The sequence below is a fragment of the Vipera berus genome (genome assembly GCF_964194415.1).
Source record: "Vipera berus genome assembly, chromosome: 1".
In the NCBI taxonomy this organism is placed as follows: Eukaryota; Metazoa; Chordata; class Lepidosauria; order Squamata; family Viperidae; genus Vipera; species Vipera berus.
The window spans coordinates 339,222,035-339,366,213 of NC_138202.1; the positions used below are offsets into that span (position 1 = coordinate 339,222,035).

At 43.0% G+C, this 144,179-nt stretch overlaps 4 protein-coding genes across 5 annotated transcripts in view; 2 read left to right on the forward strand and 2 right to left on the reverse strand.

Moving 5' to 3' along the window:
* The window catches only part of STX1A (syntaxin 1A), a gene marked incomplete at its 5' end in the record, with an annotated part of 60,037 nt that extends 34,005 nt beyond the window's left edge, over positions 1 to 26,032 (reverse strand). Inside the window, one exon of the mRNA XM_081312776.1 lies at positions 26,003 to 26,032. Within this exon, the coding sequence (XP_081168902.1) occupies positions 26,003 to 26,032 (30 nt within the window). The remainder of the gene's footprint in view (positions 1 to 26,002) is intronic.
* Positions 26,033 to 41,404: 15,372 nt separating this feature from the next.
* Positions 41,405 to 95,492, forward strand: MLXIPL (MLX interacting protein like; the record flags this gene model as incomplete). The annotated part of the gene is made up of 15 exons (XM_081313097.1): positions 41,405 to 41,700; positions 60,434 to 60,540; positions 61,898 to 61,980; positions 63,823 to 63,912; positions 67,260 to 67,304; positions 67,414 to 67,615; positions 71,679 to 71,759; positions 82,803 to 82,990; positions 89,505 to 89,670; positions 89,819 to 89,940; positions 90,943 to 91,062; positions 91,396 to 91,523; positions 91,723 to 91,846; positions 92,070 to 92,199; positions 94,978 to 95,492. 15 exons carry the CDS (start codon positions 41,405 to 41,407, stop codon positions 95,097 to 95,099), a joined length of 2,004 nt encoding a protein of 667 aa, XP_081169223.1. The 3' UTR covers positions 95,100 to 95,492.
* Positions 95,493 to 97,205: 1,713 nt separating this feature from the next.
* Positions 97,206 to 104,969, forward strand: DNAJC30 (DnaJ heat shock protein family (Hsp40) member C30). Of its 2 annotated transcripts, XR_014024635.1 has the most exons (2): positions 97,206 to 98,364; positions 104,868 to 104,969. XR_014024635.1 is itself a non-coding variant. In XM_081313945.1 (1 exon), exon 1 carries the CDS (start codon positions 97,359 to 97,361, stop codon positions 98,055 to 98,057), a length of 699 nt encoding a protein of 232 aa, XP_081170071.1. In that variant the 5' UTR covers positions 97,206 to 97,358; the 3' UTR covers positions 98,058 to 98,828. The 2 variants fall into 2 exon arrangements, 1 of the variants encoding a protein (XP_081170071.1); XM_081313945.1 differs by lacking the exon at positions 104,868 to 104,969 and having other exon boundaries at positions 97,206 to 98,828.
* Positions 104,970 to 111,567: 6,598 nt separating this feature from the next.
* Positions 111,568 to 128,138, reverse strand: VPS37D (VPS37D subunit of ESCRT-I; the record flags this gene model as incomplete). The annotated part of the gene is made up of 4 exons (XM_081314803.1): positions 111,568 to 112,076; positions 116,565 to 116,647; positions 123,580 to 123,751; positions 128,010 to 128,138. 4 exons carry the CDS (start codon positions 128,136 to 128,138, stop codon positions 111,591 to 111,593), a joined length of 870 nt encoding a protein of 289 aa, XP_081170929.1. The 3' UTR covers positions 111,568 to 111,590.
* Positions 128,139 to 144,179: the final 16,041 nt, after the last annotated feature.

Here is a 144,179-nt window from a genome sequence, read left to right on the forward strand (position 1 = left end):
TTCCTCAATTCCATGTCTTGTTTCTGTTGCAAACTGTCTGGATAACCTTGCCCAAGCTCTCTTGCCCTGAAACCCCAATTTGCAGAGCAGTGGTGGCGCAGTGGTTAGAATGCAGCATAGCAGACTAATTCATTGCTGACTGCCCGGAGTTCAGTTCTGGCTGGCTCAAGGTTGACTCAGCCTTCCATCCCTCCGAGGTCAGAAAAATGAGGACCCAGATTGTTGGGGGCAATATGCTGACTCTGTAAACTGCACTCACACAGAGAGGGTCTCCTCAGGGAGCCATCGGCCAGACAATGTTGGCTGGTGACCCCCAGGGGGAGGGCCTTCTCTGTCGGGGCACCTGCCCTTTGGAATCAGCTCCCCCGAGAACTTCGGATGGCCCCAGATCTCCGATCCTTTCGTCGCGACCTAAAGACATACCTTTTCCAACTGGCCGACCTGGACTGACGACGGGGTTTTTAATTTTGTTTTAATTTTTATTGGTTTTTAGTGGGGCTTTGTAAAATTTAATCTCTTTTAATATTTGTATTCATTGTTTTTATTGTTGTTTTATTGTTGTTAGCCGCCCTGAGTCCTTCAGGAGATAGGGCGGCATACAAGTCCCATAATTAAATTAAATTAAATTAAATTAAATTAAATTAAATTAAATTAAATTATTAAATTTAAATTAAATAAGGAAATTAAATTAAATTAAATTAAATTAAATTAAATAATTAAATTAAATTAAATTAAATTAAATTAAATAATTAAATTAAATTAAATAATTAAATTAAATTAAAGAACTATAAAGTGGTATATAAGTAAGTGCTATTGTTATTGCAGTCAAGTAAGTAATTATTTCATTCATTCATTCACGCCATTGATGCATTCATGCATGCCATTTGGGTGTGGTGGTTACGGTACAATTTAGCAGTCAGGAGATCATGAATTCTAGTCCTGCCTTAAGACACACAACTAGTTGGATGACTTCGGAGCAATCATTTTCTCTCAGCCCTAGGGAAACAGCAATGGAAAACCCCTTCTGAAAATGCTGCTCCCCAAAACTGCAGAGACTAGTCTACATGGTCACCAATAGTCAACACAGACTTAAAGGAAGAACAAATACCGGTAAGTAAAATTGAAATGTCTACCTAACTTTCCCATCATTAAGAGCAATCCCTTAAGAGGGTACAATTCAATTAAAACAAACAGGTAGAAATGTGCTTGAAACTGTTTGAAAGCCTCTAACACTATGCTAAAAAAAGTTGATTTTTTAAAAAAACTCTCAATTGAAAACACTGCAGACCAGTCCAAAAATACATAGCAGTAGCAGTCTGACCAAACGCCAGAGTTTTCATTATCAGTGCCAGAAAGTTTAAAAGGCTCAGCGCCAACTTTAATTGAACAAGGAAGGAATCCCATTGCCAGGACACCAGGATCAAGAATACTCTTTTTTTTTGGGGTTGTCACATACAGTAGAGAATGAGAATAATATTTATAGCCTCACCAGATTGGTGTGCAGATTGCAGCAAGACAATTAAAGCAAAGCACTTTGAACTCTTGTCACTATACAAATAGTGGCAGTTTGTTATTATTATACACTATTATAATGCTCACCAATCACTCATTCTTGCCATCTGAACACTTTTTTTTTTAAAAAAAGTCTTGTTTCTGAACTAGCATCCTATTAGTCTGGCAATATAGGCTCCTCATCTTACAGATATTTCCTTCCAGTTTGCTGATCTTGGACTTGGAATGGAAATAATTAGCATTCAATACTTCTCCTTGCCTGTACTGCAGGCAACCTCTCCTTCAAAATCACTATTCAGAAATAATGCCCAGCTTCTATTAAGGACTGGATAAACTTATAAGGAGGATGGCTAACCTGAAAAAAGATAACGGGCTTTAGACATATCATTTGCTGAAGATTCAGGATGCTAAAGGTAAAGGTAAAGGTTCCCCCGCACATGCGTGCTAGTCGTTTCCAACTCTAGGGGCCGGTGCTCATCTCTGTTTCAAAGCCGAAGAGCCAGCACTTGTCCGAGGACATCTCCGTGGTCATGTGGCTGGCATGACTAGACGCCAAAGGCGCACGGTTACCTTCCCACCGTAGTGGTGCCTATTTTTCTACTTGCATTTTTTACGTGCTTTCGAACTGCTAGGTTGGCAGAAGCTGGGATGAGTAACAGGCGCTCACTCTGTTACACGGCACTTGGGATTTGACCCGCCAAACTGCCGACCATCTGATCGACAAGCTCAGCATCCTAACCCACTGACCCACTGCGTCCCTTTTTTTCAGGATGCTAGAAACCCATAAATACAGGTAGTCTTCAACTTACAACCACAATTGAATCCAAAATTTCTGTTGCTAAGTGAGACAGTTAAGTGAATTTTACCCCATTTTACCACCTTTTTGCCACACTTGTGAATCACTGCAGTTGTTAAGTTAGTAACACAGTTGTTAAGTGAATCTGGCTTCCCCATTGACTCTGCTTGTCAGGAGGTCGCCAAAGGGGATCACATGACTCCGGGACACTGCAACCATCATAAATGAGTCAGTTGCCAAGTCTCTGAATTTTGATCACATGACCATGGGAAGGCTGCAACCGTCATAAGTATGAGAAATGATCTTTAAGTCAATTTTTTCAGTACCATTGTAGCTCTAAATGGTCACTAAATGAACTGTTGTAAGTTGAGGACTACCTATAAAAACACAGCCATCTATTTCCTTTAAAAGCCTCTCTGGCTCAGCCAAACAGTCTGTAACACAGAGGTATTAACAGTTTCCATTAAGAGTCATTCCTTGATTATAATGGTATGTGGGGGGGCAGTGGTGGGATTCAGCCAGTTTGCACCAGTTCAGTAGAACTGGTAGCTAATTTTTTGTTGCCCAGGTCTAGAATGGACTTGTGGAAGTGGCATTCACACAGAGAACCGGTTGTTCACATATTTAAATCCCACCAGTTGGGGAGTGGTGGTGGTGTCCTTGATGTTCTCTGAGCTTGCTTATTTTCTTGCAGACATTTCATTCCTCACATTTAACATGATGGTATGCAATCATATTTACTATATAAACTTTTTTCTTCCTTGCTATCAAGCAGAGATTTCCCCAAATGATTTAAAGCTTAATCCAGTCTGGCTGGTGGGATATAAAGCAGCTCTTGATAGCACACTGTGATGTATTTGTCGGGTTAATATGACAGAATAATTGCTTGTATCTGCCAAGATTTGTATACTGTACTATGGTTAATGCAGTGAAATCAATCAAGTTGCCCAAGGAACTACCTTAACAAGTTCTATAAAAGCTTAAAGACATAGACAAGGTAGTTGACTAAGCCCAACTGACCATCTGTAGTGTTAACCATGTCCTCTTCTGGAATATTACTTCTAACGCAGACAGTTCTTTGAACTTACTGTACATCTGTATACTGAGAATCCATAAATCTACTCTACTGTCTTAATTATGGCGTTAGAAGTTTATAAATGGAAAACTTAATAATATCAACATATGTCAGGCAAAAATCCATCATTTGTGGGAAACAGTGGGTTTCTTGAATTTTTATGTGGACATTGTAGGAGGTGGAATTCTGTGGATATACTATTGTCAAGCACCAGAGAAATCAGGAGATTCTGATTTAGAATAATAGAGTTGGAAGGGTCCTTGTAGGTCATAGTCCAACTCCCTGCCCAAGCAGGAGACCCTACACCATTTCTGACAGATGGCAGTCCAGTCTCTTCTTGAAAGCTTCCAGTGAAGCTCCCACAATAGCTGAAAGTAACCTGTTCCATTGGTTGATTGTTCTCACTGTCAGAAAGTTTCTCCTTATTTCTAGGTTGAACCTCTCCTTGATAACTTTCCATCCATTATTCCTTGTCTGGCCTTCAGGTGCTTTGGAAAATAGGTTGATCCCCTCCTCTCTGTGACAGCCCCTCAAATATTGGAACACTGCCATCATGTCTTCCCTGGTTCTTCTCCTCACTAGATTAGCCATGCCCAGTTCCTGTAACCGTTCTTCATATATTTTAGCCTCCAGTCCCCTAATCATCTTTGTTGCTCTTCTCTACACTTTTTCTAGAGTCTCACCATCTTTTTTATAGTGTGGAGACCAAAACTGGTTGTAGTATTCTAGAGGAAGTCTTACTAAGGCTTTATAGAGTGGTATTAGTACCTCACCTGACCTTGATTGAATCCCTCTGTTAATGCAACTTAGGATTGCATTGGCTTTTTTGGCTGCCGTTGCACACTGTTGGCTCATATTTAATTGACTGTCCGCTAAGACTCCAAGATCCCTCTCACAGTTAGTGCTGTTAAGCCTGGTTTCACCCAATTTATAAATCTACCTTTGTTTTTTCTTGCCTAAGTGTAAGACTTTACTTTTCTCTACATTGAATTTCATTTTGTTAGATAAGGCCCAGTGTTCAAGTCTGTCAAGATCCATCTGTATCTTGAGCCTATCATCTAGGGTTTGGGTATTCCTGCCAGCTCAATATCATCTGCAAATTTGATAAGTTCCCCTTTTATTACCTCATTTAGGTCATTTATGAAGATGTTGAAGAGATCTGGGCCTAGGACAGAACCTTGTGGTACCCCACTGCTTATTTCCCTCCATGTAGATGTAGTATCTATTATGTTGCAGGTTTGAAGAATTAGTCAGACGCTGTGTGCTGTAACACTGTACTTTATTGCTAGTAACTGTAACAGAACTGAACAGAATAAACGGCTATATTTGCACTATTTATACTGCATCAACTGTGTGTCTGTTAACCACTTAAATCAAACTTCAGCTCGAGCCAGTCTCAACAGCCAATAGCGTCGAACTCTGCTTCCCGCCGGCCAGACTCCACCGTCGCTGTCCAGCGTTCTCTACCTCCTGAACCTGTCAAAACTTATAACAGCTTGCATACATTGCACCCCTTCCCCCTTTAAGACTAAACAATACTCATAATCCAATAACAACTATATACATGCGTTCTTCTGCTTATTCACGCACAAAATCCGCGAGATACGCCGGTGACTTGTGTGAACGATTAGATCTTCTCAAAGTTTCTCCCCTGTCCAGTATGCGGAGAATAGACTGTCTGTTTTGCTCTGGTCCTCTGGGAGGTGTCACTGTGTCAGTATTTAAGTTAGGACCTACAGTCCACAAATCCTCAGTATCTGTTAGGTAGTCGCTGTCAGTGTGTGTTGATGGACTGTCCACATGTGTGCCAATTCCGGAACTATTTTTAATGACTCTCTTCCTTATCTGATCAACGTGCCTTCTGTGTTGTCTACCCCCCTCCACCCTTATAACGTAAGACAATGGACCAGTTTGTTCAACAACCTCCCCTGGCACCCAAGGGTGACCTGAAGCATAATTTCTGGTCCATACCAAATCTCCATTGGTGAATTGGCTATGATTCACTGGATACTCTGAGTCCGCTGCTACTCTGTCTGGGTGTAGTCTGTCTAATTTTGTAATGAGTCTTTTTCCCCAGCGTAGTTCCGCTGGGCTCTTTCCAGTAGCTGTTGAAGGGTTTGAGTGTTGGTGCAACAAAAATTGTGCTAACCTGCTTTTCCAATCTCCGTGTATGATGCGCCGCAGAGCATCCTTCATCGTGCACACCATACGTTCAGCCATGCCGTTCGAAGATGGGTGGCAGTTGTTGGTATGCCTGTGCCAAGTCCAATTTGGCAAAAATGGCCCTGTCCTGAAGAGATGCGAGTATGCTGCTTATCGTGGGCACCGGGTAAGCGTGTTGGTCCAATGCTTTATTGATGGAACATTTGTAATCTGCGCAGATGCGCACTTCGCCATTTGCCTTGAGTGGGGTGACTATAGGAGTCTCCCACTTGGCACTGTCAACCTGTGTAAGCACTCCCTGTGCCACTAATTTATCGAGCTCTCTTTCTATTTTTTGTTTCAGAGCGAAAGGTACCCGTCGCGGTTTAATTCTGATTGGCATTACGTTGGGGTTTAGCTTAAATGTGATGGGGGGCCCCGTGTATTTGCCTAACGATTCATCAAAGACATCAGCAAATGCCTCGCATACTGCTTTGATGCTGTGGGATTGGACTCTATTAATGCCAGTGATGACAATTCCGAGGCTTCTGAACCACTCCAAACCCACAAGGCTACTCCTTTGTCCCTTGACCACTAGGACATCCAAATACCCCAGGAACTCTTTGTACCGCACCTCCAAAGTGGCCTCCCCCTTTACTTTTATTGGGGATTTTTGGAAATCAGTCAGCAGTATGCTGGACGGTCTCGAAGTGCTCTTCTGCTTGCTCTGGCTGCACACTGTCTTAAATGTCTCATATGAAATCACTGAGACCGCTGAGCCAGAGTCAAGCTCCATGCTACAAGGCATCCCATTTAAAGAAACAATCAGCTTAATTTTTGGAGTCAGTGACTGGCGGACCCCATTTTTATCCTTGGCCCGCCAGCTGTTTGAATGGCTGATTGATGTTTCCTGGTACTGGCCCCAGGTATCTTTGATCATGTAGTCCTCCGACTCCATGTCGTTCAGGCTGTCGCGAGCCCTGCTCCGGCAGACGGATGCGATGTGGCCCGTTTTGCCACACGCTCTGCACTTGGCCGTCCAGAACTTGCAGGTGATTCTGGGGTGGTTGCCCCTGCATCCGGCACACCTGTTTCGACATGGGGCTGCTGTAACCGGAACCTTTTCTTTCTTGGTTGTTTGATGAGGTCGTTGGTCGTTGACTCTTCTGCGAATTGTGACAAGCCTGTGCCAAGCCTGGTTTCTGTTGGATCACGTCCACCTCCACCTCGTCACTCGAGTCACCGCTGTCCCCATATGCAAATGCCCTGTTAACAGCCCCGCTCAAACTGGCAACGTATGCTCGATTGTGTTCTGGAGCATCTGCCATGTCCCTGGCTAGGACTTCCTCTTGGACTTCTTGTAGGGTTAGATCGGGCTTTGCGAAAAACTTCTGCCGCAGTTTCCTGTTTCTGATACCGAATATAATTCTGTCCCTCAAACGGTCTTCCAAGTTTTCAAAATGGTATAGTTGAGTCACCTGCCGTAGGCTAGCAATAAAATTGGCTGCCGATTCTCCTGGTAGCTGGTCTCTCTTCTTAAACTTGTACCTCCATGCCACAAACAACACATGAGGACTGAAATGCTTGTTCAGCTTCTCCAGAAGGTCACCATAGGCAACCGCTCCAATGGCCGTCAGGGCACATAACCCCACCGCCAGGTTATAAATGTCTGATCCGCTGGTACAGAGGAGGGTGGCCACATTCATCCCGTCTTCTGTAATATTGTTCACTTTGCAGTAGAACTCTACTTGTCCTACGTGCGCTTCCCATAGCTCCGGATGGGAAGTATCAAAGACAGGTATTTGACCAACCTGTGCCATGGCAGCAACGTCTGACCTGGGGAATGCTGTTCCCGTGCGCCTCCGCGATGCAGCAACGCTTTAGCTGATCACTGAAAGTGTCTCCAGCCGATCGAAACAGCATCCCATCCTCGTCGCCAGTTATTATGTTGCAGGTTCGAAGAATTAGTCAGATGCTGTGTGCTGTAACACTGTACTTTATTGCTAGTAACTGTAACAGAACTGAACTGAATAAACGGCTATATTTGCACTATTTATACTGCATCAACTGTGTGTCTGTTAACCACTTAAATCAAACTTCAGCTCGAGCCAGTCTCAACAGCCAATAGCGTCGAACTCTGCTTCCCGCCGGCCAGACTCCACTGTCGCTGTCCAGCGTTCTCTACCTCCTGAACCTGTCAAAACTTATAACATTGCCGGTCCCTATTGTGGTTTCAAGTCAAGGAATATCTGTATACGAATAAATGAAATTATTCTAAAAAAAAACTTATAACAGCTTGCATACAGTACATTGCAGTATCATTAAGGACTACCCACTGAGTACGGTTTGTCAGCCAATTACAAATCCATCTGGTGGTCATGCTGTCTATCCCACTTTTTTAGCTTTCCAAGAATTAGGTTATGGTCTACTTTGTTGAATGCCTTGCTGAAGTCTAAGTATACTATGTCCGCAGCATTTCACTGGTCTACTAATTTAGTTACTTGGTCAAAGAATGAAATAAGATTGTTTTGGCATGAACTGTTTTGAACAAACCTGTGGTGGCTTCTAGTTATATCTTTGTTTGTTTTTAGATGTTTTTAGATCTGTTTTTTGATTATCTTTTCCAGTATCTTCCCAGGTATTGAGGTCAGGCTGATTGGTCTGTAGTTTCCTGGGTCTGTTTCCCCCCCCCCCATTTTTGAAGATGGGAACCACATAAGCTCTTTTCCAATCCTCTGGTAGTTCCCTAGTGCTCCAGGATTTTTGAAAGATATGGTACAGAGGTTCTGCGATGATATCTGCCAGCTCCTTCAGAACTCTGGGATGTAATCCATCAGGTCCTGGTGATTTAGGTTCAGCAAGATCAGATAGGTGTTCTCTAACATTTTTTGTTTATTTTAACTTTTATTTCTAGTCTGTCTTTTTCAGTTATGTTTTTGGTAATTTCTTTTTGCATGAAGACCAATGCAGAGAATGAGTTGAGCAACTCTGCTTTCTCTCTGCTGCCTGTTACTTTGTTGCTGTCTTCTCTATTTAGTTGACTGTTTCCTTGATATTTTTCTTGTTATTTATATGTGGAAAGAAACTTTTTAAATATTATCTTTGATTTCTGTTGCAAGTCTTTGTTCATTCTGAGCCTTTGCTTTCCTGACTTCTTCTTTGCATATTCTGGCTATCTGCTGATATTCTGCCTTAGTTATGTGTCCCTCTTCCCATTTTTTGTACTGTCCTTTTGTGCAGCCATGCTGATTTCTTAGATTTGTTCTTCTTTTTCAGTGGTATTGTGCTGGATTGAGCTTTTATGATCATTTAATTTAATTTAATTAATTTAATTTAATTTAATAATTTAATTTAATTTAATTTAATTTAATTTAATTTAATTTAATTTAATTTAATTAATTTAATTTAATTTAATTATGGGACTTGTATGCCGCCCTATCTCCCGAAGGACTCAGGGCGGCTAACAACAATAAAACAACAATAAAAACAATGAATACAAATATTAAAAGAGATTAAATTTTACAAAGCCCCACTAAAAACCAATAAAAATTAAAACAAAATTAAAAACCCCGTCGTCAGTCCAGGTCGGCCAGTTGGAAAAGGTATGTCTTTAGGTCGTGACGAAAGGACCGGAGATCTGGGGCCGTCTGAAGTTCTTGGGGGAGCTGATTCCAAAGGGCAGGCGCCCCGACAGAGAAGGCCCTCCCCCTGGGGGTCACCAGCCGACATTGTCTGGCCAACGGCACCCTGAGGAGACCCTCCCTGTGTGAGCGCACAGGGCGATGGGAAGTCGTTCCTGGCAGCAGATGGTCCTGTAAATATCCCGGGCCTAAGCCATGTAGGGCTTTATAGGTAAGAACCAGCACCTTGAACCTCACCCGGAGGGCAACCGGCAACCAATGCAGCCCACGCAGGAGGGATGTAATATGGGAGTATCGGGATGCTCCCACCACAACCTGCGCAGCTGCATTCTGCACCAGCTGAAGCCTCCGGGTGGTCTTCAAGGGCAGCCCCATGTAGAGAGCGTTGCAGTAATCTATACGGGAGGTAACGAGTGCATGAGTGACCGTACGTAAGGCATCACGGTCCAGATAGGGGTGCAACTGGTGCACCAGGCGAACCTGGGCAAATGCCCTCCTGGCCACGACCCCTATATGGTCTTCTAAATTGAGTTGTGCATCCAGGAGGACGCCTAAGTTGCACGCCCTATCAACGGGAGGCAACACCTCTCCCCCCATAACCAAAGATGGTAAATCTTGGATTGCACGAGATGCTGATACGTAAAGCCACTCGGTCTTGGCCGGGTTGAGTTGGAGCCTGTTCTTCCCCATCCAGATTCGTACCGCTTCCAGGCAACAGGACATCACGTCGGGGGCATCACTGGGTTGGTTCGGAGTGGAGATGAAAAGCTGGGTATCATCAGCATATTGATGATACCTCACTCCGAAACCGCGAATGATCTCACCCAGTGGCTTCATGTAGATGTTGAACAGGAGGGGAGACAGGACCAACCCCGGAGGCACCCCACAATCAAGGGGCCTCAGGGTTGACCTCTGACCTCCTGCAAACACTGTCTGCGAACAGCCCGACAGGTAGGAGGAGAACCACCATAAAACAGTGCCTCCCACTCCCAACCCCCGGAGACGTCGCAGCAAGATACCATGGTCGATGGTATCAAAAGCCGCTGAGAGATCTAATAGGACCAGGATAGAGGAATAATCCCTATCCCGAGCCCGCCAGAGATCATCCACCAGCGCAACCAATGCTGTCTCCATGCTGTACCCGGGCCTGAAACCCAATTGGTACGGATCCAGATACTCAGTTTCCTCCAGGACCAACGGGAGCTGCCGTGCCACCACGCTCTCAACAACCTTCGCAATAAAGCGAAGGTTGGAGACAGGACGAAAATTATTTAAAATAGCTGGGTCCAAAGCAGGTTTCTTGAGGAGGGGCCTCACCACCGCCTCCTTCAAGGCGGCAGGGAAGCACCTCTCACTCAAAGAAGCATTGATCACTGCCTGGAGCCAGCCTCGTGTAACCTCCCGAGCCGCATAAACCAGCCAGGAGGGACACGGGTCCAATAAACACGTGGTGGCACTTAATCTACCCATGATCCTGTCCACTTCATCCGGAGTCACAGGGTCAAACTCCTCCCAGATAATATTGGCCAGACCTGTCACTTCGCCCTCATCAGATACCGCCCAATTGGAGTCCAGACCGGCCCGAATCTGAGCAATCTTGTCCAGCAGATGCTGATTAAACTCCTCGGCCCGTCCCCACAAGGGATCTTCCCCTGTCCCTTCATTTAAAAGGGAGCGGGTCACCCTAAACAGGGCGGCCGGGCGATTATCTGCAGACGAAATGAGGGCGGCAAAGTAAGTATGCTTCGCCGCCTCCATTTCCACAAGATAAGATCTAGTGAAAGATCTTAACTGTGCTCGGTCAGATTCGGACCGACTGGATCTCCAAACGCTCTCTAGGCCCCTCCTCTGGCGCTTCATCTCCCGTAGGTCTATGGAGAACCATGGGGCCAACCGGGACCTGCGCCGGGTCAGAGGCCGCAAAGGAACAACGGGGTCGAGAGCCTCAGAAGCAGCCCGTTGCCAGGTGTCAACCAAGGTCTTGACTGGGCTGTGGGAGAGGGAGGCAGGAATCAAACCAAGCGCCGTCTGAAACCTTTCCGGGTCCATCAGGCGCCTGGGGCGGAACCACCTGGTCAGTTCCACCTCCCAGCGGCGGGAGGTGGTATGACAGAGGCCTAGCCACAGGAGACGATGATCTGTCCATGAAAGGGGCTGTACAGATGGAGAAACCCCACCCAGATCATTAAGCCACTGCCCGGAGATAAAAATAAGGTCGGGCGTGTTTCCCCCCTCATGGGTCGGGCCCTGAATAATCTGGGTCAGGTCCATGGCCATCATGGAAGCCATGAACTCTCGGGCCACCCCTGACGTCCCCCCCCAGGGAAGGTAGGTTAAAATCCCCCAGCACCAAAAATCTGGGGAATTCCACCGCCAACCCCGAGAGAGCGTCGACGGCAGAGCCGTTGCCACGCAACTGGAAGAGAGGTACATGAGCAACAGGCCCAACTGACCACCGGGGCCCACCTTAAGAGGAGGGACTCACATCCGCCTATCTGAGGGGCAGTGGCCTCCCATGGACAAAGGGCCTCCTTAACAACAACTGCCACCCCACCACCCCTACCCTCATATTTAAGTTTCCCAAGCTTCTTGAGTCATTTTCCCCTTCAGGATTTTCATCCAAGGAATCTTTCCCAAGTTTTCATGGAGTTTGTTAAAATCAGCTCTTTTAAAATCTAAGACTCTGGTATCATTATGTTCTATTGCTTGTGTTTGCATTATACTGAATACCAGTATGACATGGTCCCTCTCATCTAAGGTTCCTGCAGTTTCAACTCCCTCTATCACTTCTCTGTTTGTGAGAATTAGGTCCAGTATGGCTGTCCCTCTAGTTCCCTCTTCTACCTTTCGGTTAGTCAGGGATCTATTCAGTTTCTCATTTGGTGCAGAATTAGTCTTCCAGTTGATGTCAGGGTAGTTGAAGTCTCCCATTACTATTGCAGTGTGTTTCCTATATATATTTGTTAATTGGTTAGCAAAAAGTACATCTATTTTTTCTGCTTGGTTGGGTGGCCTGTAGTATACACCTATGGCAATGTCGTTCTATTTTTCTTTTATATTGACCCATATAATGTAGCAGTAGGGATGCGGTGGCTCAGTGGGTTAGGACGCTGAGCTTGTCCATCAGAAGGTCAGCAGTTTGGCGGGTCGAATCCCGAGTGCCGCGTAACAGAGTGAGCACCTGTTACTCGTCCCAGCTTCTGCCAACCTAGCAGTTCGAAAGCACGTAAAAATGCAAGTAGAAAAATAGGCACCACTACGGTGGGAAGGTAACAGCATTCTGTGCGCCTTTGGTGTCTAGTCATGCTGGCCACATGACCACAGAGATGTCCTTGGACAAGCGCTGGCTCTTCGGCTTTGAAACGGAGATGAGCACCGGCCCCTAGAGTCGGAAACGACTAGCATGCATGTGCGGGGGAACCTTTACCTTTTAATGTAGCAGTATAGTGGTCTTTTACATATAGTGCAACTTCACCTCCTCTTTTATGGGGTCTGGATTTTTTTCTGAACAGTTTATATCCTTCTATCAGTGTGTTCCACTCATGAGTCTCGTCCCACCAGGTAATTCTAGTAATTCCAATTGTATCATATCTACCTTCATGTATTAATAATTCTAGTTCTAGTTTGTTCCCCAAACTTTGTGTATTTATATATAGGCATTTGAGATCTTTATGTCTGACTCTGGATATGTTTCCCATGTCCCCTATTTGGTGTTTGAATTTGTTTTCCTTCCCATCCCTCCTTGCCTCATTTGATTTGTTTTCTAGGGGTTTTTGCTTGTAATTATGTCCTAGAGATCCTAAAGTTTGGTCACCTTCCCCCCTCAGTTTTACTTTAAAGCCTCCTAATAAGTTGAGCTAGGTGTTTTCCAAAAACATTTCTCCCAGTTTTTGTGAGCCGCAGCCCATCCCTTGCCAAAAGCCCATCATGGAGCAGACTATGCTCCAGGAATCCAAAGTTCTTTTGATGACACCAACCCATTGGTTCACTTCTAGAATCCTTTGTTCTCTTACTGGATATTGACCTTTCATTGGCAGTACAGATGAAAAAACTACCTGTACACCTAACTCTTTGACCTTCATGCCTAGCTGTTTGTAATCACTCTTGTCTTCAGGTCCATTTTTATGTCATTTGTCCCTATGTGTACTAGTAGAAAGGGGTAGTAATCTGTGGGTTTTATTATTTTTATTAGGTTCTCAGCCACATCTTTGATTCTTGCTCCAGAGAGACAACATACCTCTCTGGATTGAGTGTTTGGTCTACAGATAGCTTATTCTGTTCCCTTGAGAATTGAATCTCCCATCACCAACACTCACCCTTTTTTTCCCTAGGGAGTTTTGGGGTATTTTTCTATTGATCACAGAAACAGTTGGTGTTGCTACTATTTTAGGGACATTTCATGATGCTTCTTTTCTGGGTATGTACATGTTTTCTTCCAGGGACGGTCAATGAAATCAATTGCTCAGCACCAGTGGGGCTGCATCAGAGTGGGTTGGGTTGGACAGGGGTTTTGTTCTAAGTTTGTATTTTTTTTCTATGAGTGACATGTTTCCATCTCTCATCTTCTTCTAAGGCAGAGGTCCCCAACCTTTCTGGGTTGGCCCTGTGGGAAAGGGAGGGGCAGGCATCTTTATGCGCACATGCGCGCACACAGAGGTGGCTGCGTGCGAGTGTGAATGGGGCTGTGAGCATGTGCACTCCACAAATGGGGTTGCTAGCACCGGCATGAGGCTCCCAGCTTGGCTAGCGCCCATAGGTTGAGGACCTCTGTTCTAAGGGATCAATTCTTTTAGAAGTTGTTTGATCATTATTATGTTCAATTTGGGCACATTCTTCAAGTGAATATAAAGATTTATTGCAAGCTTAAGCTCTCTACAAAAATATGAGCTACTAACAGTCAAGGGAAATGAGCAGGAATTAAGAAGGCATTCAAGATAGGCTGGACTTAGATTTCTTGTGGGTGCGCAGGAACTCGTGACTTATGATGCGTTTGACCCCTCCCTCGGGCTCAGCCTGATCATCTCCTACAACTGTGCCTTATAGCCATATAGTTTGCACCATGTGCTTGCAAACACTTGCTGGAATTTCCTGCCCTGTGTACTTTTTTTTACGGATGATCACACCAACCACTTTGTACTTGGGCAAATCCTCCAATCTGAGAGCACAAGATGTTTTCAGAATTCCAAGTGTGCCCATAATCCATATAAATCTAATTTCAATTTATCACAGACATAGGTGATTTTTGGAATTTATATCACAGAACTATAAAGTTGGAATGTGCCATACATTTAGGCAATCTTTGCTCAATGCAGATCCACTAAATCAGGGGTGTCAAACTGCCGGCCTGCGGGCCAGACGCACCAAGGGGAAGTCACGCCCACCCCATTGCCGGCAATGGCAAAACAGTCCCGATGCGTCGTGCGATGTCACGTGACATCGCGAGTTTGACATGTCTGCACTAGATCAAAGCTTCCCAAACTTTTTTCTTCATTATCCAAAATTGCTTACCAGAAAGTCTCATCAAACTTTGAGGACAAGTTTTAAGTCCCTTCTTTCGGCACCTTCAAATTGGTCACTGAACAGCTGCTCATAACTCAAGGACTACCTATATTATAAAAACAGTACCACTGAATGTCAACAAATTACCATTGGTAATTTCATTGATTTTTGTCTTAATAGGAAAAATTTGAGAGATTTTAGAATATATTTTAGTGCAGAGGGCAATCTTTAAATCAATTTAAATGTCCCTGTTGTAATGGATAACGTGTTTGTGTGTCGGTACTTGAAGAAAACAAAAACACTTTTATCCTATTTAGATTAATTCATTTGGTTTGGGAAGCACTGCATTAAACCATTTATGGTAGATGACATGCAGCCTCTGTTTGAAATTCTCTAGTGAAGTAGAATGTCACAAGGTTGCTTGTTTCACTGGTTGAGAGTCTATATCAGGGGTAGGCAACCTTGGCTCTTTTATGACTCTGGGAGTTGAAGTCCATGAGTCATAAAAGAGCCAAAGTTGCCTACCCCTGGTCTATATAGTCAGAGAACTATCCTGATGCTCACAAATATGCTGCTTGACAATCTGTTCAAAGACTTTGCCTAGGACAGTTCTGTAGTTTCCCTAATTCGACTCCTTCCTTTTTTGAAGATGGGGATGACATTTGCTGTCCAGTTTCCTGTAATCTCAAAGGTTCTCAAAGATGACTGAGGTGCTTCTGTGATCACCTTCACTAATTCTTTTCGGTATCCTAAGATGTTAATGCTATGGAGATGCTCAGTCATCCTGGTCATGGTTGTCCCAAAGATGCTTTTTTTTTTTTGAAAGGCAGCCGGACTTTATTTTTCCTTGAAGACATTTTGCTTCTCATCCAAGAACTGAAAAAGCTCCTTGGATGAAAATGTTCTGTACCAGCCTGCTACTGGCCCTGCAGAGAAGGCAGGGACAACCCCTTTACAAACGGCAAGAGGCTGGAATTACGCCTGCCAAATTTATTCACATAAAACAGAGCAAGACAAGACACCAACCATAAAACACGAGCTAAGAAGCAGGAACAATTCAAGCAGTTGCCTTCAGCAAACCAGCCCTCCCACACATTCCCCTTAAATACAGTTCAGGGCGTGGCCTCTCTGTGCCTCCTTCCGAGGTGCCCCATTGCCTTCCTCTGTTTACTCCTGACTGACTGCCTCCTGCGTCGGGCGTCCTTGAACAGGGCCAGCTGTGGGTCATCTTCATCCACGCTGTCAGGCTCACACAGCTGGGTCTGCATCGTGACCAGATGAGAGGGGCCTTGCTGGGGGCTCTCATCAAGCTGTCCAATCCCCTCAGCAAGCTCTTCAACACCCCCCTCCGCCTCCTCTGAGTCGTCTGACCCAACTGCCGAACCCACAGGCTGACCCTGAATCACAACAGAAAAGAGAAACATCTTCAAGGAAAAACTAAGTCCGGTTGCTTTTCAAAAAAAGCATTTTTGGGATTGGGATGCTAATCCATCTAGTCTAAGAAACCTGAGTTCACTGAAAATAAACTCTTATCTTTTCCCTTCTCACCATCCGCTTGATAAGATTTCATTCTACCCTTGTGCTTAACAACTACAGGTAGCTTTGGCTACTCTTAAAAAGTGTGGAGTTTGAAGAGTCAAATGTGACTCTTAAGGTAGCCCCACTATTTTCAGGCTTGCAGGAAAGCATGCAAAAAAGGGTTACCTAAATGATTAGTTCATGCAAATCTGGAACATTTTTTCTATCTCATTTTCAAAGTACATAGAGCCTGATAATGCAGTAGGTTCCTCAGATGTGTTTTATACATTATGGGAAGTTTTTTTTTCGTTTGGTTAGTCTGCTATCAACTGAATTACCTAAGCTTAATATCACTAAAGTCAATACATAAGTGACACTGGATATTGGCCTGACCTGCCAATCCCAGTACTACTGCAGAAAAGGAGTAGAGGCTTTAAGGCAGGGGTGTCAAACTCAATTTCATTGAGGGCCGCATCAGCATTGCGGTTGCCCTCAGGGGGCCGGGTGGGTATGGCCAGGGTGGGCGTGGCCTACTGGGTGGGCGTGGCTAGAGTGCGTATGGCCTACTGGGTGGGCGTGGCCAGCTCTACATCGTTCGCATCAAGGGTGCCTATGGGGGCCTGGGCAGGAGTGGGACAGATCTGAGGGTCCCTGGCAGGAGGAGGGTCTCTGGGCCAGGGCCAAGGCAGTGGGGGCCGTTCCCTCACTGTTTCCAGGATGGCTTCGTGGGCCACATGAAACCACTTTGCGGGCCGGATCCGGCCCCGGGGCCTTGTGTTTGACATGTCTGCTTTAAGGCAAGAGTTCCAGACGGGACTTACAATGAGATCAGTTCTTGGTCCCATCATATTATTGTTAGATTATAGCTGCCTTGGGCAAAATCATCAAGGGCAACAGAAAATGGACTCATCGCAAGACTAGCTTGGCATAGCACAAATCCATTCAACCACTGAAAATGTTAGCTCTACCTTTGTCCCCCAAACACCTTCAAAAGTAAGTCTTCTCAGTTAAGTGAAAATGGGAAGCTGCCTGTCACTGTAGAAAAAGCCAGCCAAGGAGGGCACAGAGGGGAGAAGGCATGGCAACCTGTAGCATTTATTTTAAAAGTAATACAAAGCCCTTCTTTCAAGCTGAGCATGAATTTTGATGAAAAAGTGGAAGACCTGAAATCATCTTATGCTAGCAATAATGCACACCAACTATTTTTATTGCTACTTCACGTGCATGCATTTACAGCTCTTTAGGGACACAGCAGCAGAATAGCAGCAGAAAAGGCTGGCTAGGGACCAGATGACAGCGTCAGTCGAAAAAGCCAATACGTAGCTTTCTGTTTACACTAACTACTGGATTCCTGATTTCCCCTCTGATATAAAGGATGAATAGGCCTTCCTTCTCCAGAGCTGAGAATTTTTACTGCTTAGTCATGGTGATATACAGCTAAAAAGGTTCCATTTTTGTCTTTTGCATATTGCAATGAATTAAGGTCATTTTGAAATTGAGGAAATTAAGTTTATTGATTATATCTTGAACTATATTTAGGCATCTATCCTCAGCCCCTCAATTGTACAGACTTCACTTTGGAACTCACATTGGAGAAAAATCTGAGAATTGGTCCACACACCTAAGAAAAGCCAAGTCTACAGAAACAGAAGATTGATTTGGGATCTTAATCTTTGATGGCAGGAAAATATACAGAATAAATGTTTAAACAAATTATACTGGTTCAAACAGGCTGAAAAAAATCAAACTCATAATCGTAAATCACTAAAATGCTTTTGAATAATCTAGAACTGTTCACCATGCTAGGGCATACCAAAGAACCAATATCAACAACAATATCAGGGAAAGAAATAAAAAAGCCTTCAATTTAAAGCAAATATTGTGGTTATGAAGTCTGCATTTTAGGTCAAGCAAAAATCTCCACACTAAGTTCAATTCTTGATGAATTCATAGATATAACCATATAGTTTTCTTGGCAACAATATGGAAGTGGTTTTGCCATTGCATCTTCTGGGATGTTCTGTCAAACTTCCAAATGAAGGCTATCAAAGTGGAAATTCTTGATGATATGCCATTACATTATTAGCCAAGTCTGACTCTGCTTAACCTGCCACCAGCTAAGATCAGTCAACAGTGCTGTAGTTTACAGAAAACAAACCATGGTGTAAGAAAAGGAACTCTTAAGATGGGAATATGTTTGTCTGACAGGCTAACAAACTTGCATTAACATGGATATACGCACCACTGTCTCACTCAATCCTGCACAGTTCTCTTCATCATGATTCATGACATTTCTGCATTTGGAAACATCACCAGTTTGAGTAAGACAATATTAGCAAGATAGCAAAGCCACATCTAATCCAATTGGCTACCTTCTGTTTCACAATGACCAAGTCAGGCCCAAGCTCTAGCATACTTCCCTGAAGGCAAAAAGTGTATTTGTTTTTTCAGTCCACTTTTCCATGCCAAAACAATAGGGACTTGCTTCGAGTCACTGCCATCAAGCCAACCTCCTGATTCCAGGCAGGAATACATTCTGGATCAGATCAAAAGAGCCTTGGTGGAGCAGTGGGCTAATGCCTCCTTAAGTAACACCAGCTGCCTGCAATTAGTGCAGGTTCGCATCCCACCAGGCTCAAGGTTGACTCAGCCTTCCATCCTTCCGAGGTAGGTAAAATGAGGACCCAGATTGTTGGGGGCAATTAAGCTGACTTTGTAATAATGCCGCTTGGGGTATGTGTGAAAGCCCTAACAAGCAGGCATATACATAGAATGAAGGCTACTGCTAAGCTTGTAAGCCGCCCTGAGTCTTCGGAGAAGGGCGGGATATAAATGTAATTAAAAAAAAGATGAAAAGCCAAATGAATCCAGTTACAGAAAAAAGGATAAATGCCAACTCAGTGCCTAAATAATGATTTCCAGCTCTTAAGTAGCCATTTCTACAAGAATGCACCAATTTGAAATAATAAATACCGGTAATCAGTAGGCCCAAATTAGGAAGTATCGAACAAGTACGTTTGAGGAATAGCTACTTAATATAAGGGGGGGGGGCTGGAAATGAGGGGAGAGAATCCCAGCCTGTTAAAAGTTTATTTGTAAAGTTACAGTCCTCTCAACACACTGGGAGACTGAGAGATTTAATTTCTTAAAAGAGGAATATTAATTAAGAGTAAGAGTCCTCCTCCTTTGAGGATAAAGTGACAACAGGTAGTCTTCCATGAGTTTTAAATAGATGCCAGCTTTCCCATTTCCCTACTAGGCAATGAAAGGGTTTGCTTGTTAATGAGGCTGCCATGAGAGGCCTCTCTCTTAAACTTCAGTTTAAGCAGAGGTACTTCCTTCCAGCTGCAATTTTTTCCCTTATTTTTTTCCTTTCAAACCTTCAATATCCATTTTATTTAGCATCCTGCTTCCAAAAATGGACAACCATAAGTTTCAGAAAGGTCATGATAGGAAGGACCTCCCTGTTCTTTTAATCCATAGCATCGATTAGTCACAAAGTGATATGGAAGCTTCCTAATTCCTCTGCAGCTACTAATGACAAAGATCTGCCTACTCTCTTTATTGAAGATATTTTGTCTTATGGAGGGGGGGGTGTATTTAAAAAATAGATCTTTTTTGTCGTATGTAGCCATCTTCTCCCCAAATCAGAGCGGCATTCTATCTATAATAGTTGAGTACTGGCCTTTATATCTTTCTCAAGATGGATGTTTTACAATCCAGATAGGAGAATGTGGACCTACAGTATGAGGCAGACATCACCCAGTTGGCTTACATGGCTAAGGAGGGACTGAAACTCACAATCTCTTTCTAGCCTTTGTGCTTGATGCTTTGCTGTTATGTTTTTAACATTTTTAACGCATAGTTTGCAGAGTGACTGGCCATACTAAATAACCCAGATTATGATTTGTTCAACAAATCATGATTAAATCAAATTTATCACACTGTATGTTTCCTCCAACTGGCAGGCTATTCTGATGATTAGTTCCTAGCTTTTAATCGTAGGTGACATGGATTAAATTTGGGGTCATCTATATGTAAATTAAATCTGCTGTCTCTAAGCTCTGGGCCTTTCATGGAAAGCTACCATCAGTACATTGAACTGGGGACCCTCCCATTAAAGACATAAAGGAAAGAAGCTTTTATTTTTTTCTCTTCATAAATTTGTGAACTTCCCAACCATATTCCTCCCCAGTCAACTTCTTTTCATAAACTGAAATTCACTAATACTTTAATCTTCCCTCACAGAGAGAGGCAAATGAAAGTTGTCTTCCTTCAGCCCTGAATAATTTATAATTTAAAGTGTAGAAAAAGCAGGACTGTTTAATATCTCACAAGCAGGCATCACATCCATATTAAAAGCAGGGATTTTTTTCTCCCAGTGCAGCATAACCTAGTGGTTAAAGTACTGGGCTTATACTGTAATAGGAGACCTGAATTCCCATTTCACTACAGTGATTGGGGACAATCACTGAATTAGTTTTATAAATGTTTCAATTGTGTGCCTATGATTTAGTTTTTATTCAAGATGCTACGCTAACCCAACAAATGGATTGAATCAGTAACCGTGTTTAGTTTATTGGGGAAAATCAGCTGTTCTCTCTCTCCGTCCAAACTATTTCACAGGGTTGTTATTGGGAAATAAATGGAAGTGGACTCCCCACCCATGTAACCTCCCTTAGGGGAATGGTGGGATACAACTCTAAAAATTAATGTACAAAATGGCACCACACCTGCCATAAAAATGGTTATAGCAAATCTACACTTTCAGCAAGGATCTTCATTAGGGCCCCCTTGCAGATGCCAAATATAGGTAATCCCAAGTAACGAGCATGAATGCTCGTTCGAAGTTACATGATAAGCGCCCCCTAGTGCTTACGAGCAAGTCCCGAATTACAAATATTGCAGCACCACGGCAGTCGTTCGCCCTTAAGAGCGACCGCAGAGGCCCTGCAATATTCACCCTGATTATTTCCTGCCTCCCCACGCCCGCCCAGGTCTCTCTCCCTAGGCACCAAGCCTTCAATACTCACCCTGCGAAAATCGAGATCCTTCGCTTTCTTGGCTGCTCCAGGCCTTTGGTGAGTTCACAGGGAACAGAGGCCTAAAGTAACGCAAGACCATGTGAGATCAGTGGGGTGAGATCTCATGCTACTGATCTTGCGTGATCTCATGGTACTTTAGGCCTCTGTTCTCTGCAACAGAGAATGGAACCAAAGCCGGGAGATGCTTCTGCATGCCTCCAGAGGCTGGACTGGGGTGTCAGAGGCCTTTTCCAGGCTGCTGCTGCCCGGATCTGAGGCTGGGTTTGAGACATGATAATGTCTCAAAGGTGCTTTTTCAAAAGACAGCTGGACTGTTTTTTCTTTGAGAAAAAAAATGTTTTGCTTCTCATCCAAGAAGCTTCATCAGTGGAAGCTTCCTCAATGATAAACATCATCATCTTCCTCAAAGAAAAAACAGCCCAGTTGCCTTTGAAAAAGCACTGAGACAACTATGATCTGGTGACTGAGAATCTCTATATTAGACATTCACATGATAATGCCTATGTTTACCAGACAAAAGTAAAGTTGCCCAGGCCACAGAACTTGTGGGAAAATATCAAAAGGGCTCTAGATATTCAATGCACACATGTGAACTGTGAGGCAGGCAGCATATAAATTTAAGAAATAAACAGATGCTTGGTTTTATTGGCTTGTGTAGCAGATGGGATGGGGGGAAGGGAAGCCAGACCATATTGAGCTGCTTCCTTTCAAAAGTCAGGGTTTCTTATTGAAAACAAGCAACTTGGTCGCAGAATAAAATCTGACGAATAATGCTACATTATTTACAACTACAAGCTGCAGTCATATGTTGTGCTAATTCATGTTTTGTAGGGACATGTAGCCAGGGGTTATAAAGTAGTTTGTGGCTTAGCAAGGGAGAAAGCAATCCATGGCTCTCCAAATGTTGATGAATTCAGGATTCTTCATTATTTGCTCCACCAACTTGATTATATTTCAGTGCGATCTGGAGGACCACAGATTTCAGCAGCATATCATGCAGACCCAGCCAACTGTGCTTAGACTTTGTTTACAGAAAAGACAGACAAGATCAGTTTTGATCAATATCTGGAGGGAGCTATTGGACACTCATCCTGGAAGAAGGCAATAGCAAAATATTTCTATAATACTGCAAACTACATGGAAAACTACTTGCTCCAACCTCATAAGAGGACCATTTCTATTTGTAAAATCAGAGCCTCCTCTTTTCTGCCTTGCATAAAAACTTTAGAAGCCTCTTAATAATCAAGCTAAGTCGAAGGCATCACTTGAGGTACAGTTCTCCAACCTCATTAAATTGGTGGGCACATTTACAAAATGGCTGCTGAAGGGGTTAATTCACAGAACAGTTGCCAGGATGTCCAGAAAAATCTTGACCAAAAAGTTGTCCTTGATTTTATGACACACAATTCTGTGTAGTTTTCTGGCAAGACTTTTTGGAAGTGGTTTCCCATTGCCCCCCTCCTAGTACTGAGAGAGAGCGACTGCCCCACCATCACCCAATTCACATTGTTCTCCAAGGCAGGATTAGAATTTATGGTCTTCCTGTTTGTAGCTTGAGGCCTTAACCACTACAAACTGGTGCTTATCTGTTTATTTTCCAGTCAAAACATAACAATTTTTTCCTATGTTGCATATGTTTCAAGTCAGCAGTTTCATATTTGCATTCTGAAGCAGAGAATTATTTTTAATTTGCCATTTTATATATAATCTCATCTGTTGTTGCCTCTGTTGAACTGCCATACAGGGATCTCTTGTACATCCTCAGCAGCAAAACCAGAAATGAATGATTCCTTAATCTTTTCTGCAATTTCCACTTTCCTCAGGTTAGTCAGATTCTTTTTTCAAATGTAATTAAATGGGTTTTTTAAATTGTCTTAATTACCTTTTGTATATAGCTGTCAGTATATTATCTTGTATCTTGACTGTTTATATTGCTTTTGCCAAATTTATAGCGGTTTTGTACTAATCTGGGAAAATTTCCATTATTTGAAGGAAGATTTCTTCTAACAGCTTCTTGGATTTTATATGGCATCTCTCCAGAGCTAGAGCACATATTCCTGACCCAGAAGCACTCTAGATTTAATTCCAAATATGTGCTTCAGTATCTGAAATGAAATCAGTCTGTAACTCTTTAAAGGAGCCACATTTTCCCCCTACATCAGGGGTCTTCAAACTTGGCCCTTTTATGACTTGTGGACTTCAACTCCCAGAATTCCTCAGACAGCGTGCCTGTCTGAGAAATTCTGGGAGTTGAAGTCCACAAGTCATAAAAGGGCCAAGTTTGAAGACCCCTGCTCTATATTATGTGGCTGCCCTCTAAAGCAGGGGTGTCAAACTGCCAGCCCACGGGCCAGATGCATCATGGTGAAACTGCGCCCAACTCATTGCCGGCAATGGAAAAAAAGTCACGATACGTCGCAACATGTAGCTATTACAGGATCCTAGGAAATGATGCAGCTGCTTTGGATGATCATTAAAGACAGATCCAACGTAGAACTATGGAGAAATTTCCTGACAGTGAGAACGGTTAATCAGTGGGATGGCTTACATCCTGAAGTTGTGGGTGCTCCATCACTGGAGGTTTTCAAGAAGAGACTGTACAGCCATTTGTCTGGAATGGTGTAAAGTCTCATGTTTGAGCAAGGCGTTAATTAGAAGACCTCTAAGGTCCCTTTCAACCCTATTATTTTATGTTCTATGTTTAAAGAGTTGTGGACATATGCTACAGTATATGTTATACTCCTGACAGTTCAACCTCTATAGCAGGAGTGTCAAACTGGTGGCCCGTGGGCTGGATGCATCTTATGTAGGCCATGCCCACCCTGGCTCCGCAAAGGCAAAAAAGTCACGATATGTCACGATGCATCACATGACGCGATCAAGTTTGACACCCATGCTCTATAGTTAGACTGTTTTACTATTGTATAAATCTTACCAGAAAGATTTTCCTTATATTTAAACAAAATCTAGGTAGATGCACCTCACAACTGTTACTTCTGATGCTAGTTTCTGTAGCCATGAAAAACAGTTCTTGACATTCCTTCGTTACTTCCCTTCTTGATCCTGAACCCAATTATCATGTCTGCCTTCATTTCTTTTTTTCCAGATTGAATATTCCACATTTCATTCCATAATTATGTTTACTCACTTAGATAGAGGCACCTTCTATGTGCAAGTAGGCTTTGTTACATAACCAAACATCAAGAGGCACCAACTCACTCAGGTAGCAAGCAGAATTGTAGCAATTACGTAACAATTTATCTTTATCATTATCCAATCAAAAATAACATTCCAATATGTATCCCCACTTCATTCCAAAATTTACATAATTTTTATAAATCAACCCAATAGATTTATGAATAAATCAATCTCCTAGGCTGCCTGTTAACAAAGTAATTTCATGATTTAAGCCATGCTTGGTTGGTCTAACCAACAGTGAAATTAACAATCTACTCCTAGTTATCTGTATGAATGTACAATAGTAATATTGCATGTATGTCCATGTCTTCCAATCCTCTATTAAGTCACACAGGATTTTCAAGAGAATAGGGTCTGAACAAAATTAAGATAATAAAACAGGTTTTCTGGGAGAGAACACATGCCTTTTGTCCAGTTTTGATAGCACCCAGTGGTGCTATCCATCATGGTCTGCTGCATCTGCAGTTGTTAACTGAATCACAAAGCTGTTAAATGAATCTGGCTTCCCCCATTGACTTTGCTTGCTGGAAGCCACCTGGGAAAATCACAAATGGTGATTCCGTGATCCCAGGATGCTGCAACCATTGTAAATATATGCCAGTCTTCAAGCACACACATTTTGATTACATGACCATGGGAGTCGTAAGTACAAGACAGTAAATCACTTTTTTCAGTGCTGTTACAACAGCAACACTGTTATAACTTTGAAACAGTTACTAAACGAATGATTGTAAGTCAAGGTCTTCTTGTAAAACCAAAGTGTAGTGGATCCTCTCCCTTGCTTCATCCCACTTCTCTCTGTCTCTATAACTGTGTTCATACGACAGACAGCCATCCATCGTTAAGTGAACCTTGTTTCCGCCTAATTTTTCAGGCTTCTCGTTACACATAGCCCCTAAATCAGCTACACTGGCTAGGTTAACGCAGTATGGTAGGCTATTTTGCAGTTGTTAAGGCTAGGTGAATCCAGGCCATGGATCACATTTCCACCACTAATTTATACATCAGAAACCCACACTTTCAGTTCCAGGTCTTCGTTTGCTCCATCCATCCATCCATCCATCCATCCATCCATCCATCCATCCATCCGTTCGTGATGTATCCATCCTCCTCTTTGCAACTCACCCCACCGTCTGGGAAAGACTTTCCCACCCCCGCCTCCCGAGCACACAGACAGGGGCGCTCGCTGGAAAGATACTGAAGTGGAAGGAAGCCCACCCACCCCCCCTTTGACCCCATATCTCTGCCCCTCCCGCCAACAAGGGAAAGAAGAGCACCCCTCTCTCGCCCCCCCCCTCCCAGATAGATACAGGCGCAGCCCGCTTCGGAAAAACGAGAAGGTAGCCACTGCCGCCTCCCCCGCCCGTTCTCCTCCCAGCGCTGTCTCGCTCGCTTTTCCCTTGGATGGGGCGTCCCTCCGGATTGCGAAGAAAAGCAGCTGTCGGAGACCAAGGAAGGCGGAGAACCTCCTGTTGGCGCGCACGACTCGCCGTCTTGGCCGCCTCGCCATCGCCTTCTCCCCCTCCCGCCAGCGGGGAGACCCTCCAGCCTCAGCCGTTCGGTCCGAATTACTCACCGTGCGCAGCTCCTGCGTCCGGTCCTTCATCGCGGTCGCTTCTCCTGGGCTGGGCTGCTCGGCTCTCCGGCACCGGGCGGGCGGGCGGGCGGGCGGGCGATCAGGGGAGGAGCGGAGAGGGGGCGGGAAGCGGCACATGCGCTGGAGCTGGCGCGTCGGAGGCGGCGGCCCCTCCTTCCGCACCCACTTGACGGGGCTGCAAGAGGCCACGGTGTTGCGGGGAGGGGGAGAGGATGCTAATTCCACAAGCTCGCGACGGATTCCGACTTGCACAGTCGTTGCATTTGCTCAGCGATGGGTAGTTCCCACCTGAACGTTAATACAGGCAGTCCTCGACTTACAACAGTTTATTTCAGACATGTCAAACACAAGGCCCGGGGGGCCGGATCCGGCCCGCGAAGTGGTTTCATGCGGCCCGCAAAGCCATCCTGGAAACAGTGAGGGAGCGGCCCCCACTGCCTTGGCCCTGGCCCAGAGACCCTCCTTCTGCCAGAGACCCTCACATCTGTCCCACTTCTGCCCAGGCCCCCATAGGCACCCTTGATGCTGATGTGGCCCTCAATGAAATTGAGTTTGACACTCCTGGTTTATTTAGTGAAATTACAACAGCACTAGGGAAAAATAACTTACGACCATTTTTCACACTTACGACCATTGCAGCATCCCCATGGTCACGGCGATCAAAATTCGGACACTTGGCAACTGACTCATATTTATGACGGTTGCAGTGTCTCAGGATCATGTCATCGCCTTTTGAGACTTTCTGATAAGCAAAGTCAATGGAGAAGCCAAATTCACTTAACAACCGTGTTACTTAAATATTGCAGTGATTCACTTAACAAGTGTGGCAAGAAAGGTCGTAAAATGGGGCAAAATTCACTTAACAACCGCCTCACTTAGCATTTTGGACTCAGTTGTGGTGGTAAGTTGAGGACAACTCGTACTGTAATCTTTTTTCCCTATGCACTCTAAACATGCTCAGAGACGCAGAGACCAAGCTGTATGGCTGGACCTGATGCAGGTTTATTCCCAGTCCTACTTAGTACAATAAGGCTTATTTTGGAGCAGGTTATACTGGATTGAAACTGGAGCTTCCCATTAAACATAAAATTGAAGAGGGCTGCAGTTCCATAATGGTTTTCTGAAGGAAGGCCCCTGTGTTTCCATTCGTGCTGTGCAGATTACAGGTAGGTTTCAAACAAGTATCCTAACAACAAAAGTTAATTCTAAAAGCATCTGAGCATCTTTAGACTTGTGAATTCTTAAGGTTGAAATGAGATGGGAATTGGCCAACCTGACAGGGACCAGTTATAGCTCTGATAGACCCAAATAAACTATTTCCCCCTCTAAACAACTATTCCCCCATCTTTCCTTGCTGGGGAAAAAAGGTTTGCTCAACGTTAACAAAGGCAGAATGAAATTGATTAGAGGCAGGGAAGATCCAGCCCTGTGCAATTGACTAAGGCAAATTACTGTAAAGGAATTATAACAGTTGTAATTGGATCATGGGTGACTAATCCCATTCATGTTCCTCCACTTGCTAACAGAGACAGTGGGGTTTTTTTCCAAATGCCCCAGGGACGCAGAATTTCTTAACAAATCTGATTTTCCTTATTTCCCTAGGACAGCAAACCAGAACCCTAGAATCTCCCACCCCACAATTCAAAGTCTTCATAAAAATATCTTCCTTGTTATTGTACTCTATCCCCCTTCCTTTATAAGCTGAAATCTAAGGATCATCATACTCCTCAGAAGGATAAGTAGGTTTATGAGTCTTTTACTGAGTTTCTGTGTGCAGGTTATTTACATGTGTTGGTTTTGCTACTGTCCTGAAAATGAATATCCTCTGATTTATTTATTTATTTATTGGAATTATCAAGCCAACCAGCTCAAACAATGTAACCATGGGCAATGTAGAGCAAAAATAATAAACACAAAAATAATCATGTTAAAAAAACCCCTCTAATCTACAATTCCAATCGCTGTTGAAATAAGACATTGAATCAGAAACATTCCAATCACAGTTAAACTTACCTTGTGTACAAAACTTGCCTATGTAATTAAATTTATGTTTTAGTATATTAAGCAAGCCATTAAAAGTAGGTCAGTTGAATAAACCTTAGCTAAATTCTATGGATTAATGGGAATCTGAGCAAGCCATTGTATGTCAAGTTTGCTTGTGGTTTAGGATATCATGAATACTGTTGACAGCACTGATTTATGGCTGGGTGTATTAAGTGTATTTCACCATTTGTAGTTTGTTCAGTGTGCCATAGTGTAACAAGCTATAGCTTAATATAATATGTAAATTCATCCTGTGGGAATAGGACTGAGGAGACCAGATTCAAATTCCCAGTCAGGTGTGAAACTCTGCAATTGCGGTCACCGAACACATTTAATCAGGTCAATTACAAATCTAGCAGCTGCATTTGAACAGCATATTAATTTTAGTTTTAATTATTTTACCACTTCTTTTCTTTAGCCTGTTACAGCAACCCTGTCTACTTGGTTACTTTGTGGTTCAAGGTTTTATGGGAACCCAAAATAGGATTATAATCGGACTAAGATGATGTTGTATGAATTACTGTTGCTGGTCAGATGAGGGTGAGAGTTAATGAACAAAGTATCTCCTCAGGATATTGAGAGGGCAAAGCTAAAAAGAATGTGTTAGCTACTTCTCTTTTAGCTTCTGGGGAAACGGGTTATTAATGCAATAAGAAACACAAAAAATACCAAATCCTAGGTTTTCAAGGAGCCTTCCATCTAAATTCAATAGATTGTAGGTGGAGTGAAGTTACCGCCTTCCTTCCTCTTGGTGTGCCTTGTTTATTTATGGGGTTCTTACATGATATTATGACCCATTTTCAAAGTTCTAAAAATATGATGGATTTCATGACTATGTTCACACATGTTAAGCCATGGTTTGAGTATGATTTAAGGTGCTGGTTCTTACCTATAAAGCCCTACATGGCTTAGGCCCTTGTTACTTGCAGGACCATCTGCTGCCAGGAATGACTTCCCATCTCCCTGTGTGCTCACACAGAGAGGGCCTCCTCAGGGTGCCGTCCGCCAGACAATGTCGGCTGGCGACCCCCAGGGGTAGGGCCTTCTCTGTGGGGGCACCTGCCTTGTGGAATCAGCTCCCCCGGGAGCTCCGGATGGTCCCAGATCTCCGGTCTTTTTGTCGTGACCTCAAGACATACCTTTTCCAACAGGCCGACCTGGACTGATGATAAGGGTTTTTAATTATGTTTTTAATGTTTTTATTGGTTTTAGTGGGGCTTTGTGATAGTTTAATTTTTTTTAATATTTGTATTCTGTATTTTATTGTTGTTAGCCGCCCTAAGTCCTTCAGGAGATAGGGCGGCATATAAGTCCCATAATAAATAAATAAATGATTCACTGAGAAAACTCCAACAGACTGATATAAAGTTATGATTTATTCATCACAGGGCTGGGGTTGCATAGTCTGCTAATCCAACTATACATTGCTATCAAAAGCTTTTGTGAACTGCTTCTTAAGCAAGTTGTTCTAAACATGGTTTTGCTTGAGAGTGTTAGATGAAAGCTACTGATGCATTTTTAGATTTTGCTGAACGTACATAAATGGTTCAAATTACATTACACAAAAGTACCACTTATCACTGGATAAGATTGAGTTTAATCTTAGGTTGTACAGAGTTATAAAGAAAATGTGTGAGAATAATTACGCTGAGATTGTATTTGCTGCATCCAATTTAAAAAAAACAACATATGGAACATTTTCTATCCAAACTAATAAACCACTTTATCACTTAGTGTGGTAGCCTTGTTAACACAACATACTAAGATAATCAACAGATTCTCACAACACATTGAAATTCAAACTTCTCAACCTGATTTAGTACATAATGTGAATTCAGCCTGTAATAAACACCAAATATGATACATAACAACATACAGAAGATTTTATTATTACATTACATATCGGTATAAAGCAGTAATCCTCCATTAGCAAAGGCATTTATTGTTCTCAACTGAAATATGCTCTGCTTATGGTGCAAGGCATCCTGTTCAGGGAGCCATGATTTCTGACATGAGAAATTGGTTGTTCTGCTTATTACTAGTCAAAATTAAGAGGCAATATTCCTCAACATGAAACTTTGTTTGCATAAGTACAGAATTATGGTTTCTGGCATAATGGCTGGCATTGGGTCATTATATGAGTAGGATTATTAACTGATTGGTATATCCTGGCCTCTTTTTATCCTCACCGGGCATCAATTTTGCATACAGAAATGACCAGGAGAATCATAATGCAGTAGAGATCAGTGCTTCCCAAATCTGGGTAAATTATCCCAAATTGGGTTAAAGTGACGCATGAACCCACTATCCAGGGACATTTAAATACTGTAAGGACTTGCTGATGTGGTAAAAAAAGGAATTTTTCATAAGTTTGGGATAATGAAGGGGAAAAAATCCCCCCAAATTGGGAAGCACTGGTAAATAGAAGCAGTAGCCCCAGTTGAGATCTGCTTGTCAAACAGAATTTAAAACTGGCCACTGAGCACACGACTCTTCATGTTGTATGTATAGTATGTTTCTTTTAGGTGAGTTGCCTAAGCTCAAGAGAAAATATAACCTGTTTGAAGGATGTTGCCTGGGTATTCTGCCACCTTCTGGACATTGTAGACATTGTAGGAGGACATGATAGTTGTATCTAAAAATAGGCATTTGGAGGCACCTTTTCAGACTAGCACATTTTATTAAAGTGTATGTCCTTTCATGAGCTCCTTCCTGACTTCTGGGCATTGAAAATCTAGCAGGTAGCCCTGTAGAATCCATGCATGGTGCTTTCTGAAAATGTTTTCAGTTGTTTATCCATATGACATTTTTCTTTTATAGTGACTTTCAATCTTGATTTCTTATTTCTTCACAGTATCTATGTGGAGGAACTTTCCGTCATTCTCTGTAGCTTTATTTTTTTTCCTTTTTACCATTATTGCCTATGACATAATATTTGTATAAACCCAAGTCCTAAGGAATTAAACCCTCTGCAATTTAAATATATTTTCTACCACTTTGACTGGAAACCAGGTGGTTCTGCCAACTTTTAAAGATGTGCTGCTCTACCTCCTCTTCAAAAAACCATCACTGGATCCAATTGTTCATGACAGTCTTTATCCAGCTTCCACCGTTCCCTATTTAGATAGTTGGTTTGCAGCTGCAGAACACCCTGGAAGAAACAGATTACCTGGATTCATTTCAGACAGGATATAGTCCGCAGGATTGCAGTAGGGATGGTGCACCCATCCTTGTTCTATATATTGATGCTATATCGGTATAAATACTAAGTTGAGGGCCCAGAGTCTTGATTGTGAGTTCACTGTCCATATAAATTGATTAAATATATTGACTGATGGTAAAATCATCTTTTCAACTTATTTGAACCTTTGTTTCTTGCTTCCATTTTGAAAATCAAAACCAATTATTTCCCCTCCCCCTTAATTTTCCCACTTTCTTCCCCATTTTCAGGCTTCTCCATCCTACTTGCTGAATTTGCTGCCTTACAGACCTTGCATAATTCCATCCCTTTCCATTCATTCCACTCCGCCTAGAATAGCCCCATGATGAGATAGGCGGCAAATAAATTTAACAACATAAAATTTATTTATCTAATTTATATAACAGACCATCTCACCCAAAGCTACTCTGGACAGCATACAATAACGCTAGGAGTAATAAATATCATTATTTAAAACTATATAAAAAAACAACAACATACAAAGCGATATGAATAGAGTCACCTCACAAATTCCTGTCCTTGGGATCCTTGGCACAACCAGGTCTTAACCATTTCTCAATGGTCATGTTTTGTCTTGCTCTCCTCTACCTTACTAGCTGGGTCCACCCGCTATTTTCAAAAAGCCATCCTTTGAATCATTTTTCTCTCAGAAGCTGCCCTAATTTGCCTTTAAATTGCAGAAGGATACTGCTTTTTTCCACTTCTACAATTTTTTTACTCTCCTGATCTCCCCTGGTCTTTCTTGAGCTGGTTTCTACTCTGAAACTGTCCTCATTAAAAGTACTGTTGGCCTCCCCAGTGCTAAGTTCAAAGGGCTCTATCTGATTAAGCTCTCTGTTCCACACAAAATGTTTGTCCTGTTATTGAATGAAACCACATTTCTGGTTTTATACAATACATTGAAACACAAATGAAGGAATTCTCATTTTTTAAAAAATATTTTATTAATTTTTTATAGTTACAAATCTTTGTTGTTGTTGTTAGTTGCGAAGTCGTCTCCGACCCATGGGCTCATTAAAAAAATTTTTGTCTAATTTTATAGGTATTGTTTGAAATAAAAAAAGTAGTTTTGGTAAAATGTTCATTTTCACCGTCGCCATTCTTCCCAATATTGATGTAGATTTTTTCATTTTTCCAAGTCTAGTTTTATTTGTTTTAATAGTTTTAACATAATTATCTACTTTTATTGTTGCACACCTCAAACAAAGGAATTCTCAATATCCTGTGCATAAAGTTAAACTAATAAGCATGTTATGCAAATATAGCTGCTAGGTTTTTAATTGACCTAGTTAAGCATTTTGTGTGAATATAGCCATTTTTTTACCATCTTATTCCCTATTTGTCCTCCTTTTTATCTTTGCACCAAAATCTGAAAAAGGATGCAACTGCTTTAAAAAAAGGATGAACTGCACTTTATACTTTCTGGATCTCAGTGGTTCCCTATTTAGTTGACTGTCTTCCTAAATACAATATTTCATTCTTTTGCGCATTCCATAGCCAGGGTTCTTCCTCTGCTTTCTCACAAGAAGCCGTGTTTGACCTCCTGCTCTTCTCCTCTATGCCACCTAATTAGTGTGCCAATGGGAAACAGATCACTCTTTTCCTGCAGCAAATGATAATGGCAAATCTGTAGTCTGTAGTGGGGTGTTGGAAGGTTAGCATGGAGCAGGAGAAAAAGAAGTGTATGTGAGATTGTGATTAGATGACTAAGTAGAATTGTGTATGAATGAAATATATATGGTTCAAAATGCCACCCTTCATTTCTCCACACTTCTGCAAAACATGAAAAAGTGGCTACTTTAATGAGTGGTCTCCTTAAAAGCAGCTTTGTCTTTTTTCTCCGGGTCTTGAAAAGAGAGCCCAAAGCTTTAAAATAAATGCTGCACATACAGTTCCATACCTTTTTGAGCATTTCTTCCAAATTATCTTTGAAATTATCTTATGTATGTATGAATGGCATGGACATTTACAAGAGGGATGGGGAAGAATTATGAAAAGTGACTGTGTCATCACACAAATGCTATAATTTACATACCTACATCAGATCTTGTAGCATGCTGTAATTTTGAAAATAATCTTAGTTTGTTGTGAACATTCTCATGAATAAGTGTCTGTATGAGGTTCTAACTTCTACATTTTGAGCTCACAATCTTGCCCACCACTGTTATATAGCTTGGTAACCTTAGGAGTGCTCAGCAGCAGAAAAATGTAAAATCATACCTGAGTAACTTATTTATTGGGGCCAATCAAATTAACATAAAGGTGTTGCAATTATAAGATTTTTTCCAAATTTCATGCGGATGGCATAAAAAGAGTAAGAATAAGGTTTTTTTAACCCAAGAGTTTGCATTGCAAATCAGTTGTGAGTCAGAACTAAAAACTGAACTCAGGGAATTTAGGTGCTAGAGATGCCATGTTAAGATTAGAGAGGGGAAGCATTTAGCTGTCAGATCCCTCCTTCCAGCCAGAATTTCTGAAAATTCAGAAAATCCAGCCATGTCTTTCCCTCTGGAGAAACATATTGAACAATAAATTAAACAGGGTACGTTTTGCACTAAGCCACAGAAGGCTAACCAAACATTAAATCAGGTTAGCAGGTTGTGTCTGCTTGATCTTTACCTAGTTAAATGCATTGCATAAATATAGACAGCGGTTGGGCTGGTCACACTTCCTCAACCCTACTGATTTTAGGTTGTTCTTGTGAAAATAAAAGAGAAGGAAGATCATCCTTTACTTTATTGTCAGCTCCTTAAATGAAAGTAAGGCATAAATCAGGGGTCTTCAAACTTAGCACTTTTATGACTTCTAAACTTCAACTCCCAGAATTCCTCAGCCAGGCATGCTGGCTGAGGAATTCTGGGAGTTGAAGTCCACAACTCATAAAAGGGCCAAGTTTGAAGACCCCTGGCATAAATGATATAAATAGTTAAGGAATAAAAACTATTGTTGTAGTTCTTCATTTGCATAATACTGTCTATATGGATGGTGCTCTACCAAGGAAAAAGTTCTGGTTCAAATTGCTTAAAGTCAACCTTTCAGCACAGCAAAAGAAGGGGGCAGAGACAGAGATGGGAAACAGGAGAATGATAATCATTTATATTTATTACTAGACAACCTGTGACCTGATAGGTCATCAATCCATAGATATCTCTTTACCAGATTCCTCAATGCCTTCAGCAGTGACAGAGCTTCTAATATACTGCATTTAGCAGAAAAGTTGAGATACATTCAGAGATGTATCTGCCTTGAAAATAATCCATGTTGAACTGCATAGCACAAAACATCAGCATAGGAAATGTTTTATGACATTTTGCATTATGTCATAAACTTCTTGGATAATGTTTATGTCATAAACATTTATAAAATTTGCCAAATTTCAATTTCACCAGAGTCATGGGGTTTCAGATTTTGGATGCATTTTGCAAGTTAGCTCATTTGAGGTACATCGTCCAGTTAACAGTTACAGGATTTTAGTAGTATGTAGATCAGCAGCTCCCAACCTTTTCTATACCCCGCATGCCTAGAACGCTTCTGATATATTCTTGTACTCCTTACAAAGTTTGAAATAATGGCAATGAATTATGCCTATACACTATAATTTTGAAGACCCAAGTTTTTGCACTCCCTGGAATATCATTTCACACTCCTGGTTGGGAACCCCTGATATAGATCTATCCTAATAGTGAGGCTTATCTAATATGCATACAATATTATGTATAAAATTAACAGAATCCAAAGCAGGCTCAGTAGTTGAGCCATTGTGCCAAGCAAGGAGTCACTTCATGACTGACTGGACTCACACATTGCATGAAGGCACTCTTTAGGCACTTTTTTCCCATGGCCACTTAGGGCTACTGCAGGGAGCAATGACAAAGCAATGTCACCAGAGAAAAGGGAGATCCTGTGAATGTCCTGAAGCTTTGGTGTAGTGATGAAAATATATGTGCCAAACATATTGAATGCTATTTCACTTTTTTAATAGCAGTAAGTCGGCAAAGATTTTGTTGCACAATCTGTTGAGGCTGAAAAAAAAGAGTCAATGAATGCCAAGGACTGTGAGGTCATTGACCACTGGCTTGTCACTCCTGCCATGTATCCTTACTTGCAAACTCCTGATTTCCTGCCACATACCAGACAAGAACATTATGGGTCCTTGTATATTTTCTATGCCTCTGTATTTCTTGTCTATCATTGTGCCACCCGGGTCCCCTGCAGGCTCCCTCTTGAGAGATATAGAAGGGGCATGGATGTATTTTTAGGCCTGGTCTTCACTAAGGCAGCCCTCTTGCATCCTGCTGACGCACCCTACAGCCTCACTGGGGGGCCGTTTCCACAGGGTGCCATAGCAACGTAGTGTGTAATGATAACTCTGGAGCCTGGCGTCTGCCCTGATAGGGAAGGCCTCTCTGGCGTTCGCCCTCGCCAAGGTGACAGACCATTGTACCTTCCTGACAAAGGAGCTTCATTGGAAATCACGCCCCCACAGCTGCTCTGGAGGGTGGTTCCCTCCTCTCCCCACTGCTTTGTGCCTCTGCTTGCCATCTGTTTCCCTCTGTACCCTCTCCCCCCTATTTCTTAAGAGAAACAACAACAGATTCAGAACAGGCAAAAAGAAATCATGTTTTTGTTGTAGTTGTTGCTCAATCGACTATCAGTTTAGTGTGGGATGTGTGGTCAGGAGATGAAGATGTTAAATTTAAGGGTTTGAAAAGGTAATTCAGCAAATCTGTTGAAAAAAGGATATGCTTAGCGAGATTGTGTATCTGTCATAAAGACTAAGGGGCATCGCTGGTTGTGGGGCATTCTATGTTACTGGAGATGAGCGGTCCTAAAAGTGGGCTATTAGTTTGTAGCTTGGCAATAGGAGACCTAAAATACTCATTGGACCACTATTGGAGATAGATGTAGGTTTGGTTTGATAGATATCACTTCAGTAAGTTATGAGTATGAATTATCTGGATCCTCTGCAGTCAGGATTCAGGTTTGGGCATGTGGCTAAAATGGCACTGGATGCTTTGAGGGCCATCCTCTTGGTTCTGTAATCCTTTCAGTAGTATTTGATATGAAAGACCCTGGTATCTTTCTACTCATCTACAAGGCTTGGAAGTTGGGGATATCATTTTGTGGTGGTTCTGTTCTTATCTGAGTGAGTGGTTCCAGTTGCTGGTAATGATCTTCTAGGATCTCTAGTGGGGGTTCCCCATAGCTCAATGCTGTCCCCCATATTATTTAATGAAACTGCTGGGGGAGGTCATCTGTCCATTTGGAATGAGGTATCAGCAATATGTTAATCACATCTACTGATATGTCTTCTGGGCTGGACTGGAGATCCCATAGAAGTCCTGAACCAGTACCTGGAGGCTATGGGAATGTGGATGGGATGAAACGAACTTGTATCAAATCCTGTCTAAATGGACTTGCCCTTTGTCGATAAATGGCTGAGCAATCCAATAACATCAGTCCGAACACTTACTGTGGAAGGGGTCAGGCTCCCCATGAAGATGGGGATTGTGACTCATTGGCCTTCTTGACTCTCAGCTCCTGTTAAAATAGTAAGCACTGTGGCTTGGGGGGTGGATTTTTCCTCAACTTCAGGTTATAACATGGACCAAGATTCTCTGACTCTAACTCATGCTTCAATCATCATCTGGTTAGGTTACTATAATGTATTGTTTGTAGAGCTGCCTTTGGAGACGACCCAGAAGCTATAGTTGGTGCAGAATTAGGTGGCTAGACTATTGGTAGGAATATCCTGCTAGGAAAAATAACACCAGTCCTGAAGTCACTGCATTGGTTACCAGTATGCTTCCATGCCCAATTCAAAATGCTGGCTATTACCTTGAAAGCTCTATATAGAGCTTCAGTTGGTCTCCCATTTGTCAAGACGTTTCCGTGTTGGGGAACAACTGAAACCCTTTAATTTCTGCTTGCTGTGGAGCAAAAATTAGAGGAGGAAAACCTTTAGGGATTAAGAACTACTTTGCAATCCAGTCTTTTAGGAAGGTGGTTCCTTCTCCTACGCAAGCTTTGACGGTGCCTGTTGGACTACTTCAGATCTTCTGCTGCCCCAAGTGGTTGAGTTGTCAATTTTCAAAATAAAATCTGTTTCTACTGTTGCAGACAAAGCCTTTTTTCCAAAACAGCATTACTGAGAAGTGGCTGCTCAATTTATTTATTTATTTATTTATTTATTAGTTTTTATAAACCGCCCTTCTCCCGAGGGACTCGGGGCGGTGTACAGAGGAAGGAAGGTCTACAGATGAACAATAAAAAGTAATAAAAACAATATTGAAAACAAACTGGGACCCCAATTAACGCTATCATGCCAGGCCGGACTGCTGGAACAGGAAGGTTTTTAAGTCGCGTCGGAAGGTACGGAGGTCGGGGGCCATCCGGATTTCGGTTGGTAAGCTGTTCCAGAGGGCTGGCGCACCCACTGAGAATGCCCTCCCCCTGGGGGCCACCAGCCGACATTCCTTGAGCGGTGGCACCCTGAGGAGGCCCTCTCTGTGGGAGCGCATAGGACGGTGGGGTGCTGACATCGGCAGAAGGTGCTCCCGTAGGTAGTCCGGACCCATGCCATGTAGGGCTTTGTATGTCATTGTTAGCACCTTGAACTTCACACGGAAGGCAACCGGAAGCCAGTGCAGCGCACGGAGGAGAGGTGTGATATGGGAGTATCGGGAGGCTCCCAAGAGTGTCCGTGCCGCTGCACTTTGCACCAGCTGAAGCTTCCGAGTGGATCTCAAGGGCAGCCCCATGTAGAGAGCGTTGCAATAGTCTAGGCGAGAGGTCACAAGGGCATGGGTGACTGTACGTAAGGAATCCAGGTCCAGATAAGGCCGTAGTTGGCGAACTAGTCGTACCCGGGAGAAGGCCCCCTTGGTCACAGCTCCTATGTGGTCTTCTAGGGAGAGCTGCGAGTCTAGGAGGACACCCAGGTTGCGGGCCCTATCAACAGGGGGTAGTAACATGTCCCCGATGTTAAGCGATGGGACATTCTGAATATCCTGGTTTGCCGGAACGTACAGCCATTCAGTCTTGTCCGGGTTCAGTTGAAGCCTGTTCCTCCCCATCCATTCCCGGACCGCTTTCAGGCAGCGGGACATCACGTCTAGGGCATCACTGATATTGTTTGGAGTTGAGATGAAAAGCTGGGTGTCATCAGCATACTGATGGTACCCTACTCCAAAACTGCGAATGATCTCACCCAGCGGTTTCATGTAGATGTTGAACAGGAGAGGCGAGAGGACCGACCCCTGAGGGACTCCGCAAGCGAGAGGCCTCGGGGTCGACCTCTGTCCCCCTGTCAGCACCGACTGCGAGCGACCCTGGAGAAAGGAGGAGAACCAACGCAGAACCGTGCCTCCCACTCCCAGTCCCCTGAGGCGTCGCAGCAAGATACCATGGTCGATGGTATCGAAAGCCGCCGAGAGGTCTAATAAGACTAGGACAGAGGAATGGCCCCTGTCCCGGGCTCTCCAGAGATCATTCATCAGAGCGACCAATGCCGTCTCCGTGCTGTAGCCCGGCCTGAAACCCGATTGGTACGGGTCTAGATAAACCGCTTCATCCAGGATCTGAGGAAGTTGGTGCGCCACCACGCTCTCAACAACCTTCGCGAGGAAGCGAAGATTGGAGACTGGACGAAAGTTATTCAAAGAGGATGGGCTTCTTGAGGAGAGGTCTCACCACCGCCTCCTTCAAGGCAGTGGGGAAGTGACCCTCACTCAGAGAAGCAGAGATGACCGCTAGGAACCAGCCACGTGTCCCCTCTCGAGCTGCATAGGCCAGCCAGGAAGGGCACGGGTCCAGTAAGCATGTGGAGGAGCTCAACCTTCTCATAATCCTGTCCACTTCCTTAGGAGTTACAGGATCAAATTCTTCCCAGATGACGTCGACAAGACTGTCCATGTCTTGTTCTTCCATCTCAGCCCAGTTGGAGTCCAGGCCAGTTCGAATCCGAGCACAATTTAGGGCACAATCATGGCAAATTCAGCCACTTGAACAGGTCAATAAGCAAAAAAACCTTCAAAGGCAGATGTAGACTGTGCATTTATATGCTAGGTTTTGATTTTCCATTTGTATCCTAGAAGAAACCCTAATCTTTGCTTTATGACCCCCATCCCCACTTCAGTGTCTTAAAGTAAAGGTAAAGGTTCCCTCGCACATGCGTGCTAGTCGTTTCCAACTCTAGGGGGCGGTGCTCATCTCCGTTTCAAAGCCGAAGAGCCAGCGCTTGTCCGAGGACGTCTCCGTGGTCATGTGGCTGGCATGACTAGACGCCAAAGGCGCACGGAACGCTGTTACCTTCCCACCGTAGTGGTCCCTAGTTTTCTACTTGCATTTTTACGTGCTTTCGAACTGCTAGGTTGGCAGAAGCTGGGATGAGTAACAGGCACTCACTCTGTTACGCGGCACTTGGGATTCGACCCGCCAAACTGCCGACCTTCTGATCGACAAGCTCAGCATCCTAACCCACTATTTAGAGTTCCCAGACAACATAGGCATGTGCCTTGTGCTAGTAAATTTTCAATGTATGTGCCCTTGAAAAACTAGTCCTTGGCTTACAATAATTTGTTTAGCAACTGTTCAAAGTTATGATGCTGCTGAAAAAAGTGACTTATGAACAGTGCTTGCACTCTTGGCCATTGCAGAGCCCCTGTGGTCATGTGATAAAAATTTGGGTGCTTGGCAATTGGCATGTCTTTAAAAAGTGTCCCAGGGTCACATGATCACTATTTGTGATTTTTCTTGCTTGTTTCTGAGAAGGAAAGACAACGGGGAAAGACAGATTCACTTAATGACCAGGGTGATTCACGTAATGAGTATGGCAAAAAAGGTCATAAAATCAGGTATGACTCAGTTCATGATCATCTTACTTAGCGACAGATGTTCACGTCCCAATTGTGATTGTCAGTCAAGGACTGCCTGTATTGAGATGGATCACTGTGTCTCCCACATCTATTCATAAATTGCTTTACCTGATTATAAACTCAGCAGTTTTATTCACACAATATGCTACTTTGGTTAGTGCTACTCTAGGTTAATTTTTTGTTACTTGCCATATTGTGCAAATCCAGCCGATTTAATTTATGGTCTACTATGTTGTGCAAACAAAGAAAATAGGTTAAGTCAGCCATCAAGTTAAGCATGTTGTGCGAACATAGCCAAAATGACCCTGACCATGTGTCCGTCTATGATTATGCTCCACATTTCTCATGCGAGTATCCTGCACACCATATGGCCTTCCCCCATCTTGGCAAAGGCTGGGAAGAACCCTGCTGCTTTTGTGTTGTTGCCGTTTTCCTAGGGTCCAGGAGCATAGCTTTTAATGTTGATTCATACTGTGCTGCACATAGGTTGCTATGATTTTACTTAATTTTGTCTCTTAATCTGTGTTTGCTTGCTGGGAATGCTGGGGGGGTGGGAATACATTAGTACTGGGTAAACACAGCATACAACTCCCTTTTCCTGCACATGCTCCCAGCAGTTCTTAGCCAATGCAAACAAAGTCTGTTTTGCCAGCTCATTGGCAGCTCTGCATGGTGGTGGGATTATGCACATATGTCTATAAATCAGTTTAGGGGTGTTTCTATCATCATCAACAATATGAGACAAGTATAATTGCCAGTCCAACTTAGATTAAACTGCCAACTGACTGGAGAAAAACATGTTGAGTCCTTTGGCCTTTAACAGCCATTTTACCTGCAGAAATCAGTAAGCGAATCTTCTTTTCATAGCAGAGAAGTCAACATTATGGCCCCACTAACGACAGAAGATTAGATTGCTATTAAAGGCATAAGCACTAGATCAAAAGTTAACCAGCTTATCTGGAGCTGTTTTACATTGCCTCTGGCTATCCAAATGCACCTTGTACTGGCAAACAAAGTGTTAATTTTTCCCAGCAACTCTTTGTGTCCACCCATCTAGGAGGCAGAACCACATCAGGTTGATCTATAAAGACAGCTATTGGAGTCAGAGCCCTGGTGAGTGCCAGGTGAGGTTACGTATGTGGAACCGTATGTGGAACCGGCGACCCCTACAAGAAAGATCCTGGTGTTAGCTTTGACAGCTGGGCTGGACAGAGCTCTCCAGCAAGTGCCATTTCCTTCACCATGGCTGTCATTCATCCTGGACGATCTGGCCCTTATATGGAACTGCAGATGGGGTCAAGGCCTGACTCGGATTTTGATTCAGATTCTGACAACCCAGCCTTCAACAGCACCAAATCTGGTTCTGGTTATCCTGCCTGCTCCCAAGTGATCCACAGTGGTCACTTCATGGTGTCATGTCCACACAGCGACTTGGTGCCCCGTCGGCGCCATCACCAGGCAGAGCCAGAAGTCCCCGATCCTCCAAGCATTGATCCCACTCTCACCCGCCTGTTTGAGTGCATGAGCCTGGCTTACAGGTGAGTCTGGGAGAACTGCCTGCCTCCAACCATGTTCAATTCTTTTGACAGGTGGTTTTGAGAGATGACAAGTCTGCAGTCTGGCCACGGGGTGTCTTTTCTCAGGAATCCTGGAGATTCTGTTAAAGTGCAGGGGCCTTTTTATCCAGGAGGGGAACAGTCTGGAAAAGACAACACGAAGGATTTGATGTGGGAGATAAACCTAGCATCTCATAGTGGAGACAAAAATATGAACCTTGTGGATCTTTCTGCTAACCCACTCTGATTTCCATTGTCTTTTTCTTTCTGAGCTGAAGTCCAGGGTTTTTGTGGTTTTTTTTTGTGATTCCTTGAATTGCAGTCTCCAAACTAGCAGAAACATTAGGCTGTCAGTAATGATGAGTCCTGAAATTCATCCTGTGATTGCAGAATTGCAATCGTGCAAAAATGCAGATTGTAAATCCGTTGGGGTACAACTTTTAATGAACTTCAGGGAAAACTTCACTCCAGATTATCACCACTTTCCCCAGAATTTAAATAATCTATATGCCAATGAGGCCCCTCCCAGGTTGGGGAAGCATTGGTGCAGTCCCTGGAGCATCCAAAGCCTCCTTACTTGCTCCAGAATCCAGATAAATGCATTTTCTCCTGTGCTGGTCTGCCAGCTGCATCTGACCAACTAACAGAGTGTAATTTACTTTGGAACTCTATGCCACAGGATATTATGATGGCTCATATCAGAAGGGGATATTTCCCTTGCTGCTTTTTAATTAATTCTCTTGCTACTTTTACCCATATATAAAGCCGTGGTTTAGCCATCATCATCTGCACTGCAGAGTTCACATTAACATTTAAACATACTGTAACAAATTCAAAAATTAAAATCTACATGAAATTGGTAAAATGAAAGGGGAGGTCTCGTATTGTCACCTTCTGGGATATATATTTTTTTTACTTCCTGCCTAGCCCTAGCCTATATCCTATGTTTCTTAGAACCCTCTTTCCATGTGCCAGCTGCTTATCTTCCAACCCTAGATATGATTGATCAAATATTACTGTTTATTAAAGAAGATAAAGTTGGTTGGGATACCACAATAAACTAAACTATTTGGCTTGGTGTTGATTAAGTTTGTTGTGTGAAGTGATAGCAAGTCTGGTTCGAGTGTGAAACACGTAGCCTTTCCTTTCAATCCTAGGGAAGAAGGAAAACAGATAAAGCCTTGCTATTGATGGAAACTTATGGGGACCTGCTTCTGCCTTTGGCAAAAGGGCTTTTGACCTCCCCCCCTCTCCCCAATAGCAAGACCTTTTTCTTCTTCCTTAGGATTGAGAGGAACAGCTCTGTGCAGAAGAGGTCTTTTGATCACAGGGAAATACACCATCAGCAATCTTTTCTTTTAACCAAGTTTCACCAATTTCCCATAGAACTTTTATGGTGGAATCACCCTGCTTCCTCAGTGGCATTTTAGTGGAAGTCCAGATTTTGTAATTCATTTGAATCCTTCCAGTGTATCACAAGACCTTTCACTTTCTTTTAATCCAGGAAAGGGTAACATTTTTTGTACTCCAAGTATTAAAAGTATTATGAGTATTACGTATGAGCTGTGGTAGTGCAGTGGTTAGAATGCAGTATTGTAGGCTACTTCTGCAGCAGACATTTAGATTTAGATTTTATTAGATTTATATACCGCCCTTTCCCAAAGGACTCAGGGCGGTTTACAGGGCATTTTAAAATCACATCAATATAAAATACAAAGTTAAAAGAGAATTAAAAGATTAAATTATCCCTGAAAATAAAACCCCAGTTAAAATTCTCAGCCTGCATAAACCCTACAACTTTCTTGGAAACATTTCTAGAAATGGTTTAGTTATTTTAAATTGGTCTTAAATAGACCAATAGTTAAGTAGACCTCAACTTACAACTAGTCATTTTGTGACCAGAGTTATGATGGATCTACCTGGGGTATTTACAATGCAATTCTGAGGTTCCAACTGCTGCCCCAGTCATGTGAACCACATATCAGGCACTTGGCAACTAGGCTGCATTTTTGTCCATTTGCAGTGGCCAGCAATCACACATTATATGTATTTGACAATGGTTTTGTCCCAAACCAGCATCAAACACAAGGCCCGGGGGCCAGATCCGGCCCGCGAAGTGGTTTCATGCGGCCCGCGAAGCCATCCTGGAAACAGTGAGGGAACGGCCCCCACTGCCTTGGCCCTGGCCCAGAGACCCTCCTTTTGCCAGAGACCCTCAGATCTGTCCCACTCCTGCCCAGGCCCCCATAGGCACCCTTGATGCCAACGATGTAGAGCTGGCCACGCCCACCCAGTACGCCATACGCACTCTAGCCACGCCCACCCAGTATAGGCCACGCCCACCCTGGCTATACCCACCCGGCCCCCTGAGGGCAACTGCAATGCTGATGCGGCCCTCAATGAAATTGAGTTTGACACCCCTGCAGCCTGCCTGAAGTTTGGCAGTTTGATTCTCACCGGCTCAAGGCTGACTCAGCCTTCCATCCTTTTGAGGTTGGTAAAAAGAGGACCCAGATTGTTGGGGGCAATATGCTGACTCTATAAACTGCTTAGAAAGGGCTGTAAAGCACTGTGAAGCGGTATATAATAATAAGTGCTATTGCTATTAGAAGCTATTCACTTGGAAGTCTCTCCCCGCCCCAATATATAGGTACACTCTTGTTGGAGCAGACCAGCAGTTTATTTTTCTCGGGCCAACCAGAGGCCTCTTTTAAAGCCATCACTACATTTGTGGAAGTGAATTCCTCACATTAATCTTGTGCTGTGTGTTCTCTTTCATTTCTTCAAATTCTCTGTCCAGTCTGCTTCATTGGATGGTTCCTGCTTCTAGAAAAAAATCCCCAAACATTTTTATCTATGCCATAGATAATTTTATACCTTTCAGTCAGGTTCCCCTTTTGCCTAATTTTTTCCAGGTGATAGGAAGTGCCCTATCCTTTTCCTCTAGGGAAGAGGAAGTTATTTTGCTTTTCCTTTCTAACTTGCCCTCTCACTTCAACTCACGAATGTGAACCTCACCATCGCGGTTAATAGACCGTAGTTTAGTATATTGTGTTGCCAACCATCTGGGGTTTGGTTTAGGTCAATTTGTGGTCCTTATTCCTCTTTCTTTGAAAGAGACATCTTCATTTGCTTGCCTAAACATTATGGCTTTGAATATTGCTGTTCATCTGCAAAAGTCTGCTTGTGTGTATTTTTTTTTGACGAGAAAGTCAGAAAAGTAGCATTTATTTTGTAGTAGAACCTTTTCATCAACCCACTGGCAGTTTGGGACAGCCTTAGTTGCGGGGTATTGCAGCAAATGCCTGCTTAAATGAGGCCATTTTCCCAGCTTCCAGAGGCTGTTGGCTTCTGGACATGGTGTTCCCAAGCCTTGTTTACTTTGATCCATGGGGTGGTTCCAGTTCAGGCAAATCTGGAGATAGAAACACTGTAAGGACATCCCGCCTGACACACAAACACCTGTGATCTCACTGCTGCCTAAGCACAATTCTTTCTGCTTTATATACACTGTGCTCTCTGCTACTCCCAGTCCTTTCAAGAAATGTCATGACAAGAATGAATATGGACAAAATGACTCACTCTCCATTCATACTGTAGAACTTGGGATCAGCTGGTTAAACTGAGCAGCGAGATCACATGGACACACTCTTCATATAAATGGCCCGGATAGATGTCATGTGGACAATTCTTCCTTGAGAGAGAGGGTTGTTCCAGCCTCCGTAATGAGGTATTGGTTCACCCTGTTCTTGAGTAGCCATCACTAGATCCTACTACACCGGACAATTTTTATTGTTACCATATGTATGCTGCCTATACTGTATGGCAGACATGTCAAACACAAGGCCCGGGGGCCGGATCCGGCCTGCGAAGTGGTTTCATGTGGCCCGCGAAGCCATCCTGGAAACAGTGAGGGAACAGCCCCCACTGCCTTGGCCCTGGCCCAGAGACCCTCCTTCTGCCAGAGACCCTCAGATCTCTCCCACTCCTGCCCAGGCCCCCATAGGCACCCTTGATGCGAACGATGTAGAGCTGGCCACGACCACCCAGTAGGCCATACGCACTCTAGCCACGCCCACCCAGTAGGCCACGCCCACCCTGGCCATACCCACCCGGCCCCCTGAGGGCAACCGCAATGCTGATGCGGCCCTCAATGAAATTGAGTTTGACACCCCTGCTGTATGGTATGCTTTTGTGAGATGGATGGTTATATAACTATAATTAGGTTATACAGGTAGTCCTCAACTTAGGACCAGTCACTTAATCACCATTTAAAGTTTACAGAGTTACTTACAACCCGGTTTTGGAATTATGACAGCTGCACAATCCCCTGCAGTCATATGATCCCATTATGGGTGATTATCACTTGGTTCATTTTTATACTGTTTGCAGTGTCTTGCAATCACATGACCACAATTTGCTATGCATTTTCCGGTTTCTGCTATTTATTTCCAGTTTCTAGCAAAAACGCCCACTGGGGGATTTGATTCCCTGAATGACCAGAGTGTTCACTTAATGACTGCTGTAAAAACCAGTTGTAATGTCAAATCTGATTACATGAGGCCTCAGCTTACAATTGTAATAATTTATGACCATAATTCCCTGGTCTATTATGGACATACGTCAAGTAATTGTAGCCCTAGGAATAACTTTTTGCAATTTGCTTAACAACCATGGTGTTAACAATTGCCCCAAAAAGGTTGTGAAATTGGGTCAGTCACATGAGTGACCCATTTTACAACTATCACAACTTATGACTATAGTGGGCAGGGTCCATTACAGTCATAAATCAAGGATTAACTGTAATGTAACCTTACAATAAAAATAGAGCTAGTCCTTTTGAATGTGATGGGATTTCCATTATGACTATCACTGCATGCATGCTGTCTCTTCATTATGGTTATATAAAAATAACTTTGTGATTAAATCTGCTCCTTTACCTGTGTATTTCTTTTTCCCCATCCTTTGCTTGTGTTTGCTTATTTTTCTGTATCATATTTCTTCCTGCAATCCTTTATTTGATGGCAGTGTTGATACATTCTTATCCTAAAAGTATTCTCTTGAGGGGGGGGGGGTTGTTGGAAAAACTGGCAACACCATTGTGCTGATGGTTGGGTGCTATCTTGGGCAGTTTTGAAACTTTGTGCCAAGAAGAAGCAAGTATAAATGAAATTATGATATTTAGCGTGTTTACAAAATTTCTCAAGGCTTTGTTCCTCAGCTCTATAATTTATTCTTAACTTTCAGTTTCCTACACTTTGGAGAAGGCAATAATCTCTCTCTCCCATCCATTACAACTTTAATTTTTTTAGAAAATCCCGACCATATCCTCAAGTATATAGCTATTATTGTCAGAGATAGAAGCAATGCTTTATTTTGATATGAACAAAAGCAGGGATTTACAGATAGCTGGACCTTGGGTTGGAGCCAGGTTGGTCTTCTGTATTCCTGAACCCACAATTCTCTGCTACCAGAAGCATGCAAATGCCTAGTTCTACCTGAGGCCTTGGCTTGGTACAGTTAGTCCTCAACCTAAGACCACAATTGAGCCCAAAATTTCTGTTGCTAAGTGAGACAGTTGTTAAACTTTTTTCAGTGCTGTTGTAACTTTGAACAGTGACTAAATGAACTGTTGTAAGTCGAGGCCGACGGGTACATCCCTTCCCAGCTACTTAGAATCATAGAATTGAGGTACAGGAATTGAATCATTCCTTTTCAGTGCAGGAATCCATATGAAAGAACTGTTGATAAGCAGTGATAAGCATCCTTTATTTGATATCTCTTTGGCATTTTGGTTCCATTGACAAATGATTCTTAATGTTGGGGTTGTAAGCATTCAGTCAGAATGTCCTGTAATTTAAATCCATCATACATATCTTGCATTCTGAGGTAACAGAGAAAAAGTTTGGCTTTCTGATGCATGACAGTATTTCAGATATTAAAGTTTCATTATATTCCCATTCAGTTTTCAGAAAGTGGATCATTTTCAATTCTTTCAAGCTCTCTTCATGGGATTTACTGTCTGTCCTCCTAATTATCCCTGAACCTGTCTCAGTTTGTTTAAATAAGTATTTTGCAAACCTAGGAATTTTAACGTGTGTGTACTACAACTCCCAGAAATCCTTAGTCAGCATGAAAAACACTGAACTAAATCTTTGTGCCCCTTATTGGACACAAGACTTAAAGTGGGATCTGACATACATAAAAGGTACCTACTCTTCCATAATTTGGAAAGCGTTTCCCCTCTGGATGCAAATGGGATTCTAGTTTAAAGGTAGTCCTCAACTTACAACAGTTCATTTAGTCACCGTTCAAAGTTACAATGGCATTGAAAAAAGTGACTTATGACCATTTTTCACACTTATGACTGTTGCAGCATCTCCAGGGTCATGTGATCAAAATACAGATGCTTGGCAATTGTCCCGGGTGATCACCTTTTGCGACCTTCTGACAAGCAAAATCAATGGGGAAGCCAGATTCACTTAACAACCATGTTACTAACATAACAGCAGCAATTCACTTAACAACTATGGCAACAAAGATCGTAAAATAGAACAAAATCCACTTAACAACTGTCCAACTTTGCAACATCAATTCTGGTCTCAGTGTGGTTGTAAGTCAAGAACTACTGGTACTTTTGTTGCAGCCTTGCTACACTATCAAATTATATTATGCTATGATCCTTTACAGGGACGTGGTGGCTCAGTGGGTTAGGACGCTGAGCTTGTTGATCAGAAGGTCGGCAGTTTGGCGGGTCGAATCCCGAGTGCCACATAACAGAGTGAGCGCCTGTTACTCGTCCCAGCTTCTGCCAACCTAGCAGTTCGAAAGCACGTAAAAATGCAAGTAGAAAAATAGGGACCGCTACGGTGGGAAGGTAACAGCGTTCCGTGCGCCTTTGGCGTCCAGTCATGCCGGCCACATGACCACGGAGACGTCCTCGGACAAGCGCTGGCTCTTCGGCTTTGAAACGGAGATAAGCACCGGCCCCTTGAGTTGGAAACGACTAGCACGCATGTGCGGGGGAACCTTTACCTTTTACCTTTACCTATGATCCTTTACACACAAGCATCCCCCATCTATCCCTGTGTATTTTATTTCTAAATAAAAAAAACTTTCGCACTTGTCTGTCCTGATGAGCATTGTTTGAATATATGTTGAAATAGGACAACCATTTTTTTGAAATGGTATAGGGTTTCCTGCTTGAGTAAGGAGTTGGACTAGAAGAACTCCAAGGTCCCTTCCAACTCTGTTATTCTGGTAGCTATTGTATGTGTCCACTTAATTGTGCCATCCGCATTTAAGTAACTTGCTGGTCAAAATGTTAGATGATGTTCTGTCAAATGCTTTTTTGAATCAAGATATCTTATGCAGTATTGCGTAAGACATAGCGGTAGCATTCTCACAATTTACTAAGAGAATTGCCCAACAAAAATATGACATAAGATTCGTTTGGCACGATTTGTTCTCAGAATGTTTGCAGGTCAGGCTCTTTATAATTTGTTTGAGAATCTGCCCAGATATCTATGTCAGACTAACTAGCTGGTTGGCCTTCTGTTTCTATTTTGAAGATAGGGACACCACCGTGTTTCCCTGAAAATTCTCCAAAAGAGGCATCAGGTCTTATTTTCGGGGTAGGCGTTACCTCACCTCCGGCACTGAAAGGCCCCCTTGCCGTCCACTTCTTCTGGGGCCGAAGTTCTGCAGATGCATTCGGGCCTGAATTTTGCAGTCTGGCCTTTCCGGAAGGCCTCAGCAGCCGAGCACCGAGCTATGGATTCAATCCATAGCTTGGTGCTCGGCTGCTGAGGTCTTGCAGAATCGAGCTATGGATTGAATCCATAGCCTGGTTCTTGGCTGCACAGGCCTTCCGGCCTTCCTGTGTCTGAGAAGTGCAGGCATGGCTGCAGAAGAGGCCTCAGAAGAAGAAATGGGCTGGCAAGGAGAGGTCTGGCTGCATGATAAGTGGGTGCGGGGCAGGTGGGGCAGCTCTACTCCCCCCCCACCCTAGCTTGATTTTTAGGTGTGTACCTTGCCCCAAAACTAGGGCTTATTTTTGGGATAGGGCTTATATTAGGCCCACTCCCAAAAAATCAAGCTAGGGCTTATTGTTGGTGTAGACCTTACTTTCAGGGAAACACGGTATTTGCCCAATCCTGTTTTATAAAATTACTCAAAAATAGTACATAAAGGCTCAGACTACACACTACACAATATTAGTGAGTTCTTTCAAAGCCTCAGTATGCAATTCATCTGACTCTGGAGAACTGAACTAAATAAATATTTCCTGACTATATTTCTATCTGTCTTGAAATTCAATCCTGCTCCTTCATTGTGCTTTTGACAGTTTTCTGGCAGAACATATCCTTTTTGTTTGCTTGGTTTTTGAAAGGAAATTGTAATTGTTCATTTACGAACTCCCACTTGCCTTGGGCTCCTTTTCCATTCCTTCAGATTATGAAATCCTGCTCTGTTTATTTAAATATGTATCATTGAAGTAATCTTTAAATCTGTAGGGACAATAAGCACCATATAAACCATTAATAGGGCATGGTTAATTTTATTCTGTAATTGTAATCAGTCTCCCCTAATTATCCTGGCAAAAGATCATGGAGGAGATAAAGGTAGTCCTCAATTTACAACTGATCATTTAGCAGCTGTTCAAAGTTATAGCAGACTTCCTCAGAGCTATTTATGAGCCGCTGCCCCACCCACCACGTTGACAACCAGCCCATACTTACAGCCCTTTGTGGCATACTGTGGTCACTTGACTGTGTTTTACAATGATTTTTTCCTGGAAACTGGCATTTCTGGTTTCTTGCAAAATAGCACTTAGACTTGTATACCGCTTCACAGTGCTTTACAACCCTCTCTAAGCACTTTACAGAGTCAGCATATTGCCCCCAACAATCTGGGTCCTCATTTTACTGACCTCGGAAGGATGGAAGGCTGAGTCAACCTTGAGCCACTTGAGATCAAAGTGGCTCAGATTTTCCTGTAATGCTGCATTCTAACCGTCGTGCCACCATGGCTCCAATGCTGTGGTGGTACACAATGGATTTGCTTAATGACCATTGCATTTGCTTAATGACTGCCGCAAAAGAAATCACAAAATCAGCCACAGGCTGCTTAAGGACTGGCGTGACTGGCCTCAGTTATGGTTGTAAGCCAAGGATTAGTTTTTCCTATAATTTTTTTCATTTATCCCTATTTGTTCAAGTTTGGTCCAGGCACTAGATGGAAACACTTGCATTCATGTTAGTGGGGTGGGTGTGCGTGAGAATGTCACTTTGGACCAAACAACCTCACCTCATGAGAAGTGCTCTTTATTTCTTGAGTCTTACACCCAGTGCACATGCAGGATTAAGATGGTTTTCTATCTAATTTTGACTGGAGGACAGAGAAGCCTTAATTCAAGAAACAGGAAGCTGATGCATGCCTGGAAGAAAATCACTCTCACTAGCTGTCCTTCATGAGTCATCTTTGGCCAGCAGCCCTGTATCTAGACAGCCTGTCATTTGAGAATGTTTTCCTTTGATTTTTACAATCTAACATTTAGATATGAGTGGCTTTATCCAAGAGATTGATAGGGCAAGTTATATATTTCCTGTTCTCTAGAGAAGAGCAGAACAAAGTTCATTCTGATGAGCCGAGTGCTACAAGAAGATTGCTTCTCTTTCCTTTCCTTTCCTATCATTTAACTTGAGTTGCACTCCTTGGCTTTCTCCCCCTTCTCCCAAAGGTTGGGCTAACTTTGACAATAAGAAATTCACCCAGAGTAAGATTTAATAGTCTTCTGCACATGTGATAGCTGCTTTTTCATTTATATAGTAATCAGAGCAACAAGCTAGATGTAATTAGGCATCACTGCAAGGTTTAAGGAGATGGGGAGAAGATAGAAAAGGAAGACATTCATACAGGATTCCTGTCTCATGAATATAAGTCAGAATATATTTTCATGGAACTCTCTTAAATGCTCAGTTCTTGAAGAGGTTGTTCCTTCAAATACCCTCTCTCAATCTGATGCCGTTCATATATGTTGACCAACAGTCAAGCTGCCTGGAAATTCTAATAGTTGTAATTCTGACATCTCTCTAAAACACCAGACTGAGTTATGCTGATCCAAGTTGTGTTGTTGCACAACACCATTAACCTGGTCATTAAGTGAATTCATTGTCTGAGTTTACACAATACAAATCAAGGAAATTGCCTTTACATAACGTATTAAAGCACATATGCATCACACAAGCTAGCCAAGGTTAACACTAATCACAGTGGACGTACTGTACTATGCAAACCAATTGGTAGTCTATAAATGATCACTTGTTTAATTGTGTTGTGTGAAATCAGACACAGGCATTTTTGTTTGGCTGAATGTATTCAGTATAATCAGATATAATATTTTATTTGAGCAATGTGCACTTGATCTCCAATGTGAATGTAGGCTCCTGTATTTAAGGCTCTTAGTATTTAAGAATCCTCTTTTGCGTTAACTAGCTCTCAGGGTACAGTTTTGTATCAAATTCTGGGAGCATTGAGTGCAAACTGGAAAGTTACCATGAGAGCTTCCTGGCATTGAATTCTAACACTGTTTGTCTGATGGATGTGTGTGTGTGTGTGTGTGTGTGTGTGTGTGTGCGGGGGGGGGGATTCCACCAAGTTATACTAGTTCCACACTGGTCTAATTCCAAATTCATGTGCAGTACTGAATACAACACAGCATCCTCCATTGCAATCTCCTATTACTCCATGTAAGAGAATAACTGGGTTTGCAAAACAGGCTAAAACATAATGTAGTTGGTTTAATAATATGATTTAGCAGGGGGAACAAATCAAGCCATTGTGGTTTGTAAAAACAAGGATTATGGCTTTGTGTGAAGCCAGTCAATTGTGCAGTAACTGTATTCAATCTATATTTAAATATACCATGGTTTAACCTGATTTCTGAACATAGTAAGTGTTCCAAAGAGTCTAACTCTTCTCCCTTTCTAAAAAAAAAGCCAAAGAAAGGATACGAATGGAATAAATCTATTTTACTAAAGAGCAAAATAGATTATATGAATTATCAGGCAATCTGTGGACTCTTTTGGCTCCAAGGCAGCTGGAGAGCTTTGGTCGGTAGGTGGCTGGCAAGAGGCTCTTTTGCCCGATTCACCTACTTGGCACTAGCACAGAGTGTTTGTTCTGAATCAGGGCAAAGGGTCCAAATTCTCCAAAACAGTAGCATTTCAGAAAGGAGAGTTGGCTCATTAGTTCAGTCTGCTGGTGTGGAGCCTTGACTTAGCCAGGTCTTTTCAAACTTTCAGAAGATCATGAGAGAAGAGTACAGGACTGCTGGGTTTGAGCCTTTTCCTGATAAGTGGGGGCACTCAGCAGGCACTTTCTGTTGGCACACTTTGGATAGGCATATTAATCTAGGTGGTTTCAAAGATACCCAGGTCCCAAATGACACACGGGCTTTATAGGTGGTAACCAGCACTCTGAATTGTACTTGGAAACAAACTGGACCAGTTGACCAGGGTCTACCTATTCCCCCATTCTGGAAGTTGAAGTCCGCACATCTTAAAGTTGTCAAGTAGTAGTGTGATGAAGGAATAACAAAGTTGATCCTTTATCAAATGGGCAGCTGGATACTACAGCAGCTGGAATTTCCAAGCAGTTTTCAAGGACAGTCCCAGCTAAAGAAATTACAATCATTCAGGTTTTAGATCTTCCTGTTTTGCTTTTGGTTATATCCACAGCTGAGGACAGCTCTGCCCATCAAACAGGATGGATACTGTATTCACACATCACGTTGACCTGGTTACTGAAATAATTAATTTTCTGGCTTTGCACAATATATTGAGGCATAAGTTAAACAAAAAGTAAAACAAAATGACAAGATTAACACTTGACTTAGAAATTACCTGAAAGCAGCTCCTAGGTCTTTAACTGACTTACTTAAATGTGTTATGCAAATACGTTCTATGTAACCTTGATCCCCTCCATTCATACTGTCCTCTGCAGGCATTTTGTGGAGAACCATAATAGCTAGCCAGTGATTCTGCAATCCTTGATTACATGTACTTAGAAGACTAAAAAATGATGACAAAATAAACAACACTTTCCTCTTTCTGCTGCCATTGTGATCCCTTGGCACAATCTAAGGTTCTTTGAGAGCTGATGTAATCATGGCTGTTGCCAGATGAAGGCTGGAGAATGGAAAACATTTGACAAAAAGATGACTGTGGTCTTCCTTCTGTTCACTCCCACTGCTGTGGGTTGATAGAGGGACATCTTTGGCTTTAGATTTGTTTCTTTGGTAATTGCTCGTAATAATAAAGTAGGTTTTGCAGATAGGAGACACAGTAATAAATCTATAAACTGCTTTTGATTAGGGATGATTGACTGATCAGTTACTTTTAAATAGAGGAAGTTTGTTCTGTGTCTGTGTGGTTGTATGTATGGTTTGGTATCTTTAATTATTGTCAAAGATAGCCTGTTTGTGTCACGTTTCCGACGGATGAGCTCTTCAAAGAACACTGAGGCATTGTTTACCTTAAAAGTCTTTTATTAGAGCCCTATAACATCGGCAATGCTTGTGAAAAGCTGGAATCTGAATTCCCCTCCCCTTGGCACAATAATATTAAACACAATTCTCCTCCTTTCATCACTGCCATTAATCACATTCTCCAATTAGTTTGAACGGTTAGTTCTCCCTCCTTAGCATAACCCCCCCAGTTCTTTCTTATCCTCTTGTTACATTCAACCTTGAAACTATTCCGCTACTGTTGTTTATGTCTAACCAATTTCTCATACATTCTTCCTTCCCCCTCCCTTCTTCAACTAACTTTAACTCTAAAAGTGATATACCAGTAGAAATATGAAATAGCTGCTTCATCATCTTTTGTCAAAGCAAGACCATCCGATGTTAGCAGCGTTGACATCCGGTCCCCCTTACAAAAAGGACAGATTCTGTAATGTAAACAAAAACACAAATTAGGAGCTGGCTTTTGGTTTGTTGGGGTGTTTCTCATAAAACCTTTTGATAAGTCTGTCAGCTTTTACATTGCTAGATTTCACCCAAGTGGCTTCAGAGAATGGGTATCCCTTCCATTGTACTAGGTACTGTAATTTTCCCTTAAAAATTCTAGAGTCAAGAATACGTTTCACTTCATAATGGGTCTGACCTGCTACTACGAGGGGTCCGGGTGCCTTCTTAGGGGGAGGTCTTAAAGTGGAGGCCTGAAAAGCTTTCAGTAAGCTACAATGGAAAACCGGGTAAATTTTCCCCAAAAGTCTGGGGAGTTTCAATTCTACTGTGACCGGGTTGATGATTCTCACAATGGGGAAAGGTCCTAAGAATTTCGGTTCTAATTTCTTGTTGTGTACTTTAAGGCGTAAGTATTTGGTCGACAAATAAACCTTTTCCCCAACTTGGAATGTCCTTTGGGGAGCTCTCTTTTTATCAGCCTACTTTTTGTAGGTCTCAAAAGTCTTTTTTAAGGCCATCTTTGTGTTTTTCCAAACTTCTTCCCAACCCCTCACCCATTGATCAAGTGTCTGGGAAGCGGAGGGCAACTGAGGGTATTCCGGTATGGGGTTGAATTCTTTCCCTGTGGATACCCGGAAAGGAGTGTAGCTAGTGCTGCTGTGTACTGAATTATTGTAAGCCATCTCTGTGAAAGGGAGGAGGTCAGTCCAGTTTGTTTGTTAGTAAGAAATGTAGCATCTGAGATATTGTTTCATCATTTTGTTAGTGGATTCTGCGGCCCCATTAGTAGCCAGGTGAAAAGCAGTTGAGAAGCCTTGAGATGATCCAATTAATTTAAGAAAATTCCTCCAAAATTTCACTGTGAACTGCACCCCTCTGTCTGAAATTATTTGCTTAGGGGCGCTATGTAGCTGGTAGATATGTTTTAGGAACAACTTAGTCAGGCGTTGGGGCCGATGGGAGTCCTTTACAGGCAATAAAATGAGCCTGTTTTGAAAACAGGTCTATCACAGTCCAAATGACAGTATTTTCTCTACTGTCAGGTAGGTCTACTATAAAGTCCATAGCTATTTCTTCCCATGGTTGAGAAGGGTCGGCCGGGAAGCTGGCTTCAGGCAATTTTTCCTCCTCCATGATGGGATCTTCCCCGACTCTTTGTCAGCCTGACTCCCAAACTTGGAGACAGCGACGGGAGTTCGGGACCCCCTAGTTAGTTTGCAAAGTTGGTGGATTCCAGCTTGATGTCAAGTTTCTGATGGAGGAGCTCTTCAAAGAACACTGAGGCATTGTTTACCTTAAAAGTCTTTTATTAGAGCCCTATAACATCGGGAATGCTTGTGAAAAGCTGGAATCTGAATTCCCTCCCCTTGGCACAATAATATTAAACACAATTCTCCTCCTTTCATTGCTGTCATTAATCACATTCTCCAATTAGTTTGAAGGGTTAGTTCTCCCTCCTTAGCATAACCCCCCCAGTTCTTTCTTATCCTCTTGTTACATTCAACCTTGAAACTATTCCGCTACTGTTGTTTATATCTAACCAATTTCTCATACATTCTTCCTTCCCCCTCCCTTCTTCAACTAACTTTAACTCTAAAAGTGATATACCAGTAGAAATATGAAATAGCTGCTTCATCATCTTTTGTCAAAGCAAGAACATCCGATGTTAGCAGCGTTGACATCCGGTCCCCCTTACAAAAAGGACAGATTCTGTAATGTAAACAAAAACACAAATTAGGAGCTGGCTTTTGGTTTGTTGGGGTGTTTCTCATAAAACTTTTTGATAAGTCTGTCAGTAAAAATACCATTACAAAAATACCATACATTCTTCCTTCTCCCTCCCTTCTTCAACTAACTTTAACTCTAAAAGTGATATACCAGTAAAAATATGAAACAGCTGCTTCATTGTCTTTTGTCAAAGCAAGAACAAACAATGTTAGCAGCGTTGACAGTTTGGTTATTTTATGGTTCATTTCAATAAATTGACTAAGCCTGTTGTATAGAGTCAACATAGTTCATTTGCCTTTAACATGCTATGGAAACACAGTAACTATATTTAATTATCACTGTTTTAGTCTTAACATGCGAATCCAATGAATGAATTCATAGCTTGACATTTTTCTACCACCCATTTCACCTTTTGGAAGGAAGAAGGATAGCAGAAAAGGTTATTGAAGGCTATTTAGAGCTACAATATCCAGTTTGGGATGGAGGTTTTTTTTGGGTGGGGTAGAGAGAAAAAAATCCCACATGACAAGTCCTAATAATTGGTTGGAGTAACTTTTTTCAAACTGCCGCTTTCCCAATATATAGGACTATAATTCCCTTTTGACTTACTGGCTTTTGTCTTTCTGATTTTTGTATCTTTGCTTGATTCTAAAATTTAGCTAAAGATTCACTTGTCTGCATAAAACTTTCTCTTAGGATAGGTGTCTTGATATTCACCTGAAGACTTTGAATGTCACATATGATACTAGCAGGTAATAATTGAACTAATGGCAAGAAATCCATTGTGGATATTGTTGTCTAAAACTATGGGGTAATGGAGTAAAAGGCTGCATACTCTATTCCCGTGGTGGCGAACCTATGGCACGCGTGCCACAGGTGGCATGAAGAGCCCTCTCTATGGGCACGCACACCATCGCCCCAGTCCTAGGCCTTCAGCTGGGTTTTATAAAACCTTTTCGCTTTAGGCCTCCTCCACTGTGTGCCCAAAAAAAGGTTCAATCAATCAATCAATTTCAACTTCTTACGGAAAAAAAAAGATCTTGCAAAGTTGGAATTGATTGATTGAACTTTTTAGATCCACCCAGTCTGCCGTTACCACTGGAGCCACGCCCACCCAATGGGCCACACCCACACAATTGGCCATACCCACCCAATGGGTCATGCCCACACAATGGGCCACACCCACCCACTGGGCCACGCCTACCTGACACCTGTCAATACATAAGTGGGTTTTGGGTTGCAGTTTGGGCACTCGGTCTCTAAAAGGTTCGCCATCACTGCTCTATTCTATCTACTATATCAACCCATGATAGCTAAAAATGATAGGACTTGTAGTCTAATGTCAATGGAGGGGACCAGATGGAGGGAAGATTGCACAATCCCACTCTGAATTTCTGTTTTATAATTCAGCACTGGCCACCATTGTGCACTTTCCTCCATCACACTACCTCCTTCAACATTTGGTTGCTATTTTATAGGGTTTTCCATCCCAGCTGGTGTTTGCTTGCTTTCCTGTCCAGGAGATGATGAAGGCTGGCTTTATACATGGGTCTCTGCACATAGATTAGCGAAAATGTGCTCTGCTTTACACACTGAATAAACAGCCGGCTGACTGTTCCTGGAAACTTGGATACAGTGAGGGAATAATTGGTACAATATGGTTTTACTCTTGTTTCGATAGTGCTCCTTTCGACCACATGCGCTTGTTTTAAAAAATGTGCTTTGGGACTCTTCATATGGATTCACATAATGTAATAAACCTTAAAGATACAAGGTCACACGCTGTATCCAAATTAATAAAACACATTACAGTTTAATAAGATGGCCTAGTTGACAAAAGATGCTGTGATCTCTACAACATGCTGAATAAGGGATTTGAAGGCAAAGCTGCCTTCAAGTCAAGCTTGTCTCCTGGGGGCCACGTGGATATAACCAGGCAGTTTTCAACTGTCTTCTTCCAGGAATGTTTTCCAATTTTCCAGCTTATCTTACACAATCTTCTCTGTGCTCTCAGACAAGCCTGGCCAGTATCATTGAGGTGCTACCCAACCAGAAACTATCCAACTGGACTTTAATCTAATTCAGTATACAGCACGAACTCAGCCACGTAGAAAAACAAGGCCTTAAACAGAAAGGCAGGCCTTGCCTCTGAAAGGACCTGGGTTCAGAGCCCCACATTGGCTGTACACCTACCCACATTTCAGAAAACCAAAAAAGGATGGACTTGTCTCAATACTGCCATGACACATTTCTGAAGGTTCTGCTCACCATTCAGAGGTTGCCTGTTCCTTATTTATTGTTAACTGAAATAAGGTGCTCTGAGGTAAATAATAAAGGTAAGTTATTTTGCCACAGAGGCAGTATGTGCAGTGGCAAGCTGGACAAAGCAGAGGACCATGATGGTAATATGTACACTTATGCAGGAAAATGATATATCCTCATGCTTTGTCTCAAAGGTGCTCTTTCCACACACCCCCCCCAAAAGGCAACCGGACTGTTTTTTATTTCAGGAAGAAGAAGAAAATGTTTCGCTTCTCATCCAAGAAGCTTCTTCAGTTCTGATGGTGGGGGGGGGGATGAAAGGATAGGTATTGATAGGTAGCCCTTCCATCTCTCCCCCCCCCCCAAATCAGAGCTGATGAAGCTTCTCGGAAGAGAAGCAAAACATTTTCTTCTTCTTCCTCAAGGAAAAAAAAACAGTCTAGTTGTCTTTGAAGAAAAAAACCACACCCTTGAGATAACTATGTCCTGGATAACTGAGAATCTCCACAGACATCCCCATGCTTTCACTCATTTCTAGTTTTGTGCTAACATAATTGCTCCAATAAATAAACTATGAACCATCTTCCCTATAGAAGGCAGTGACATATCTAGAACAGAGAACTCTCATGTGGAGTCTTGCATAATTTGCTATTTCCTGACTAGTTAAACTGCACTTCTCATAACAATCTAATGCTTTAAAAGCAATTTACATGCACCACTCTGTTATTATTACAGCAACCCAATTAAGGCACCAAGATATTTCAGTACCTTGCAGAAATGATAATGCACCATTTGATTTGCCATAATAATGATCTACCTGGGAGAGTTATATAATGGTTTGTAAATGGTTAATTTATTTATCAAATTTGCATACTAGCCATCTCTTGACAAACAAATGCACTGGACAGGAAGCCCTTCTAAGAACCAAAGATCCATTAATTCAACATCTGGCGTCCAATTAAATGCCTGTAGGATGTACATGTGGTAATGCCATTCTATTACTGTTTGCCCTCAGCATCCACAGTTGAAAGGTAGGCTGCTTCAGGATTGGGAAATTCTGATTTGGTATCCAAAGTTGATACCCAACAACTTTACAACACAATCCTTACAACATACCTTATAACATAGTCCTTTCAGCAGTTCTAAGAAAGTCCCACATCCATTTGCACTATTCGGGTGACCCTGAGGGCACAGATAAACCACCAAGTGGCCTCAATGACTCTCAGAAAGAATGCTAACAAAGAATATAAATCCTTCCATTCTCCACCATTCAGTGAGAACTGAAGAAGCTTCTTGGATGGGAAGTGAAATGTCTTCGAGGAAAAAACAAAGAAAGTCCAGTTGCCTTTTGGAAAGCATCTTTGGTGCAGTCATGATCTGGATGACTGAAAATCTCCATGGACACTGATATCCAACGTTATACTACAAACACCTCGTTCAATCAGACTAAGAATTCATCAGGTCTAGTTGTCCACATTACCAATCAACTAAATGCTTCTAGGAAGCCCATAAACAGGGCACGAAGACCACATTTAAACAAGGAATACTGCCTACGTTCATGACTGCTAAATTTAGTTGTTCTGGCAAATGATTACTGATAAATATAACTATAGTTCCATGAGCTCTGGCATGTTAAACTGATATTGGATCAATTTAAAGACTTACAAACTTGGTCAAGAAAAGCACTGTCTATCTGTTCCTCATTTATATCCCTCCTTCTTTAAATCCATGTCTTTTTCTTTGACATTTCAGTGGGAAGCTGGTATCCCCCAAGTGGAAGAATTTCAAAGGATTACAATTACTTTGTCGGGACAAGATCCGCCTCAACAATGCCATTTGGCGAGCTTGGTACATCCAGTGTGAGTTTGGGGACTAGGGAAGGAGATGGGGAGACGGTTAGGGGCAAATGGTTGGGAATTCAACTCACCTTCAGTAGATAGGAGCCGAGGCTTTCTCCCCAGGGATGGGCTTCAGTATTTGCATTGCTCACATTTGAAAAGCATTTTAGATCCAAGTACAAGCAAATTTAGATTTAATGCAATTTTTTTATTTTATTAAAAATCTGAAAAGCAATTTTTCAATCCTAAAAAAGGAACTTAGGTCTTTGTGAAAGTAAATGAATAAGTCTAGGCATATTTACATGTCCATCAAGATATTAGCTTTTAGAGTAGGCAACATTATATAAAACAAAATTGTAAAAAAGTTAGAAGTTCCCAGGATGACAAATTGTAGATGAGATAAAAGAAAAGAAAATCTACATTACATCAAAATTATTCATTGTACTTCTCTATACTTTTTTGTCCTTGTTTCTATCTTGTGGATGAGAATATTCTTCCTGCGCAATGTATTTAAATACACGATGCCTCCAAATCATACTTACAATACCAAGATACTGGGGCTTTTTTATTATACTTGTTTGATTGTTTCTGAAACCATGTCCCAGCATCACACTCAGATCCCCCTCCCTTCCCTTCCCTTCCCTTCCCTTCCCTTCCCTTCCCTTCCCTTCCCTTCCCTTCCCTTCCCCTACCCTACCCTACCCTATCCTAAAGCTTGCTATGGCTTTGCAAATTGCTGACAATAGTGTCCTAGAAGTTTTCCGCATCCAAATGATACAACCACACCATTATTAGTCTATTCCACAGCATCATGTCTAGCTTCAGACATCTTTTCCTTAAATAAATGAAACGCTTAGATTAAGGAGCTCTCTCTTTGTCACCATCTAGCTGTGAATAGGAATCAAGAATGTCAGTCCAGCTGTAGATACTGTAATAACTGTTAGCCTAAAACAAGCTCAGCTACATGAATAGCAAATGGCAACGGGAGGAAATACAGAAGCAATGAAGTAGAAAGTATTTTCATAATTTGGTACCCAGCAGATGTTTTAGGCTGCAAGTCCAAAAAGTCTCAGCCTGCATGAACAAGGATAACGGAGGTGGTAATCCAAACTGCACTGGTAGGGAAAAACCGGATTTTTTTTAAAAAAAAGGTGGGGGACATTTCTGCATGTCTTTCTGCTTGCATTACAAAGCAAACAACAACTCTTTATCTTTTCTGCCTTAATATATTTTTGGAGGGGAGATGAAAGAGAAGGTGGGGGCAAAGCAAATGACATGGTTGTCTCATAAAACAGATACTGAGAAGCAGCAGGAATACCTGTGTCTCCTCAGCTTGCCTGGACAATGGAATATTTACTGTAATAGATTCTTTACACAGATGTGGAACGCAGGAAGACCTCTGTGTGTGGATTTGTTACTCCTCTAGATGGGTCTGAAGCAGATGAGCATCGAAAGCCAGAAGTAAGTGGTGTAGCATTTTCTCCATATCATGTGTGTATGTATGTATGTTGGGTTTTTTTTGTATGTGTATAGGTGATGCTGAGGGTTTTGTCAGTCATGAAAGATTAGGTACACATGTGAAGGTCCAGTTAAACTGATTTATTGCTACTCTCCCTATGCACAGGTAAATTCTCAACTAATGGTTAGCACCTGCTAGTATTAAATAAGGATTAACAGAATTCAAGTGGGGAAGAGCTGGACTTAGTCTGTTTGTGGCTGTGTAGAGATTCTAGGTTGATCCCTCTTTTAACTCTGCCCCCAGGTTCTGCCACTTCTTCCCCTACAGCCATGGTAGCAAACCTATGACATGCGTGCCTCTCTGTGGGCAAGCGCGCCGTCGCCCCAGTCCTAGGCCTTCAGCTGGGTTTTATAAAACCTTTTTGCTTTAGGCCTCTGGCGCCATGTGCAAAAAAACCTCCACAGGTTCAATCAATCAATTTCAACTTCTCATGGGGAAAAAAAGATCTCGCAAAGTTGGAATTGATTGATTGAACTTTTTAGTGCCACCCAGTCTGCTGTTACCACTGCAGCCACGCCCACCCAATGGGCCACACCCACCCAATGGGCCATACCCATCCAATGGGCCATGCCTATCTGGCACCCGATGATACATAAGTGGGTTTTGGGTTACAGTTTGGGCACTCGGTCTCTAAAAGGTTTGCCATCACTGCCCTACAGGTTGATAAAACAAGTGTTAGGAAAAGTCAGCAAACTTATTTGACTATGTCACTTAAACTATGTCATGGCTGTTTCTGAAGGTTCTAAGTCATGCAGGTCATGGTTGTCCCAAAAGGTGTTTTTTTAAAACAACAACTGGACTTTCTTGATTTTTCTTGAAGATGTTTTACTTTTCTTTTTTTCTTTTTTTTTTATTGAAAAGTTTTACATACAATTTTTCCCTTAAAAAATCCCCCCTCCCCCCCTTCTCCCTCCCCCCCTTCCTCTCCCCCCTCCCCCCCTCCCCCCCCGACTTCCCAGAGCTAAATACAAGGTATATATAAAAAAAAACAATCATAAACAACCATATACAACCAGATTTTTCTTGAAGATGTTTTACTTTTCATCCAAGAAGCATCGTCTTAAAAAAAAAATCAAGAAAATTCAGTTGCCATTTAAAAAAAAAACACCACCTTTTGAGATCTCTGTAGTTTTCATGCAACACGCAATCTGATTGCTGAATCAAAAATGCAATTTTGGGGGATTGTAAAATACGTTCTATGTAAATCAAACAGCAGAGTTCATGTAACATATATAAATCACAAATGACACAAGTTAAAACTAACCCATTGTTGGGAGTCCTTAGAACCACCCAGTGTTGCTCGGAATTGAACAGCATAATATTTAATAAATTATTGACCTTATTAATTTATCAGATACTGAAAACAAGAACATCCTGTGAACTGGATCAGTCTTTCCTTATGCTTGTCTTTTCCTTCCGTCTTCCTTTCATTCTGCTATGTCATGAAGTGGTTATTCCTCTTCTTCGACTGTTATATGGTCCCAGATGTGCTGTTTAAAAGCCATGATTTATAGTTTAGTGTGATGTGATCCCATCCATTTTAATCCACTCAGCAAGATATGATTAAGGCAAACCATGGTTTAGTATTCTGTTGGAGATCAATCCAGTTAAATATCTTTCCCTTTAGTTATATTGATAATACATGTTAATATTAAAATGGTTTTATCATTCTAAAAGCCAGGCTGAACTTGGAAAATTGGAATTAAAAATGAGTAAAAATGAGGGTTTTATTATTATTTTTCTTTTAATTTCTTCTTCTTCTGGTTTGTTGTCTTCCTTCTCAGGCAGTTGTGTTGGAGGGAAACTACTGGAAGCGACGGATTGAGGTGGTAATGAAGGAGTATCACAAGTGGCGGACCTACTATAAGAAAAGAGTAAGGATTTGTCTTCCTTTCTCCCCACACTGTTATCAAACTGACCTGCTGGGTGGATAGAATAGAACAGAGTTGGAAGGGGCCTTGGAGGTCTTCTAGTCCAGCCCCCTGCTCAAGCAGGAGAACCTATACCATCTCAGACAGGTGAATGTCCAGTCTCTTCTTAAAAAACCTCCAGTGATGAAGCACCCACAACTTTTGAAGGCAAGCTGTTCCACTGGTTAATTGTCCTCACTGTCAGGAAGTTTCTCCTTAATTCCAGGTTGCTTCTCTCTTTGATCAGTTTCCAACCATTGTTTCTCGTCCTTCCCCTCTGGTGCTCTGGTGAACAACCTGACCCCCTCTTCTTTGTGGCAGCCCCTCAGATATTGGAACACTGCTATCATGTCTCCCCTATTTCTTCTTTTCTTTAGACTAGCCAAACCCAAGTCCCATAGCCGTTCTTCATATGTTTTAGTCTCCAGGCCTTTGATCATCTTAGTTGCTCTTCTCTGAATTTTTTCCAAACTGTCAACATCTTTTTTTGTGATATAGTGGCCAAAATTGGCTGCAGTATTCCAGGTGTGGTCTTACTAGGTTTTTATAAAGCGGTAATAATACTTCATGTGATCTTGATTCTATGCCTCTATTTATACAACCCAGGATTGTATTAGCTTTTTTGGTTGCTGCTGCACACTGCTGGCTCATAGTCAAGTGATCGTCCACTAGGACTCCAAGGTCCCTCTCACAGTTACTCGTTTTAAGCTAGGTCTCGTCCAGTCTGTATTTGTACCTTTGGTTTTTCCTGCCTAAATGTAAGACACTGTTTTTCTCCACATTGAAACTCATTTTTTTGGATAGGGTATATTGTTCAAGTTTGTCAAGATCTTTTTGGATCCTGAGTTTGTCTTCTGGGGTGTTGGCTACTCCTGTCAGTTTGGCGTCATCTGCAAATTTATTTATTATTTATTTATTTATTTATTTATTTATTTATTTATTTATTTATTTATTTATTATTGGGATTTATATGCCGCCCTATCTCCCGAAGGACTCAGGGCGGCTAACAACAGTAACATATAATAAATACAGAAGTTAAGATAAAAAATTAAAATTAAAGGCCTCTGTACAATAAATTAAAATTAAAATTAAAATAAATTAAAAGTTAGAGTTAAAAATTAAAAACATAATTAAAATCCCTGTCAGTCCAGGTCAGCCAGGTGGAAAAGGAGTGTTTTGAGGCTGCGGCGAAAGGACCAGAGATCTTTGATGAGTTCCTGTTCAATTCCCTCATCTAAGTCGTTTATGATGATATTGAACAGTACTGGGCCTAAAACGGAACCTTGTGGTACCCCACTGCTTACTTCTCTCCATGTGGATGTAGTGCCATTGAGGACTACTCCTTGAGTGTGGTTTGTTAGCCAGCTACAGATCCATCTGGTGATGTTGTCTATTCCACCTTTGGCTAGCTTACCAAGCAGTAGGTTGTGGTCTACCTTGTCAAATGCCTTACTGAAATCTAAGTATACTACGTCCACTGCGTTTCGCTGATCTACTAGTTTAGTCACTTTATCGAAGAATGAGATGAGATTGGTTTGGCATGATCTGTTTTTAACAAACAAGAAAAGATAGACTTCATATCTGTCCTCAGATATTCCCTGAGGTTATCTGATTGTATCTGCCATTCACCATTTATTGATGACAGGTTGACAAAAGGGAACAAAAGAAATGGAAAGAGTCAAAATCAACTCAGAATCATGAGTTGGGTAGCAGCTCCACCTAGGGGCTCATTTGCTCTTTGATTAGGGATACCCACAGTTTACCTTTCCCAAGATTCACAAGAGATCAAAACTTTTGGCTCTGGAATTTCTGCTTCAAGACTGCTGGACTAGCAAAACAGTCCAAAGCTGGACTGTTCTTATTATTATGTTATTATCTATATACTACTAAAACTCTTCTGTTTGTAACCTTCAGTTGGGTGAAATGGTGCATCATAGAGCAACAATGTCAAGGCAAGCATACTCATATCTAAGTTGATTGGGGCTTTCTCCTTTAGGCTGGAGGTTGATGATGATGATAGTGAGGGTGATAATGACTTTTTAGCTACTGATGCTGGAATTTCATCAGCAATGGCACTACAGGCCGATATGTTAGAAAAATAACAGATCTTTGGATTCTGAAAATGCATAAAGAAGGGCCTCTCTTTAATTCATTGCTTTGGACAAAAATCATCATAAAATAGTCCTTTCTCTTACTTACTATTTTCTTGCTACATATGACAAGCACTATTACTTCAAATGGGCCCTGACTGCATTGGAAACACACTCTGAAGCTTAGCCCTGGTGAGCCATGATTTCAAAGAAGTGCAGGCTTTAATCAATGAATGTTTTAGCTTCTTAAAGTATTTTATTTTATATTTTATATTATTTTTCCCTTAATCTACCTTGATGCAATAATTGTAAAAAAAAAACCAACTACCTAGTGGTTTGTCAATGTATTGTGACTGTGCAGTGCATTTGCACTGAAGATCATTGGCCAAATTGTGTCTTAGAGTTAACACTATATTTTCCTATTTCTGAAAAGATAGTTAGAACATTGTCAGATGAACTCATATAAAACATTAATTCTTTGTTGGCATGATTCAGAAGTGATGATATAACCGCAGGGGCAGAATCGCACAGTTTTTCCTTCCTCACAGAAGAGCAAGACTTTTTTCTGTAGAGATTCCGAAATACAAGTAGTCCTCGATTTACAACAGTTCATTTAATGACCGTTCAAAGTTACAACAGCACTGGAAAAAGTGACTTCTGGCCGTTTTTCGCACTTACCTTTGTAGCATCCCAATGGTCACATGATCAAAATTCAGATGCTTCACAACTGACTCATATTTATGACGGTAGTGGTGGCATAAACGAAAGCAAAGTCAGCGGGGAAGCAAGATTCACCTAACCATGTCCCTAACTTAACAACTGCAGTGAGTCACTTAACAGCTGTGGCAAGGAAGGTCGTAAAATGGAGCAAAACTCACTTAACAAATGTCTTACTTAGAAACAGAAGCTTTGGGCTCAATTGTGGTCGTAAGTCGAGGACTACCTGTTAGAATGCAAAAAGGAGGTTGCCCATTCAGCACAGATGAAATGTTTGCACATCCTTTTATCTTAAGGATATCAGAGATTACCTGAAAGGGTATTAGGAACCACCAGTGCCCCCTACCTTATTTAAGATTCTCCAGCGTTGACCTTTCAAGCATGACTCAAATTACCCATCGCTTCCACTCCGAGGGTGACTTTTCCTTGTCCTTTACAGCTTCAGCCAGAACAGGTGTCATTCCTCAATTGGAATCCAATTCTAATGTAGCATTTCTCTTACAGCTCCACAGGTTTAGCCGGGAAGGGGAAGTTCCCAGCCCAAAGCCGGTGAGTGAACAGAATCTGGCTTAATCCATTTGGAGCTGCACGTAAGCTCTTCATTGCAAAAGGGATCCTAATGAGATCCCAGCTGAAGATTCATTTCTCTCCTATTCAGGAAGATGTCCCTTGGCAATCGACAGAGAATTGGTGTAACCAGCTCTTCTCCAATGTGGTGCCAATGCTGCTGCGGGATAAGGAGGAGGAAGAGGAGGAGGGAAGGCATCTCTTTGATATGGACAGCTTCCTCTCAGACATCTCAGACACCCTGTTTACCATGACTCAGGGCAACTGTCCCCCTCAATCATCATCAGAAGAAGGTGATTCTGGTGTCTATCTCGGCCGGCTTTAGGACAGTCTGAAGATTTTCTCTACTCTGCTAGAACATGGCAGGGGTCCCTCTAATTGTGCATTCCATTTTGTGATGAGCCAGGGACTTATAGGGAGTTCACAAGCCAGTCAGATGGTGCCTTGTGAGAGCTTGATCAGACCAAATGTGTCCACTAGTCCCTTATAAAATCCTGGTTCCCCCCCAAAAAACAACTAAAATTTGTTGGAGGCTCACCTTTAAGGTATGAGTATCACAGTACCCTCCCAATAATTGGTACCAAGAAACGCATTGACAAGAATCTGTAGGTAATAATAAAACCATCCTGACTAGTAACTTTTGACAGCTTTATCTTCCATGACAATGTTTCTGTTTATCACAATACAAATTCATAGTTTAGCTTTGTGAAATACTTCCTTTTTTCCATCCTGAATTTTCCACCATTCATCTCTATTTCTTTTTTTTTACTCTGAGTAGTTATCCCTGCCACTTTCATGCTTTTAATTTACTCGACCACTTTCCCTTTACACTTTTCCCCCTCAACACAAAGCATTCTCAGACACTGTACTTTTTTTCCCATAGGAAGTTGCTCCCAACCTGTGCACATTTGAGTTGCTTTCTTCTGTACTGTTTATAATTCTGCCATTATTTATTTATTTATTTATTTATTTATTTATTTATTTATTTATTTAAATTTAATTTAATTTAATTTAATTTAATTTAATTTATATACTACCCTTCTCCCGTAGGACTCAGGGCGGTTCACAAGGTTATTTAAAAAACAGATACAACAGTTACAAAACTTAAAATCAATTAAAAGAATTATATAAACCTTGCAATAAAACCCCAGTTAAAAAAAACAGTTAAATTCCCAATTAATACCCTCAGTCCAGGCCAGAGAGCTCAAAGAGCCAGGTCTTCAGGTCCCAGCGGAATGAGCGGAGGTCAGGGGCAATCCTAAGCTCTACAGGCAACGGTTCCAAAGGGCCGGCGCACCCACTGAGAAGGCCCTCTCCATGGGTATTGTCCGCTGGCAATCTTTTACCGGAGGTACCCTGAGAAGACCCTCCCTGTGGGAGCACACAGGACGAAGGGAGCTTGATGCCGGCAGCAGGTGCTCCCTCAGATATCCTGGACCCAAGCCATTTAGGGCTTTATAGGTCATCACCAGCACCTTGAATCTCACCTGGAGAGCAACTGGAAGCCAATGCAGTTCGCGGAGCAGAGGTGTTACATGGGAGTATCGGGAAACCCCCATCACAACCCGTGCGGCTGCATTCTGCACCAGCTGAAGCCTCTGGGTGGTCCCCAAGGGCAGCCCCATGTAGAGAGCATTGCAGTAGTCCAATCGGGAGGTCACGAGCGCATGAGTGACTGTGCGCAGGGCATCTTGGTCCAGGTAGGGCCGTAACTGGCGCACCAGGCGAAAAGAAGTTGCGACCAAAAAGTATGCAGTATTCCAATGTAGTCCTATCAAAGATTTTTTTTATGAAGCATCGTTAATTTTATTTTCAATCCCTTTCTGAAACATTGACATGAAATTAGCTTTTTCATAGCTGGCACATTGGGTTGATGTTTTCCTTAACTTACTAAAATAGCAGTAGCAGTAGCACTTAAATTTATATATCACTTCATGGTGCTTTACAACCCTCTCTAAGCAGTTTACAGAGTAAGCATATTTCCCCAACAATCTGGATCCTCATTTTACTGATCTTGGAAGGATGGAAGGCTGAGTCAAGCTTGAGCCAGTCAGGACCAAACTCCTGGCAGTAAGTAGAGTCAGCCTGCAATATTGTATTCTAACCACTGCACCACCAAGGCTGTTGGACATTCATCCTGAAAGAATATGCTATATATCTGTGGCATTGAGTCCCAGAGGTTAAAAAGAAGTTAGCTTTTAATCATATAACATTAAAAAGCAATAAGGTAAACATTTTCTAAATTATGCTTCCAAAAGCATAATTTCTCTTTATTGTTTTAACAGTAATGCTTAATGACATGCTTAATCTCATAAATCATTGTGTCTCCACTGAGCCATAGTAGCAAATAATTAGTCATAGGGATAGTCACTGTCATAAACTATAAATCCTTTAAAGCAATTAATTCAGACAATATTGACAATTTCAATAGAGAAGTGATGTGTCAATGGCTCTTAACCTATGATAGCCAGGGCTTTTTTTCTCATAGAACGTTCAGAACGGAGTTCCGGCACCTTTTTTGGATGGAACCTTGTAGGGTAGGCAAGGTGGGTTGTATGACATGTGTGAGTTCCGGCACCTTTTTCTTTCGCAAAAAAAGCACTGATGATAGCTAAATGTAACTTTATGTTCAGAGGTGATCTATCTTTAAGTACAAGTTGTCCTTGCTTAGCAGCCACAATTGGGACCAGCAATTACATTGATAAGCAATGCAGTTGCTAAGTGAAGCATCATATGACTGTGATGGGCTTACAACCTTACTTCTGTTGTGGTTGTTAAGTGAACCACTACAGCTTGTTAAGCGAAACATCAGGTGACCACAGTCTGTGGTCTTGCTGCTGTACTCCATTGACTGCTTGTCAGAAGCCTATTGTTAAGCATGCAAATGTTGATCATGCAACTGCAGAGATGCTGTAATTGTCCTACATGTGAGGACTAGTAATAAAGTTACTTTTTCAACATTGTTTTGAGTTCAAACGATTGTTAAAAAAAACCAGTTGCCTATTTATTTGTTAGATCTAACAGCAGCAGAAACTACTTATTAGGAGCAACAGAATTCTGACTTACGTGGACTTTTAGTTTGTTTCAAGAACTGGGTTCTTAGGTTCAAACACATTAGTCACACAAGCTAACTTGAAGGACAGCAGATCAAGCATGCAAGGCTTGCAAACACAATATCCCACAATGGAAGCAATAAGCTATTTTCTGAAATCTGGTAGACAGATGGGTTTTCAGTTTGCAAGGCAGTAATAGGTTGGTCTAAATCAGGGGTCCCCAACCCCCGGTCCATGGACTGGTACCGGGCTGCGGCATGCCAGCAACAGGTCCAAACAAACAAGCGAAGCCCCATCCGCAAAATGCAGGCAGCGCACAAAACCATGTCCCCTCTGGTCCACGGAAAAACTTCTCCACAGAACTGGTCCCTGGTACCCAAAAGGTTGGGGACCTCTGGCCTAGATTACTGTGTCCTTTTCTAAACAGGTAACTCTTTAGAACAGTGTTTTTCAGTCTTGGAAAATTTAAGATATATGGACTTCAGCTTCCAGAATTCCCTAGCCAGCATGAGGCATTTTAGGAGTTGACATCACACATTTTTAAAGTTACTGATACCGAGAAACATTCATTTGGAACAAGCATAGAGCATTGATCCAAGGGCTGAAAGTTGCCTACCAAGGTCATCTACTCAGCTCCAAATGTCCTTGAACAGAGCTCTGCTCTTCAAAATCTCCCTTTCCTTTCCTTCCTCTCTTTCCACATGACTAAGTAGTAAGAATCACACTTGTATGAGCTGCATAAATATCTGCTTCAGATGCTCTTTACCTTTCACTTTTGAAAGCTAAATGTCTGTGTGGGAGGAGCAGGTGGCAACAGGCAAAAGTCTGGCTGAGCGCAGATACAAGTATTGAAAGAGTATATAGATTAGTGCCTGAACACTCAGAGCATGAGCGTCCCCTCTCATGATCATTTGGGAAGAGACATAAGTAGATCTGACACAACAAGGCAGTTCTTAAATAGGGCTGTAGTTAGAACCTCCATGAACAAGGGCAGTGTTTTCTCTTTAGCTAGGCAAGCAAGGATGGTTATGGAGGAATAATTCTTCACACAGAGAAATTTAGTTGGTTGCAGTAAATGGAATTAGTCTGATCCAGATATTATATACTTATGCAATGAAGCTCAGTGTCCTTGGTGTTCACTTGAAAAAAGTTGCACTTAATTTGTCATTAGAAGATTTCAGAGCTGGGTGCTTAAGTAGAACTTGGGCAGACCAGATCCAAGCCCTCAGGTAATGTAGCCTGCTCCGAGCTCTGGAGAAGGCAGTTCTATGGTAAATCTTTGCTTGGCTTTCCTCTCTTACAGCTTACGTTGGCAACGCTGACATGATCCAACCAGACCTGGCCCCGCTACAGCCAAATCTTGATGATTTCATGGAGATATCTGGTAGGAACCAGCCTATTCTGGGGGAAGCGGAAGAGATCATGGGAGAGATCTAGAATGGGAGCCATTTGATGGCTATGATCTGTGGGGGTGCATTCAAGGCTTCCATTTTAAAAACCCTTCAGTTCTATTAATGTGTCATATTTTCTCAATTTGCTGGAAATGGGGGAAAGGAGGGGGAGGGGGAGGAGAGTCCTCAACTCCAATCTTGCTCTTGGTGCAGAAATCCAATTTAAAGCATCCTTGACAGATGGCTCTCCAGCCTCCACTTTTAACAGTTCCCCAAATATAACTTGTGCTACATGAATGTGGAACCACGCCAGGGGCTAATCAGAGAGGAAGGAAAAGTTTCTACTCAAGAAAGAGGAAATTTCTGGGGAGGGGGTGCTTGGGGGCTGCAGACCAGGAAGCAGCCAAAGAGTGAATGAAAGACTGCGAAAGAAAAATGTGGGCTGGAGGAGGGTCACTTCACTCCTTTTACCGCTGTGCTTCTGAATTTAGGAAACTCTTAGAATCGAAGAATGGAGGGATGGAAAAAAAAAACCCCTAGCAAATGCTGGTTTTGTGCAAGTCCCTTGCCCATGAAATCCTTTCTCAAGCATTCTATTGCAGAAACTCAGGACTGGTTTTGTATAACGTGCTGACTAGGTTGAAATAGGGTCAGGTATTTTGGGGTTCAGAAAATTGTGGGAAAACCAGCTGCTATCTTAGCACTTTGTGCGAACCAAGCCGTCATGTAATATTGGCTTTAATATATTGTGTGTACTCAACCAGAGCTGTGCTGCCAGGAAGGCAGTGTTCTTCCTTGAGGTTGGCAATCTAATTCAGATTTCCCCAACCTGATACCCCCCAATCCGCTACAGTCCTATAGTACAAGTTCCAGCAAGCACATACTGACAGAATCATTGGAACTGGACTCTCAATATACCTAGAAACCACCTGGTTTGGGAAGAGAGATGGATCCTTTTTGGAGTGACTGAGAATCGTAAAGATGATGGATTCCTTTGAATGATGACAACTCTTGAAATTAGTAAAATGATTTTGATCCACTGCTGTGGTCTTAGCTGTGTAATCCAGGATATTTGAGACCCAGGTGCAGCTAATATTACTGTAGTAATTGTTGAAATCTTTTTTTTGGAATGCTATTGCTTTTAATGTCAGTCTTGATGCACAGAGATTGATGTTGCTTTTTCTGGTGTGAAAGTGATGTTGGGGACAACTACATTGGCTGTGTTCCAAAAGTTAATTTAAAAATATACAAGGAAAGTCAATAAATAAGGGCTTGATTTAAGTCTTTTGTTAAGCTCATCCCTCAGAAATAATAAAAAAAATCAGGGAAATAGATAAATTCAATGAAGAGAGGCACTTCAGACATGCTCAAAGGCAGATTATCTCACAGCTGGAATTTTAGGGACTGTAGTTTTCAGTTAATCCTTCTTTCTTTTAGGTAGGTCTAAAGGATTGGCCTCTGAACTGCATTCTCTTCTAGATTTTGGGGCTGCTACCTGCAGAATTCCTGTCCAGTCTGGAAGCTCTAAGCAGTGGACATTAAGCTGATTATATTCCCAAACTTCCATATCTTGGAAGACTAAATTGAACTTACATTGTGCTAGGGACTGCAAATGTTTCTAAAAAGTCCCCTTCTTATCTAGATGCTGCAGGAGCCTCTTTGACATTTTTATGGAGGGAGGGAAGTTCAAGGAAAAAGCTGGGTTAGCCCCCCAAAACACTGCTGCAATGCAGAGGAGTGGCAGTAAGGTCACCAACTCTGTCCCCAGGCAGGCTACAGAATCCTCTGCCTGTCAGTCAAAGGGCAGAGGCCCCTGTTGAATGAGGAACCACCACCCCTTTGCTGCTCTGAATGTCTGGAGAGGAGAGGAACCTGAACCATATGGAGAAGTCCCCATGGCAGGACCACGGCAGTCTCTGGGGATGGTGACAGACTGCTGCTGGCCTTCCACTGCAGGTAGGAGATGATGGGGCAGATATGGTGGGAGTTGATTCTTGCTTTCATTTAGTCCCATCGCTGTTCCCTGGCACAGATAGCCCTTCTCTATAAACCTAGGGGCTGCGAGAGAGCTGGTGCTAAGGGAAAGAAGGAAGTGTTCTCTGTACTTGTACAGGGAACTCTCTTTCTGTAGAATTGGGCCATCTGATTCTTGATCTGTTCCCCAGAGGTGAGGATCAGTTGTGAAAAAATATAACTGTGTATAACAAAGTAGCCAGAGACCAGGAAATCAAAGTGGGGAGTTCCTAACATCTCTCAGGGTTTTATCGAGTGAATTTTGCCTAGCCCAACCTAGTTTGCTCACTCTCGTGCGGCAAACTACAGCTGCCTCTATTCCTGCTGCTTCATGGCTACAGATGAAGCACAATATCTCCTAGAGACTTTCTCATTTGGGCCTTCCAATCCTAGGAAGAAGCTGCTTGGGCATTTGGAATTCTTGAATGTATGGAGACAGCTAGGAGAGAGAGTTCTCTCTGCTCCAAGGGGGTAAAATGAATAGTTTCACCTTCCTCCTCAAGAAGTCGAAGACCACTTGGTGAGGCAAGGAACCACTACAACAGAGGACCCTCCCTAGAAATTATGTTAAGGAACAGTCTACTAAATAGACCTTACTACTACTTTGTTTTCCCAACTGATTCTGCCCAAGTCTTTCAAGAAATTGGCAGAACTGCAGAGCAATAAAATAGGGGGAATACAGCCAACCTACAGCTTATTAACTCATCATCCATGGTCTCATACTGACTCTCAGATATCAGAAAATCTACTTGTTTCCTCTAACATTTAGTAACATGTTTGTCTCACTGCAATCCCTAGCTATTCATACAATCTGTGGTGTGTTTGAATTTCTACACTTTCAACACTTGCCAAACCTTTCTATGAACTGGCCATTAAGAGTGAAGTGTAATGAAAGTATGAATTTGTGGCGTTTTTTTCATTATGGATGAAATCAAACGTGTTTTTTTAACATCTTGGAAAAAGAAACCCAATGAGAGATGGCTGATGCAAGAAAAGAAATTTCATGTGTGATGTATACGGAAACGTACAGCTAGCTTTTGCACTCTTCATCTGTATCTGGCGTAATCTGCTGCTATACCATGAAATCTCTGTTCTGTAGTTTAGAAGCCAGGGAATAGATTTCGTTAATAGCAGTTCTGGTCTGAGTTTCCCATATTGCATGCAATAATCTTCTTTGCTATAGGGAAAGAATAGCAAAATTTAGATGGGGCCCAGCCTTGTCTGACTTGGAGTGTACTTATTGCCACACCATATCTGATTTCACACACCACGCTGCATATTTGGTTGAATTTGTGCATGTTATGTTTTTTAAACCATTATTTATTGAATAAATCACAATTGGTTGGATTTACACAACATATACTATATTTTGGTAAGCTTAATATATTATCCATGTATGACATGTTATGCCCACCAAATAGGTTATGTCATGCTTTACACAATATGTGTTCTGGAAAAGTGGGATATAAATTATAAAAATAAACGAGTAAAGCCAGTGAATGTGAATTGCATTGCTATTTCTCCTTTACTTGACGTACAGTTACGGAGTTTAATACATTGATGCAAACATTTAAGACTATGTGAACTAGCCAGCACTGGGCAAAGTATCATGATTGATTATGTGCCATCAAGTCATTGTCAACTCTTAGTGACTAGGTAGATAGATTTTCTCCATAATGATCTGTCCCTAACCTGGTGTTTCAGGTCTTTCAAAATTGCACTATTGTCACTGCAGCTGAGTCCGTCTGCCTTGCTATTGGTTGTCCTCTTCTCTTTCCTTCCGTCTTTCCTGGCATCAGAACCTTTCCTAGGTCACAGTCATCTTGGCATAAAGGATCCAAAGTAGGGCAATTTGAGCCAGATCATTTGTGCCTCAAATGAGAACTCTGGGTTGATTTGTTCAATTGTTTTTTTCTGTCTATGGTATACTCCAACATCAAAGTTCAGAAATGCCAATAATATTCCTATCCTGCTTTTTCAAAGTTCAAAAAATATAACACAAGTGAGAGAAAAATCTTACCCTGGAGAACTTAGATTCAGTAGGGAGATGAACACTCTATAATTAGTACAGAGAGGGCCAGAATCTGTTTATATTTAGCCTTCTCACTTAATGCTTGTAAGTGACAATTGTACACCAAGAAAAGCTACAGTGATGTAATTTACAGGGTTAATGGCTACATTTTTATAACACAATTAAGTAGTTAAATTAAAGACCTAATAACTCTCTGCACATGCACAAGGCAGGTTTGTTTTATGATTTGGTTCACTTAAGTTTCCTTAGTTTCAGCCTGTTGTTCAAACGCTCACTTAAATTATCGTAATAGTAGTACCCTCAATGATATTGATTGTAATTATTAAATATTATTAATTTTAGTCTCCAGGAGATGCAGAGAGAGATGAAATGATATACTGACAAAGTTGAAAATGGTGTTTTTTTAATGGGGGCAGGATTTAAAATAAAATAAATATTCCTAACTCATCAATGTTGCTTGTGATTTTTTAAAAATCCTATCAAGAATATTGACAGTTGGGAAGCTTGCAGGTTGAAAGATAGGGATATTATTTACTTCTAGCAAAGGACATTTATAAAAAATGAAATTGACATAATTAATGCATATTGGTGAGTGCAATTGCACAACTGCAATCCCAGATAGGTTTACTCTGAAGTAGGCTGCAATTTTTATGTAAGAATAAAATCGTTTGAATATAACTGGGCTTTTGAACAAACAAGTCCAGGATTACACTGTGTAGTATGGTAGAGATGGTGAGATCAGACAAGTATCTAGGGGAAAAGACTTGGATTTTTCCATAAAGAAAAACATTTGCTGTGGATTTGATGAGGAAATAAGGCACATATGCTCTTATGTAGCCTACCTGTGAGGACTATTGTAGACACAAATAACAGAAGTGTTTCTTTTGGAAGAGGGTAGTTTCAGCAATTACAAATATTTCATGTGCTAATGATCAAGTGCTACAATTGTAAAAGAAGTACAGTTCTGGGAAAGGGAAATCTATTCATTGATTTATTGAGATTAGGGTGTTTGTGTGTGAATGTATTTGTAAATTTGGTAAGGAAGGAGCTGAAGGATGGCTTGTATTGTATTTACATGAGAAAAGCAGCTACAGTGTATTTTTGTATTTTTTTAAGTGCCAGTGGGGAAGGGCACGTGTTAGGAAATGTTGTGGGGGAGGATGCTTGAAAGATTGGGGAAAGGAGGAAGTGGCTGGACAGGGTGTGTGTGTGTGTGTGTGTGTGTGTGTGTGTGTGTGTGTGTGTGTAAGGGAGGGTGTGTGTAAGGGTGTATTCTATTGTCAGAGAGGGAATTAATTTTGGTGGGGTCAAAAATCAGATGGACATTTACAATGTTGCAAAAATTATGGGTGTGGGTAAATTTAGAATGCAGACTTGGCGAAATTTGTGGGTAGGGGGGTGCTTCTTGAGACTGAGCTATTTTTTTGGCAGAAGCAAAAGAGTCTCTATATTCTTGAGGACTAGAAATTTATAAATGTATTCAAAGATCAGATGTTTTGACTTCAGTCGTGTCAATATGTAAAGTGCGGCAAGTCGTTTTGCTGCATTGTTCCAAAAGGTGGCTAATCCTATCAGACATCTTTTTGATACATCGAGTACCAATTGTGGGGAAATTTCATTCCTGAGCGCAATCTTCTATTGGAAATGTCTGTAATGTTCTGTTTCTGTAGTGCAGTTGTACATGTACATACAAATAGCTCAATGCATATCTTTGCACACAAGTTTTGTTTTCCTTGGAGTTTGCTTTAGCACTTTCCTGCAAATACGATAGAGAAGAAAGGAACCAATAATGATTTATGATACAAAAAAAAATAACAATTGCAATCATTGCATACAACTTTACTGGGGACCCAAACAAGTTCCAGTTCCAGTGAAGAATAAGATGTGTTGAGTATTTCCCCCCACCCCCAATCTTCTATTACATGCAGAAGAACTATCACTGATTATATGTGAAGACCCAGCCATCAAAAGTATGAATTTCTATTCCCCCATTTCAGAGAGCTGTACAAGGTAGGTTGCACTAGAAAAAAAAATCAGCACAATAGACATAGGTAGTATAGCTTAATCCCCAGCTAAAACCACTGAGCCAAATTAGAGCGATTTAAGAGAGATCATGATAATATGATTACTGCATCTATAAACAATAGCAACAAAAACAGTGTTGGAAAATAGCAACAAAAACAGTGTTGGAAAACTCAGAATACAGTTATCTTCATCTATCCAAAAACTTCTCTTTTGTCTCTTGAGGAGGCACTAATAAAGTAATTGGTTGGTCATGGAGGCTGACGTTTTGAAAGTAGGTGTCCCATTCAGGAGGCCACACAAAATGTGGCACATCACATTAGTCAAGAGTAAATGCCATTAGGTAGTGTGTCTTTGGTGGGTTGCGGGAATCCAGCCATTGATTTTGCGCATTAGGTGAATCAGGCCAGTTGGATAAACTGTCTGCATCAGTTTTGGATCCTATAATGTTTCTAAAGAATTAAAGGAAAGCAGAATCTATGGACCCAAGATGCAAATCTTACTAATCCAACTTTAGATGGGTTGCTCTTGAAAGGTTAGCTATACATATATTAAAATTAAAGATACCAATACATCTTATTTCAGAAATTTATTTACTTTTTATTTTTTTTATTTTAATCCCATTTATATCCCGCCCTTCTCCGAAGACTCAGGGCGGCTTACAATTTAAGCACAAACCAATGTGCTTAGCAATAGCCTTCATTCTATGTATATGCCTGCTTATTAGGGCTTTTGGGGGCCCCCAAGCGGCATTATTACAAAGTCAGCTTATTGCCCCCAACAATCTGGGTCCTCATTTTACCTACCTCGGAAGGATGGAAGGCTGAGTCAACCTTGAGCCTGGTGGGATGCGAACCTGCACTAATTGCAGGCAGCTGGTGTTACTTAAGGAGGTATTAGCTCACTGCTCCACCAAGGCATATATTGTGATAAGGCAGTGTGGTGGTTCAGCAGGTAAGACACTGGGCTTGTCAGCTGGAAAGCCAGCAGTCCAGGTTGGAGACCTGAGCGACACATGATAAGGTGAGCTCCCGTTCTCGCCCCAGCTCCTGCCAACCTGGTAGCTTAAAAAAGCATGCAAATGCAAGTAGATAAATATACCACTTTGATGGGAAGGTAACAGCACTCTGTGATGTTATATTGGCCACATGTCTTTGGGCAGCACTGACTCAATGGCCTTGAAACGGAGATGAGTACTGACTCCTATAGTTGGCAACAGCTGGCAGAGTAAAATCCATAGAGCCTCCTATGTATTATGATAAATGCATTATGAATTCTTCAGTGGGATCTTCAAAAAATTTACTTAGGTTTTTTCAGAAGATCTTTTTAATACGATACATTAAAGCCTAAAGCCTATGTTAATCTGGCATATCTTGGTGAAACACTTTTTGCCACCAAACAGTATTAAGATTTATTTTGAACACTCTTTTTACATTAGTTGTCTTAATGTTAGGCTTTGTCACAAAGTTCTAACTTTGTATATAACTAGTAGCAGCCAACTTTAGAACACAACTATTGGCCTCACTTGGAGAAACTGGCAAGATGAGTGTGGTCAGTTGCCTTAGCTGAAAAGTTTTGACACATTTATAGCTGTTTGGTTCTTTTGTGTCACGTATGCTTATGAAAAGGATGGTCCACTTCTAGTGGTTGCTACATTCTGGAGAAATGGATTTTGTCACATAAACATGTTTCTTTTTTGCTTGGGTAATGTTTAGCTCTTTGTAATTATATTAACAAGATAGTGAAGTTAATTTAAAAACATACTGTAAATCCACTTCAGCAAAACACAATTGTTACATTCATTTTATATGTTATGCCCAAACAAACCACATTATCTTACACTATAACATAATGCCTTACTTTGTAAAACATGCTAAAGCAGCGCCTGGGTTTCCATACCTTATTGCACCTCAAACTAGCTTAGCCGCTGTGCAAACTCAGCCAGTATTTTAGATGCAGCTCCCAATAAAAGTGCTAAGCGGTTGATGCGACCTCAGACATTAAATCTTCCCTTGCCTGTGTGTGTGGTGGGTGCACGCACTTCTTCTCTTTGTGCGTAAACTCCCTGTTTTCACCCATGCCAATTCTATATTGCTAAAAATGAAGTTCTAGGTCACAAAAACGACTGAAGTCGGTCAATTTAAAATTGGGAATCAACATCGGAAAAAGAGCACCCCCACACATTGAGTGGAAAAATCTTCAGAGTGCTTGATGTGGGGTTGTGGTTTTCAAAATTTCCACTTTGGATTGAGGAAGAAAACAGGCTCGGAATGACTATGCCCGTTTCACGCAACTCCGAAAGTGCCAAGGCAGCGGTTTGGGCCGTCTGACCCTCCAGAAATGAGAGAGCTGTGCTGCAGGGACAGGAAGGGAGAGTAAGCCACGGCTGGGTCACGGAGCTCAGCTTCGGGAAGACCATGGGATGTGGTTAGCCACAGGCTGCACGCAAAGCAGGCGCAAGAAAGCAGGCGCAGACCTGTTTGATACGTCCAGGGAGGTGTTTGATGTTCTTCACAGCAAAGATTGTTTGGTTCCTTTTCTCCTGACCAAACTGCGCTCATAGATTTGTGGGAGGCCTACGCTTGCCATGTTTTCTTCCACAACTGTGGGAGTTTTACATTTTGAGGCTCCAAAGTTGCATGTGGCCCGTTACATGATTTTTTCTTAGAAGGAGAAAATTATTAAATGCAAGGAATATCACTTACACTTCATAAATATAAGCTTGAATTAATTGTAACTTTAAATGAAATAATTTTAGCCTTTCTGCTGGCCTCATCCATCTGTTGTCCTAGCTCCAGTCACTGGGCCAGTATGGTGCTCCACCCAGCCACGACCAAGTATGGCCCCAGACTGCAAAATATTAGATGCCTCACATCTTTATCGACACAGTCGGTTACTGCTATTTAACATAGAAGAGAAATGCACTCGTGCTTCTTATTATTGAAATAAACCTAAAAAACCACAAGAATCTTTTCTAAAAGGAAGCTTTGATTCTTAGCAGACTTTTTAAGCAGAAGGCTTTTCCCCTCAGTTCTCCAGATTTAACTCACCAGAAATTCACTAGGCCAGAGGTGTCCAACCTCGGCAACTTTAAGACTTGCAGCTGACTGGGGAATTCTGGGAGTTGAAGTCCATTAGTCTTAAAGTTGCCAAGGTTGGACATCTCTGCAGTAGACTATAATATTCTGTGAGTAGAGAGATTGCAAATGTGGCAATTTTATCCCACAGCATCCATCACCCTTTTGTGGTCAGGGCCCTGGAAGGTGTCGACCAACACTTTTGCGGCCCATGGGTGGGATCTGACACATGATTGCTTCTCTATGTGGTAAAAATGCTTGTTTCACAATTGCAGCCATCCTCCCTGTTGTGCTGCTGTTGCTGCTGCTTCTGCTGCTACAAAATCCAGCCAGCTGCCTTCCAACCATCTTTGGCCAGGTGAGAACAGTGCAGTGGCTTCTCCAAGGCAGCACCATCAGCATCAGGAAGGGGGTGCAATATCTCTTAAGCTCAGTGCCTGTGTTCACACAGCATATTTAACCAAGCTAATTTATTTATGTATTTATTAAATGTTTATGCCACCCGTTTAACCTAGAGGCGACTCTGGCTTACAACAGAGTAAAAACAACAGAATAAAACAGAAAGATATTAAAATAATAAATATTAACATTAAAACTGAAAGAGAGCTAAGGAAGGGAGCAAGGTGTAAATGGGGTGGAGGTAGAATCGTCTCTCAGTCTGTTAGTCCCCTCCAGTATGACACCACCACTCCCTGTTTTCTGCATTAACGTTGACCAATAAATTAACTAAAGACTGGTCCTAATTCTGAATACAATAATTATCCATGAGTACTATGCAAGAAACCTGGTAAGGTAAGGTGTCCTCCCTGGTCAGAGCAATACTTTAACTATCTTTACAGGGCCTAGACCCCAGACATCTTCTTTTTATAAAATAACATCTTGTAGTAACCCAACTGGGATAACCTCTTGGTACTCTATTTTATCTTACATATTTATCTTACATATATCTTATTTCATCTTACATATTCCCATAAGTAATAAAAAAAACTTTAAGAGCAGCAGATGCTTCAGCTCTTTTTATAGTTGCTCTTGGATTCTCTTGTGAAATTTTGAGGTCAGAAGTTAAACTTAGCTGAGCTCACCACCCAAGTTTGAGTTTAGACAACACCTAAAGCCATGGTTAAAGAAGGAAAACTTATAAACTGAAAGTGTCTCCCAGGTAAGGCACTTCTGTTTAGCCACAGTATAATCCAGGGTCCAAATTGGATATCACATTATTGCTGCTTTCCCACAACACCCCTAGCCTGCTAGCTGAATTAATTCATTGTTCTGTTCGCATGATGTGTTATTAGCCAGTTGAAAGAGTTCCTCAATCATTCTGGGGAGATTATTGTTTCTTAGCTGAATACATGTTTGAAAGGAAATAATATTGTATTCTCAAATTGTATTCAAATTGGACTGCCTTTTTATGGAGATGGGGCAGAGATAGCCTTAGGGCAGGGGTCCCCAACCCCCCGTTCATGGATCGGCACCAGGCACCGGCATGCCAGCAACCGGTCCGCACAAAGTCCCCTCTGCAAGATGCAGGCAGCACACAAAACCACACACCCCTTCGATCCACGGAAAAATCTGTCTCCATTGAACCGGTCCCTGGTGCCCAAAAGGTTGGGGACCTTTGCCTTAGAGGATGCAAGGAGGCAATGAATGCTGCATATTGATTTCTGTTTCTGTTGTGGAATATCTACCTGGGCTATATAAGTACTATAAATCCTAATGTTTGGGGACTTTCATAATTCCATAACTCTTGATTCTATGGAAATAAAGTAAGACATGGAAAATAAAGTACATGCAAGCATATTGAATCTTTGGCATGCATGCCTCTTGTCAAATTTGGAATGTTTTTCTAGAGTATCCAACTGTACAAGTGACTAGGTCTCTTTTTTGTTCTTTAGATTTCTTCTCCAGCCCTCGGCCAGTGCCTACACAACCCCCGCTGAGCTACACAGATCAGCCTTGCTTTGTGCCAATACCAGACACCCTTTTTGATAGTGGTGGTAGCAACCTTCTTCCCAGCCCATCCAATGCCTTGCTTCCCACAGGCTCTGCCAGTTCTCCTGTCTTGAGCAGCCCTCGTCTTCAGGTGTGCAAGGTTGATGGTCATCTGTTTTTCCAATGCTCTATTCTAGGTTTTGATTTAGTTTGGGGGCCCGTTCTCTCCTTTTGTATTTTTCAGCCATTTCCAACCCAGCCTGGCTTCAGCATAGGGTTCCTCCTGTATCAAGACTCAAAAGGGATACATTTGTCCATTTTCAGGAATTCTTAGTATAAATTGAAGGTGGAATAATAAACAGATTCAAGTGCAAAGTGTTATTTGGATGGGGAAAACAGGTTGAAGATCAAGGATCAATTCTTGCCTGTTGCACCCCTAGTAATGGGATGGACTCCAACAGAGTATGTAGACTGGCAACATTTTGGTGATCTAAATATGAATAATCCACCCCACTATTATTTCCCACTTATAAGATTCAGATCCACAGTACTGCACGGATAAGCTGACAAATTGCCAGTCATGATTCTATTTTACTTAGTTTGGCTGATTTTACAAAAGGCCAAATCAGGAGAATATCCTAAGTGCTAAATAAACTTGCAAAGGCCAAACCCAAAGTTTGGGTTTCTAGAGGTCAGATAGAATTTGGAGTCTTCCCCTTTTTGACTTTGTGCCTTTTCTCTGGTTGGCTGTCCACTTCAACAATGAAATGGGAGGATTTTTTAATTAATGTTTTTTTTGCTGTTGCAGCATCTTTCTCCTCTTTTTTTCTTTTTTCAGTCTGCAGGTGGTTGCCCAGCTCAGCTTGGTTCACCTGGTGCCTTCCTCAGCCCTGAGCTCCCTCCCGTTCCTTCCCCCTCAACCTCCCCCAACAATTTTGGTCCTGATCGCAAGCAGAAGCCCCTGCTTCCCTACACACTCCCCAACAAATGGCTTAGCCTTGACCACTATGGATCTTATTGTCCTGCCCCCCTGTCCAGAGCCCCTTTGCTGGGCCAACAGCCAGTATGTCCACCACTGTCAGCCCCTTGCTCCAAGTTCCACTACCCATCTGCCCCTCTCTTTTCTTGTCCTAATTCCCCATCCCTCTCCACAGTGTGTTTTTCCCCAAATATACCAAGTTACAATATAGACTTGCCATCTGGATACCATTCTCCCTTCAGTGCGTCACATCTGCTCCCTGGTTTGCCAAGCAGCCCTATTTCTGGCATGGCCAGAGGACAGCCTCCATCTGGAAGTGATAGGCCCAAGGCCAAGGGAGCAACCATCAAGAACAAGAGGTCCCCAAGACTTCCTGTCCCACCACTTGCTGCAACGATATCTGACCAGTGTCTGACAGAGCTGCTGACCATAGGTAGGAGTACGAGGCAAAATATTTCCTGAGGGGGTTTGCCGGACTGGAAATGCATTGGGATTAAGACTGCAAGGTCTAATTAAAGAATAGCTTGCATTCTGATTTTTCAAAAAGATCTTATTCTCAGTTTAGTTATTTAACAGCTTGTTCAGACTAGTTGAAAGCACTGGGTGAAATCCAGACTTAGACATGTTTAAAAGAGATGTGACATGAATCATGCAAAGTCCAGTGACTTACTAGTTTTAAAATAAAATATAACATTTAATATCAAGTAGGTATCACTGAATCTAAGCATGAACCTGGATCTATTCCACTATTGTTATTAATATGAGCCTTGGTGGAGCAGTGGGCTAATGCCTCCTTAAGTAACACCAGCTGCCTGCAATTAGTGCAGGTTCGCATCCCACCAGGCTCAAGGTTGACTCAGCCTTCCATCCTTCCGAGGTGGGTAAAATGAGGACCCAGATTGTTGGGGGCAATTAAGCTGACTTTGTAATAATGCCGCTTGGGGTGTGTGAAAGCCCTAATAAGCAGGCATATACATAGAATGAAGGCTACTGCTAAGCTTGTAAGCCGCCCTGAGTCTTCGGAGAAGGGCGGGATATAAATGGAATTAAAAAAATAAATAAATGTATAACATCGCAGAGGGTAAACACCTTTGGAGATAAGATGTTGCATTAATTGTGCTGGAGAAGAAAGGGCAGATATTCCTCTTCTAACATCTATTCTGCATGTGTTTTGCTTGGTTTTTTAAATACTTGCCATGCAAACTGATTAGTGACCAAAAATGACATTTCTCACATATCAATCCATGCACTGTTTCTTTAGCTGGCCACAGTCCTGTTCCCTTTGTACCGTATGTTTAGGAGGTTGCCAATACGTTTGATTCACTTAGTTCTACAGATAAGTCAGCAATTCAAACAAAAACCTTCTGTGTTTTGGACTACTAATTGCCAGAGTAGCCAAAGTCCTATTGGGAATTTGGGGGACCGTGGAAGCAATTGCATTTGGAAGATATTGTGTATGCTTTAAAAATGATTTGGAAATACTGTTTTGTACTGTTTTGTGTGAGCAAAGCATCTCTTTTACTGAATAATAAAAAGATGTTGGGCTTATATGAAAGCATCCAAAGCATTTCTTCCAAATCATTGTCAAAGCATGTATACACCTAAACTGCTTATTTTTTTCAAAGACTAAATCCTATTGAACTTTCATTTTTATTGCATATTGTCAAATCAGTACAGACTTATAGTGGTTTACAAAAGAGTTAATAAAAACAGGCAACAGTTAAAAATAAATCAACCAATAACTAATCAAAGTTTTAGCAATACATGGATAAAAGCATTATTAATAAGATGTTCTGAATATTGAACTTTCAATTTTTATTCTATTTGCATACTGTCAAATCAGTACAGACATAGCGGTTTACAAAAGAGTTAACAAAAACATATGCAACAGTTAAAACATGCAATAAACATAAAACAGTATATACAAATGAATTAAAGCAACTGATAACTAAGGAACACAAAGATAAATGTATTATTAATAAGATTAATTCTGATGGACATGTAGAAGATTGCAATCTTTTCATCATCCTGGAATATTTTTTACAAGTAATAGATCGATTTGATCGGTTATTTTACCAGTTACTGCTTTAGCCAATGAATTTATAGGAAAATCCATTTAAATTGTAGATGACTCTTCTGCATTTTTTGCGGACTATTTTGTCTTGGTCAAAGAAGTGCAAAGTTCTGAAACTGACTAGCCCATCTTTGCATGTAATTGAAAGTATTATGGAAAGCACTTGGCTCTTGAACCTCTGTAGCTTGGTGGCAGAGAATTCTGTTTCCAGTGGCAATTCATCCCGACTGTCAGCCTTGTCAGATAGTGCAGAGATGTAGCGCATCCAGGAGCACAAGCTCTGTCTTTACTGCAAGGTTACATTAACAGAATCTTGCAGGTGTGAAAGTACTCCTCTCCCCCCAACTCACCTTTGCAGAAGAAACTAGGGAGGATCCTTTCTGTGACCTTTGCCATGCCCGTATTCCTTCTGCAGACTCAGCCGCCTCTTATTTCTCCATTGCCTAATCTGGTGCTCTTCCTCCTGTTTCCCAAAGTCATTTCCACCTTCCATTATACCAGGGCAGTCTTGGCTCCTCCCCCTCTCGCTTCACAGAGGGTTTTGGGGGAACTTCACAGCTGTCACACTGCGCTCCATAGCCAAACCCTTTTCTCAGTCTCCAGCTTTTGATGGCTGTATCTTTGACTGAACAAATTAAAGAACAAAACAAAGAAAAAACAAAACCCTAACGCTTCCTGCCACCTAGTGCTTGAACAATTGACTAGTCGAACCAAAGTTAAAAAGCATTCATTTAAAAGTTCAACTCACTGTGTGACTGAAAAGAAAAAGGGAAAACATAATAGTGCGTGCAATAAGCAGACAGCTGTGCCTACAGTTGGAAGAGCCGTTCCATGTGATGGAGGATTAACAGATTGACAGAATGACAGAGTTCAAAGGGACCTCGGAGGTCCTCTAGTCTAACCCCCTGCTCAAATGGTTGTCCAATCTCTTCTTAAAAACCTCCAGTGATGGAACACCCACAACGTCTGCAGGCAAGTCGTTGCACTGATTAATTGTTCTCACTGTCAGGACTGGGATTTGAGCAGAGGGAAGCATCAAGTCACATCCCCTAGAATGGCGCATGTTAAAAGTGGATGGGCAGCAGGGCAGCACACATCTGTTTTCACAGCAAAGATGCCTGTTGGGGCAGCGTGATTTCCTAATAGCTCTGGGATGAACATGGCAAAGCAGCTGTATGGATATGCCCTAGTGGGTTGGTGGAGAGACCAAAAGAAACATCTTTTAGACTTTTAGTGGAACACAAGCTTCTCTAGACTCTAGTCTAGCTAAACCATAAAAAATCATCATCTATATAATCCCATTGGCCCGTACATATGTTGGACAGTTTGGTCTAGTGCAGTGATGGCGAACCTTTTAGAGACCGAGTGCCCAAACTGCAACCCAAAACCCACTTATATATCGTCAGGTGCCGGGTGGGCGTGGCCCATTGGCTGGGCGTGGCTGTGGTGGTAACGGCCGGCTGGGTGGTACTAACTAAAAGGTTCGATCAATCAATTCCAACTTTGGGAGATCTTTTTTTTCCCCCGCGAGAAGTTGAAATTGATTAATTGAACCTTTTTTTTTTGCACTTGGCGGCGGAGGCCTAAAGCGAAAAGGTTTTGTAAAACCCAGCTGAAGGCTTAGGACTGGGGCAACGGTGCGCGTGCCCTCAGAGAGGGCTCTGTGTGCCACCTGTGGTACCTGTGCCATAGGTTTGCCACCACGGGTCTAGTGGTCAAAGCACCACACTGGAAAGCCGGAGACCATGAGTTCTAGTCTTCCTTTAGCTGTGAAAGCCAGATGGGTGACTTTGGGCCACTCTCCCTCAACCCAACCCACCTCACAGATCTGCTATTGTGGAAAAACTAGAAGGAGGATACAAACAAACAAACAAATAGAATATTTTTATCCTGTTTTTAAGGCAATTATTGCCTTTCAGATGGGCACATATAAATGTTAAAAATAATAGTTCCCATCATCAGATTTAATAATGAACACTCGCACAGAGCTAAAAGGAAAGAGAGGTCAGCTGTTGAAATCCAGAACAAAATGACAAACATGCACGCCAACGATCCACTTATTTTTGGATTGTTAGCTGTTCTTGATCTTAGCTGTGTAATAGTTGGTAATCTTTGGAAATGGACCATTGTCCATTTCAGATCTGTAGCTCTAGTGAAAGTAAAATGTCTTTTGAGTCAGGGTCCCTTCAGGTTCACTCTTTGGTCATAGGACAAAAGTAGAGGAATAATTTTCCTTGCCTTTTTCTAGGATGTTATTTTGACTTCCTTGTCTAACACATGGACCTGGTATTCCCTTGAGGTCTCCCCTCCAAGTACTAATGAGGCCTAACCCTGCTTAGCTTTCAAGTCCAGGCAAGGTCGGGCAGATATTTCTGGCTGCTGAGAAAGCTATAGCTGTGTGAGAAAGGGATAAAGGGAGCTTTGCTTCTTTCCTGTTGTACAGGTGCTCCACAACACACAGGAGGATCCATCCGGATGCCTTTTACCTGTTAACTAAGAAAACATCAGCATCTTTCTTTCAGTAACCAGAAAGACCTCCAGAGAGGAAAAAAATGTGCTGGGTACATTTGTAGCTAAGGCTCATGCACACATGATGTTCATGTGAACAAGATTCCATTTGGAAGAGAGTTTACACTGCCCTTCCTCCTTAACTGTAGCTCAACTGCGCTAGAGTTAAAGCATCCTGAGCACTGATTAAATTGAAAGCACTGTTTGGTTGGGTTCACACAACATATTAACCTAGGTTAAAATGAAATTGGGTGATTTGCGGTTCAGCATAATGTGGGAGTGCAGTTGTCAGGATATGGTGTGAATCAGACTGCCCATTCAGCATGGTTTATCTGCCGCACGATCACATCTTATAGGGACCGTATTTTGTCATCCTTGATTTTGGCTTATGCACCTTGTGTGAACCTTGCCGTGCTCTATAAATGGGTTGCCTGATCCTTCTCTTTTTACAGCAAAAGCAGAACCTAGTTTAGAGGACCTGTCTACTCCCAGCCACACTGTAGCCTCCACAGCACCTGAGATCCTGGTAGGTGTTGGTGAGAGAATGGTTTGGGGGGAGGTCCTTGGGTTTGGAACAGGGTTAAGATAAAGTGCTTCTAGAACTGGGAGGAACAGAGCTGTATCTCACCTGGACAGTTGGACAATTGGAGGGAAAGCTGCCATCACCATTAGTGAAATGAACCAATATACATCCCATATCTAGATTGCCAATACTAGCTTTTATTAGAGGAAAAATTGTAACAGAAGAATGGTAGCACTTCTCAGACCAAAAGTCCCAGGTTGTCCAGCTCCTTTTGTCTAACGGTGCCTGGGCACATCTCCCTCTGGGAAATTCATCAACAGAGCTGGAGGCAGATTGCAACTCACTGTTTGTCCAAAGAACTACTATTCCCAGGTACTGTATACTACTTTCTGACCATGGAAATTCCACTCCTGGCTCTTGGAAATCAGGACTGTAACTACCAGATTTATCTTCCATAAAATCTGTCCCCCTTTCGAGAATAATTTTCAGTATCTGCTGTCAGAAGGTATCATGGACACCCCTGCCATGTGCCTGATGTTCTCTTGTGCAATGTTAACTTTTTCCCCCCTTCTTTTTTGTAGCACAACCCATTTGGTGAAGAACCCACCAGCTTCTTGCCCCGAATAACAGAGCTCAGCCCTCAGCTGTCCCCCATCTCCAGCCCCTCACAGTCCATCCCAACCACAGCATCAACAGGTTCATTGCTTGTCCCCAAGATAGAACGTCTCTCCCCCACTCCCATTTGTGGTGAGTCATTAGAACCAGCATCCACAGTCAACCAGTAGTTCTATTTATTCTGGACAGTGTCTGCATGCATATATGTTCCATAGCAAGTCAGTAACGAAACAAAGTCTGTGTATGCTCAGAAACAATTAATAATTGCAGTGATGTTTTCTTCTCTACCCCTCCCCCCCAGCAGCCAATAACCAGAGAATGACACAGGGACCCCCTGTCTCCCTTGAGGGGCTAGTTCCATCCCCTCTCTATTCAAGCCAAAGTAGGACAGAACCAAGCAAGGTAAGACCATGTTTCCTCAGATAATATTTACCCTCTCCATCCCAGAAATCAGTGAATTGTGAAGCATTAATAAACCCGTAGAGTATTTGTAGCTCAGGGTTGAAATAAGGGGTCCTTGGCACCAAGGGCCCCTCATTAATAAACCCCTCTGATTTATCACAGCTTATTTCTCATGTGCTTCATTGGTCTATGACATTTCCCTTGCTGTCCTCTATACGTTTTTAGAAATACATGGTAAGAAAATCAATCGTCTGTGATGGAACCCATAAAAACATACATGTTGTGACTGTGTTAAAAAACAGGGGCAACCTGAAAATGCACCTGCCTTCTTGCACCCTGCTCCAAATGCTTAGCTCCAAAGGCGCAGTGCATGCCTAAAAATCCCATCAATATCGGGATCGTTCTAAAGCCCTATATTTCATCAGTCCTAAAAGAAAAGAACTTAGGAGCCTTTCCGCCTTTTCCTTTGTTTTTTTCCTATGGAAACCTAGCAGGAAATGCTAATATGACAATTTGGTGCCAGATTCTGCCAAGGTAATTCAGCAGCTACATATAGGTAGTCCTCAACTTATAACCATTCACTTAGTGACTTTCAAAGTTACAACATTGAAAAAAGCTGTTTTTAGCACCAGTCCTCACACTTATGACCATCACAGCCTCCCCATATTCATGTTATCAGAATTTGTGCACTTGGCAACTGGCATGTATTTACAAGAGCTGGAGCAACCTGGACTCATGTGATTGCCATTTTGAGACCTTCCAAGCCAGCTCCTGACAAGCAAAGTCAACGGGGAGAGTTGGATTTGCTTAATGACCATGAGATTCACTTAACTGCTTTAACTTGTGGCAAGAAAAGTTGTAAAATTGGGCATGATTCACCTAACAACCGCCTTGCTTAGCAATGGAAATTCTAGTCCCAATTGTGGTAACTTGAGGACAATCTGTACACCTTTGGACTGAACAACTAAGTTTTACACTGAGAATTCCCTTCTTCCTGCCTAGACTGAGAGCCGCAGAATCATCCACATTTCTGCTGAACAGAAACGCCGTTTTAACATCAAACTGGGATTTGATACGTTACATGGCCTAGTGAGCACTCTGAGTGCCCAGCCTAGCCTCAAGGTGAGTGCTGATTGGCCATTCTTGACCCTTTCCAATTTCCTCAGTAGAGGACACAAAATTACCCTTGCAGTTCTTGACATCATCTTGGAGAATTTGCTTCTCTAGTTTTGTCACCTATGCTTAATCTGAAGGATGAGTTCTGCAAGCTTTGTAACCCACAACTGGCAGGCAAAGCAGATGTTATAAGCAGCTGTGGAGGCTGCCAGGCCAGGGAAGCTGTATAAATACATTTCTCCTTCCTTCCTTCCTTCCTTCCTTCCTTCCTTCCTTCCTTCCTTCCTTCCTTCCTTCCTTCCTTCCTTCCTTCCTTCCTTCCTTCCTCCCACGATGCAGATCAGCAAAGCCACAACCCTGCAAAAAACAGCAGAATATATTTGCAAGCTGCAGCAGGAAAGGGCTACCTTGCAAGAAGAAGCCCAGCGCCTGCGGGATCAAATTGAGGAGCTGAATGTTTCCATCAAGTAGGCCTGGCTGGGTCACCTACTGGTTTTCTTTGACAAAGAAAGGGATTTGGGTGTCTTGATTGCTGAAATGGAGCTCTGGCATGGCAGGGGCATACAGTGAAGGGGGGAGGAACAGGCCACAGGCTCTGGAGAGGGCGGCACCTGGCTTTTGTACCAAATCCAGGTTTCTCCCTAACTCGTCATTCCTTTTTTATAGCCTCTGCCAGCAGCAGCTGCCTGACACAGGGGTGCCCATCACCCGCCAGCGCTTTGACCAGATGCGGCATATGTTTGATGAGTATGTCCGTTTGTGCACCTTACAGAATTGGAAGTTCTGGGTTGTATCCTTTGGGGAGAAGGCTGCTTGCACTCCTGAAAGGGAACCTGCAAAGCTTTGACCAGAATAACAATTCCCTGAAATTTCTAATGGTTCAATTATTTCTTGCAATGATTCAAATGTTTCTTGTACAAGTTGCAAGTGACAGGGTATCTAATTTGCCACCTAGCAAAGGAAGCAAAGAGAAAAAAACAAAGCTGGCTCCTTAACTGCTCCCTCTCCATCAGTTCAGCATCATCATGCGGCCTCTCTTTGAGTCCTTCAATGGGATGGTATCCACCACCAGCCTAGAAAGCCTCAGTCAGACATCTTTGGCCTGGCTGGATCAATACTGTTCACTTCCGGCACTACGACCCAGTGAGTCACTGACTTCCTTTTTCTTTTCAGTTAGAATGGTTCTGGGTGCAAAGGGCAGGGATTAGGGACTGAATAAAATCAGGAAATAATTTTTAAACCTTGATTTAGCATGGAGCTATTCAAATGCTGAACCAGGACATCGGGTTTAATCTTGGATTCTAAAGCAATTTTAAAAAAGGACATCCAGATTCAATTTCTTCCTTACCTATGGAGCTTATAAGGGATAGTCTCATTTATTAAACGCCTCAGTTAGTGACTGTTCAAAGTTATGACAGCGCTGAAAAAGAAGACAACTGATCCTCAAAGTTGCAATCATTCCACCAGTCCTTGACGAATATAGGGGGTGGTGCTTATCTTCATTTCAAGGCCATTGAACCAGCACTGTCCAAAGACATTTCTGCAATCATGTGGCCAGCATGACATTAAGGAGTGCTAGCGCTATTACATTCCCATGAGAGTGGTGCTTATTTATCTACTCACATTTGCATGCTTTCAAACTGCTAGTTGGGAGGAGCTGGGAGAAGGATGGGGGCTCACCCCGTTGTGTGGCACGACTAGGGTCTGGAATCTCGGCTCCCAGATTTCCAGCCAACAAGCCCAGCGTCATAACCACTGGGCCTTCATGCCACATCTATGTATGTATGTATATCTCACATCATTGAAATCACAAAGGAAAGTGGGATAAAAATACAAATTCTAATCAGTGTGGATGCTGACTATTCGTGAACCTAATTTCTGAATTGTAAATGTCGCTACTTTTATTGGAATACAATGACACCCAGAAAAATACAACCCAGCTCTGGATCTGCAATCATCCAGGGAATAACATATTTTCAAAAGCCTGCTCAGTTTCTGTATTCCAACTTAGTTTCATATTGGCCAGAGGATACAGGAATGTTGCATGTGCTACATTAAGAAAGGCATTTGGCTTCAGGTACTTAGAAAGTCTTGGAGAGACATAGACGCAAAAAAGTTCAAGCAGTATGACTGCTGACATCTCAGTGTGCAGGAAACTCAGAGAAGTGGCCATATGGAAAAAAACATTTCTCAAGATTATGATGGGGCATGTATTTTAAAAATCCTAAAATCTGCAAAACCTTCATTGAAAACATGGGAATTGCTAAAATAACAGTATGTTTCAATTATTTAAAGGTTAAAATTCAGTCCTTTGTCCCTCATTATGTTTACCAAAACCATGGTTAATAATATTGTATAGTATTATATCATTTTTTTGATCTCTGGTTTATACCTAAAGAACGTTACAGGGACTAAACATTATACATAGTGGAGTGATACAAGTTTTTCAATTCATGAAAATTCATTTTCCTCACTAGGAACTTTATACCATTGTAGAAAGGCAATCCAAGAAAATATTTGTACCTGGATATATTGCAGCAGTCTTAAATATTCTTGCTTGTGCATTTCATTAGATTCAATGCCTGCATTTACTGGTTGTTCTGACCCAGAATTCTGGTTTACTATGAACATGCAACATGTTAGCAAATGTGGTCTGACTACATATGATTTCTTAACATGACATAAGAAGTTGTTCTTCTTAACTACCATCTCTGGCTTGTTAAGAAAAAGAACAAGAGTTTCTGATTCACAAATCATATTAACATTTACTAAGGAAATAAATTGTGATTTTGTAGCAGCATATTCTATGAATGCCTGGGATGAAAAATTCGAGGTTTTGGATCTCCTTCCTAGAAGCCCTCTAGGTCAGGGGTAGGCAACCTTGGCTCTTTTATGACTCGTGGACTTTAACTCCCAGAATTCCTGAGGAATTCTGGGAATTGAAGTCCACAAGTCATAAAAGAGCCAAGGTTGCCTACCCCTGCTCTAGGTCCATATATCAAACTCTGCCTCCCATCTTGGTACAGTGGCTGGGTAACTACTGCTATCACAACCATCTTCTAGGGTCATGTTTCCCAAACTTGAATAAATTACCCACACCAGAGTAAGTATTTTTCTTTTGATAATGACACACAAACCCATTATCCAATCACAACAGGGACATTTAAATAAGAAGTTTCTGATAAACAGGTTTGGGTGTTTAATAAAGGAAAAAGGTTGGGATGCATTATTTGAGGGGATTAAGACCAATGGGACTTTTCTAAATGTTTAGGATTGTACTATATTGCACAAAATGAAGCTCTTCTGGATTAGTACAGCTTTTAAAGTCTTAAAATATGCTGGAAGCCAGAACGCAATGTGAATGCTAAACCTAACCCTAATGCCAACAGAAATATCATAACCTTTTCTGGGATAATCTCAGCTTGTCCAACACAGTGCTTTCACCTTTTATAGTAAAAACAAATCATGTTATTTGTGATATGACAGGATTTCACCTTTTCTTTGATTTTGTAGCTTTCCTTTTTGTTTTCTATATCAATTCTTCCTTCAAAGAAAAAACATTAACATCTTGCTGACTGAGGAATTCTGGGAGTTAAAAGTTCACGCATCTTAAAGGTGCCAAGGTTGAGAAACACCATTATAAAGCATAGGAGGATTCAGAAGGAACGTAACAAGATATAGAAAATCCAAGGATAAAGACAGTATAGACTGTTTGTGAAGGTTTATAACACGATTACAAGTATACATTTCATATCACTTGTGCCTTCTGCAGTGCTATTTCTTTGGGGAGATGTCTTGCTGAACTTTGCATTGGCAAGATTCAGTATCTCTGTCCTTAAGGAAGCCTATCAGAGCAAAGGAGCTGAAACAATTTTAGGGGTGTCTCTTGATTTTACACTCTCTACACATTTTTCCCCTTAGCTGTACTGAGCTCCCTTCGTCAACTGAGTGTTTCTACTTCAATCCTGACCAACCCATCTGGCATCCCAGAACAGGCTACCCAAGCAGTGACAGGAACAAGTACCATTGATGGCTCTTCCTAGCCCAAAAACGGGATGCTAACCAAAGAATGACAGCTGCCAGAGGATTCCTTCATCCCTTCAGAAGAGCTATGTTTATGAAACAACTGATTGATTGGTTCTCTCCAAGAAGCTTATAGAAGAACCATCTTCTGTGCTGACTTTTCTCCAAAGTTTCTCTAACTCAAAGCCATCTGGCCCAGCCTTCTCTCCCAATCTGACCAATGAAATAGAAGTGATTAAACTATAAGATCTGTGTGATCTGTTTGTTTTCTCTTGGTGGGCTTACTTACTCCTTGCTCAATGCTAAACCATACATTACACGTTCAGTTTCTTTACTTTCATCACATATTATTACTCTTACTTCATTCAGCAATCAAATTTCAAAATGTTTGGTAATTCAAGGCCTCTCAGTTTGAGCACTCTAAATCAACAAATGTAAAATAAACCACATAATTGCACAATTTTGAAAGTATAATGTATATGTCATTTTGACACCACTGTGGCTTGTTACAGGTGTCTATATTAATCTCGTTAATTTATATCCAACCAGAGATGGACAAATGACCCTGCAAGTAGAAATTGCTCTTTTTTCTTCAATCCTTTCCCCCACAATTTTGGGGTAAAGGTCAAGTGTTTGCAAGAGAAGAGAAATCTAGTCTTATCATTTAACCATGACTGAAAAGAACCAAAACTCCCTTTACTTAGTTTTCAATGTTTTTGTATTTATACACTTAGACTCGGGATTTGTTCCCTGAAGCACATGTGAAGTCTTTAAGTAACTGATAATGCAAATATAATGTAATTACTACTGCTATAATTCAGGGTTTAAGCTTCTATATTATAAAATGACAGCGATTGTGTTCACACCTCATGACATACTTTAATTGTGCTTGTTTCATTCTGATTTAGATAATGCATGAATGCAGCAACTGTAATGTGCAATCCACAGCGTAGCATTTAAAATCAGTCCAATCATCTATGGTTTTTCAGCACACTATAGTTAAAGCACAGGCTATCACCACATGGGAATCCAATGTCCACATGCAAAATAATTAGGTTGGATACTGAATTAATCCATTTTGCGTAATACACCAAATAATAGGTTAACCACGAGGGCTGAGTTCTCATGACATAAGCCAAAAGAGTTAAAACGAATTGCGTTTTAATACCGATGCGATAGCATATTGTCCAAATGTTGCTGTTAGGGTAAACTACCCTGGTTAATACGGCCACAGAAAACTTTACAACAGGGGTGTCAAACTCAATTTCACTGAGGGCCGCATCAGCATTGCGGTTGCCTTCAGGGGACCGGGTGGGTATGGCCAGGGTGGGCGTGGCCTACTGGGTAGGCGTGGCTAGAGTGCGTATGGCCTACTGGGTGGGCGTGGCCTAAGTGCGTATGGCCTACTGGGTGGGCATGGCCAGCTCTACATCGTTCGCATCAAGGGTGCCTATGGGGACCTGGGCAGGAGTGGGACAGATCTGAGGGTCTCTGGCGGAAGGAGGGTCTCTGGGCCAGGGCCAAGGCAGTGGGGCCGTTCCCTCACTGTTTCCAGGATGGCTTTGCGGGCCGCATGAAACCACTTCGTGGGCCGGATATGGCCCCCGGGGCCTTGTTTTTGACATGTCTGCCTTACAAGGACGCTACAAAACAACCTTTATTAACAATCTTAATGACGGGACGGAGCTAGGCGGCAACATCCTATTACTAACTCCTCTCAGGGTCTCACTGAGCAGCTGCCAACAAAATTACGCAGCTTCTTCTACCATTCGATTCAGAGGCTTTGGATTCCGAGCCCACCCTATAAAGCCCTCCCATCGGTGGACAGATGGGTGACATAGAAACAATTCATAAACGCTACGTATGACGTATTTCCCCCCTCCCCCCGTATTGACCTTTGTCCCACCAGCTCTTGAATTGGCCAAGCTTCCCGTCTGTCTACAGACTACTCTCGCCTACCCCCCACTTCCCGCTCTTACCGGAAACGACACCATTGGCCGCTTCACTCATGCGCCGACGTTCCACGTGTTGGGACGCACCCGTCTCTCTTTAGCGCTGCCTTTCCCCGGCTTTCGCCTTGTTAGTGGCTGCGTGCGACTTCCATCGAGAGCTAACCAATAGCTGACTACGTCCCGCCTTTTGGCCGGCCAGGAAGAATTTTCCAATGGGCTTCCTTTCTGGGGTTGGGCTACCGGTTGATTTTGCTTATCGCTCGGGTAACTCAAGATGGCGGAGGTCGCGCGCGAGCGAGTCGCCGCCGGCTTTTAAAGACGCTGCCAATGGCCTTGGCGAGATGGCAGCGCCAGTCAAGGGCCTCCTCTGTCCTCGCCTCAGATCTCCTCCGGTCGCCCTATGGAGCCGGGCTTAGGCCCAAAAAAGCAGCGCTGCCTACCCTTGTCTTTCCCGTCGTCTTTCGTGAGCGATCAGGTCCTGGCCAGGAAAGGGGAAACGTTTGGCGCCGTGCTCGGCCGAAGGACCTGTACGAATTGCTGGGAGTGCAAAGCAACGCTACTCAGGCCCAAATTAAGACTGCTTACTATAAACAGTCCTTTCTCTATCACCCAGATCGGAATGCGGGCAGCGTGGAGGCGGCTGAGCGCTTCATCCACATCACTCAGGCCTATCAGGTGTTGGGCAGCCTCAGCCTGCGCAAGAAGTACGACCGTGGCCTCCTCACCCAGAAGGACCTTTCCAATGTTAAGAAGCCGTCCGGCAAAAGTAAAGCAACTCAGACAGTGTCCAAGAAGAGGCAGTCTTACGCATCTGGTCGCCCTTCAGGCAAGCCCATCTTCAACTTTGATGAATTTTACCGAGCCCATTATGGTGAGCAATTGGAACGGGAGCGCCTTATACGACTGAAGCAGAAAGAATTGGAGAAGCACAAAGAGACCATGAAGGAGGAGAAGTACAAACTCTTTGAAACTTTCGTCCTCATGCTGTTTTTATCAGGGGTCATGGTCCTACTCAGATTCCAGTGAAAAGAAGAAAGTTGTGCTAACCTCCTATGCAGATCTTTTGGAGAAGTTTGGGAAGCAGGTGAAACAGAACAGTGCCTAGAGATTTGTGAATTTCTCCTGCAAGGCCATTCAGCAGCTTTTGGGTTATATGAGCAATCTCTTGGGGAACTTTCAACTAGTGCCCAGAGGACTTTACATTTTTAGAGGAATTTGAAGCAGTCATAGTTTTATGTGATTGTCCATGCTTAACAGTCTTTGGAGAAGAAATATAGGTGCTTGCCAACGCAAAATCATCATCTTTTAAGTGGAAGGAATGGAAGGATTTGAGGTTGTTTTTCCTTTCTTTTCACAGGAGTTGAAATGTTGCCTGTTTTTGTATAGGCATATTTATATTATTGTTGATGATGATGATGATGATAACTTTATTGTCACTTTGAATGTACACCAATCGGCATACATCAAAATGAAATTTCATTGCATACAGCTCTCAAAGGGTCACCACCTCCGATATATACTCCTTGTTCGGGGCCCGCTCAAATTTCACATTGTCCATTTTAGTCTCTAGGGAGTGAACGATGGCAAACAGTTGAGACTTGTTCTAGATTTGGGCCCAAAGCTGCTGCATAATGTAAAAATGCAGAAAGAAATTTGAATGTTATGAACAAATATTTCATTTTTGTTAAGCATTCAAATAGATGGACAGCTTCTGGACAGTTTGACTTCTGGTACTGAAAACCAATCATGTCTTTATCCTAAATGTAATTTAATTGGATAAACTATTTGACCACTGTGGTTTTTTGCAGATTGTATTGTATAGCTGTACTGTGATTTTCTTATGTCTACAAGACATTCAAGCCACACACAAACATACATTTACACACACACACACACACACACACACACACACTGCTTTAAAACTTCAAAAGCATCTTGAAAGAAAAACAAGTCAGTTCAGTTGCCTCTTGAAAAAGCACCATTAGGACATATGTTTCTTAATTCGAAAAACTGTGCAATTGAATTATCCCATTTTCACACTGTGTTAAATCATTAACAAATCAAACAATGGGATTGCATAATAGAATCCCAGAACATAAACACAAATTTAGTATATTGTACAAATACATCTAGTTTTTTGTAAACGCGTCTTCTCTTATACCCTTAGTCCTTCATGGGCGTAAACCCCATTTTTCTTTTTCCCTTCCTGTATGAAGTCTCCTAAGCTGTCTGCTGTCTGCTCCTAATCTGGATGGCAGTGAAAAAGCACCTGCCCTTTTTTCAGTTTTTAGCCAACAACCCCTCCTCCCCTATAGCAATTCTCCTTTGTTTTCAAAAACTGGAATGTTGTTCCTAAACAGTACTATAGAGGGAGTCCTAGTACTGTACTGATCTATAACTGCTAGTGAAATCATTTAGATTCATAAGCTAGAGTGCTTTGTTCTTGATCGAGCTGGATTTAAGAAGAATGCCCATATATGGGTAATGAGAGGAAATGAGTTTCTTGTGATTGATGACTGTCATAAAAGCAGCCATCAATCTCAAACTAGAAAAGTCCTCTTCTGTTGGATATAAAGAACCACCAGACCAGGAGTGAGATTTTTCTTCTTCTTTGTACTAGCTTTATTTATTTGAACTGCCTTTAGATTGTTGCTCTGCAGGTAGATTTCCATTAGATGCCAGTTTGGGACACATTTCAGATAGTTGTTCCTGTTTATCCCTAGGATGCTTTAAGGATAAAGTTCCAAGGATAAAGTTCCTTGGAAGATACAGAAGCCAGTTTAGATGTTGTAATAACTGGTGTAATAGATCATAAATAAGCGAATAGGTATTTTGACTTGGCATATAATCAGCCTTCCACATTTAGGGGCACTTCTCCAAAAGTATACACTCCATAGCTGAGTACCAAGCCCTGTGTTAAATTAGGCATGGTAATACAGAGAATATAAGACATCCATGTAAAAATGTCCTGTTTTTTTTAGTGTTCCCTCCTCCCCTCCACACACACACACACACACACACACACACACACACACACACAGACGGCAATAATACTATTTCATCTGAGACCTTCAGTAAGATTTCCTGCAGTATGACAGTACACTGAAATATACCTGCTAGGATGTAGGCATTCTATGCAACATTTCAAGGAATTCTACCCCCCTCCCTACCAGTCTTGCATTGTGTGGCTTAGGTTCAGGTGGAACTGCATGGTGGTCGCTAGGGCTTTCTGGAGAAGCTTGCAGAATCTCTGTTGCCTTGCCTTCACAAGCGTATCTGGATGCTGCTGTTGCCAAGGCAACGGGTGGCCCATCAGCAAGTTGGAGAGCCTGGCTGGCCCTCTCCACCAATAGCAGAGCCTGACTGGCATCCCAGAGACAGCGGCTGCTGCCTGTAACCAAGGGCTACCCATTGGCAAATGGGAAGCAGATCTTTCTTTCTCTTGCTCAACCTAAGCAGATAGAGGGCTAAGATGACTCCCCTCCCCTTCTCTCCATCAGCAGTTTCTGAGCAGCCAGTACATGAGCAAAATAACCTGTCCCTTGAGATTTCTGTGAGGATGGGGATCCAGCCAACTTTACCAGCTACAATTTGAACAAGCTGTGCTTGATTTCTAATGTGGGAGAGCCCAGAAACTCAGCAAGGCTGAACTTTGGTTCTATTCTTCATTTGAATGGACTTGTGGGAAGAGCCTGAATTAAAGGACTGAAGTTTAGATCTGGTATGCTATCAAGGCTTTCACAATAGAGATGTTGTGATCTGTGAGATACCCTGGTCTCCCTTTGAACCCAGAGGTATGTGTTGGTGCAAGCCATCCTTACCATGATGTCACATGCCAAGAATGAACAATAGACCTGTCATATAGCTGGCATAGTCCATGAACCCCCCTCAACATCTGCAGTTCCTTGAAATCTGTCCCTTATGAAATTGACTCTGAAACATGCATTCTGTGTGGTTCAAATCACACTAATCACTTGATTTAGGATGTGTGACATTTCTGCCAAATGGCCAAAAGAAGACAACTACCCCAACGCCAAATGAGTAAATTTGTTAAGACTTGGTAGAATGGAGTGTGATTAGATTGTGGGGTGGGGGGAAACGACATCTTTTACATCAACTGTCTCTAGTCCCAGGAGCTTGCAGTTGTGTTGACAGTGGCAGCCAGTTTATTTGGCATCAGTGTCATAGGTTCTTCCAACTGTGAGATATAGTTTGCTGCCACTACCCTCCAAACGATAACCTCAACTATGCTGAAGTTATGTTCTGTCATAAATTATTTTTATTGGTAGTATAGTATCTTAGACACGGGGGTGGGAGCATTAACTATTGTGTCTCATTTTCTCAGAGAACTGATTGTTTACAAACAAAATTTAATAATACTCCATGAATAATTTACTAAATTTGTTATAGCCATCCACTCCATTAAATCCTGGGTGGCTTACAATATCCAAAAAAGAATAAAAACAAGCACATAAATAGATGATCAGGACTAAAACCACCAGAAGGATAAATACAAATACTAATTTATGGCCCCACCCATACATCAATGAACCCAATCCCTTGGCCTGGGAAGAGGATCAAGTCTTAAAGAGTTTTTTTGAATGCCAAGAAAGTGGGTGCCTTTCTTATCTCCGGGGGTGCTATTCTAGAGTGAGGGCAGCGACAGAGAAGGCACGCTTCCTTGGCCCCAGAAGTTTAGTGGTTTAATAGTAGGCACCTAGACTGCACATCCTCTGAATGTACCAGGTGGTCCCTCGGATAACTAGGCCACATATGAATAAATAATAAGGATACCCAAACTATTATAATTTAAGAATGATAATTTCTGCCTAAAGTGAATTCTGGATTGATTTCCTCTGTTATCTGTGGGTTTTTTTCTTGGCTAGCTATGGTATTATCAGCAGTCTTCCCCAACACCAAAGTTTAAAACTTGAACACTCTGTTATGTTGCTTCAAAGTCCAACCTTCATATTTGTAGGAAAGGAAGGAAAGCCACTGATTAAATTACTCTGATCTTTATAGGCAGAGAGAGATCATAGCATCTGAATATTTTTGTTTCCCATTACCTACATTACTATCTTACTATCCCATTACTAGGGACGCGGTGGCTCAGTGGGTTAGGATGCTGAGCTTGTTGATCAGAAGGTCGACAGTTTGGCGGGTCAAATCCCGAGTGCCGCGTAACAGAGTGAGCGCCTGTTATTCGTCCCAGCTTCTGCCAACCTAGCAGTTCGAAAGCATGTAAAAATGCAAGTAGAAAAATAGGGACCACTACGGTGGGAAGGTAACAGCGTTCCGTGCGCCTTTGGCGTCCAGTCATGCCGGCCACATGACCACGGAGATGTCCTCGGACAAGCGCTGGCTCTTCGGCTTTGAAACAGAGATGAGCACCGGCCCCTAGAGTTGGAAACGACTAGCACGCATGTGCGGGGGAACCTTTACCTTTACCTTTTATCCCATTACTATCTTACCAGGTGCTAATTCTTGTCATTATTTTGATCTTTCTTATATTTAAACTTAGCCTCGTTTTTTTTTTACTGCTCCTGGACTTTCATTACTTGAGTTTGCATTTTCTGCTATCAAGAGTACTGCCATCAGCATAGCACAGATTATTGATGTTTCTTCCTACTGTTTTAAAACCACATCTTCCAATCCAGCCTCCCTAAATATATATTCAGCACAGAGATAGAATAAATAAGGAGAGAGTATGCAGCTTTGTTTCATTCCTTTGCTGACCTGGAGAAAGTCCATTTCATCATGTTCCATCTAGACCGGGGTAGGCAACCTCAGCTCTTTTATGACTCATGGACTTCAACTCCCAGAATTCCTGAGTCAGCTGACTCAGGAATTCTGGGAGCTGAAGTCCATGAGTCATAAAAGAGCCGAGGTTGCCTACCCCTGATCTAGACCATGGCTTCCTGTCCTTGGTACAGATTTCACATGAAGAGCCAATGAGGTGTTCTACATTCCCCCCAAACATTCCACAGCTTGACATAGTTGACACAACTGAGGGCTGTTTAATAACCAATTAAACACACATTGATTTATTGTTGGTATTTTTTTAGCCTTCTCAATTATTCAGCATGCATCAGCAATAATGTTTCTTGTTAGCCTTTTCTAAAACCAGTCTGAACATGTAATATTCCCCTTTCCATATAGAGCTCTAACCTCTGTGGGATTAGTTTAGCATTATTTTGCTAGCATGTGACGTTCAGGGTGTCATATAATACTTTGCATACTCATATAATACTTTTCAGAGTCCTTTCTTTGGTATTCGAATGTAAACTGTCTGTTTCCAATCTGTAAGGTTCAGCATATTGAAGTGATTCCTGATCATTCCCTTGGTAAACTTCAGTATACACAGGTATACCTCAAGTTGCGACCACAACTGAGCCCAAAACTGATGTTGCTAAATGAGACATTTGTTAAAGAGAATTTTGCCCCAATTAACAACCTTGCTTGCCACCGTTGTTATGTGAATCCCTGCAGTTGTTAAGTTAGTAACATGGTTGTTAAGTGAATCTGGCTTCCCCATTGACTTTGTTTGTCAGAAGGTCACAAAAGTTGATCACACGATACCTGGATACTGCAACCGTCATAAATATGAGTCAGTTGCCAAGCATCTGAATTTTGATCACGTGACCATGGGGATGCTGAAACAATCGTAAGTGTGAAAAACAGTTATAAGTCACCTTTTTCAGTGCTGGTGTAACTTTGAATGGTCACGAAAGAAACTGTTGTAAGTTGAGGACTACCTATACTCAAGACCGTATTGTGGAAAGTGGTTGACATTGTTCTTCCCCTTTGCTTGGCTTGAAGAATGCCATTAGTAATGAAAAATAATTGGATTGGCAAAAACTGGTAAGTTGTACTCCTGCATCCTTTTGGTTTCCTAGACCATACAGTATGCTTTCCTCTTTACTACTTCCATCTTTGGCATACCAGACTCCTACCAGAAGCTGTATATCTTACATATTCTGTCAGTTAGAAATTGAACTTGACCACACAACTCATCAACCTACTTTTTGTCTGCATCAACTGTTGGAACGTAAACCAAGATCATGGAAAACCCGTTAATATAGTGATAATCTAATTCATATTATTTGCTCACTAACTGCATTTTATCCAAGTACAGTATTGTCATTGCTGTATTTTTCCTGACTGTGAGATCAACATTGTTTCTTCCATGTTTCTTCCAGACAGGGTGCAAAAAAACTGAGCAATACATGACAAGTTATTTTTTTATAAGCATCAAATATATTAAATACTATTGCAACCAACCAGTATAAATGCCAGAGCAGCCCAATTTTCCAATTCTAGGCATGTCTCATTTCATAGCAGCTATCAAATGGCATCAGACAGAAAATAATAAATGGATGTCCAGAGAACAGGCAAGGGGAGCTAGTGACATCATGTATGCCATTATGTCATCCAACAAATCACATCAATTCACATCAAACGCCCAATGGCATCATTACTGGATCCAGACATTGTGCTAAGTCTGTACTTCGCAATATTTGGTTTGGGTTTAATGCAGTGTTTCTCAAGCTCAGTAACTTTAAGATACTGAGAAACTCCCAGAATTCCCCATCCATACAACTTAGGGTTGAGAAACATTAATTTGGTGTATTATGTGAACCCTATTTATAAACACAGGGTCCTCTCCATGTTTAGCTCAAGCAGGATCTATTCACTCAGTCATTGAATGCTTGATTAGAAACCAAGACCCATCTACTTTCCCTGTTCACTTGTTCAATGCACTTTTTATTCCTTTTGATAAAATCCTGTCTCCCTAGATTTTAATCTCAGGGCGTTTCTCCTCCTTTGTTTTCTCAGATCCTTAAGTATGCCTGAGAAGTTAACTATTGCAAAGATGTACCTGATACTGGATTTCTAGAAAAAGACAAGAAAATTATGTCTCGGAGCCCAAAAAACAGCTGAGTTGAGAGGAGATTCATTAGTGTTTCTTATCCATTCCCATTGGGATCAACCCTGGCGTTCTGTACTGAAATGCTTTCCTTGATCTGTGTGATCTATGACTCAGCAACAAGGAAACTGAAGTCAGTTCTACTTTTATCTTGTCTCTCTGGCACAGAACTCAGTGATCCCAATTCCTCTGCACAACGACCCTGCAGGATACGTTAGTAGACTAAGAAAGACGTTGGCATGCTCATCCCCTGAATTCTGCTGAATGAGAATTCCAGCTGGATCTCCTGGATTAAATTCAGTTTGCAGTCAGTTTCAAACAACAGAGATACCAAGGTGATGAAGGGATAAACACTACTATTCTTTCTACTGTCCTTTCTTATTAGAATTATTTATTCATTTCAGGGTTGTGGGGGGAGTACGGTATTTTTTTTTAACTTTAGAAATTATTTTTTTCCTAATTGTTTTGTTCACATTTTTCTCAAAAAGCTTTAAAGCAATCTTCTAGGGATAGGTCAATTATCACTAACTCCCTATTATACATGGCAGGTGCCAATTGGTAACTTATCTAGACCATTTACTGACATCATAAATTGTTTTATTTAGAACATAGATATGGTATCTACTCTTTTTAACAGATCTTGCACGAAATTGAGCTCTTGCACGAGTTCAGTCATTACTATTGATACAAGTCATGATGCTTATTTAGTTCCCTTCAGGCCCCTGGAGAAGCATCCAAATTCAATGTGCTTCAGGGCATAAACAATATTTTTTATTCAGTCAGAGTCCATTTCCATCTTCCCTCCTACTTTCCCCCTTCAGCTGACGTGGTGCTCCAGCCAAATCTTAATTTGCAGTAATAGCCAGAAGATCGTGCTGCCTCCTGGGGGAATTCTGCTGGTCTTGATCCCTCAGAATCAAACTTCTCCCGTAGCTCCTGCCCAGCGCCTGCGGAACGCTCAGCTGGATTTTTATATGATCAGCAGAGGGCGCTGCTACAGCTCTTAAGTGGGCCATTCTTTTCCCTGGAGGCTGTGCTCAAACGTAGGGCTTTTCAACCAGTGGTACGGGTACCACCTGTGGTACATTGGCACCTGGAAGGTGGTACGCGGCCATCCTAGAAAAGTGGTAGCGGGGGAGGGGAATGAGTTGAACCAGTGGCAGCACCACAGAAGCCTGAGCGAGAGATGGCTGGAGCTGCAGGGCTGTCGGCTCAACGGAAGCGCCAGGATCAGTGCTGCTTTCCAGATGATCAGCGCTTCTTCGGGGCTGTCAGGACTCAGTGGAAACGCCAGGATCAGTGCCAGGCTCCAACTGGAGCTCGGCACTCATCCTGGCGCTTCTGCTGAGCCCCGAAAAAGCGCCAATCAGTTGGAATGTTGCAGCATCTCCAGGGTCTTGTGATTTACATTCAGATGCTTGGCAACTGATTCATGTGAAGTGACCAAAATCATCTGCAACCACCCAGCAGACAGGGGGAATAAAAACCAAATACCCCCCACCCCCGCTGACAATCCTCAACAGAAATGCTCACAACAATGAAAACCTCAGACAGAAGGAAGAGCGCCGCCAGGTGGGCAGGCAGGTGTCTTGTTCGGCTGTGGCTTGGGGGGCACTTTTTTCAGTGCCATTGTAAATTCGAACAGTCACTAAGTGAACTGTTGTAAGTCAAGGACTACCTGTACTTTATTATTATTTTTCCTCTTTTTTGTTTTGGTCATCAGGTTTTTGATACCTTGCTAGGCGACTGGTGGTACTCGGATGTTGCCATATCCTAAAAGTGGTACAATGGGTGAAATGGTTGAAAAGCCCTGCTCAAACAGACACTCTCCCCAGTACAGTATTTCTCAACTTAGGCAACTTTAAGACTTCAACTCCCAGAATTTGCCAGGGAGAATTACTACTGGGGAGTTGAAATCACTCACTGTAAACTCGCCAAGATTGAGAGACACTGATTTAGGGAATGAATTCACACTTATCCAGCAGCCCTTCACTTCACCTTTATAAAGACATTTATATCTGGTCTGCTCAAATGCGAATGACTGCTAGATAACGAATAATTCATTTTTCAGAGGGAAGTTTTTATGACTTGTATACACTGTGCCTAGTAGTAGGAGAAGACAACACATAAGGAAAAGCCAAGTCATGTTATGCTTTCGAACAAAGCAGGCAAAGGCTGCCTGCAGACTGGCGTGCATGTTTCCAGAATGAATATGTGACGATCTGAATATGCAATCACACTGGTAAACATAGTAACTTTCTGAACTGGCATAAAATGCTAGACACTAGTAAAATAGCATTGACTGCTTAGAAATTTAGCATGTTGTGGGAACCAACATAATCCTAAACCCTAATATGATTATTTTGGGCCTATCACGATTCTGCAAGGATAGGTGCAGACCCAGTCTTGGAAATTCCTGCAGAGGAAAACCCCAACGTAAAGACCAAAGCAACACATATGCTGCCTTCGTGCGAAAATCATGGCCCTCTGAAGTGCCTTTCCCACATGCAGAATAACAAGCTTTGAAAACGCTGCATACAGAAATGTAGTATTTAAATTTATTCCAAAGAATATTATATATATATATATATATATATATATATATATATATATATATATTCCACATTTATGTTTCCACACTTATGTTTCCAAAAAACATTACATGGAAAAAAAACGTTCACGAAGACAGCATGAGGTCTACCTTGAAGCTGCTGGGGGCACTGCCAGAATCAGATGACCCCTGGGAAAGACACCCCCCACTTTCACACATGTATAAAGTTTTGCAGCAAAGTCCCCAAAGGAAGGAAGAAGAAAAAGAAAAAAGAAAAACCAGTTCCGGCTTGTGCATTACGTCACTGAGGGAGGGGATCCAGTGAAGTCCGAGAGGTAGAGGAGACTGGAAATGGCCCCTCCTCCCCTCCTGCCCTTTCCATCTTGTGGTAGAATTGAAGGAGCAGATTTACATTCCAAGAGTGTGTTGTGGCCTCTAGGCTTGTTTGAGATACTGAGGATTGTTTTCGATGGTAGGACCGGTTTACTCTTTTGGTCAATGAGAACCCACTCCTGCTTCCCTCCGAAGAAAACCAGGATCTGGGCACCTGCAAGGGCCAAACCAGGTTATCACAGCAGGCTATTTTGTTTTTTGAACCTAGCCATCAAAAATAAAAACAATTCAGCATCAATGCTAGAAAACTAGTGACTTTAAATTTGCATGCATTTAAATGAATGAACATACACTTGAGAAATGGCCTTCTCTTGTTCCCTTTTTCTTGGGAGCTGAAATAGATTTGAGCGGAAATTTTCAAGCAAATGTTGATAACTCAAACATCCTTGTAAATGCTGGCACAAATGTTCTCCTAATGCAATGCCCTCTTCCTCTATTCTTTCATTTTTGTAATTAAGCAATGGAGGCAAATTCATGAGTGAGGTGTCTCAACGTTGGCTGTAAGACATGAGAGCATAAAGCAGATCTTCTCATTTCAGAGGCAGTATACCTTTAAGAAATAGTTGCTGGGAGCACACTACTGAAAGATGCTCCATTCGTACGCTTTCCCCGAGCCTTCTGATTGGCTGCGACCATTACAAAGAAAATGCCAGACTAGATACATTGGGCCTTGAGTGTGACCCATCCACATGAATTATAGATGCTCCTGGACTTAAAGGATACAAGGAAAAAAACTAACTGTGAAATGTTAAACTTGACCATTGAATACTTCAAACAAAACTTGGCTCACGTTTTCTGGCAAAAGGTACTTTTTATATTAAAACCCAGAGTTTGGAAATGGAGTTCCTTTCCCACTTGAATTTTGGAGTTTGAAATTTCAGGCTGGGTTGGTGCAATGTTTTATTTTAGCTGTCCAGCATCTTACCTCTAAAGAGACAGGAAGGTGGGGAATTCTCAGGAGTGGATTGCATTACATTGCATTGCCTCAAATACCAACAATCTTTGTTCACCCTGCTGTCTGGGTTTTGTAGCTGGTCCTTGCTGAAGAAAATACGTTATTGTACTGGCTGGCTGGTGAATCTAATGGTGAAAATATAAAAGACTGGAGTTGAACTGGGGGGTCATTCTAGCTTAGGGGAGAAATCGGAGAACCGCTTTCCAAGTCTAATTGGGGGCAGGATAGGATAGGGTTTCAGTTCTCGAAGGTCCTGAGTGAATGCTGGCAGCATATCTAACCAGGAGCAGAGATTATTTCCCTTCATTGTGATAACCCTCCTGGTCCTCCTTATAACTCCCAACGTCCACCCTGTCCTCCAGTTCCCATGATGACTGCTATGAAGGAAACTCAGGCCTGACCCCACCTGCAGCTGTCCTTTGTGAGTTGGGAAATGCCCTGTTGTTTGGTGGCAGGAAAAAATAAGGTTCTTGTTTAGATTTCGACCTCCTTCACTGCTCTTTTAAAAAAAATCAAGTTTGAACACTGAAATGCCACAACGGGAAACGGTGGCAGCAGCTCTTCTTAAGACGCTGCCCCGTTGCAACAGAGCTTCCTGCCTTCTAGTCTAGTATCAAGATGAGGGGCTCAGATTTGCGACCCTGGCTTTGAAAAGAGTGCCCAATGGGTCCTTCCTGATACAATTCCCACCCCCCTCCCATCCCCCCAAAACCAGCTGCAGGATGGCTTCAGTTGCAGGATGTCATTACCCACTGAGGCAGGAAGTAGCCATTCCTCACTTGGTGAGCCTGGGCAATATTGTCTGCTGCTTCTGGCTCACAATCACATCTTTCACACTTTCTAGTCGTACGCCACGCAAAATCCCTTTTTCTACTTTTCCCTTTTTCTCTATCCAAGCCTGGCAACTTTTAAGTCGCGCCACTTTAACCTTAAGCATGGCTGGCTGGGGAATTCTGGGAGTTGAGGTCCGCACGTCTTAAAGTTGCCAGGGTTGGGAAATCCTGCTCTAATGGGAATGGCACAGATGGCTGCCACGACCCTATGCTAGCTCAGCTGCCCTTCCCTAAATGGGTGCCCTACTATGGGCCTTCACAAACTCAGCCTTGCTGGAGCTGAAATAAAATCTCATTGCACAAACGTGAACTGCAAAGAACTTTTGAGATTGGAAAGTGACATTTCAAGGCTTGGGAATTTTGTTGTTGCTTTTTAATTCAGTTTTGTAGAGAAGTGTTAAAAACAACCGTGAACTCAGGCTGAAGAAGGTAATTTATTTTCTGGCCGGCTCTGAGGAGGTCAGAGGGCCAAGTCTGTCTGTTGGGAATTGGCCCCCTTCTATCCCTGGCAGGGAAATAATAACAATACTATATTATCCACCACTTGGAAGGCTACTGCAAAGAGGAAAAGCCAAAGCAGTGACTCATTCAAAGGTACTGTGGGCAGCCTCCACAGAGGCGATGATAAAAAGTGATGCATTGTACGTTCTAATCAAGAAGAGCTTTGCTGTAGACCAGATAGGTAGCAAATGGCATGCCCAGCCACGTTGCATTTATTCTGCCTTCGCTTTCAATGGGATCTTGGCATGGCTAACTTCACCTGCATTGTACCCTCTAAGTCCAATCACACTTATAATTGCTTGAGGGGAAGGGATTAATATTAGGAGAAACGTTTTTTCCCCCCAGTTCAAATCTCCCTCCCTGCTATCCCCAGAATTTCATCCTTCAGTTTTTTAGCAAGCACATTGATTCAAGAGAAAAGTTTGCTTGAAAATATTTCCTTGCTCCCTCCCCCACCCATCCTGGAAGGCATGTCCCCCATAGAGCATGCCTCATCTCTCCCGTTTATGCATACCCTGTTGAGACCGTGTGCCTATGCTGGTACTAACCCATTCTCTAGCCGTGGCATAAACTTTGGGCTAAAATGTTCTACCCTGTGCTTTGCAACCTCAACCCCCCCATCACATCAATAGACCCCCTCCCCCACTTCATCTGCAGACCCCCCTGCCCCAATAGAAAAAAAATGAATAGGAAGCGGAGGGGGGGGGCAATTCAGCTCCCAAAACTGCCCCCTCTAAGCAGTTGGCCAACCCTTCCTTTCTCGACCCCTGGAAATGTGCTGTGCTCTATTCCCTCCCCCACCCCCACCCGTCCCCCACCATGGATGTTCTCTTCCTACTTGCTACTGAAATGGAGTCCCTTGTGCGATAGAGAAGATCAGCCGGCCGACTGCCTGGAGGGGGTTAGAGATAGCCCTGCCTGAAATTGATCACACCCAGCATCCAGAAAAGCAACAAGCAGTTTGCAAGAGGTTTTTCCCCCACCTAACTCGAGAGATAGGCGTAATGAGTGCATGATGGTGAATTCAGGCTCCCGAAAAAGAAGGGGGGGGGGAAAGAAGCGACATAACTTTCCTTATTTCTCAAGTGGGAAAGGGGGAGGCAGGGCACAATTCCCTGCGGTCTTGGCCACCTATACATTTAGTAACACTGGATCAACCCAGCCAGCCAAACTGCCTGGGGAGGTGGGGGATGGCGAGGGGAGGAGTGGAGATGGAATCTAAATTATTTTGGCAGCCAGAGAGAAAAGGGAGCCAGCTCTCTGCCATATGCCCACCCTCAACTCCCACCAAGTCTGGGAAGGTGGAGTTCTTGGCAGGCTGGCATCACACCTCAGACTCTGGCCCATTGTAGCTGGTGTCAGAGGCTCTGGTCAAAATGTCCCGTTGGCGCTGTTGCAGCTACCGGTGTGGGGGCTCTTTCTTCTTCTGCTGGTGAGGCAGGTGGGTCTGGGGCAAGTGGATGTGCCCAATCAGACTCAAGGGAGAGCTCACAAAGTTAGCGGTGGAGTGCGAAGTGGCCAGAGTGGGCAGGCAGCACTTCTGAGGGGCTGCCGTCATGGGGATGGGGAGCACAGCCTCCGATGGAATCAAGAATGCCGGTGCCAAGCGGAGCTGGAAGACCTTAGGAGGTGGCCCATTATTCTGAGCCGGGGCCGCTTGAGCCGAAGGTGGAGGAGGAGTTGGAAGTGCTGGGGAGACCGCAGGCTGTTCCTCTTCACAGCTCGGGCTTGGCTTTTCAGGAGTTTTTGTCTTCTCCACCTTCAGGATCTCTTGCAGCTTCTCCAGCTGGGTGCGACGAAGATGGGAGAGCATGCGGCTGTGCTGGAAAGACTCCACAAAAGTCTCGATGGGCAGATCCCAACACAGGAACTGCTCCATCTGTTCCTGTGGACAAAGAACGGAAGATGAAACTGCCATTTGGGATAGTTGGGTGTTCCAAGCCAATTTCAACAACCAGCTCCTCCCAATGGGTTTTTCCGCTGAGCTGCAGACCAACATGGTGCTTGTTCCCATTCCGTTTACAAAACTAAGCCAAGTGGAAGTTTAATCTTTACTTAGTGCAGAAACATAGAAAACCGACAGCAGAAAAAGATCTAGTGGTCTATTAAGTCTGACCTTTGAGGGTTTTTTTAAAAAATTATGCTTATTTATTTATTTATTTATTTTAATTTTTGTCAGATGACGGACGTATATTTATCCCAAGCATGTTTAAACTCAGATGATTGACCCACTACCTTGGCTGGGAGTTAGTTCCAAACTTCCACTCTTCTTTTTTGTGAAGTAATACTTTCTAACATTATTTTTGAACTTCCCTCCTGTCAATTTGAGGTAATGACCTGGGTTCTTGATTTTTTTTTTGCTTTAATATTGAAAATGCTAGAACCTTCTAGAACCTTCTTCATGCCCTGAATATGTTTTAAAGGTTTTAATCATATCTCCCCCTTTCCCTTCTGTTCTCCTGGCAGTACATATTCAGTTCCTCCTATCTCTTCTGATACGTTTTGTCTCTCAGAGCTTGCACTTTTTTCTTGCCCACCTCTAGACTCACTCAATCTTATATCTTTTTTTAAGTGAGGCCTCCAGAAGTGGTCACAGTATTCCAAATGAGGGTCTGACTAAAGCCTTATGTAACAGTGGTGATGGTACAGTGAATTTAAAAGCAGAAATGAGCTTAGGAATTGCAAGGCAGGGTCTGTGTTCTTTCCTATAGTATTTTGCTTATATCCCATCAGGCTCTTCATAGAGACCTGAAATGGACATTTTTCCTCCGTTTGTATCTAGAACATTTCCTATTCCTTTGGTGCTTGCTGTGATTATAGAAAAACATTCCAAACTTATTTCTGCTATTTCTGGGAGCTTTCTAAATCTCTTGTTGGCTCAGTTTTGCTGAAAATGTACTACAATGTTCAGTGTAATTTAAATTTTGGGTCCATTGCTTAGAAATGTAGCTTCACATACCTTGCTTATAAGTATAGGCTAGATTCTCTTGCCCTCCTTCTCTCTGGTTGTATTTTTAAGCAGCTCCAGTAAAGACAACCAATACATACAATGATTAAGAGTGTTGATTAATGATTAAGAGTGTTGGGTTCAGACTGAGAAGATTCCAGCCAGAGCCATGAAAGCTCAGTGGATAACTTTGAGTTGGTCACTCCTAGCACTCCTAACATTTTTATTGTTGGAGAAACTGGAGAAGGGAGTGTAATGGAGGGCACTATAAGCCTGCGGAGGACAGGTGATTCAATGGTATGTGAGAATGGTCTCTGGGACATGGGTGGACTGAAAGATATGCTGCCTAGGGAGCAATTAGATAACAGGGGAGGGAGTCTACAGCTGCATAACAGGCAGAGAAAGAAACTCAAAAAGGAGCCTCCCTAACTTATCAGGTTGGAAAAAGAAACCATAGGAGATTTGTTCTTTCAGACATGCAAGATTCTCGCAAGTTAATGTAACCTTACAATAAAGCCGAATTAGCTCATTTTGTTGTGGTCCTTCTCTAGTCAACCTGGGAAGGCTGACAGGTGGGATATAAATCTAGAAAATCACCACATGAAAAACCAGTACATGTGTTTATACAACATACTAAGTTTAGCCATTGACCTTAGTTTTTAGGGTGCTGTGTGAATCTAGCTTGTTTAGTTAGTTTATTGTTTAATTTAATTTGATTTAATTCATTTATTTACCTCATTTCTAACTTCAAGTGACTTGGAAAGTTCACAATGTAATAAAAAGAATAAAATATAATACCAGTCAAAAACAAACCAGTGAAAACAAACAAAGATGGTAAATCTGCCCTATATCAAATTCACAAGGAGTCCAATTACCATAGTCCGTGTGTGTGTGTGTGTGTGTGTGTGTGTGTGTGTGTGTGTGAGAGAGAGAGAGAGAGAGAGAGAGAGAGAGAGAGAGAGAGAGAGAGAGAGAGAGAGAGAGAGAGAGAGAGAGAGAGAGAGAGAGAAAATGGCCCTTTTATGACTTGTGGACTTCAACTCCCAGAATTCCTGAGCCAGCCATGGCACCCTCCATGGAAGTTGAAGTCTACAAGTCATAAAGGGGCCATCATTCCCCACCTCTGCCCTAGCCCAAACTCTAGGAGAAGAGCCAGGTCTACAAGGCCCTCTACAATGCTATCATAGTTTAATGTTTTGTGCAAATCCAGAACATGAGTTAATTCATTAATCAAATTAATTGCACTGTGTGAATGCAGCTCCTGGCACAATCTTATAGGGAACTGCTAATGTATTGGCTCAAAAGGTGATTAAGGAAAGTTGCAAACTCCACGGCTACATTCAGAATTTGCCATAGGAATAAATGGAGGAGAATGAGACCTGGGACAAGAATACAAACATTGACCCCATTTCCTTCAGTTGTTCTGAGCTACAATTTCTATAACATTGCTATGCCAATGGGTGCTAATGGGAGCTGGAGCCAAAACAGTTGGAAAGCCCCATGCTGCCTATCTCATTTAAGAATGGAAAGCAGTTCTTTCCTAGACATTCAAATCAGCACAAATGGAACTAGCATAATTGGCATCTGGGTTCCCTCTATTTTCTTAGCCCCTTGACCATATTCTTTTGCAGGCAAAGATGTAAAGCACCCTACAAACACTTGTGTGTACCTAGACATACACTGCATACACTGCATTTAACAGCCATGTATACTGTATCTGGGGCTTAGACTGCTAATCCAACAGTGACATTTAGAAAAGGTTTCTTGGTCATCTCTTAATGGAAAAGAAGCTGTTCCAGTCAAAAGCTCTACAGGTAGTCCTTGACCTAAGACCATAATAAATCTGTTGTTAAGCGGTATGTTTGTTAAGTGAGGCACCCAGCAACAGCATCCAATTTTACAACCTTTTTTTGCCACTGTCCTTAAGCAAATTGCCCCCAGTCATTAAGTGGGACATCATGTGACTGTGACTTGTGACCTTCCCCGCTGGCTTCCCTATTATTCTGCTTGCCAGAAGCCCTCTGAGAAGGTCATAAAAGCCAATCATGTGGCCCGCAGGAGGCTGCAATTGTCATAAGTGTGAGCTGGTTGCCAAGCATCCGTATCAAGATTGTATGACCGTGTGTGACAGTCGTAAGAGCGAAGTTTAGTCATAAGTCACCTTTTTAACACCGTCATAAATCTGAATGGTTGCTAAACAAATGGTCACAAATAGAGGACTATTTGCATGGTATTCTTTTGTCTCATTCCAAATTCATTATAAGAAGGGCAGCTCGGGTGGCTGCAGTACTAAGAGCTCTGCTACTCCTGCAAGGAGAGACTCTAAAAACTCTGGCTATCAGCAGATGGCAGCAGTCAGCTAACTCTGACTGATCTGGAAAGTTAAGTTAGAACACAGAATTGGAAGGGACCTTGGAGGTCTTCTAGTCCAACCCCAAGCATCAGCCTTTGTTAACACTTGGATGAGGGACCTCCTGGAATTCCAGAGCTTAGACTAGACAGAAAAGTTTTTTTTTGGGGGGCGGGAATCCTAGAAGTAGGCAATGGTGAGCCTGGACGTGTCCATGGTGTCACCAGATTTGAGCTTGATGCGAAGGAGGCTTTTTAAAATATATATAAATGCTGTAGGGACCTATATGTCCCTACAACATCATGCCTCACCTCCACTCCAAATGTCTTGCTCTCTCTCCCAAGGAGGGGATGACATTCCATAGCTTGAGTACCACTGAAACAGTCCAACATATTTAATTTGATATTTGTTGTTGATACGATAATAGCAATAACATAAAGGAAGGGTTCGCACAACACACTGAACCTGGTTGCTCAACCTATTTTTTTTTAAATTTGCACAATACATTGAACCTAAACTAACCAAACAGGTTGAGTGCTCAGCTAAGAGATAAAAACAAAAAGTGCTAATGTTAACCCTACACGTTTGGTATGTTGTGGGAATGCAGTCACTAGGTCTTTCATTGGCCTAGTTCAGTGTGTTGTGTGTCTGCAACTCTAGCCAAACGGATAGTTTGTGACAGCTAAAAAGGTGGTTCAAAGCTCCATACTGGCCACAAGCCAAGTCTTGAGAGATGCAGCTTGGAAAAGCCGTATCACTTGCACATCCTTGAAGCCCAAAGTTCAGGTAACAAACAGGGTCCCCTTCTCAAGCTTAGACAGAAGCAGAGGAAAATTCTCTCGCTTTCCTTCCTTGTCTGTCACACTTCTGCCTTTCCTGGCACAGGCTGGAACAAGTTTGGGAAGCTGACCTTCGACGGGATGGCATGGAGAAAGGTGGCCTGGAGTCACTTTCCTCTTATCTCTATGTTGGCAGACGATTGAAAGGAAGACACTTATTCCTTTTATATATATAAAAAAGAGGATTCCTTGGAGCAGCCCTGGGGAAGCCAGCCTAGCTTGTTCCTCATGACTCACCTCTACTTTGGCCTCTACGTTCTCCAGTTCAGCCTGTAGCCTGCTCAGGGCGTTCTCTGGAGTCCACTTTGCCATACACGCACCTGTTAGACAAAGGGCAAGTTCAGCTTTAACATCCACAGGTCAGCCAGCTGTGTTGTAATCCTTGCACCATGGCAGTGAGGAATGCCAGAGTGTGCTCCCTAATCTTTGCAAGAAGAATAAAATCCCAGGTTGCCAACTCCAAAGGAGAGACTATAATGGCACCTTCAACTTCTGTCTTCTCTTTCTCCTGTTGAAGGGGACTAGAAGCCAACGTTCTATAGGGACTGATTCAGGGATGAGGCATTTAGCTTTGAGGAAAGATGGCCAAGGAAGGATAGAATAGCAGTCACCAGGTACTTGGAGGGTTATCGTAAGAAGAAGGTCAAGCCTGCTGTCTCTCATTCCATACTGGAGGATGTGGGATGCAGTAATGGATGAAGTTACAGGAGGGCCTGATTTAATGTTAGATAACAACCCCCCCGCCCCCCATCATGTATTTGAAATGGGTGCCCATATGAACCAAATCAAATCTAAATCAAATCCAAATAATCCAAATCAAATCAAATCAGAATGTGTCTTCAAAAAGCCAAGATGATGAGTGTGATTGTACAATGGAAGCTTCTTATGTGTGTCACATATAAAAAAGAGGTGGGACTTCAATTAGTTAGTTCATAACCACCATCTTGAACATTTTGGAACACTCTCCCCCACCCCAATGTACCAGCACTAAGATCTATATGGTCCCTTTCAACTTCAAAATTCACGATTCAGTTGGAGCTTATAACAGGTTGGCCCTTGTATTCACAAATGATCAAAGAACTAGAGGCATTTGCTTACGTACAGTATTTATATACTGCTGATTCTCCATGGATTTCTGGAGGTTCACAAAAATTGAACACTAAAACAATGAAAATCGGTAACCCAATTACATAAACTATCTCTGCTTCGGTATTGATTGATCACACCCAATCTTTAAAAATTGCAAATTAACTAAAACTATTAAGAGCTCTACAGAAAAACTCTGCTTTGAATTTCTACAGGAGGGTGCCAGTTGGTTCTCCAGGGATAAACTGTTCTGTAGGGATGGAACATCAAATGAAAAACTCTGAATTTTTTTGGTCCCTCCCAAAAATCACTCAAGAGGGATAGAATCTCGAATTCTCAACTTGTCAGTAACACACCAGCTAGGTTGTTCCCATGCAATGCCGGTAGTCCAAGAAGTAACTCAGTGCTGTGCCATTTGTAGTTTAAAATCAGTACAGGCAGTCCCCGACTTATGACCACAATTGAGCCCAAATTTTCTGTTGCTATATGGTCCCTTTCAACTTCAAAATTCATGATTCAGTCGGAGCTTGTAAAAGAATTGTAGGGTGGCTTCAGGTTGGCCCTTGTGTTCACAAACAAGACATTTGTTAAGTGAGTTTTGCCTCAGTTAATGACCTTTCTTGCCACATTTGTTAAATGAATCACTTCAGTTGTTAAGTTAGTAACATAGTTGTTAAGTGAATCTGGCTTCCCCACTGACTTTGCTGGTCAGAAGGTCGCAAAGGGGGATCACATAATCCTGGAACACTGTGACCGTCATAAACATGAGTCAGCTGCCAAGTATTCTGAATTTTGATCATGCCAAAATGGGGAAGCTACAACAGTCATAAGTATGGAAAACTAGTCAAAGTGCCATTGTAACTTCAAATGGTCACTAAACGAACAGTTGTAATTTGAGGACTACCTGTACTTTAAATTGTACTTACTAGCCTGTCAAAAGCCTATGCAATGACTGTGGAATGGATAGGGATGACACTAATGGCTTTGGGTAGCTGTGTCTGCACCAGCATCAATTTATCAATGTTCTTCAAAGGCAGGTTAAAATTGGGTCTACAGGTAATCTTTGACTTGCAACCACAATTGGGACAAGAAAATTTATCATTAAGCCAGGTGCTTGTTAACTGAAACACCACATGACCACACGATTTTTTTCCTGCTATGATCATTAATCACTGTGGTCATTAAGCAAGACACCACATGACCTGACTTGTGACCTTCCCTGTGGGCCTCTCCAGTGACTTTGCTTGTTGGAAGTCTGCTGTGAAGATCCCAAATGGGGATCCCATGACTGCAGAATGCTGCAACTGCAATACGTTTAGGGCTGGCTTGGACTCCGACTGGGCAGTATCTGACAAGGGGGAAGCGATGGGTTTGGCCGATAATATTTGGGAAGAGTTTGATCCTGTGACTCCGGATGAAGTGGACAGGATCATGGGGAAATTAAGTGCCACCATGTGTTTGTTGGACCCGTGTCCCTCCTGGCTGGTTTATGCGGCTTGGGAGGTTACACGAGGCTGGCTCCTGGCAGTTATTAATGCTTCCTTGAGTGAGGGATACTTCCCTGCTGCCTTGAAAGAGGCGGTGGTAAGGCCCCTCCTCAAGAAACCTGCCTTGGATCCAGCTATTTTGAATAACTTTCGTCCTGTCTCCAACCTTTGCCTCCTTGCGAAGGTTGTTGAGAGCGTGGTGGCACGGCAGCTCCCTTTGGTCCTGGAGGAAACTGAGTATCTGGATCCGTACCAATCGGGTTTCAAGCCCGGGTACAGCACGGAGACGGCATTGGTCGCGCTGGTGGATGATCTCTGGCGGGCCCGAGACAGGGGTTATTCCTCTGTCCTGGTCCTATTAGACCTCTCAGCGGCTTTTGATACCATCGACCATGGTATCTTGCTGCGACGTCTTGAGGGGTTGGGAGTGGGAGGCACCGTTTTACGGTGGTTCTCCTCCTACCTCTCGGGCCGTTCGCAGACGGTGTTGGCAGGAGGGCAGAGGTCAACCCCGAAGCCCCTTGATTGTGGGGTGCCTCAGGGGTCGGTACTCTCGCCCCTCCTGTTCAACATCTATATGAAGCCGCTGGGTGAGATCATCCATGGTTTCGGGGTGAGGTATCATCAATATGCTGATGAGACCCAGCTTTTCATCTCCACCCCGAACCAACCCAGCGATGCTCTCGATGTGATGTCCCGTTGCCTGGAAGTGGTACGGATTTGGATGGGGAAGAACAGGCTCCAGCTCAACCTGGCCAAGACTGAGTGGCTTTACGTACCGGCATCTCGACTTGTCCAAGAGGTTCCATCTTTGGTTATGGGAGGAGAGGTGTTACCTCCCGTTGATAGGGCACGCAATTTAGGCGTCCTCCTGGACTCACGACTCAGTTTTGAAGATCATATTGGAGTCGTGGCCAGGGGGGCATTTGCCCAGGTTCGCCTGGTGCGCCAGTTGCGCCCCTATCTGGACTGAGATGCCCTACGTACTCATGCACTCGTTACCTCCCGGATAGATTACTGCAATGCTCTCTACATGGGGCTGCCCTTGAAGACCACCCGGAGGGTCCAACTGGTGCAGAATGCGGCCGCGCGGGTAGTGATGGGAGCATCCTGATACTCCCATATTACACCCCTCCTGCGTGAGCTGCATTGGTTACCGGTTGTCTTCCAGGTGAGATTTAAGGTGCTGGTACTTACCTTTAAAGCCCTACATGGCCTAGGCCCGGGATATTTGCAGGACCGTCTGCTGCCGGGAACGATCTCCCATCGCCCAGTACGCTCACACAGAGAGGGCCTCCTCAGGGTGCCATCGGCTAGACAATGTTGGCTGGCGACCCCCAGGGGGAGGGCCTTCTCTGTGGGAGTGCCAGCCCTGTGGAACCAACTACCCCTTGAGCTCCGGATGGCCCCGGATCTCCGGTCCTTTCGCCGCAGCCTTAAAACTTTCCTTTTTCATCAGGCTGACCTGGACTGACGACAGGGTTTTTAAAATGTTTTAATTTTTAATTGTCTAACTTATTTATTGGGGCTGTTTATTTAATTTCTTTTAACTTTTGTATTGTTGTTTTTATTGTTGTTAGCCGCCCTGAGTTCTTCGGGAGATAGGGTGGAATATAAGTCCCAAAAATAAATAAATAAATAAATGAATGAATGAATGAATGAATGAATGAATGAATGAATAAATAAATAAATAAATAAATGCAAGCAGCCAAGCGCCCAGATGGCAACAGCATTGATAGCAATAGCACCTAGACTTATATGCCACTTTGCAGTGCTTTACAGCCCTCTCTAAGCAGTTTACAGAGTCAGCATATTGTCCCCAACAATCTGGGTCCTTGTTTTACTGATCTCAGAAGGATGGACGGCTGGCGACTGCATGACAGGGACGCTGTGATAGTCATAAGTGCAAGGAGCAGTCATAAGTCATTTTTTCAGTGCTGTTCTAACTTCAAATGATTACTAAGCAAAGGGTCGTAAGTCAAGGACTACCTATGTACCTTCTGGAGATAAGGTGCCCCTTATCTCCAGAGGGATGGGGGTCTCAGCAGGTGGCTCACTTCTGATCTCCTTCCACATACCCATCTTGTTTCCCAGGATCTAAATCAGGGGTGTCCAACCTTGGCAACTTTAAGACCTGTGGACTTCAAATCCCAGAATTCCCCAGCCAGCCATCTAGATCTAGATTGTATTGAGGCTAGGTTTACATCGATGCTTATCTAATCCAGTTAAATATATAATGCCTGTATCAGTGTAGCAGGTGACACTTGAGGAATTTTAACTTTGATTTGTTTGTCATGGTTAAGCATGTTATGCATGACACTAGTCAGTGTGATTAAATTATGGTTTGGTAGGCAGTAGAAAGTCAGTAAATGGGTTAACCATTTTAAGCATAGCTGCGACCAATACCACCAAAGGCAACTACTACAGAACTCTTTTGCTTCTTTCCCTTAAAATGCCAGGAGATACTCAAGACAAATCTTGATTGGTTTTAAACATAATTTACTGAATAAACCACAACTGACATCCTGCACACTTGGCTGTACACTATGGTTTACAAACCGAAATAATAACAAATACAAGTAGTTCTTGACTTATGGCCACAATTGAGCCCAAAGTTTCTGTTAAGTGAAACATGTTAAGTGAATTTTGCTCCATTTTATGACCTTTCCTGCCACAGTTGTTAAGTGAATCACTGCAGCTGATAAGTTAGTAACCTGGTTTTTAAGTGAATCTGGCTTCCCCACTGACTTTGCTTGTCAGGAGGTCGCAACAGGGGATCACATGACCCTGGGACACGGCAACCGTGATAAATACATGCCAGTTGCCAAGTGTCCAAATTTTGATCACATGACCATGGAAATGCTGCAACTGTCATAAGTCTGACAGAAAAATGGTTATAAGTCACTTGGAGCTGTTGTGACTTTGAACAGTCACTGAACAGTGCTCATTTTAAACCGGGATGCAAAGATGAAGCTGAGCATCTTCCATTCTACTTACTGATTTCTAACTAGTTTTCAGGATTTTTTTCCTATAGATTAATTTACTGCAGATGGGGGTGAAGTGGCTCATGGGGTTAGGACACTAGGCTGCTGATAGGTAGGCTTGCGTTTGAGACCCACTGCTGCTGCAATTGGGAACCAGTTGCAAAGCCTCTGAATTTTGATCACAGGGTCATAGGGATGCTGCAAAGGTCATAACTGTGAAAAACAGTCATAAGACACATTTTTCAGGGCCATTGTAACTTTGAATGGACACTAAACAAACTGTTGTAAGTGGAGGACTACCTGTACAAGTAAACAAACCACATTATTGGGTTAGGAACAATTCTAAATCTGGTTTCTACATAATGCTGGGACAATGGGAGGAAAGCTTCCCCGTTTTGTTCCTTGCCTTTCATTAGATTTCTCTTCTCTGTGATTGGGGAAACATGCAGAGTGACAGCTGTATCTCATGTGTCAAACATCCCTCCTGTTATAGGGCTGAGAGAGGAGGAAAGGTGGGTTTTTTTTTCTTTTAGTCTGTCTCTTTCTTTCTCCAACTCCAGGGAGGGTTTAGACTTTATAAAGCAGGGTGATCGTCTCCCCAAATATCACATACAGGTAGACCTCCATTTATGACCAGAATTGAGCCCAAATTTCCGTTGCTAAGCAAAAAAAAATTGTGAAGTGAATTCTGCCCCATATTATAATTTTTTTGCCAATGTTGTTAAGTGAAACATGCTGTTAGGCAAATCTGGCTTCTCCCATTCTTTGTCAGAAGCCAACTGGGAAGGTTACAAAGGGTGATCACATAACCTCAGGACACTGCAATTATCATAAATACATGCCAGTTTCCAAGCCCCTGTATTTTAATCGTGGGAATGCAGCAATGGTTGCAAGTGTGAAAACTGGTCTTGTCCCTTTTTTCAGTGTTGTACCTTCAAATGGACACTAAATGAATGGTTGTAAGTTGAGAACTACCTGTACTGAACTCAAGTTGAAATCTGTAATCCAAACACGTCTCAGCTCACTAAAATTACATATATCTCATCCACGTGTTGCATTTACAGTGGGAGAAATACTTCATTGTCCAAAGCAGCTGAGGAATTCTGGGAGTTGAAGTTCACACCATTTAAAATTGCTAAATTTGAGAAACACTTTTCCAGAGCAAAGAAACACTTTCAGTATAAAGTTGTAGAACCCTCACTTTTCATGTTCCTCCATCTATTCATCTTTCCAGTTGTGCCCAGGGAATAGGGGAAGTAGGGAAAGGGGATCTACATATTTGTAGTAAACTGAAATTTGATAAAACCAACTGTGATCATAGACCAGGCCCACCCATTATGAATAAGGCCAAACTTCTTTACAACTATTATCAACTGGTCTACTTTTGGAATCCTAACTTTTTAGGCATGGTTTAAAGGGAGGCAAGCTGTCATGAATGAAGTCCTTTTACTTAAAGATGCTCTCAGGCCTGCAAAAGTCCAGACCACTAACAAATGTATTGCCTTCTGCTGATCATCTAGAACAGTTTCTCAACTTTAGCAATGTTAAGATTGGTGGACTTCAACTCCCAGAATTCCCAGGCCAAGCAATCGATGTTGAGAAACACTGATGATCCACATCAAGGCAGTCCAGATCTAATAGTACTCTGGGAGAAGGTGGGGTGGGGGAGAAAGGAAGACACCAACGGTTGCTCACCCAAGCGCTGCTGTTTGTCATGACAGGTTTCCCGTAGCTCCTGCAACTCCTGGTATTTGATGGCGAGTGAAGCTTTGCCGTTCTCTAGCCGAGGCTGCAAGCCCAAATTTTGCTTGGCAAGGTTATAGTTGGAAGCCAGGTGCACCTCCCGCTCCAGCTGCAGGTTCTGGAACTGAAAAGACACATATTTAATGAGGGTCTGGGTCAGGCCAAAAGGTCTCTATCTGATTATCTGTTCGGCTTGTCAAGAGGTTGTTTTGGTTATCCTGAGCATACAGTGCAGTGTTTTCCCATGAATGCATGGAGAATAAGATTTGGACTTATCACCCAAACAGGGAAAGCCACTTTCCCTGCTAAAAACAGTGCGCATGTTTAGCAACCCCCTTTGCAATCCAGTTTGATACTCTTGCTTTTTTTCCCCCAAGCTGCTGTTCTACAGATCTTTAGATCCTGGCTTCCTTCTGTATCTGGCAGTTTATCATCCTCATTTGAGTTACTTTTTTTTTTTTGCTAATCTTTGCTTTGCTGTCTGCACTCTTGTCTGGGTTGTCTGTTTATAAGGGTACAGATTTATGCACTACGCCTACTGATGGTTTTGCTGGTATCCCCACCACCTGTAGCACCACCGTTTGAGATTCAAAATACATTTGAGCCAAAGCTGTACAGACACAGTATTTAACAATACAATCTGAAGATACAAATTACATTTTTGTTACGAAGTGATTTTGACTGATTTAGTACAAAACAGTAAAAGAAGCAGTTTAGAAGCACCTATAGCGCTTGAGTCTTGGAGCGATATATTGTGGAGAAATAACTTCACCAAGGGAAATTCAACAGCTGTGTTCATGCAACATGCTGAAGCAAGTCATAAAAAGTCTTTCTTGATGCAGCATACAAACTTTGATAATGTTAACTAAATGAATTGTGTGGTTAGTCATGGTTCAGAGTGTTGTTCAAACTAGACAGTGGATTAACTTGGTAACCAAGTTAAAAAACTAATGTGAATGGACCTATCAAGCTGGTCTGAATGGATGCCTAAAATATGTCTAATTATTCAGCAGCTGCTACTGCTGCCACCAATATAAATCAGGCCTAAAGAATGTTGTGCTCGGAAGTCATGGATTTTAATCTCCAGGAAATGGCCATTTTAGGAAACAGACCAACTTTCAGCTTTCTACAGTTAGGAGCTAAAATTCTTACCTATCTTAGAAGGATGTTGTACCTATGAGAAGAAAAAAACAACTCCAAAGGATTAGATAAGCGAACCATTCATACAACTTGCTGAAGAGAGTCATTTAAAATCCTGGTGGCTACATGGGCATAACTTGCAAGGTTGAGTTAATTTTAATCTTGGTTAGGGATTTTCTGTGAGATTTAATGTACTGTGCAAATCAAGAAAAGAAGTGTTGATTGTGTGAATGCAATCAGTAGGCATTATGTCACACTTTCATTCTGGGAGTTCAACTAATGCTCCATATTAAAGATGTGAAGGGAAGTGGATTTTTTTCCCTACTAAATTCAAATTAATATTGGACGTTGGAGCCAGATTTTTCCCTGATTATTAAAGTTTTTATAATTTTTCAAATACACTTTTGGCAGATGTATATTGAGGCCTCCCCTAATAACATGGGTCCTTGAGAGGCTACTCCGGTCTGCTTTTGTTCCTTCATACTAGCCAATTCCAAACCCTCTTCATGAAGGAAAGTATCTCAGGAGCATGGCCAGCTATTCTCTGTTACCAATTGGCATTCAATCACTGAATGTGCTTCACTGTTTCTGGCTGCAGCAAGCATAGAGCCACTGAGAAGCTGCCAAAAGGTTATTCTTCTAGAGCAGGGGTAGGCAACCTCAGCTCTTTTATGCTGACTCAGGAATTCTGGGAGTTGAAGTCCATGAGTCATAAAAGAGCCGAGGTTGCCTACCCCTGTTCTAGAGCTACTGCCCTTATTAGACCTCTGGGCAAACCAGAATAACAGAATTGGAAGGGAGCTTGGAGGTCTTCTAGTCCAGCTCCGTACTCAAGCAAGAATCCCTATACCATGTCAGACAAATAATTGTCCAATCTCTTCTTTAAAACCTCTAGTGTTGGAGCACCCTCAACTTCTGGAGGCAAGTTGTTCCACTGATTAATTGTTCTAACTGTCAAGAAATTTCCCCTAGGTTGTTTCTCTCTTTGATTAGTTTCCATCCATTGCTTCTTGTCCTGCCTTCAGGTGCTTTGGAGAATAGGTAGATACTTCCCCCTCCCTCAATTAAGCATTAGATCTTTTGGGGGAGTACAACCCTTCAAGCAAAAGTTACTATTTACTGACATGGTAAATATTTACTGACTATTTACTAACTTGGTATACCAAACTGTGAGTTCTCTATGGGAGTCTTGAAACTATGACAAACTGCTCTAAACCTAAAAGGTAACATTTTGGGGTGATCTTCTAGTAAATATGCTGTATAGTATTTGTGATTTATCTTGTACTTCACTTAAACTCATGGGGAAGACAAATGTATTTATTGGACCATCTTAGAGTGGGGGGCATTGGGGATGGTAAACTATGGGGAAAGGTCTTGACCATCTTGATGGGCAATTTTTCAGAGGTGCTGGGTTTTTGATGAGATCTAGAAACTCAGTACCCCTGTTTACACAATACGCTGTCTTGGTAACTGAATTAACCAGTCTGTTTTGCACAGGACACTGAACCATAACTCTCCAAAGAGGCTGGGTTCACACAACATACTAAGCAACAAAAGACTAACCAAGATTAAAATTAATGATAATTAGCACAATGATTGAGAGCAAGCCGCTAAGTCTTCTAATTGACCCGGTTAAGGATTTTGTATAAAAGGCAGCCGGCATTGCTTCAAAAGCACACCAAAGACAAGAGCTGGGAATACTCAGCTTCTCTGAACTGACAAAGCTATTGCTAAAGTGAGGCTGTTTTTCTGGCCATTGTTGGAAAGGAGGCAGAGAAGGTGCCTTTCCAAAATCAACAGCCTCAACGTCTCCTTGTGAGGATGGATGACAACATGTGTGACGTTGCAACTGTGAGACCAGGAGCAGATTCCAATGAAGGTCTGGGGGCCACAAAAAGGGGTGGGGAATTCCTGCAATTGGGGGGGACAAGGAAGAAGTTAGCTGGATGCCAAATAAATAAGGGAAAGAAGGGGGGGGAGGTTTTGCTTTGTTTCCACGCCTGCCGAAAGGGAAAAATCATACGCCATTTATGATGAAAATGCCTGACATGCTGTGGCACTTAATTCGGCAACCTTTCTCTATTACCCAGCGCAAGACATGTTGCCTGCCTGGCTAGACAGTCAACACCCCCCACCCCCAACCCCCGCCCGTGTTTCCATGGCTGGGTCAATGAGGCTTTGCTGGATCTCGGAAAAGAAATCTCTTTCTTTTCAGCACCGAGAAACAAAACAGGGGTCTGTGGTCACCATTGTGGCTGATTTTCGCTAGAGAAAAAGAGGGAAGGGAGGGTCTAGTCCAGGATGGGTCTACTCTGCCAAGACAAAAGCAATGAGGCCTTGGGACCATTCCCCCCCCCCTTGCAAACCATCACACCCACTCCCTCCCTGGATGACTCCATCTCCAGGACCCCAAACAGACAGAGGCTTCTCGGCATTTCTTCCAGCATAATAAATGGGGTGTATTTCAAAGAGTGTTGTGGTGGTGGTGGGGGGGGGGGGAAAGACTGCTTTTCAGGGAAAGGAGGGGGCTGAGTGACAGGTGGGTGGAGAAGACCAAAATCCGACAACAGTCCACAAAGGGGCCTATAGCATCTCTGGGGGCTGGAGAGGTGGAACCAGAGTAGCAGAACACCTCGGTTCAAACTGGATCCCAGGGGCAGCTTTCAGAGGTGGGACAGGGAGATACGGGGTGCCTTTTAATCCCTGGAGCTAGCAGAAGGGGATGAGAAGGGGATAGATCTTCCAAGGGCATATCTAACAGTTGGGGCAAGAGGGCCTCCCCACCTGGGGCCCGGCTATCATCTTTTGAGTCTTGTGCATTTGGGCCAACAGCTTCCGTGAAAAGGCCGAAGGTCTGGGCATTGTTCCTGGCACCAAGCATAGGCCTGGCTGGACTGGCACTAGCCCCCTCCCGTACCAGACTCCCAGCCCCCTGGCAACCAGAGCTGCCTTTGCTGCAAAAGGGGTCGGGTGGCACAGCCCCAGGGGCGCCATGGGCAGTCTCGGCGGGCATCGGTGCTCGTTTGGATGCTCGGATTATTTTCCAAGGGGGCGGGGGCGGTCTTTGTATTTGGATGGAGAGGGATGGCCGCTGGGCTCGGAGTAACGCGATCCGCGGGTGCGTGCAGCCGAAGACCCCGCTGGAAAGCAGGATACCACCCTCCCCCCCCGCATCTTTCTCCCCTCCGGAGGGCCCGATCCTCTCCTCTCCCGGGCTTGCAACCAGGGAGCCGCGGCTTTACCTTCCTGCTTAGCTTGACGATGCGCTCGAGCCAGGTTTCGTCCCGCATGAGGGCGCGGAGTTGCGCGGTGCTGAGCGCCCCGAAGCCCAGATCTACCGCCGAGGCCCGCGGGCCCCGATCGCGCTCCATGATGTGGACGGAGCAGACGGAGCGGCCGCACCTGGAGGAGCGGGATCCTGCACCTGCACCTGCACCGCCGTCGCAGACCGCCAGAGGGCGGCCCCGCCGCTCTTAAAGGGGCCGCCTCCGCCGAGCTTCCGTTGTTTCGGCTGGGGAGGGTGGGCGCGGCAGAAAGCGGCGCAGGCGGCGGCGAAGGAGGGCGTTAATTGCACGTGCTGGGCTGCCCCCTCCTCTCAAAGGAGGAGAGCAGACAAAGGGGAGGGGGCTCTTCTGCCTGGAAGGCAGATGGAGTGTCTGAGCATGTGTAAAGTACCCAGCCCGTCGCCGCGTGCGAGTTGATCTCCAGGGAGAGAAAGAATAAATTCTGCGCCGTGAAAATTGGCCTGTCGCTTGGTGACTTATAAGCGTGTGTCACCTCCTCTTTGTGCTAAGCCAGGGGTCGGCAACCTCGGCTCTTTTATGACTCGTGGACTTCAACTCCCAGAATTCCTGAGCCAGCATAGCTGGCTCAGGAATTCTGGGAGTTGAAGTCCACGAGTCATAAAAGAGCCGAGGTTGCCGATCCCTGTGCTAAGCTTTAGGCATGCAGGGCCATGGAGGCAGGAATGCCGACCTACCTCGCTGGCTTGTTGTGAGGTTTAGCCTGTTGCATTTATATATTATTAACTTACTTAATCCTCCGTCAGCCTTAGGAGGAGTCCGGAGCAGGATATAAGGAGTAACTCTTCACGATATCCTCATAACGACACTGTGAGGAAGGCCGGTGCTGGACAAAATTAACAGGTCTCAAATGATGATATAAATTTATATACTGCTTGGTGCTGAGTTCCATGGTCCAGTGGGGATTTGAACCGAGGCCCCTTTGACCACTTAAACCCCTTTGGTGCAATTAATATTCCTAGTATATGGTTTAAGCTCCTTTTATAAATCCATCGTGAGCTTAAATGGACCCCAGAAGATAGAAGAGGACAGGAAGGCCTGGAGGAACATTGTCCATGGGGTCACGATGGATCAGGCACGACTTCACAATTAACAACAACAACATAAATCCATCACAGTGCCAACCTAGATGGCTCCCAGGCATTTGGGAAGGGTCTCTCGGTTGGAATGTGCTAACTTTCCTGAATGAACTTCATCAAACTGTTTGGTGATCGTAGTTCCCAGGGTGGTTATAAACATTTATTTGTTGAATTTATAAAGTAGCCCATCTCATGTGTGGGTTGGCCTAATAAAGAGGGATAGAGTAAAGATCACCTGAAGTTCTAGTACCATTTTACAAAGCCTTGGTAAAAGCATACTTAGAATACTGCATCCAGTTCTGGTCCCCACAGTGTAAAACAGATGTTGACACTCTGGAAAGAGTGCAGAGAAGAGCACAAGAATGATTAGGGGGCTGGAAGCTGAAACATGAATGGTTACAGGAATTAGGTATGTCTAGTCCAGGGGTCGGCAACCTAAAAAAGGAAAAGAGCCACTGGGAACCGGTTCCATCACAAATTAAAAAAAGTGGGAGCCGCGTGCGTGTGTCCATGCACGCGCATGCGCAAAAAAGTTTTGCGCATGCGCAAAACGGTTTTTTGCGCATGCGCGGACTCACGCGGTTGCCATTTTTTTAAAAAGTGAGATGGAACCGGTTCCCGGTTGCCCGACGGCGACGGCCCGTCTGCAAAGCTGCCGCTTTCAGCAGCTTTGCAGACGGGCCGCTACAGCTTCCTCAAAGAGCAGCGCCCCTGCCCGTTCGCGCGGAGGTACGCGCGCACCTCTCCAAAGGTTTGGGGAGGTGCGCGCGCACCTCCGGTCGTTCGGAGAGGTGCGTGCGCACCTCTCAGAATGGGCAGGGGCGCTGCTCTTTGAGGAAGCTGTAGCGGCCCGTCTGCAAAGCTGCCGCTTTCGGCAGCTTCGGAGACGGGCCGCTACAGCTTCCTCAAAGAGCGGCATCTCTGCCCGTTCGCGCGGAGGTACGCGCGCACCTCTCCAAAGGTTTTGGGAGGTGCGCGCGCACCTCCGGTCGTTCGGAGAGGTGCGCGCGCACCTCTCAGAATGGGCAGGGGCGCTGCTCTTTGAGGAAGCTGTAGCGGCCCGTCTGCAAAGCTGCCGCTTTCGGCAGCTTCGGAGACGGGCCGCTACAGCTTCCTCAAAGAGCGGCATCTCTGCCCGTTCGCGCGGAGGTACGCGCGCACCTCTCCAAAGGTTTTGGGAGGTGCGCGCGCACCTCCGGTCGTTCGGAGAGGTGCGCGCGCACCTCTCAGAATGGGCAGGGGCGCTGCTCTTTGAGGAAGCTGTAGCGGCCCGTCTGCAAAGCTGCCGAAAGCGGCAGCTTCGGAGACGGGCCGCTACAGCTTCCTCAAAGAGCGGCATCTCTGCCCGTTCGCGCGGAGGTACGCGCGCACCTCTCCAAACGGGCGGTGCCACTCTCCATTTGGAGAGGTGCGCGCGCACCACTGCCCGTTCAAAGAGGTGCGCGCGCACCGGGCGGCTGGGAGCCGCAGGAGACGGCTCAAAGAGCCGCATGCGGCTCCGGAGCCGCGGGTTGCCGACCCGTGGTCTAGTCTAATGAAAAGAAGAACTAGTGGAGACATGATAGTGTTCCAATATTTGAGGGGCTCCTACAGAGACAAGGATGTGTGTGTCAAACTTTTCCAAAGTACCAAAAGGCAAGACAAGAAACAATGGATGGAAATTAACCAAAGAGAGAAGCAATCTAGAACTAAGAAATTTCCTAACAGTAAGAGCAATCAACCAATAGAATAGCTTGCCTTCAGAAATTACAGGTGCTCCATCACTAGGTAAAGGTAAAGGTTCCCCTACACATGTGTGCTACTCGTTTCCGACTCTAGGGGCTGGTGCTCATCTCCATTTCAAAGCTGAAGAGCCAGCGCTTGTCCGAGGATGTCTCCGTGGTCATATGGCCAACATGACTAGACGCCAAAGGCGCACAGAACGCTGTTACCTTCCCACCGGAGTGGTCCCTATTTTTCCACTTGCATTTTTATGTGCTTTTGAACTGCTAGGTTGGCAGAAGCTGGGACGAGTAACAGGCGCTCACTTTGCTACGTGGCACTCGGGATTCGACCCGCCAAACTGCCGACCTTCTGATTGACAAGGGACTAGACAACCATTCATCTGAAATAATATAAGATCTCCTGCTCGAGCAGGGGTTTGGACTAGAAGACTTCCAGTATTTTTTTATATTCTATGGTCACATGATTAAAATAGAGCAAAAACTATTGGAACTATTAGAACAAAACAAAAAGTATAAACAGAAAATATGGGAGAATGCAATCACAATCTTACAGCCATTTTGTGGACTTGGTATTTCCATAGGATCCCCAGGGCCAACGGCAAAACCAGGTTGTAAGGAACTTCTGGAAGGTCAGTAGTGTCAGGGCCACTCTGACCTTGGGGCGGAATCATGCTACAAAGGGTAGGTGCCACACCAGAAAAAGGCCGCCTCCTGGGTCCCATCAAATAAGTACACAGAACCTATAACGTGCTCCTCCTGCCAGATGGGTAGATGTAATCAGTGAGAGGTGGTTCCTCAAATAACCAGGCTCCCTATAGTGTAGAGGGACGCAGTGGCTCAGTGGGTTAGGACGCTGAGCTTGTCGATCAGAAGGTCGGCAGTTTGGCGGGTCGAATCCCGAGTGCCGCATAACAGAGTGAGCACCTGTTACTTGTCCCAGCTTCTGCCAACCTAGCAGTTCAAAAGCACGTAAAAATGCAAGTAGAAAAATAGGGACAACTATGGTGGGAAGGTAGCAGCGTTCTGTGCGCCTTTGGCATCTAGTCATGCCAGTCACATGACCATGGAGACGTCCTCGGACAAGCGCTGGCTCTTCGGCTTTGAAACGGAGATGAGCACCGGCCCCTAGAGTCGGAAACGACTAGCACACATGTGCGGGGGAACCTTTACCTTTACCTATGTAGTGTAGGATATGAAAGATCCCCAGCATCTTGTACTGAAGCAAACTAGCAGCTAGTGCAAAATTGCTTTCAACATTTTAAAATTTATCTTCAGTTTCAGAAAGGTTTTGCCTAAGAACCAAATTTCTAACAATAGCTGGAAAGTGGAATTTAAGTAAAGACCCTCATAAATTAATCCTGACTCCTGGGGTTATTTTCTTGGCAACAGTCAGTAAAGAGATTTGCCGCTACATTCTCTGGTTGTTTTTCCATCATCTTAGTCTGGTCTACAGCTCTGACATATCTTGGTTTCCCATCCAAGCTTGATCCTAACCAGGTTCTGCTTAGCTTAAGATCAGCCAAGATTATCTAGGTCAGGGGTGTCAAACTCAATTTCATTGAGGGCCGCATCAGCATTGCGATTGCCCTCAGGGGGCCGGGTGGGTGTGGCCTGGGTGGGCGTGGCCTACTGGGTGGGCATGGCTAGAGTGCATATGGCCTACTGGGTGGGCATGGCCAGCTCTACATCGTTCGCATCAAGGGTGCCTATGGGGGCCTGGGCAGGAGTGGGACAGATCTGAGGGTCTCTGGCAGGAGGAGGGTCTGTGGGCCAGGGCCAAGGCAGTGGGGGCCGTTCCCTCATTGCTTCCAGGATGGCTTCGCGGGCCACATGAAACCACTTCGCGGGCCGGATCTGGCCCCCGGGCCTTGTGTTTGACATGTCTGATCTAGGTGGTGCAATTTACAGTAGGTATGTGAATCCAATCATGTGACATGAGACATTTATTTTTTATTCCATGGGCTCTTCAGCTAAAAGTTAAAGATGTTAGGCACCCACTTGCTGGTCTCCCTACAAATATCTACATCTGCTGTTAAGAAGACCTTCAAAGTCCCTTCCAAATTTGTTATTCATTTGTTCATTCTTACATTCAATTTATATGGCCATCCACCTCAACAAATGATTCTGGGCGTTGAACAAATTTAAAAACAAAGTAAAAGCATTTACAATAACCCAACAGTAATGTACATAGTGGCCAAGAATAAATCATACACCATACAGATAGTCCTCGCTCAGCAACTGTAATTGGAATTGGCAACTTGGTCATTAAGCAAAGCAGTCGCTAAGTGAAATTGTGACTCTGTATGATCTTCAGTTTTCCTTTGTTTTACAGAATTGCAAAGGTCATAAATGCAAAGATAGGTCACAAAGTTTCTTTTTCATTACTCTTGTAATTGTGAACAGTTATGGTACAACACAGTAAACAAGCTAGTATGTATGGTGCCCTTTTCTGCTTCTTTAGGGTCTTTAATTATACATTTCACCACCTATTTGAATTGATCACAAATTTATATACTGCCAATTTCTGATGGACTCAAGGCAATTTATAAAATAAAAAAGTACATATAATAAAACATCACTGGGCTGAAACGCTTGATGAACTAGCCAAATTGAAGCGATTTATGAGTTTTGGGGTGTTCTTATTTTCAGAGGCAATATGTGCTATAGCTTCAGAGAAGGTCTATCACTGATGTGGGACCTTGTTTGGTAATGTCATCTTAATTTTAAATTCTCACAGTTTATAAGACACTGGGTATTTTAAAAATATGGATGGGTATGTAATGGAGAAACGAACAAAGTAAAACATTGAAAATTAGAAGCTGTAGAATTGTGTGATCTCTTAGAAAGTTTCCAGTGGGTGTGGAGAATAGTTGATGTCATAGTCTAACAGAATGACATCACTGCTTTATGATCTTGCCGGGCTTGTGTAGAACTGATGAAATAAAGGGGCCATATTAGAAGAACCAAGTGCTTTGTGAAAGGCAGAAATGGCCCACTGTTAGAATGGAAAAGGTTAGTGTGAAATTCAAGGTGAATCTAAGGAAAATTGATCAATGTAAAGTATCAAATGACAAAAGATCACCTGGCAAGTGAGATGTCTTATGTTATTCCAGCAAAAGTAGCTTATGATCCATATCAAAGCCCATATTCCCATCATGATAATGAACCTCCAAGGACGGTTTCGCCTCAGAGGGAATGGATCCTTAGTCCACAGTCCCGTCGAAGGAGTAGCCCTCCAATGGCACCTCTCTCTCCACCAAGAAAGGAGATGTCTAAAACCGCTTCACCCCAGAGAGGAAGTGACATCAATCGGAGCACCTCTCCCCACAGAGGAAATGAAGCTTCCCAGGGCACATTTTCCCAGAATGTTTATCCTCAAAGAGGAAGGTTAAATGAAGCTCCCCGAAGATCTTGTCCCACAGGTTCCTCCACACGGAGAGGGAGTGAAGTCTCGCAGGGTACTGCTAATTTTCAGAAGGGTGGTGAGGCTGCCCAAAGGCTGTCTTCTCCAAGAGGATCGATCCCCACTTCTTCAAGCCCTTCTTCACGGAGAGAGAGTGAGCTTTCTCAGATTTCTTCATTTCAGCAACCAAATGATCCAGCACAGAAGATTCCTCCTCAGAAAGGAAATAATACCATCAGGAGTGCCTCACCATACAAAGGGATGGAGGTCCCGTCAAATGTCTCACCCCAACGAGGAACTGAGTTCCCTCAGAGTACTTCCTCAAGGCGAGGGAACCAATTAAACCAGAACACTTCACCCCCAAGAGAAACCAACCCTCCACAACAAGGAAGGTCAGCAGCCCGAACCATATCTCCTCAAACTATCATGGAGTCTCATAGAAAATTCTCCATCCAACCTGGGCAGGTTAAAATGACAGCTAGTCGTATGCTTATAGCAATGAAGCAAAGCCTGAATTCACAAAGAGATGAGATATGCCAGAAGCTCCGATCTGTATCAACTGGAGAGAAATCTGAAACGGAAAATAAATATATGCCTTTCATCCCAGTGTGGAATGACTCCTTTCCATCAATCACTCAATTCTTTGAAAAACCTGGTCACAGCGTAAAGGATGCATGGACTCAAACATCCAAGAATGCTTCTCAGTTAGTGACTGAACTGGGACAGCAATATACATCCCGAACCCCAAAGAAATTAATCCGTAAACATGTTCCCAGTCCAAAAGATAAATGTATTCAAACAGAAACTGTTTACCAGGACACCTTCTTTTCAAAAAAGGAGACTCCTCAATTAGAGATGTGGACTAGAACAACTCAGACACCTTTTCCTGGAGCAGAAGCTAGGTCCAAAGCATCTTCAGTGCCAACTGTCATGATATCTTCTTATCATTCAGAAATGAAACCCAATTATAAGTGTGCTTTCCATGCAGAACGTGAATCAGATTATATGAAGCCATTTCATCAAGAGATGGACACAGTCCACAAATATTCTCTCTCTCCAAGGTCTGAGTTACTTCATCAAACTTCTCTCTCCACAGAGGCTGAGAAGAGAAAGAACTCTCTCCTAACATGGACTGAACCAGTATGCCAGCATATTGTACCTACAGAGACCAATCTAAGGAGGAACCTCCAAACAAAACATGAATTGACCCAGGAAACCAAAAGGCCTATCATCCACCCGGAGACTGAGTCTGAGTATCGTTGTCAGCTCCACCAAGAGATGGAGGCAATGGCCTCCAAACCTGTTCTTTCTCCTGGAGATGAGTCACTTCCCTGGACCCCAGTTTCTACCTCAAATACGAACATCAAAGAACATCACCATGTTCGCAAAAGCTCCCTACGGCAAAACAAAGAAGTAAGAAGATATAAGGAGAAGAAAGAGGTGCCTAATTCAATCCACCAGAACTCCTTGTCTTCTGAATCCCTACCAAGTGACCAAAATTCACTCCTCAGCAAACCTGCTTTCCATCCAGAAAGTGAATCCGAGTATAGGTGTATGCTGCATCAACAACTGGAAGCAGCCCAGAAGCAGTGTTTTGCACAAGGAGCTAAGCTCCTGCCTCAGAGGAACTTGCTCACCGGAAGGCCTGAAACCACACCCGAGGTCATACCTGCATTTCACCCAGGGAATCTTGACACCACTTGGCTGGCTGCAGTGAATATTGACAATGAGTCTTACTTAGATGAAAAACCCACTTTGAAGTGCTCTCTTCATCCCAAGGCAGAAGCAAACCTCAGAGCCTTGCCACACACAGAAGTTGCCAGGACCTGTGCAATCTTATCTCCACGGTGTCTAGAGAAGTTTGGACCTCAGTCACCTTGGTGGTCTTTACTTCAAGCAGACACTAATGACATTTTTCCAGAGTCGAAGAAGCACACCAATGTACCAGCGCCAGACTGGATGGAGCCATACAGAAGCTTCTCGGTTCCAGAGCCTAGGGAGAATTGCACTGTCCACCTAGCTCCAGACTGGCAAAAGATACACTTCAATGTACCAGCCCAGGAACATTTATTGGATAAGCCGTCTATGGAGTCAGAGGCAGTTTTGGATTTCCCATCAGACTGTGTTACTGTCCCAAGGAAAAAGCAGGCAATAGTGACAGTGCGCTCAGAAAAAACACCTACTTCCTTGGCTTCACAGTTTGGAGGCCAAGGACCAGAACGTGCAATCTACCACAGTGAGGCTGATGACCTCCTCAAGTTACAGAGAGGGAAGTCAGTTGCCAGGTTTAGTGCTTTCTTTGTGGGTATGTTACTGAAGTTTAAACTATGCTTACTTCCTGTCCCAGAGGCAGCAGAAAGTCTTGCTGCTCTCCATAGCGGGCATTTATTGTTCAGTTGTGATGAGTGCAGTTCTACTGCTATAGCTTTAATGAGCAACATTGTTGTATATTGTAAGAGCCATCATTGGTAATTTCCCTGGTTACAGTTCCTGCTCTGTCCACCTTCACCACCATGTGGAAATTCTCTCCACTTGGCATGCACAACTCTTGGGATGTCTTGTGTGGTAATGTTAATTTCTTTTTTCATTCTCATTCTACCATCAGTCAGTTGAACTTTTTCATAGTTTCTTGAAACTGTGGGTTGACTGGTCAACCATCTGATGTATTGACCACTATTTTTATTTTATTTTTATTTATTTTAATTCCATTTATATCCCGCCCTTCTCCGAAGACTCAGAGCGGCTTACAAGCTTAGCAGTAGCCTTCACTAGGTGGTAGCAAAGAAGGTTTTTGTGTCTCATGCCTGCCATCTGTGGTCATCCATATTTTGCAGCTGCCAGATAATACTGTCAAAGAGCTGGAGTTTGAGAAAGGGGTTTGCCTATGGGGAGTAGTGTGAGAGCTATAAAGTGCCCTAAGGACAAAAAGGAGTGGAAAGAAGGAGCTACCATTGGAAAGAAAATTCCTTGACAGGCAGGCTACAGAAGTACAAAAGATATGTCCTTTCTATTATAATCCAATTACATGTGTCAAGACAGGAATACTATAGTCTAGTCGGCCCATTTAAAAAAAGAAAAAAAAAAAAACCACACCTGGGATTCAGGTGATCCTCATAGTTGAGAGGTGAGAAAACAGGTTAAAGACCAAATAAGCAAGGCAGCATCAATTGGTTAATGAGTGCCACACATTTGTAGATATGGAGCATATCATTTCAGGCTATCATCCCCGTGGGTATGAATATATCCTAAATCACCTGTTTGCAGGATAAGGTGGGATAAGAGGGAAAGCACTACTGGGTGTCAGGAGAGTTAGAAGAAATTCTAGTTTATTCTGAGCTGGGTTTCAAAGAGCACGGGACAACTACTTGAAGCAGAGATAGAGTTTATTTAACAGCAAAACAGCTTAGCAAGGTAGCCATGAGTTAAAAGAAAATCTCAGCTACATTTATAGAAGAGTCTGTCTTTTTTTTTTTTTTAGGACATGCATGAATGCAGTCCTGAAGTAGCCGAAGGACCACTCGGGACGACAGGCTAGTTACTAAAGGGTTTATTTAGAGCAAGACAAACATAGAATAACTTGTCCGGCTTTTATAGCCGGCAGCTGTCAGCGAGGGCCAATCAGGAGCGTTCATTTTGGCGCCGCGTCAATCCGGACCAATCCGCGTCATCTTCTCTTGACAGCTCAGGCTTCCGCATGGTCCGGTGTTTTGACAGCCGCGAGCTGTCAGTGGTTGCGCCTGCGCTGTGCGGGGGAACTTTGACAGCTGTCAAAGTTCCCGCGTGTTCTTCTGTCAGATTTGCTTTTCCTCACGTATACAGTTTAATCACACCTAACTTATCTAACTTATCTCCAGTATCTTTGCCATGAAAACCCTATGGACAGTACCAAAAGGCAAAACGATATGACGCTGGAAGATGAGCCCCTCAGGTCGGAAGGCGTCCAATATGCTACTGGGGAAGAGCAGAGGGCTAGTACTAGTAGCGCCAGAAAGAATGAAGCGACTGGGCCAAAGCCGAAAGGACGCTCAGCTGTGGATATGTCTGGTGGTGAAAGGAAAGTCCGATGCTGTAAAGATTTTTTCTCCATAGGAACCTGGAATGTAAGATCCATGAATCAAGGCAAGCTGGACGTGGTCAAACAAGAGATGACAAGATTGAACATCGACATCTTAGGTATCAGCGAACTAAAATGGACAGGAATGGGTGAATTTAATTCAGGTGACCATCAGGTATACTACTGCGGGCAAGAATCCCTCAGAAGAAATGGAGTAGCCTTCATAGTCAATAAAAGAGTAGGAAAAGCAATACTGGGATACAATCCTCAAAATGACAGAATGATCTCAGTTCGAATCCAAGGCAAACCATTCAATATCACAGTAGTCCAAGTCTATGCTCCAACCACCGGTGCTGAAGAGGATGAAATTGACCGGTTCTATGAAGCCCTACAGCACCTTATAGAACTAACACCAAAAAATGATGTCCTTATCATCATGGGGGATTGGAATGCTAAAGTAGGAAGCCAAAAGATAACCGGAATAACAGGCAAGTTTGGCCTTGGAGTACAAAATGAAGCAGGGCACAGGCTGATAGAATTTTGTCAAGAGAATACGATGGTCATAGCAAACACTCTTTTCCAACAACCCAAGAGACGGCTCTACACATGGACATCACCAGACGGTCAACACAGAAATCAGATTGACTATATGCTCTGCAGCCAAAGATGGAGAAGCTCTATACAGTCAGTAAAAACAAGACCAGGAGCTGACTGTGGCTCAGACCATGAGCTTCTCGTTGCAAAGTTTAGGCTTAAACTGAAGAAAGTAGGGAAAAGCACCAGGCCAATCAGGTATGAATTAAATCATATCCCCATTGAATATACAGTAGAGGTGACAAATAGATTTAAGGAATTAGATCTGATAGACAGGATGCCTGAAGAACTATGGACAGAGGTTCGCAACATTGTACAAGAGGTAGCAACCAAAACCATCCCAAAGAAAAAGAAATGCAAGAAAGCAAAATGGCTGTCTGAGGAAGCTTTGCAAATAGCTGAGGAAAGGAGGGAAGCAAAAGGCAAGAGAGAAAAAGAAAGATACGCCCAATTGAATGCAGAATTCCAGAGAATAGCTAGAAGAGATAAGAATGCCTTCTTAAATGAACAGTGCAAAGAAATAGAAGAAAACAATAGAATAGGGAGGACCAGAGATCTTTTCAAGAAAATTGGGGAGATGAAGGGAACGTTCAATGCAAAAATGGGCATGATAAAGGACCAAAATGGCAGGGACCTAACAGAGGCAGAAGAGATTAAGAAGAGATGGCAAAATTACACAGAAGAACTATACAAGAATGAGCTTAATGTCCCTGATAATCACAATGAGGTGGTCACTGACCTCGAGCCAGACATCCTAGAATGTGAAGTGAAGTGGGCCTTAGAAAAGCTGAGCAACAACAAAGCTAGTGGAGGTGACAGTATTCCAGCTGAGCTATTCAAAATCTTAAAAGACGATGCAGTAAAAGTGCTACACTCAATTTGCCAGCAAATTTGGAAAACTCAACAGTGGCCACAGGATTGGAAAAGATCAGTTTACATTCCAATTCCAAAGAAAGGCAGTGCCAAAGAATGTTCAAACTATCGCACCATTGCACTCATTTCTCATGCTAGTAAAGTTATGCTTAAAATCCTACAAGCTAGACTCCAGCAGTATGTGGATAGAGAACTACCAGAAGTACAGGCAGGATTTCGAAGAGGCAGAGGAACTAGAGATCAAATAGCCAACATACGCTGGATCATGGAGAAAGCTAGAGAGTTCCAGAAAAACATCTACTTCTGCTTCATTGACTATGCTAAAGCCTTTGATTGTGTGGATCATAACAAACTGTGGCAAGTTCTTAAAGAGATGGGAGTACCAGACCATCTTATTTGTCTCTTGAGAAACCTATATGCGGGTCAAGAAGCAACAGTGAGAACTGGACACGGAACCACTGATTGGTTCAAAATTGGGAAAGGAGTCCGGCAAGGCTGTATACTGTCGCCTTGCCTATTTAACTTATATGCAGAGCACATCATGAGAAAGGCAGGGCTAGATGAATCAAAAGTTGGAATTAAGATTGCTGGAAGAAATATCAACAACCTAAGATATGCAGATGATACCACTCTAATGGCAGAAAGTGAAGAGGAACTGAAGAGTCTCTTGTTGCGAGTGAAGAAGGAGAGTGCAAAAGTTGGGTTGAAACTAAACATTAAGAAAACCAAGATCATGGCATCCGGCCCTCTCAATTCCTGGCAAATAGATGGGGAAGAAATGGAGGTAGTGACAGATTTTATTTTCCTGGGCTCCAAGATCACTGCAGATGGGGACTGTAGTCAAGAAATTAAAAGACGCTTGCTCCTCGGGAGGAAAGCCATGGCAAATCTAGACAGCACACTAAAAAGCAGAGACATCACCCTGTCAACAAAAGTGCGTATAGTCAAGGCTATGGTCTTCCCAGTTGCAATGTATGGCAGTGAAAGTTGGACCATAAGAAAGGCTGAGCGCAAAAGAATTGAGGCCTTTGAACTCTGGTGCTGGAGAAGACTCCTGCGAGTCCCTTGGACTGCAAGGCGATCAAACCGGTCAGTCCTAGAGGAGATCAACCCTGACTGCTCTTTAGAAGGCCAGATCCTGAAGCTAAAACTCAAATACTTTGGCCACCTAATGAGGAGGAAGGACTCACTGGAGAAGAGCTTAATGCTGGGAAAGATTGAGGGCAATAGAAGAAGGGGACGACAGAGAATGAGGTGGCTGGATGGAGTCACTGAAGCAGTAGGCGTGAGCTTAAATGGACTCCAGAAGATGGTAGAGGACAGGAAAGCCTGGAGGAACATTGTCCATAGGGTCGCGATGGGTCGGACACGACTTCGCAACTAACAACAACAAACTTATCTAACTTAACTGTTTACATATATAATACACCCCTTACCCCTCCCCTGGAGCGTTCTCTCCCTCTCTGTTGTTGGAACCTGCCCACTGGTAGTCCCTTAGGTAGGTGGGGGCCCTTCGGTTCCTGGTGGAACGACGTGGAAGTGGGGTGATGTCTGGGTCTGCCGGCGGTGCGTCTCTTTGTTCCTCTTCCTCTTGGTTTGGTAGTATTTCTGGAGGGGGTTGCAGGTTCAGTTCCGACGTTTGGGGGTCTGGGGTGTATGGCGGTTGTCTGGGTCTGAGTTGGTCTATATGTCGGCGTAGGTTGCCCTGAGTTTGTGTGGAAATTAAGTAAGAAATGGGTCCTGTTTGTTGTAGCACTGTCCCTTGAACCCATTTGTTTTTATCAGAGTAAGATCGTGCCCATATCATTTGCCCTGGTTTGAATGTGCGGATGGGGGGGGGTTTGTTCGTTTTCTTCCGGATATGTGTCAGGATGCAGTCTGTCAAGCCGTGTTATCAGCCTCCTTCCCCATCTTAGTTCAGCTGGCGATTTGCCAGTTGTTGTGCATGGAGTTGCGTGTTGTGACATTAGGAATTGGCTGAGTCGCCTTTGCCAGTTCCCCTTGACGAATTTTTTTAAAGCTTCTTTTGTGGAGCGTACCATAATTTCAGCCATCCCGTTACTCGATGGGTGGAAGGGCGCAGACATGACCAGCCTAATACAATTCTTCATAGCGAATATCTGAAATTCACGAGAGGTGAATTGAGGGCCATTGTCTGAAACTATGGTGTCTGGGAGGCCGTGTGTGGCGAATATTTTCCTTAGGGCTTGTATAGTGGCTCCTGACGTTGTTTTCTTAAGGGGAGTGACTTCTAACCATTTAGAATAACTGTCCACTACAATTAGGAAACTCTGTCCCTGGATAGGTCCTGCAAAGTCTAAATGTATGCGTGACCAGGGGTTTCTTGTTGTTTCCCATTTGTGGATTGGTGCCTGGGGTGGTTCGGTCCGGGTTGCTTGACAGGTATAGCACCCTCCTACATATTTTTCTATTTCCTTATCTATGCCCGGCCACCAAACATAACTTCTGGCCATTGCTTTCATTTTGACAATGCCGGGGTGTCCTTCGTGTAAGATGTCTAACGTTTGATTTGTGTTCTTATTTGGTATTATGACACGATTTCCCCATAGCAGGCATCCCCTATGTGAAGATATTTCATTTTTCCTGTTGAAGTATGGTTGGAATTGGGGGTGTGGGTTTTTTGCTGGCCACCCTGTTGTGGCCCACCTGAGAATTCTGCTGAGTATTTTGTCCCTAGCCGAGTTGCTTGCTATAATCTTAGCAGAGAGGGGACAGTCTGGAAGTTGCGAAATTGCTAAGATCATCCCTGCTGGGGCTGGGTCTGGGTCATTGTTAGGGAGTGGCAGTCTGCTGAGGCAGTCTGCATGTCCTAATTCCTTCCCTGGTTTATGGATTAACTGATAAGAATAGGTAGCTAAGAATGTGGACCACCGTAATATTCTCGGTGAGAGAATCTGAGGTGTTATTTTATTCCAAGTGAATATCCCTAATAGGGGTTTGTGGTCTGTATATATAGTGAAGGGTCTCCCATAAAGATAGTCGTGAAATTTTTTGACCCCTGCAACTATTGCTAGGGCTTCCCTGTCTATTTGTGCGTAATTCCTTTCTGCTTTTGACAGAGTGCGTGAATAAAAGGCTATGGGTCTTTGGGTACCATCCTTGTATAAATGACTTAATACTGCCCCAATTCCATAGGGAGATGTGTCGCAAGCGATGCATATTGGTGTATCTTCTCTGAAAAGAGTGATTGTTGAACTGTTGCAAATAAGCTTTTTTAGTGATTGGAAGCTATTTTCATGAATTTTGGTCCAGGACCAGGCAGTTCTCTTATCCAGGAGTCTATGCAGAGGCTCTGCGATAGTGGCTTTGTGGGGAATGAAGGCATGATAAAAATTTAATAATCCTAAAAAGGCTTGGAGTTCTTGTTTATTGCTTGGGCTAGGTGCTGTTTGAATAGCCCTTAGTTTGTCTGTGGTAGGGTGGATGCCCTGTCCGTCTATTTTGTACCCTAGGAACTTTGTGGAGGTGACTCCAATGGAGCACTTTTCCCGCTTAAGTTTGAGGCCGGCTTCTCTGAGCCGGCTCAGCACAGCTGACAGTCTGTCAGCTAAATTTTCTTCATTCTCTCCGGCGATGAGAACATCGTCGAAGTAGGGACAGACCCCGGGTATTCCTTTCAGGGTTTTCTCCATGATACCCTGGAAGATACCCGGGGCTGCTGATATGCCGAATTGTAGCCTTTTTACTTTAAAGGCACCACGGTGGGTGACAATTGTCTGGGCTTCCGCGGTGTCATTAGTGACAGGCAGTTGCAAATACGCCTGCGTGAGATCAAGTTTGGCGAAAATGGCGCCGGAGCGGATGGAAGCAAAAACGTCCCTTACCGCTGGCACCGGGTAAGCATGGGGGCTGAGAGCTACGTTGAGGGTCGCCTTATAGTCCGCGCATAATCTTATTTCCCCATTAGGCTTAACCGGGGTGACTATTGGGGTCTCCCAGCTTCCCCCCTCTGTCGGTTCAAGCACCCCGAGCCCAACGAGGCGCTCTAGTTCCCTTTCAATTTTTTCTTTAAGGGCAAAGGGCACTCTCCTAGCTCTTATCTTAATGGGTTGGATGGCTGGGTTTAATTGTAAAGAGATGGGGGGACCCGTGTATTTTCCTAAAGTGCCATCGAAGACGTCTGCATACTTATTGCAAACGGCTTCGAGACTGGGTGATTGTACAGTATTTACCCCCGTTATGGCGATCCCTAACGGTCTGAACCAGTTCAACCCTATCAGGTTGGTGCGATTTCCCGGCGTTACCAGTACTTCTAGGGGACCCTTGAAAGATCTGTACTCAACTTCCACCTTAGCCCTCCCTTCCAGAGGAATAGGGGTTTTCTGGAAGTCTGCTAGGTGGACCTGGGTTTGCCTCAGGGGA

Bases quoted from the DNA above. Each gene is read 5' to 3' on its own strand.
- DNAJC30 (XM_081313945.1), top strand. From the start codon at position 97,359: ATGGCCTTGGCGAGATGGCAGCGCCAGTCAAGGGCCTCCTCTGTCCTC.